The sequence below is a fragment of the Saccopteryx bilineata genome, chromosome 4 (genome assembly GCF_036850765.1).
Source record: "Saccopteryx bilineata isolate mSacBil1 chromosome 4, mSacBil1_pri_phased_curated, whole genome shotgun sequence".
NCBI classification, from domain to species: Eukaryota; Metazoa; Chordata; class Mammalia; order Chiroptera; family Emballonuridae; genus Saccopteryx; species Saccopteryx bilineata.
The window spans coordinates 175,194,315-175,326,105 of NC_089493.1; the positions used below are offsets into that span (position 1 = coordinate 175,194,315).

At 51.5% G+C, this 131,791-nt stretch overlaps 2 protein-coding genes across 5 annotated transcripts; both read right to left on the reverse strand.

Moving 5' to 3' along the window:
* Nucleotides 1-741: 741 nt before the first annotated feature.
* Nucleotides 742-64,465, reverse strand: CAMK2A (calcium/calmodulin dependent protein kinase II alpha). 4 transcript variants are annotated; one of them, XM_066272998.1, is made up of 19 exons: nucleotides 64,262-64,465; nucleotides 49,342-49,436; nucleotides 42,580-42,639; nucleotides 36,623-36,677; nucleotides 35,808-35,873; nucleotides 35,624-35,696; nucleotides 32,618-32,720; nucleotides 31,278-31,361; nucleotides 31,048-31,142; nucleotides 29,858-29,980; nucleotides 29,407-29,490; nucleotides 27,622-27,664; nucleotides 25,060-25,100; nucleotides 20,288-20,320; nucleotides 19,280-19,328; nucleotides 8,691-8,766; nucleotides 5,658-5,752; nucleotides 1,759-1,987; nucleotides 742-1,469 (listed from the first exon to the last, which is right to left on the reverse strand). In XM_066272998.1, exons 1-19 carry the CDS (start codon nucleotides 64,321-64,323, stop codon nucleotides 1,466-1,468), a joined length of 1,470 nt encoding a protein of 489 aa, XP_066129095.1. In that variant the 5' UTR covers nucleotides 64,324-64,465; the 3' UTR covers nucleotides 742-1,465. The 4 variants fall into 4 exon arrangements, with proteins under 4 accessions (XP_066129095.1, XP_066129096.1, XP_066129097.1 ...); XM_066272999.1 differs by having other exon boundaries at nucleotides 742-1,457; nucleotides 1,746-1,987; XM_066273000.1 differs by lacking the exon at nucleotides 20,288-20,320.
* Nucleotides 64,466-71,422: 6,957 nt separating this feature from the next.
* On the reverse strand, nucleotides 71,423-75,907 carry ARSI (arylsulfatase family member I). The gene is made up of 2 exons (XM_066273002.1): nucleotides 75,054-75,907; nucleotides 71,423-73,034 (listed from the first exon to the last, which is right to left on the reverse strand). The coding sequence occupies exons 1-2, from the start codon at nucleotides 75,368-75,370 to the stop codon at nucleotides 71,630-71,632; spliced, it is 1,722 nt and encodes a 573-aa protein (XP_066129099.1). The 5' UTR covers nucleotides 75,371-75,907; the 3' UTR covers nucleotides 71,423-71,629.
* Nucleotides 75,908-131,791: the final 55,884 nt, after the last annotated feature.

Sequence of the window (131,791 nt, forward strand, 5' to 3'; positions counted from 1 at the left end):
TAGATCCTCGTGGACGTGCCAAGGCATTCCACATCAGTCAATCTCAGGGAAGAGGGCAAAAAAGGGGCAAAAAAAAAAAAAAAAAGGAGCAATGCGAACCCACAGCTGCAGGACGAGGCGTGGAGTAGACATTCCAGTACTCTGCTTGGAACAGCAGACACTGAGGGGGTAGATGACGGAGACACACGCTCATGAACCCCGCCAGAGACAGGTGGGATGCTAGCAGTGCCACACAGATGAGGCGGGCTGAAACCCTGGGATGTGTGGTAGTGAGAACCCCAGCTTGGGAGGCAAGCAAAGAAAAGTCCAGATAGTTTGATCCTGACAACCTCCCCTACTCTCTCTACCCCAATTTACTGTTTCTTATCAGCACTGACATCTGATTCAGTCCTGAAAAGAAACTTGAGACCAAAATTTCAGTGAGGTCTTTCCTGCTGGGGCTGAGTATACCTCGGCCCCAGGTAACCATTGGTGACAAAGTCCATCTCAGAGATGACATTTAAAAAATAAATAAATAAAAGACCTAGAACATGAAAAAAAAAAAAAACAACTACCCCTCCGCCCTCTTCCCGCCTCCCTTCCCAACCCAGCCCAGCCCTCCTCGCAAGAATTGAGAGGTCTAGTTATTACATAAATATCCATTAACGCGAAATCCATTTACAAAACACACAGGAGCTTGGCTATAAAAAGGCATGCGGTCCAAGTAGAAGTGATACCTAAATGTTGCTTTCTTTTGCCCCCAAAAAGCAATCAGGTTTTCTCCCTCGTAGATGATGAAGCTGGAATTCCCCGGGCCTGAGGGAGGGGTGGAATGAGCAGTTAGTGTTGGAGGTAAACATCAGAGAAGGAAGAAGAAGAAAAGTGGGCGTACCCTGAGAGGACCGCGCTCCCCACACTGAGGGGAAGGGTCAGGCGGAGGCCTGGAGGGCGGGCAGGGCAGGACCGAGAGGAGGGGAGGCAGTCCGAGGCAGGAGGCTCCTGGCGGCTATCCCTCTCTCACTCTCTACCGCGGGAGAGGTTGGCTCAGCGGACTGGGGGTTCGTCTGCCTTTCCCAGGGGGATCCCTGAGAGAGGAGAGATGAAGAATCTCTCCACCCCGCCTCTTCTCCCCAGCCCCTGGGCGAGCACACAGCTGGGCATTCTGGTCTGCAGTCAAGCAAGCCAGGCCCATGACAGTCAGATGGGGGGTCCTCAGGGCCAGTACCCAGGCCTGAGGAAGCTCTGCCCTGGCTGGGGACAGAGATCGAGCGTGACAGGTGGCAGGCGGGGAGATGTGGCCGTTTGCTCTGAAGACGTGATGATTTTGCGGGTCGGTTTCCTTGATGCAGTTATGGAGGTGACAGTGCTGGTGGTGGCAGCTGAGCGACATGATTGAGGGAATTCCAGCAAAATCCAAGTGGGAGAACCGGCAGCGACATTCCATGAACAGAGTAGCTCTCTGGCGTGCAGAGCCCAGCCTGGTCCTTCAACTGTAAGACATGATGCACGCAGTGGGTAACATGGGTGCGTCCAAGTGTCCCGTTTCCTCCAGAAACCACCCTGACCGACGTCCTCAGATGGAGTTCAAGTCGCCACCCAGGGGACCCGCCCAGTCCTTCTCCTGGGACCTTTAGGCCTGGTCTCCCCCTTGGGTCCCCCCCTCTGGTCCTCCCGCCCCCACCCCAGGGCCTTCCAGCAGCCAGGTTCCTCAACGTGTTCCCACTCCTGATTGACACCACCCCATTCCTTTAGCTTGTCCCAATGACAGGCAACTCTTACTGGGGCAGGACAGAGGGCGCCCCAGATCTGTGGAAGTGGACGATCTGCCATTTGCCATCCCGACGGTGCCAGACGCGGGTCTCCTCCGACTGGGCCGTACGGGGGATGCCGCCAGCGTCCAGGTACTGCGTGATACGGATGTAGGCGATGCAGGCTGACTCGTCGCCCATCAGGTGGATGTGGGGGTTCAAGATGGTGGTGTGCACAGGCTTGCTGTTCCGGGACCACACTGTAGGCGGGGATGGGAGCAAGCAGAGCAGATGCAACTGGGGGGGGCCCTCCTGCCTCCCTCCAATTCCCCCCCTCCCAGCGACCGCCCGAGTGGAGGCCTCTCTGCCTGCCTCGTTTCCAGAGGAGGGGTCTCTGCGACAGGACTCAGCTACCTGGGAGTCCAGGCAGAACTTCTAGATGACTAGGTCATATCCCAGCTCAGATACAATGAATTTCAGATACTCTTCAAGCACCAGGAGATGGAATTCTAGAATCATAGTGTCTCATACACTCAGAAATATAGGACTAAGATGATTATAGAATCAAATCTGTTTAGGCCAGAGTTTCAAACCCAGATCCTTACAGGGGCCAAGCAAGTACATAACAAAGGGGTTGAGCTGGGTATAAGATGCTAAATGACAACTGACCACTTGTCTGTGGGTCGAGGAGACAGTTGGGAGTGGTGAAGACTGTGGTGAATAGCTCACCACGTCCCATTGCCAGAGGCGCCCTGGGCACAGCTTCCCTGGTGGTTGCTATGTGAGTAACTGGGATCCATGTTGCCACCCTTTCTGACTTTTCAAGAGAATCTAGAAATCTGGATTTTTATGTGGAAATGTCTCGTTTTTAATTATTGACATTTAATCCAAATTGGAAACATCATGCGGGACACATAGAACATATGTGTAGTCCTGATATGGCTTGGGGGAGGGTCCCTTGTTTGCCACCTCTGTTGTCAACATGTAGAACTATGGAAACTTGGGGAAGACTGTAGAATCTTAGAGTCTTGGAATTGTAAGGATGGTATTTGTAGTCATGGCGTGATGTCATGAAACTTTCCAGAGTTAGGGAGAAATACATTGCACTTATAATCATAATAGAACTGACAAAAGTATCTGAAACTTCTTTCTCTATAGGAAATATTAGCCACCACCATCATCATCATCATTATTATTAATACTTATTTTGATTCTAGGAACTCTTCAGCAAGATAGAAAACAAAAGCACAGACAGACAATGACCCAGGGAGGGGCTGGACAGGAGTCACGGGCATCTTGGGCTCCAAGGCAACCCTCATGCTTCTCCTTTGTGTAGCCCAAATGTGGGTCTAAACCCCACAGAGAGCACATTGCCACCCTTGCAGATGTCAGTTCAAGAATCTGAAGGATTGAAAAGCTCCCGTCTTCGTCCCTATCATCTCTGATTCTGATGCTCAGCCCTATTTGTGAGTCACTGATTTCCTGAAACATCTAAAATGTCTTCTTTTTTTTCTTTTTCAGGACTACATAAAGCCTCCAGTAGTATCCACCCTAACATTATAATCACACTCTACCCAGGCTTTGGATAAAGAACTCAAAATCACTGAGTCTTAGATACGTAGACTAACGGACTGTTACAATTCAGTGCTTGCAGAGAGAACGTACAACTTTTGTGCTCTAGGCTTGGGGTGACCTCAGATGTCAGCGGTCACCCACTGGCCACCCTACAAAAAGCAAAAAGGCCTCCATAAGCATCCTTGACGGCATCCAGAGCTGAAGGCACTCAAGATGGTCTAGTTCAAAGCATCCATTTAGCAGATCTGGAAACTGAGATCCAGAGAGGCAATCTGACTTGTCCCAAGCTGGGCCAGTTTCTGAAAGCAATGCAGTAGAACCTAAAGGAAGGCAGTCTCCATGTGGGACAGAATTAGAACAATCTAGAACAATCCCAAAAGGGACAAAAAGAGCTTAGCATCATTGAGGGCACTAGGCCTTGTTGTTGATGAGGGTGTGGGCTCTGGGGGTTCTTTGTAAAGAAACAACCACCCTAATGTGGTGTCTCTTGAATAGACCGTAGGTTTTCAACATCCACCATCGTGGATAGCATGGGAGAACCATACCAGGCCCTTCAGCAGGGAAAGGTGCCAGCAGTGAGCTGTTGCTCTGGGTCTTGCTCTCATGGGTCCTTTTGACATGACCAGATGTTCATGCCTAGAGTTTAAGGGGCCAGTGCTAGGACGGGGCAGACTGCCTGGACCCAGGCCAAGGGCTAGCATGGGCTTCTCTGTGTTCTTTTCCCTTTTGATATCCCTGAGTCAGCTCAGCCTAGTCTCTGCTCTGTGAAGTCTGTGGACTGCACACTGGGGAACCAGCGCCCCCAGACGACAGGCCAGTAGAGAGGTGGCTGCACTGATCAGACAGGGAGCTCTAGGGTGGTGGGGACCGCTGGGGGTCCGGCCACCTCTCTCCATATGGGGATTCAACTTCCATTGCTAGCCTTGGAGAATCAGAATCTGATTGGTCAAGGAAAAAATGCAACTTTCTTTTTTTTGAGAGGTGTTCTTGAGCCCTGGTATTCTACAAGATTCACTCAAATTGGATGCAGACAGGAGTGCCCCCCAAATGCTGGCCCTGACACACTGGTGACAGGGACAGGACGTGGAAGGGAAGGGCGCTGGAATGAGTCAGAACTGGGGTCTGCCACCGACGTCCTGGGTTCCTTTGGACAAGTCACTTCCCCTCTCTGGGCCTCAGTTTCCCCTTCTGTGTGATGAAGAGTTGGACTAGATCCTACTTCAGTCACGTACACACCATACCGCATTTATTTTCACCTGCAAGCGCCACCTGCACTTCATTAAAATATTTCCTTAAGTCAATTCCCCTTATTAATTTATGTACATTTATTTTAAAAAGAAAACTTTCTGGCACAATCGCTAATGAACAACCAGCATCACAGAATACAATTTTAATAAGTCCAGCGGAAACGACATGAAGTTACGTAATCCTACCTCCACGCTCCTGCCCGCAAGAGATTTGAGCCTGAGACTGCTCTCTTTGATAAAGAGGGAAATTAGAAAGTGTTAAGACACGGTCAGGACAAACGAGCACCCAGCTGAGCCTTTCCCCTTGATGACGCTAGATGTATTGAAAGAGAATTTAGAAAGGGACCAACGTCCTCACCGTGAGAACCAGTGTGGTTTTGAGCAGTGCCCACATGCACCGGAAATCACCTAGTGAAGCCTCAGTGGGTGTGTCACCTCTCAAGGCCTTCCTCCGAGTCCTGAGATGCACGATCCTAACTCGCATGTGCTTTGGCTCACCCCTGTCTGACCCCTGGCCAAGGTGAGACACGGACACAGGCAGAAAGCACCCTAGGTCAGGCCCAGCCTCAGCCCCCAACAGCCCCCGCTTGCAAAGCTGCTGGGTCTCTCCTGCGGAGGAGAGGCCCAGAAAGAACAGACATGCGGACAGAGACCTGGACAAACAGGCAGGGCACAGCAGTGTGAGCACGGGGCCTCTCCTCGCCAGACTGCTCACGCAGAGGGGGCGTTTGCATAACCACCCACAAGCCAGCTTGTGACCAGGTGGGCAGCTGGGGTAGTCCCAGGTGTCAGGATGACTGTGACTTCTGTGTGTGCCCTTGTGGGAAGGCTCCCTCATCTGTAGGGTGACGGGCAGGAGAACGCCGGGAGGGCTTGTCATGCTTCTCCCAGGTCCCCGTCCTCAGCCACAGGAGGGACAATCATTAATCGGATGAGCCAGGGTCAGGAGAAGGAACCAAGATGGTACCAACCCCTGTCCATAAGGGAGCTTCTTCTTCACTGGCCTCTGAGCCGCCCCGGGGGCGCTGCCCGCCACCCTGCTGTGCCATTGGGTGGGACATGGAACGAGAGCAGACAACAGGCACCCCAGACAGAAGGAATTGCTCACGGTTTTCAAAATAGAATCGATGGAAGTCCAGGCCCTCAACCAGGTTCCCCAGGGCCTCGGGTTCGAAGGCTGTCATCCCGGGGTCACACATCTTCCTGGGGGGAGGAAGTCAGAGGAAAAAGGGGCTGGGGTGGCCTCGCAGACGCACCCTCTAATCCAGGGGCCTGGACCCAAGGCAGGTGAGCCTGTAAAACGGGGGTGATGGTACCCACCTCACAGGATCAGTGAGGCTGATGGATGGGAAAGGGGCTTGCGAATTGTGCAGTATTGGGGGCATTGCTGACTGCCTGGTGCCATTTAGAACTGGGAAGCCTGGGGTTAGGTCCTGGCTCTGCCATTTTCCCAGCAGGTGGCTTAACCTCTCTGGGCAAGAGCATCGTGGATATTGTGCATTTGTGCCCTGCACGAGTCAGCCTGGATGCTTCTCTCCAGACTGCCTCCCATCCTCCCATTCCTGCCCAGGGCAGCAGATCCATGGGGTGGGCGGCAGGAAGGGCGGTGTCCTAATTTGTCTTTCTGGGAAGGAAGGGGACCATTTAATTCCTGCTCCCAGGAAGGTCTGTCCCTGGAGAAGGTGCATTTTGCTACTTTAAACAAAAAGATGCTCTTTTGCAGGGGTCGGGAACCTACGGCTTGCGAGCCAGATGTGGCTCTTTTGATGGCTGCATCTGGCTCACAGACAAATCTTTAATAAAAAAATAATGTTAAAAATATAAAACATTCTCATGTATTACAATCCATTCATTTCCTACCGCTCATGTTCATGGTTGCAGGTGGCTGGAGCCAATCACAGCTGTCCTCCAGGACAACGCCAAATTTTTATTGGATAATGCCTAACGTACACAGGTCGTTGTATGGCTCTCACGAAATTACATTTTAAAATATGTGGCGTTCATGGCTCTCTCAGCCAAAAAGGTTCCTGACTCCTGCTTTATTGTCAGCAGCGGCCCCTCACTGTGAGCCTGCTCCCTCTTCTGTCAGATGGGGAAAATGGCATCCCACAGAGCAATGCCTGGGAGGAAGGGGACAGGGCCAGGGACCTCTTTCTGTGTATTTTCAGGGCAGTGTTCCCATCCAGGTCTCAGTCTTCTGGGAAACCTGACAGGTGGGTGGGGGAAGGGCAAAACTGTTTCGCCCACTGCCAGGTCTTTGCGATACAACATGTACTCCTGTGATGCCGACACTTAAGCCACGGACAGATAATACCCCAGGAAAAGCAAAGGTCCCAATTTGGGGAGGAACTGGAGACAAATGGAGGAAGTATCAGGCCCAGCATTCTCTGAGCTGAACACCATGGCAGGTGCAGAGCTCTCTGTCTCTGTGTTGCCCTGACTGGGGTCCTGTCAGTGTGAACCCAGATGGCTCGCTTTTCAATTCAGGGCCTCAGGGCTTCCAGGTGGAGTAACCAGGGGCTGGGGGCTGTGCTCAGACCGTATGGGATGCTCAGGACCCTTCCAGTCCTCCAAGGCTAGGGGTCTGAGCTCTGAGCATCTGGAGACTGAGCACCCACATTGGAGAAGACCCTCTCCAGGTCTCTGGGCATCCCTGCCTCTGCAAAGCATTTACTCCAACTTCATTCTTAACGTAGGGAAACCAAGGCTCATGATACAAAGGGGCTTAGCAAGGGTTACACGGGGCCAGACTCAGAACACCATTGACCCCAGAGGGGTCCGAGCCTAGAGTAAACTACAGATGTCTGAGGAAGTGACATCACAGAGGTGGGAGAGGTCCCCATAAATGGCACTGGGAGGCTTGGGATCCACAGGAGCCACCTCTCATTTTCTCCTTTTCTGGCTGTATCCTACCAGAGCCACTCTCTGGCTCTCCCATGGCCAATTTAACTCTTTCCAGGGATGGCTGCAAAACCCGTTTAACAGCGCATGTCCATGCTTTTCTGCAACACCCAGTGCACACACGCCTGGGCACACCTGTGTGCAAACAAGCACAAATGTGCATGCATGGACAAGTGCATGCACACACACGTGCATGCAGCCTCAGTCTCACTCTGCACCTCCAAGGTCCTGTTCCTCCAACAATAGCCAGTAGATTGCTGGGGCCACCCATGGCTGCCAAAACCCTCCCACAGTGCCCACCAAGCCTTTGGGAGACACTCTTCAGCTCCTGGGCACTGTGGAAACCAGGAATAGGATGCCCAAACAGCAAACCCAGTCAGGTGGTTCCTACCTCCCCTGAACCCAACAGGCAAGGGTCATTCTGCCTTAGTTGGCAGCTTTTGTCCACCAAAAAGCATATGTTGGGAGCTCCTTGTCAGCCTTGGCCAAGAAAGAGATTGAGGCCTCTGCCCGGAATCCTCCCTCTCCCTGGAGCCAGCTGAGGGCAGGTTCAGGGCCTGCTTCTGGGCCAGACCAGGAAGGGTGTGTGGGTGACCACCAGGGGGCGACCTAGCTCAGCCTTTGCACATAGCTGCCCTTCCATGGGTTGGCCCAGGTGTGCAAGGAACATCGTACACCCACCTGTTTCATTTTAAGTTATTTTTGTGCACACTGCCTTATTCCTAAGGGATTTAAGGTTCCACTTTGAGGGGTTTTTTGCTCACCCTTGCTCAGTGGAGGTACACACCCTATGGATTCCTGCCCACTCCTGCCCAGCTGAGGTCAGAGGTCTGAGGAGGTCCAGGGTGAAGACCCAAGCCCATGTGGCAAGATTAAGGAGGGATCTGTCTCCCTCCCCTCCTCCCCAGCTCATCTCCTGAGGAGGAGGCCGTGCTGGGGTGGAGACCAACCCCTCTTTTCTTGGGGAAGCAAAGGAGTCTTGTTGGAGTTCTTCCTGGGGGGCGAGATTCGAGGGGTAGGAGGAGCAGGACTGCGTACAGAGCAGCATCGTGAGCAGAAAGCTTAATAAAAGCATAAAGTTGGAACCCAAAACAGAAATGTGCGTTTATTCCAATTCATAGCACATGCAGAATGAGTGACCGAGGGTCAGAGATGAGGGCCCCAAGGTTAGCCATCAGTCCCCACCCCACCCCAAACAACAATCCAGGCAGGACATGCAGGACGGGCTCAGCCCACTCACGTGTAGGACTCAAAGTCTCCATTGCTTATGGCTTCAATCAGCTGCTCTGTCACTTTTATAATCTCCTGTTTCCGCACTGTAAGGCAGGAGGGGACACAGAAATAGCAGCAATCGTGACAGTCATGAAGCACCAACTGCCATTTCCTGAGTCCTCGTCGTGCGCCCGACCCTGTGCTAGGACCTGAGGGCCTCATGCACATTGTCTCATTTATCCTCATAGTAGCCATGACAGGTAGGTACCATTGCTCCCATTTCACAGAAGAAGAAACTGAGGCCCAGGAAGGTGAAAAGGGTATGAAGTTTCCCTCAACTGCAAAGAACAAAGCCAGTGTCTAGCTGGCAGTCTTTGCCTCCCAAAGCAGCCATCATGGGCATTCTAACCTTAGGCCTGCTTTGACTCCAAAATATGCTTCCTGATCACCTTGTTTGACCCCCTGAATCAAAACAAGGTCAACTGTGGTGGTTGGCACTAGCAGCTATGAGCCAGGGGCTCTCCAATGGCCCCAAATGGGGCAGCTACGGAATGTCTCTGGGCTTACTCATCCTTTAGGGGGGGGGAGCTTTCTGCTCCATTTAGGTGCCTGTAGGAATCAGGCACTAAGCTTTCCAGCACTTTCTAGACACAATGAATCCAGAACTTTCTAGGTGATGTGAGTGAAGCACTGAGATCAAAGCCTGGCACACGTAGGTACATGGTGTCAGTGCCATTGCCTGAATCCTCCCACATGGGTGCCACATCTGCTCATCTGACACCTGAGGAGACTGAGCCTCAGTAATGAAGGAATTTGAAGTCAGATGTCCTGGTTCCCAGAAGAACAGTCCTACCAGAAGCTTCACACGGGTTGCCCCAGGGCACCCCCCCTCCTCCCCCCGGCTCAAGCTTAGCTCCAGGTCTGGTCAGCTCATTGGCCCATGGAGCAATCTCAGGTGAAGTAGATGGGCACAATGCCCATTTCTCAGACTGGGAATGTGGCAGAGAGACCATGCCTGGCCGAGGTCCTGTCCCTGCCCTTTACCTCACCACTGCCCATGACACCCCATGCTAGCTCACACCAGGGAGCTCCCCTGGACCTAGAGGACACAGAGTCGCAGAACGGCCAGGCTGGAAGCATCCCTGGGAACCAAGGACTCAGTCTCCTTATCAAACTATTGGGAAAACAGGGGTCCAGTAAGGGCTTGTGACTTGGCCAAGGACACAGAACAGAGAGGGTGCAGAGTTTGGCTCCAGCCCAGGGCTTTTCACAGGACCCTGGTGCCCCAGCATGGCCCCTGACACATTAGGCTCATTTGCCTGTATGTTGCCTGTTCCCCGTCTCAAATACGAGCTCCCTGGAGGCTGGGCCATGGTTGCCCTTGCCCGCTGGACCCTAGGAGCATGGAACAGGCCTGCCCTCATAGGAACTCATTCTTTTTTAAATTTAGAAATGAAATCTAATAGGGAGTCATTGATCAATAAGAGTACACAGGTTTCAGGTAACATCTTCATAGCATTTGAACTGTTGATAGCGTTGTGTGCCCATCATCCAAGGTCAACTCATTTTCCACCACTGTATACTCATCCCTCTTAACTTGCCTTCCCCCTGCCCCTTACTCATGGTAGCCACTTCAGTTTTGTCTATGGGAACTCGTTATTAAATGAAAGAGTGTACCAGGCATTGTGCTGTGTGCTCAGCCTGCGGAATCCTGAAGGCTCATAGCACAACTTCACGTGGGTATCACTTCCACATCGAAGACATGCAAACTGGAGGTGAGAGAAGGCAAGCAGCCTGCACTGGTGGTGGACCGACCGCCCAGTGTTTGCAGCTCCAAAGCCCATCACTCTCCTCTAGACCACAGGGCCCTCAGCGCAGGGGCCCCTGCCCAGAACAGCTCTTGTCACATGGTGGGTGCTCAGCAGACAGAGCAATTATCATCTTCCATGTCTGTTACCACCATGAACGATGAATTATTTCTCTCTTGGCTCCACCAAGAACCACCAGGGCTGGGAATTAGTCCATCTTTGACCATGAGCCTGCCAGGTCATCGAGGACCTTGCCTGGGGCTGGAGCAGAGGTAGGTGGCAGGAATGAATAAATGAATGAGCAGATGGCACCAAACCAGGGTCTGGAGCTGCTGTCTCTGCCCTGTTCCCTGGAATTGCCCAAGTCACCTGGTGGCCTGTGTCCCTGGGAACCCACAAGCCCAGCCTCCTGGTCAACTCTGCCATCCTTCATGGCAGCTGGAGACTGAGGATGAAGGAACCCCTCCCTGCCCGGAGACACCTCATTCTAGCCTCTTCCACGTGGAACCAAAGTGATGACCCACAGCGAGTCCACGTGCTCATGGCAGGCCCTGGGACCTGTGCCATCCACTTTACCTCCTCCGTTTTGACTTTAAGAATGTTTCCAGTTTGACATTTCATGAGCCTGTGCTCAATGCCCTGTCTCCTGTGGGCTGCTTCTTACTGCCGTCTCAGAAAGGCTAGCAAAGCGGTCCAAGACATGGATTCCATAGCCAACTCCCTGAGTGCGGTTCCTTGCTCTGCTTCTTAATAACTGTGTGACCTGGGCAAGGGACTTCTCCCTGCCTCCGCTTCCCCAGATGTATAATGGAGCTATTAATAGTACTTACCTCATAGGGTGCCTCTGAGGATGGTGTGAGTTAAGAATATATCAGAAGAAATAGCTGATACATATGTGGTCCTCACGAAGAACCACCTACTGTTCCAAGCCTTTTATATCAACTTCGTTATGTAATTAATGGCGCATTATGGAAAGCCTGGCACTCCATCAATGAGAGCTGGGATTATTATCATGTGCAAGTCTCTGAACTGAAAGTTCCGTCTGAGGATAGCCGCTAACAGCTAGGGATGCTTCCCACCAGCCTAATAAGTGATGATTCGGTCTTGATTGGCATTTTGGGGCTCGCAGCCCCCTGGGCAGCCTGCTGCGCTGTTGGACAGCTCTCGCCATTGGTGCCTGCCTCTTTCTTCTTTCAAGTTGAAATCTGTCCCCTTAAAAGCTCCAAGTTATAGTTGTGGTCCCTTTCTACCTCTGGGGCCCTGCACTGAGTACCTGCTCCCTTGCATTTATGCCCTCCGCCTCCCCCCACACCAGTCTTCTTTTCTCAGGGCTGAAGGTCTCCAGGATGTGGTTTGTAGGATCTGACTCAAGCTAGTCATTTCCTCTTCAAAGGTCTTTGAGCTATCTGGATGCCTCGCTGAATGTAAGCACACAATCCGAATGTGGCTTGGATGCTACAGATTATCAGGTCTAGGGTAGCACTCTCTATCCCCTCCCTATTCCAGACATCATGCTTCTATTAATGCAGCCAGTGCCTAACTTGGCTGTGCCTCCAGCCACTCAGGATACCATGTATGCCCACAGTAGAAGACTAGTGGACAGAAATCTCCCTATCTTCATTCTCTGGGACACAAGATCTGAGAGTTCGGTGCTCCTTAAATCTGGAGTAATTCACTCTGGTTCTGGGCCCCTTCCCTGCCCTCAGCAAGCCTATTGCTGTGTGAACCATCCATCCAGCAGCTGCACAGGAGCAACTTGGGGCATTTCTCATCTGCCAGGTATTCACCCAGACAGTCCAAAAGTGCTCCCACAGAGATGAGAAAGCTGAGGCCCCAGAGAGGTTAAGGCACTCTCTCAAGGTCACACAGCATGCCAAGGTTGAAATAGAAACAGCATTCTTGACTTATATTTTCCAGAATTTCCCCGCCGAGATTCTGAGGCAGCCCTTTGGGTTGCAGAGGAAATGAATTTTTCATGGAGCTGCCCAGGAGGAGGTCGGGGAGTGGGGAGGAAGCCTGGCGGAGTCCAGTGAGACTCAGAGGGCGAGAGGCCTGTGCATAAAGCCCGAGGTGCACTGAGATATTAATGTCCCTTTCTTTGCCCAGGGGAAAATGTTCCCTGGAGGATGACATTTCTAATCAACTTTAATGTTAGGTCAGACTCCATCCCACCAGCTGCTATTCTCACTTAGAGAGAAGACTTAACAAATTAACACCAGAACATAGTTCTCTGGAAACTCTCTGAGGCTGGGAGTAGCTGAGGGAGGACCCAGGCTCCTCTTCCCTTCCAAACACGGGAACAGTTCCTGGCTGAGCCAGCGTCTCTTTGGGCAGACATGGCCTTTTCCATATGGGAAACTGAGGCAGGGGATGGGATCCCAGTTTTGCTACTAATAATCCAATGTGCCCTTCCTTCTTCCTGAGACTTAGATTTTTCCTCCTGCAAAAGGGGCCTGGATGAACTAAAGAAAATTCAAGACGCCACAAATTTTCCCACCCTGTTCTTTATAGAGCAGAGAATTATGATGGTGAATGGGAGGCCTCAAGGATGCAACCATGACCTTTCACCCCAGGTGGGAAATGTCTTTGGCAGCTTACATTTTGTATTAATAGTGCACACAAATTTTGTATTCTCTTCCAAACATTTCTCTGTCTGTTTAATATGTAAATATTTGCTTTAAAATAATCTTTCGGTAAAATCGGTGTTCCAAAAATGTCATGTGGCTTCCTGTCAGCCACAAGCTCTAGTTTAAAAAAAAAATTAAGATTTATTAAACAGTTATCATGTGCCAGACAGTATAAGCACTTTGTATGTAACCTCTCATTTCATTTTTACAGCTATCCTCTGAGGTTGGAACTATTATCATTACCTCTTTATTGTTAAGGAAAACGAGGCTCAGAGAGGTTTAGTAAGTTGTCCAAGGTCAACCAACAAATGGACCTCAGTGAAAAAGCACAGAGCTAGCTCACCTCCATGGTCTCTGTTTGCTCTGAGAGCAGGATTATGAGGCCACAACGAATCTCCTCAAAATCCCAATCTTATCATCAGGACAGCGAGCCTCAGTAAGGGACCATCTTAGAAATGCCAGCCCTGGCCAGTTGGCTCAGTAGTAGAGTATTGGCCTGGCATGTAGATATCCCAGGTTTGACTCCCAGTCAGGGCGCACAGGAGAAGTGCCCATCTGTTTCTCCACTCCTCCTGCTCTAACTTCTCTCTCTCTTGTTCACTCTCTCTCTTCCTCTCCCACAGCCATGTCTTGAATGGTTTGAGCAAGCTGGCCCTGGGCACTGAGATGGCTCCCTGATCTCTGCCTCAGGAGCTAAGAAGAGTTCGGTTGCTGAGCAACAAAGCAACATCCCAGATGGGCAGACTATTGCCCCCTAGTGGGTTTGCTGGGTAGATCCCCATCAGGGCGCATGCAGGAGTCTGTCACTACCTCCCCTCCTCTCACTGAATAAAAATAAAAAGAAAGAAAGAAAAAGAAAAAAGAAATACCATAGCTTAGCCTAACACAAAACTATAGAATTAGAATCCACAGGGCCAGAGCCAGGGCCAGGATGTGGTTAGAAAATCTTGAAGGACTTAGAATGCGAACTTGACCCTAACAGGGAACTCTTCTTCAAGACAATGTGTTTTTAAAGGTTGGCACTACTGCCATCATAGAAAACTGATTTGCTCTAGTGCCAGGCTATGACATTGGTGCCCACGCCCATCCCCCCAGCTAGGACTGACCAGAGAGGGACATTCACAGGGTGGGGCTGAGCTTCTAGAGCATCCGGGCACAGTCAAGAGTAGTCATGGCATTTATTGTATCAAAACTGCCTTAAAGCCTGAATTGCAACTATGCAAAAATATTACGTAAGAAAATGCTCTTTTTTCCATCATTGTATTTTTTTTAGAGATAAATTATCTAAACTACTGAAAAGTGTCTAAACTGGTACAGCTGTGATCTCTCCAGGTCAATAGCGTTTTTCTAGACAAAGACTCCCGGGCCTCTCTGACACATGCCCTCATGTGAGAACCCTGGCATTCGCTGGTCTCCCTGTCCTGGGGGGACGAGGAGGGCTGGGTGCAGACAGAACACAGACGTCACCAACTCACCCCAGGATTTAGTGTCCCCTGACGAGAAGTCAGCGCTCCATCCTTCCTCTAAGCCCTACACATGGTTTCCACACACTAAGGCCTCCAGACTGGTGGTTACAAGCCAGGCCCTGGAGCCACACTGCCTGGGTTCAAATCCTGACTCCACCCTTACAAGCTATGGGACCTGGGGACAATTGTCTCAACTGCTCTGTGTCCTGGGCTATAGACTGAAGTTAATGACAGCACCTACTCCATAGACCTGTTATGAAAACCAAGTCAACAGAAAGCACTTCCAGTCTTGCCCACAGCATCCCATAAAAGACCACTAGTATTCCTATCACCATCCTCATTATTTCCTCTCTTACTATCCGATCACAGTTGTCTGGCGGTTTGCTCCCCTGGCCCTCTGAGGACTTTTGAGGACTGCTGGCCACGGGCCACAGTCGTTCCTGCATCCTGGGCTGCTCCGAGGCAGGGTTTCCCACACACCCCATACCACGGAACTGGACATTTTTTGCTTTCTCCTCCCTTACGATCATTACTTCCTGTTTTCAAAAACAGCACACTTAAAAAAAGAAAAGTGCAAAAACACTGACTTCGAAAGGAAAATGCATACCGCTGTGATACATTTATGACCTGAATATGTTAAATTAATTTTTTTTCTGATACGTATTCTTCGGTGTCATTTCTTTAACCCTGCCAGCACGAGTTTCGTTTCAGGGCTCGCGGCAGGTGACCAGCCACAAAGAAACGTCCGATGTCACAATTCTGAGAAGTCATGGACGGTTGAAACTGCTGATGGTTGAAAACGTACAAACATCTGTAATTAGTGGAAAGCACCCCTGCGCCCAGCGATAGCGGCAGCCAATCAGCAAATGCCCCGCCCTTCCAAAGCTAACCCTTAAAACATGGCCTAAGACTGTAGCCAGGGCTGCTCGCATTTCTCGAGACAGCCCGGCCGGTTTTTTCTTTCTAATAAAGCCTGATCCTCTAAACCAGGGGTCCCCAAACTACGGCCCGCGGGCCACATGCGGCCCCCTGAGGCCATTTATCCGGCCCCCGCCGCACTTCTGGAAGGGTACCTCTTTCATTGGTGGTCAGTGAGAGGAGCATAGTTCCCATTGAAATACTGGTCAGTTTGTTGATTTAAATTTACTTGTTCTTTATTTTAAATATTGTATTTGTTCCCGTTTTGTTTTTTTTACTTTAAAATAAGATATGTGCAGTGTGCATAGGAATTTGTTCATAGTTTTTTTTATAGTCCGGCCCTCCAACGGTCTGAGGCACAGTGAACTGGCCCCCTGTGTAAAAAGTTTGGGGACCCCTGCTCTAAACCTTTCAGTTGCCAGTCTTCTTTTCAGTCTAACATTTGGTGCTGGAACCCGGGACAGGGTACTGGCTGCCTGGACGATCCCCCTTTGCCGGCCAAGCTTACAACCAGGGAAGCGGTGGACAGCGGCAGCTCGTTCCGGGCTTACTCCCTGATTCTGCTTGGACATGTGATTGTGGGTTGACTGGCCCACGGGCCAACACTATCCCGAACCCCTGTCGACCCAGAGGCAAGGATCTCTCGGTTTCTCCGGTATCCGGTAGACTCCCTTTATTCCTCCCAATTAAACCCTTAATTCTCACGGGCCGAGATTAGGGAGGACACTGCTCTGGGTGACTTGCCCCTATGAATTACTTAACAAGTCCAGGCGCCTGGCCACATTGCCCTTCTCTTCTCTGGAACCAGGGATCCCGGTGACAACCGGCGTCCCCCTGTTCTACCTACTACGAAACAAATAGTGAGAAGAGTTTGAGGACGCTCTTCTCTTTTCCTATTTTCAGCCTACCATGGGCTCTTCCCAATCTTGACCCTCAAAAGCTACTCCTTTAGGTTGCCTCCTAAAAAATCTTGTCAAACCTGGCCTCGCTGTTCTTAAACCGAAAAAAATTAATCTTCTTTTGTAATACGGCCTGGCCCCAATATAAATTAGATAATGGTTCCCATTGACCTGAAAACGGAACCTTTGACATTAACATCCTCCGAGACCTGGATAATTTCTGCCACCGGACCGGGAAGGCCTCAGAGATCCCTTACGTTCAGGCTTTCTTCTACCTTCGCTCGCGCCCTTCGCTCTGTACTACTTGTTCCACCTACCAGGTTCTTCTTCCCAAGACGCCCGGTCCCCTATCCCCTTCTCTCTCTCCTGATTTATTTGCCCCAGCAGACCACTCCACCCCTGGAGCCCCTCGAGCCCCGGAGCCTCCTGTCCTACCTCCTCCTTATAATCCATCCCATGATCTACCTCCTCCCTCCTCCCTCGACCCACCGGCACCTGCAGACCAACCCCTGTTCCCCTCCTCCCCTCCCCCTACTTCTCTTCCCCATCTTCGTCCCTGCCATCGGGATCCTCCTGTCTCCTCCCGACCTGATATGCACCCCTCCCAGGAGGTGGCGGGAGCCGAGGGAATTGTCCGAGTTGCTATCCCCTTCTCCCTCTCTGATTTATCCCAAATCGAGCACCGTCTCGGCTCCTTCTCCTCTGATCCTGATACATATATGAAAGAATTTAAATACCTCACCCAGTCCTATGATCTAAATGCAAGCAGACAGGACACTGGGCTAACCTGGCAAGACCTTCACATTATCCTCACCTCCTCCCTCTCCCCCTCAGGCAAAGACAGGGTCTGGACCACTGCCCAACAAATCGCAGATGAGGCCCACACTCGAAACAATGCTAATCCAATAGGCACTACAGCAGTCCCCACCACTGACCCTAATTGGACTTACCAAGCAGGCCATCAGAACCGGGCGGCCCGAGATCAGATGATAGATTATTTACAACAGGCCCTAAATAAATTGGCTAACAAGGCTGTCAATGACAAAATCAAGGAAATCATAGACCGCAAGAAAACCCGGGAGAATTCTTGGAACGCCTCTCACAGGCGTTGCAAAATTCTCCCGAATGGACCCCACCACCCCAGCAGGGACCATTCTCCTCCATTCACATTTCATCTCCCAGTCGGCTCCTGACATCAGAAAAAAACTAAAAAAGCTAGAAAATGGGCCCGAGACTCCACAAAGCGATCTCTTAAACCTGGCCTTTAAGGTCTTTCACAACAGGGAGGAACAAGAGAAGGACCAGCGGAAGAGGGACCAGGATAATTATTTCATGCTCGCGAAGGCCCTGCAAGGGAACTCACCAGCTGGTTCTAAAACAAAAAACCCCAAAAGGCCGTTCCCATTTTCTGGGCCACCAGGACCCTGTTTTAAATGCAAGCAGACAGGACACTGGGCTAAACAATGCCCTAATCCTCGTCCACCGCCAGGTCCATGCCCTCACTGCCACCAAGAGGGACACTGGAGGGTTGATTGTCCCAGCCGCCAGAGAGGGATTGGGCCAACCACTCCCACAGCTAATAACCCCTCTATGCCTGTGGCTGGCTTTCTTGGCCTAGCAACGGAAGACTGAGGAAGCCTTGGGTCACAGGCCCCCGTAGGAATTACCAACGGTGAGCCCAAGGTAAAGCTTCATGTAGCATGTAAGGTAATCTCCTTCCTCATAGACACCGGGGCCGCCTTCTCTACCCTTCCTGAATTTGCTGGCCCCTTTCACCGTCTACCACTTCCACAGTGGGAGTTTCAGGCAAGAGTAACCTCCTTAATCACACCTCCCCTCACCTATATCCTAGACAAAACACAATTTACACACCAATTCTTGGTTATACCACAATGTCCCACCCCCTTACTAGGAAGAGACATTCTTGCCAAGTTTGGCTCCACCCTTCACCTTTTCCCAAAATCCTCAACACCAACTTCCAATATTCTCCTTTTGTTGGCCAGTGATCCGGACCCATCCCTCTCCAATCCCTCGTCCCTCTCTCCCCCTTTTTCCCCCGAAACAAGTGGATCCCACTGTCTGGAATACGGATCAGCCCCCTATCGCAACACACCACACCCCTACCCAGCAGGAAGCCATCACTGCTCCTCTCTACCCCCCACTGAGAGTGATCCTTAGAGGCCAGAACCCTTCACCGCCCCTACTCAGCAGGAAGAAGTGACAGAAGATGATGACCTCCGTCCCCTGTCCCTTGAGCCTCTCTAGGAATCATTCTCTCTCCTTTTAATATATAAATATATCAAATAGTCAGGAATCTTAGGTTTCATTTCTTTAACCCTGCCGGCACGAGTTTCATTTCAGGGCTTGCGGCAGATGGCCAACCACAAAGGAATGTCCGATGAAGACATGGACGTTTGAAACTGCTGACGACTGAAAATGCACCAACATCTGTAATTAGTGGAAAGCACTCCTGCGCCCAGCGATAGCAGCAGCCAATCAGCAAATGCCCCACCACCCTTCCTACTTCCCTAACCTAACCCTTAAAAAACGTGGCCTAAGACTGTAGCTGGGGCTGCTCTCATTTCTCGAGACAGCCCGGCAAGTTTTTTTTCTAATAAAACCTGATCCTCTAAACCTTTCGGTTGCCAGTCTTCTTTTCAGTCTAACATATATTAAATAAATAACCCTTACAAATAAGAAAAGTCAACTATGTGCCACTAGTGGGCTGAGGACCCAACGTGGGGACACAGTATACTCAGTTTGGAAGAAACCAAAGTATGGTTCTGTGCAGAGGAGCAGGACACAGGCTGGCACTGGAGCCCTTTCAAGCCAGGGGCTCTCAGTGAAGGGGGCCTGAGGAGGGTTGGGGGCCCAGATGCCAAAGGCAAGCCCCGCCTACCTTTGGTGTCTTCATCCTCAATGGTGGTGTTGGTGCTCTCCGAAGATTCCTGCCAGAGAGAACAGGGAGGCGGTGAGGCCTGCTGGCCGGCAGGAGGAGCACGGCCGGCGGGGGCTGCCCCTGCTGCCTGACGCTGCGGCCCGGTCTCTGTTAGCCTCCCTGGCGCTGCCGTCCGTCCGGATGCTCCCCTGAAAACCCTGTCAGACCTCCAAGCCCAAGGAGCAGCAGGGCCCCGCTAAGCAGGTGGCTGGTGGTGGGGGCGTGGGTGGAGGGATGGAGCAGGGAGAACCCTGGCCTTTCTGGAAGGACTGGGAGGGGTTCCTGGGCCTTTTCTGCTTGTGGGAGCAAAGAGGGGGTGTGGAGGAGCAGAGAGGCACATGGTGGCCACAGAATGGGGAAGGAATGCACACATTGGCAGGAGAGGAAGAGAGAGAGAGAGGGAGGCCCAGTGTGAGAGAGCTGGGCTTTTCAGGGGGAGAGAAACCACACAGTGGGGTCAGAAGAAGAGAGACATGGGCCACCATGCCACCATTGGAACGTAGACAGAGGCAGGGGCTGGTGGCTCCCCTGCCACCGGCGGACCCTGTGTAGCCTTGTTCAAGAAGGGCCTCTACGGCGCCCACCACTTCGGCCAAACCAAGCCCCTCCACCCCTCGCCGCAACTGGCACAGACCAAACCCTGAGATGAGTTCCGGAGCAGAGGGCAGGGAGAAGCGAGAAGCCAAGGGCTGGATGTGGGTGGGGGCTCAGATCAACCTTCACGCCTGACCGAGTTCTAAGGTCTACTGTCAGGCTGCTGGGCTGGGCCATGGAGTGGGAGGTGTCAACAGAAACACGCCAACAACACGCACACACAACACACATGTTGTCACACGAGGCACACGTACCGAGCACACCCTGAGCACCCTTTCCCCGCCCCGGGTTCCCGGTGCAGCCTGCAGGAGGGAGGCAGAGGCGAGGGGTCGAGGCCCAGCATTTACCGGCGTTTGGGAGACGGCAGACACTCACCATTAACTGAACGCTGGAACTCGACTTTCTTTTCTGGAAAAACAAGGAGAAGAGATGGGACAGGAAAAGACACAGCGTGAAAACGGCAGGGAGCAGAGGGACGAACAACAGGGGAGGTTTAGAAGGAGGATGGGCCTCAAGGTCATCCTCTGTGGTCCCTTGCCGGCATGGCATGAGGGCGAGGAGTCAGGGCCACCAGCAACAGCTGACCTGGCGGGGCCAGTCCTCTCTCGGCCTGAAGTTCTGGGGCCTCATGCACAGCTGCCTGGGTCTCACAATCCAATCACCAAGCTCCAGGTCAAGCCTCCTTTGGACCGGGGCTCCCTCTACTCCAAACTCATCCCTGGATCTCAAATGCCAGTTGCCTAAGGCCTCCAGAATCCAAAGCTCTTGAAGAGCCAAGGGCACTCGGGTCTGGGTTGGGTCGGGTCTAGGAGGCCCGATCTCTCCTCTTAGACTCTCCATGTATCTCTGCTGAAAGGACCCCAAGTGTCACAGTCACTGGGAAAACTTGTCAAAACACACACATAACCAGGCCCCTTCGAGGAGTCTGGTAACTCAGTGTCGGGAGGGGCTTGAGGATCTCCATTTTAAACACTATTGCTAAGAGATCCCGGAGCAGGGCCTCTAAGTGCCTTTGAAATTCGGCTTGTGTTCGCAGTTTCCCAGTGACTGGCATAGTCAGTTCCTTTATGCTGAGAGAGAAACCGAGGCTCAGCCAGACACACAGCAGAGCCCCGAATTTGAGCCTCTGGGCCCTACCATTCAGCCTCGTCTAGCTTTGAGGGTTTGCAGCTTTCCCTAGTACTGGCTGTAGAGCCGAGGGAAGGAGAGACAGAGGACAAATGTAGATTATCTTCTCTTTCAGCTGTGAGCCGGGAGCCTTAAAGACTCATATTCACAGAAGGTGGCAGGTCAAGATTGACACTTGATTTGCACAGATGAGAAACTGCGGCCCCAGAGATGGGCAGGGATCTGCCCGATGTCTCCCAGCCGGCCGCTAGCAAAGTGGAGGCGGGAAACCCTGAGTGCCCAGGCCTCCGGCAACCGCAGCCTGACGGCTCTTCAAAGGCTTATCCCTCCCAGGCCTTTACCTCTGACAGGCCAGGAGGCTGCTCTCCTTGCTGCCCTGTGGCGAGAACGGAGGCAGGACTTGAGATGCCCTTGGGGTAGGCTTGCCAGGGAGAGGCTCTGCATAGCCTCTGAGGGCCCTCAGTTCTAATCCTGGGCTTTCTGATTTCTAGATCCAGGAACTTCTGAGTGCTGGGAGCCTGCAATCCTGTGCTGTCCATCCAGGACTTCCACAGCCATGGCAGGGGTGGCTCACCAGGCACAGCCAGTATAAATGGTCACAGCCCTGCACCTGCTCCAGCAGGCCAGACAGTGTGACTTCCAAGGCCAGCAGCTTGCAGTCAGCCCATCCTCTCCTCTCCTCTCCTCTCCTCTCCTCTCCTCTCCTCTCCTCTCCTCTCCTCTCCTCTCCTCTCCTCTCCTCTCCTTCCCTCTCTTTCCCTCCTAGACTCAGCCTCACTCCTGGATGGAGCCAAGCCACGCACAGTGTTTGTGGGTGGGGCAGGCCCTCTCAGCTCAACTGTCAGCAGAAACCTGAAGAGTGGCCCCAGGGAGCCAGGAGGTTCCAGGCAGGACACGAGGAGGGAACACAGAGCAGAGACTGCGTCAGATTCGGACGTACAGTGACAGGATGGGACATGGGAGAGAAGTCACAACGGCACGGATGGGACACCAACAGGGGCAGTGAGTGGGGGTGAGGGGTGGGAGCAGTCAGCCCCGCCTCATCGCAGTCAAGGCCTCGAGGTGGTTGGGGTGGGGGGGACATCGCTTCTTGGTCATAGAAAGACTCAATTTCCCTGAGTCACAAATGATGAAGATACTAATAATAAACCCACTCTGACCGGCAAGTTCGAGTTTAGTTGACAAGAGCCTTTCCTGGAGAGTAGAGTCACATCTCTTTAGAATCGCATGGAGAAAAGCATGGTTCAAGGACAGTAGAAACGAAGTGTGGTCAAAATGAGCCTTGAAAGGCATGACAAGCCCCTGAAGCACAGCACTGTGTCGTCTCTTTGATTCCCACTGGGCAGTGTTCCTCCAGCGTCGGGACCATCGCTGCTTCTTCAGTACAGCCCTAGATGCAATCGGTGGCTCGTCTCTACAATGGTGTTGTAGGGAGAATCTGCATTTCCTCGCTTTGGCTGGACCGGTGTCGGTCAAAGAAGCACACAATGACTCCACGATGACTCTGCCAGGCCCCACAAACAACTGCCACTCTACCCTTGCACAGATGATGGACTCAGGTCCCCGAGGGAAGGAACAGTGGGGCCCAGACTCAAACCCTTGACTTCTTGACTGGAGGTCCAGTTGCATACACAGTGAAAACATGACTGGACCCTCGGGGCAATATATGGCAGGCCTGTGCCTCGAATCCCGGGCAGGGCTCCTGGACGACCCTTGTCTTCCAGCTGGGCTTCCCCCTCCACCCCAGGAAAGGAAAGGAGACTGTGCTACAGAGAGACAGTCGGGCCAGCAATAGCCTCTGGGCTTCTGTCCATCCACACCCAGGACATCCTGAGAAGTCACTCAGGGTCTGTCTTAGCTGCGCCCACAGAAAGCCCTGCAGTGACTAGCCAGAGCCCCAGGCCATGTCCCCATGTCTGTGCCTTCGGACAGTCTCCACCTCCTGGCCCTGCCTGGATAATAGGTAGACCAGAGCTTTGTCCAAAGACCCTGCCTGAGGGAGGCGCTGACCTCATACCAGTGGCTCTGAGTTAGCCTCTGCCAGGGCCACACACACGAGCCAAGCAGACCGGGACAGCCCTCCCTCCACCCCCTTCTCCTCCAGTGACCTGGGCCCCGGCTCACCAGCTCCTGTGGCCTCTGCCCCATATCTCCCAAATATGGTTTTCCCCAGGGAACCCAGCACCGCAGTGTCTACCAACTAGGGCCAGATAGAGCCCCAGCTGCACCAAACCGGGCCACCCCCACATTGCACATTCTCCCCATTACCCTTCCAAGTGGGAGAGGGGAAATTGACTCATGGGTAACCCAAAACAGCAGGTGAGCCAAAACTCAATTCTGAATTCCATGTCGGGACTCAGGATGTGTGTGTGTTAACTTTAGAAACTGGGCCAGCTTTAGATCTGTGAATTATCAAATATTTTCTCGAGCAAACTTTGTTTTCAAGACAAATATTGACCCAGAAATGCAATATATAAAACAGAAAAGATAATCACACTGACCCGCACCTCATGAGCACGTGTCACGTGTCCTGCACCGTGCTGAGCCCCACACACATGACCTTGGCTCATCCTCACAAACAGCCCTGCGAGGTGGAAACCCCTTTAACCCCCCACTGCTTGAATGCGGAAACACAGGCTCAGGGGATTCGAATAACCAGCCAAGGTCTGCAGCTGCTAAGCTGGCCCAGGCTTTCCTAACCCCGAGCCGGCTGTCACAGGGAACTGTTCTGGTTGAAGCGGGCACGGGAAGCCCAGAATCTTCTCTGCTTGCCCCCCACTTCTAATCCCTCCCCACCCCATCTGCTGCCCGAGGTGCCTCCCAGAACCTTTGGGCTTCAAGAAATTCAGTTTGAAGACCACTGACTTTGGCTGATAATCAAATAACTAGGTATTCCTCAAGAGCACAAGATGAGAAGGGAGAGTGATTAGACAGGGTTTTGTTGCCCTTTTTTGTTGTTGTTTGTTTGTGTAGTTTTAAAGCTGAAATCCTGGAAATCATGGCGCCCACACTCTTTCTACCCACCCATTGTAGTTGTGAGAGAACTCAAACCCGCAGAGGACTCAGAGCAGAGGGGAGGCCCAAATCCTAGCCTCCGACAGCGAGCCCGGATTCCCTCCCATGTAACCCTTGACAGGCCAAAGCCAGGGGCCTGAGACTGTAAATGCCACGACAAATGAAGCCATCGAGCCACCAGCCCACCTGGCTGACTGTGTTTGGACAGTGTCTCATACCTTCCAGCGTCCTGGGCACAGCCCAACCCTGGGGCCCTGGCCAGGCAGGGCTCTGAGCCCAAGAAAGGCAGGATCTCAAGAGAAGAGAACCCACAAGGCGAGCCAGTGGCAGGGAGAAGGGCTGCAGAGAGTGGGGACCAGGCCCCAGAGAACAGAGGGAGAAGAGAGAGGAGGGGAGGAGAGGTCAAGTGTGTATGCAGGGAAGGAGCTCGGGCATTGGGCATGGGGGCTGGGGGCAGAGGGCAGGCCTGGGTCGGGGGAAGTGGGGATGTTTGGCGCTGAACCAGCAAGCTTTGATGGAGAGGGGCTATTTCCGGAACCCCAAAGCAGAGGGGAGTGGCTGTCCATTCTCCACAGGCTTTGCGGGTTAAAATGGGCTGTACTGTGGGTCAGGGCCCCATTCTTGCCAGCCCACACTCGGGAAAGGGGAGGTCACCCCTCACGATCATCTCTGTCCCTTCCTTGTGCCCTCTTGCTCACCAGTCCTCCAGCCCCGGACAATCCCAGAAACCTCCTTTGGAGCTGCCCCTCTCCGTCTGCCTGCTCTCACCCAAGGGCCACCTGCCTCTCCCACCTGCTCTCAACCCTCCTCCCTGACCTGCCCCCCGCCAGTCCTGGTGCGAGGGTGGGCACCGAAGCCCAGGTCTCTGGGTCTGGGGACAGCTGGCTGCAGCAGTGGCCGCGTCTGCCCAGAACACCGAGGCCTGGTCTCACCCAGCCCTGGAAGCTGGGCCCTCTTGGCAGAAACGCTTCCAGAGCAGCCTCTGGTGGGCTCCCGGGACTTACCTTCACACCATCATTCTTCTTGTTTCCTCCACTCTTCCCTCCTATGGAGGAGAGAAAGTAGAGGGTTACCAACACCAGGCAGGGCACCAGGGCCCACAGGGCCAGGAAGAGCAGCATCCACGGGCAGCGGAGGGCGGGGAGCCGGCTCAGCGATCTGGGGAGAACTCCTCCTCCTGCTTCTCCTCCCTCCTCCAGAGCCTGGGGCTGCCGGAGCCCGGGCTGCCAGAGCCCGCTCGGTGGGCCTGGGCGCCCACAGCGCTCGGTGATCTCAAGTGTGACCCCCCGGACCCATGGGCTGAGGCTGAGGAAGGCGTCCAGTGTGTCCCAGGACCGTGGGATCACTGTTTCAGCCGGGGATTCCCTCTGGATCCCGGTCACCACCCGTGCTGGTGGTGGCCAACCCGGAGGCCCGGCTGCCCGGCCCGGGGCTGGCCGCTCCCTCCCCAGCCCGGCCCACTCTAATTTTATCCCCATGCTGCTGCAGAGGTCATGTGTCAACCCTGCCTACTCACTCTGGACAGCTGCGAGTCGTGTTTTGCCAGTGACAAGAAGCAGATGCCCCCTTCTGGGGCCCATCTCTGCCAGAGCACCCATCCTGGCAGAGGCCTCCCTACCCTCAAACTCCAGAGCTGCAGGCTGGGTTTGGCTCTGTCCCTGGTAGCCAGGAGACGGCAGAGCAACAGATCTCAGGGAGGCCCCACCTCTGTCATTCCCCTCTGCCTCCCCCTCACCTCCTGGCCAGAGCCCGTGGAGAGGGAGGGCATCAGCCAGGAAGTGGGGCATGAGTGCCCAGCCCTGGCATCCGGCTGCTTAAACCTCAAGCAAATGCCTGAAGTTAAACGAGACAGGGTATCTAAAAGTGCTTACTCAGCACAGCACTTGACCTCTATGAAGTAGGTGCTTAGTAAATGGTAGCCACTCGTCCTTCTTCTGGTGGCCCGGAGAGAGTGAGCCGGAGACGAGGGGTGATACAGGATGTTGTAGCCCAGAAGGATTGGAGGATGAGGCTCATAGTCCATCCAGCTTCCCAGTCACCCTCACATTCCCAAGGACCCCTACCAGGCTCTCATCCACAGTCTCCCTCTTGTAAAGCAGGTGTGGGAGGGGTACCTCCAGATCCAAAGTTGAAAGGAGAGGCTGCTCTTCCTCCACAGGTTTTATGGGCTGAACTAGGCTGTAGAGTGGAGCGGGGGCAGGGGGGAGCTTGCCCCTCGAGCCTCAGGAAGGCCCCTTTCAGCTCCAGCCCACTATTGCAAGACTGTGGGTCCTAGGAGGCCACATATTCTGATTTTCAAGAGAAGGCAGAGATCCGAGTCTTTCCATGAAATCTCTTGATGTTTAAAGTACTGGAAACGCCTCCAAAAAATATTTTTTTTAAGCACCACTGTTTTTCCATCTCCCGCCAATCACATTTAGAGATTGGAACTGACCCACGGGACACCATTTTGTAAGTTGGGGATCAGAGTGCTCTAGGGGCACTTCAGTTGTTAAAAAAAGACTCTGACTGTCTGGGTGGCTCATGTTTCAGTTAAGGAGCTGCAGGAGCCTCGTCTGGGGAGAGAATGGAAGACGGTCAGGCGGTGGCGGAAGCCCAGGTCTGAAGTTCCAGGGTTTTCCCACCGTGCGTCTCGTTCTTCCAGCTGGTTAAACGGGCAGCTGGACCCTCTCAGCGAAGCTTCCCAGAGCCCTTCCCTTGCTGTGGGGCTGGCCACGTGACCACAGCAGCCCTCTTGGGATGGCTCTGGTCCCAGCCAGAGGGCCCTTCGGGTGAGCTTTGATATATCAGCTCCGCTGCCCGGTCAGGCTCTGGGCTCCCCAGAGAGACGCCTCTGGCAGCGCTGGCCCGGGCACTCTCCAGTGTGCCAAGGGGAGCTTCTTGCTAAACCCTGACACTAATCCCTTCCCCTTCTCTCTTCGGGACCACACGCCACAGGTCACTGGGCGCTCCTCGCCCTCACCAGCTTGCCTTTGGCTAAGGCCAAAGGCACCTATCCTGGATTGTCTAGTGACTCACCCTGGCTAAGGGCGCTTGCACCGGGGTAGGTCGAATGTGCACTGAAACAAGCTTGGCCTCCCCCTAGCGATGCCACCGGGGACCAAGCACATTCACTTCCCAGAACTTGTTTCCTTTTTCAGGAAACAGGGATGGCAGTGAGCCCCACTGCCTTGTTATAAAGGCCGCAGGGTGAAAGTATAAGTACTGCTTAGCACAGGGCTCCAGTCATGATGAGGGGACAGGGGTGCTGCCACTCCCTGAGCCTGGCTCTGTCCTGAACCTCAACATAGGAGAGGCCTTCCCCTCGGGCTGGCCCAGCCTGACAATGCCAGCACTGCTATGAGGTGGAAGAGACAGACTAAACCTCTGACCCTTCTTAGTGGGTCCTTGGCTTGCTGACCTTCGGCCTTTCTCCACTTCTGAGGGCAGGTTTGCATCAAGTGAATGGGGTCCTCTGCAGTCCCCACTCACCCCAGGTCCCTTGGCCCTGGTACCCAGGTATCCAACATGGCAATAGCCTCACTTCCTGAATGACGTAGTTGGGACTTTGAGGTCCCACCACCTACCGGAGAAGTTCCTGGTGGCCAGCATTGTGGTGAGGATAGCTCCCTGTAACAGGTCAGAGGAGAAGCGGGGAGGAGAGAGAAGCCGGAGGTGAGGGGGGAGAGGAAACACAAAGATGCGAGTGGTGAGTAGGAGAGGACAGGCGGACGCTCCATTCAGACAAAGCCAAAGACTTCTGCCTCTCTGTCCCCTACCCTACGGCCCAGGGACCAACCGCTACCTCCTTGGGGAAATCAGCCTCAGCTGGCATCGCTCCAGGGACAAGGGCATCCTAGGAGCAGATATTAATAGGTCCTACCGGCCTGGCCAGAGCTGGTGGGTGGGCTTAGGGACACCTGTCAGTGGGAGCACTAGAGGCCAGGGAAGTTTCCCGCCTGGGCGAGGACAGTAGACCGTGTGCCCCTGGGCCCTCCCCGTCCACCCTCTCCCCGGGACACTCAGCACCCACTCTAGCACTAGTCATCTCTCTGTGGTCCCTGGGGCTGGAACCCTAGCAGGTTAATGTGGAAAAACCTTCTCTGTCAACCAGGGGGCTGGGGGACAATGGCCTTTCTGGTTCTGGCGTTGTCTGATTTGGACACTCTGAGTGCCCATGATTTTAAGACTCTCTGGTTCTGACATTTTGAGACTTCTACTGTGACAGCTCCCACTAGGGGCTGGGGGTGATACTCAATCTTTCTGGCATCATGTCCCCATCCTGAGCCATATGCCAGGCTTCCCAATGAGCTAGGGCCTCAGTATGTCACTCAGCATGCTGACGGCTTCTCTGTTCCAACCAGCTGGGGACTGTTTGGTCGCTCTTCCTACCTGCTGATGGGGTCCCTAGAAAGGTCTGGGCCAGGAGTTGTCATAACCCTGAGAACACACAGGGCCTGCTGAGAGGCCAGCAACCCAGGGTCCACCTGGGTCCCCCTGTATGTAGCTTCCTCAGGGTCACGACCCCTACCCAAGTCTCTCACCTATTCCTCTCCAATGCTTGGCAACTGTGGCCTCACCCTTATCATAGCCTCCTGCCCAGTCACATGTCACCTCTGAATCTCTCCCCAGTCATGCTGTTGTCCCCTAAAGCAGTGGTCCCCAACCTTTTTTGGGCCACAGACTGGTTTAATGTCAGAAAATATTTTCACGGACCGGCCTTTAGGGTGGGACGGATAAGTGTATCACGTGACTGAGACAAGCGTCAAGAGTGAGTCTTAGACGGATGTAACAGAGGGAATCTAGTCATTTTTTAAAAATAAAACATCGTTCAGACTTAAATATAAATAAAACGGAAATAATGTAAGTTGTTTATTCTTTTTCTGCGTACTGGTACCAAATGGCCCATGGTCCGGTACCAGTCTGCGGCCCGGGGGTTGGGGACCACTGCCCTAAAGGGCTCAAGCTCACGATGCCAGACTGCACACAGGTTTTTCTCTCTGTCCAGAACATCTGCCTACTCTGACTCTACACAGCCAATGCCTGCTTACCCTTCAGGGTCTCGGCTTAAATGCTGCTTGCCCAGGGAGGCTTCTGGGATCCTTCCCTGGTCCTTTCAGACCTGGTTCATGGCCCTGCTGGGAATACTCACAGCTTCGGGGCCTGTGGTCATAGCACTCACCACTGCCCCACATTGTCCCAGTTACGTGTCTCTTCTCCACTGCTCACTGCCCCGCCCAGACAGCAGGTGTTCGATAAATGTTTATTGACTCAATGAAGGAAAGAACTAGTGAGTGGGTCTCTTGGCCACAGTGGAGACCCAGGCCAGGCTACTCGCACATCTGGAGACATGGAGGATGAGGACCTGTTACCTTCAGTTTTCTCCTGGCGTTGAACTTCTTCAGGCAGTCCACGGTCTCCTGTCTGTGCATGCAGGAGGCCACGGTGGACCGGTGCTGGAGGAAGTAGGGAAGAGGTCTGTGAGTGGAGGGCCATCCTACCCAGAGGCCCCTCAGCAGGGCATCTTACAGGTCTGGTTGGTGCCTTGGGGAAATAATCTTTATTCTAGGGGATGTTCTAAACATTGCAGGTGCTTAGCATTATGGGCCCCGGACATCCAATGCCAGTAGAACCCCAGTCCTGATGTCAATGTCCTGCTTCCGTTTTCCCCTAAGACCCACAGCAGGGTCAGTATCTCTTGGATTAAGCCCCCCCGACCCGAGGCTGGGCCTGTAAAGCCAGGGACAGGGATAGGGCTCCGTGAAGCCTTAACCCTGAGGTCTGGGGGGGCTGCTGGGAAGGGTCTTGCTGAGGAAGTCTCACCGAGATCCAAGGATGCTTGAGGGCCTCGGCAGCCGTGATGCGTTTGGACGGGTTGATGGTCAGCATCTTATTGATCAGATCCTTGGCTTCCGGGGTCACGGTGTCCCACTCTGGTGACGGGAACTGAAAGGGGCAGAGGGGCCAGGTTTGCCCAGCCTACCCCAGGCCACCCCTGCGATCCCCCAGCCCCTGACTGGCAGGGGAGCAGGCAGGGGTCCTAGTGCCCGTCCACTCGCGCATTCACAACCGGGAAGATGTGGGACAGGGTCCCCTGACCCCAGGACAAATCAGAACAGTGGCCAGAGGGGAAGGAGGCCTCCCTCTGCTATTCTGCGGCTGCACCTCATCAGGAGAGCAGCAAGCCTGTGGTGGTAGCCTGGACGTCGGGATCGCAAGCCTGGGTTCGAGTCTGCCTCCTGGGCTGTGTGAACTTGGGTGAGCCACGTGACCCCTCATGCTGTCACTAGAGGTGTTGTGAGGATTAAATATGCTATAAAGCACATGGCACATCGCTTTATAGAAATCAGCTGTGTAGAAAAGCAGTATAGCTTAGAGAAGTTAGAAACACAGACACTAGGGTCAGACAGCCTGAGTTCAAATCCCAGCTCCACCATTTCTTAGCTATGCGATCTGGGCAGTTATTTAATCTCTCTGTGACTCACCTGTAAAACAGGGATAACAACAGTACCTATGTCACAGACTGGTGTGAGGGTTAACTGTAATAATACATAGAAAGCATTTAGAAGACTGCTATATGAGTGTTAGCTATTATTATTTGTGTGTATATGTATAGATAGATGGAGAGATAGAATCTATCTATCTATATATGGACCTACATCCAAAGAGAGAGAGAGAGAGAGAGAGAGAGAACCTGGCTCCTGCAACCTGCCCCACCACCTGTTGCCCCGCTCTGCTGCTGCTTCTGCCCTCTGGGGCCCCGTGGGCTAAGCTCCATCACTTAAAGGCCCCGATCATTAGGCACAGCCAGCTCATCTCCTGGCCCCAGTCAGTTGTCAAGCTCCACCTGCCGTTCACTCCCCTGCCCCACAACTAGAGAGGGGCAAGGAGACCTAGATATGCTGGGAGGGCAGCAGGGGGGCATTCTCAGGTCCTGACCTCACTGGGCATTGGCTTTCACTGGAAGGGGCCCAGGGGATGGCAGGGAGGCTGGAGAGAAGAGCGACACTCACATCATAGGCGCCGGCTTTGATCTGCTGGTACAAGCGGTGCTGGTCCTCGTCCCAGAACGGGGGATACCCAACTAGCAGGATGTACAGGATGACCCCTGGGGAGAGCATGAGGAGGAACTTCAACCCCTTGTGAGGAGGAGCCATGCAGGAGGGGAATGATGGGAAAGAAGACAGAGGGCACCAGACGTTGCGGTGGCCGGGGGGATGGAGGGGCCTTTGGAAGGACTCACCGCAAGCCCACAGGTCCACAGGCTTCCCATACGGGTCCTTCCGCAGCACTTCTGGGGAGAGGTATCCAGGTGTCCCTGCGAACCCTGCTCTCCAGACACACAGACAGGCAGACACACCCACAGAGGGTGGCACATAAGTAAACCAGAGCAAGGTCCTCCTGGAAGAGGGATGAGGGTTGCCCTGCGGATGACCAAACACCCCTGCCCGCAGATTGGGCCAGCAACGCCTATAGGTCAGGTGGAGAAGTATAGATGGTACACTTGTCACCACCCACACTCCAGAGCCTATGGCAGAAGTCATTGATCAGCCCCAGGGCCTTTCCCATGGGGTCCTGGCTCAGCGCCATAGATTTCTAGCACAATCCTCCCAGCAGCCACTACCAATCAATTGCTGGTGGCAATCAAGATAAAATATTGTCACCATGTCAGCCCCAAGCTGACTGACTCTTTGCCCATTTCCTACCCCTTCTGGGGGCTGGTCTGGGATGTCCCTAACTCTGGCTTTACCCAATGTCCCTTAGGTAGGTCTCGTTTTCTTCCAGGCCTCAGTTTCCTCAACTGTCAAATGAAGGATTAGGGATTCCTATCTTAAATACTTCCCAGCATTGTTGGGAAGATCAATTGAAACAATGGACACCTCAGGTATCTTAACAAGTATTCCTAAGAATAGTTCCCATTTATTGAGTGTGTGTGCTAAGTAGGACTGAGCGTTTTCTGTGCCTGGTCTCATTTAACCCTCACGCAGCCTTGAGGCACATCCTCATTTCACAGATGAGAAAACAGGCTAGGAGAGGTGAAATGAGGCCCAGTCACATACGTCGTATGTAGCAGAGGCCATTGAATCCAGAGCTCTGGGCCTTGACCACTGATCACTATTGCCCACTACAAAGTATTCCAGATACCGAAAAGGCTCAACTATTCCAAAATCTCAGAGCATGCTGGATCATATGACCTTAAAACCTGGCTCTACCCCTTTTAATTTCCCTTGACCTTTTCCAGGTTTCTAGTCCTCATCTGTAAATTCAGGATAATAATCTCTAACACTCAAGATGTTAGGGAAACCCATAGAAGCCTCTAGCCAACAGTGAAGGTCTCTATGCATGTGCAGGAGCTAGGTACTGTTTGAATGATAACCCTGTTCCTGCACCTGGCCCCAGAGAGGGGGCAAAACTCACTGACTCGGTGGCTGTGTGGGGAGGGGCCTCTAACTCTGCTACTTCAGCCCTGGTTTCTCCAACACCATCTCCAACCTGCCTTGTTTGGGCAAAGGGTTCCTATAGGTCAACATGTCAATGCAAGGCCGGCCCCCCAAACGCCTGCCATCCCCTGTCCTCACTCACCGAACCATGCCTGCTGCTCCCCCTCCACCTCTATGGCCAGGCCAAAGTCCGCCAGCTTCACGGCGGCGCCCTTGAGCTTGGAGGCCAGCAGCAGATTCTCCGGCTTCCCAGGACCAGAGAGAAGAGGGGAAACATGGGAGGAAAGAGCCAGAAGACAGTGAGCAGGTTCAGAACCTCACCTCCAGGGACCTGAACTTATAGGTGGGACAGCTGAATAATCCAGAGGCATCCTGCCCCCACCTCCAGCTCCAACCCCAGGACCCTGAGCTTAGTTCCCAGGGAGAGAACTATCCACTGCAAGTTCTCTGTCTTCTGCAACAGGAAGAACCTTCCTCCACCAGCCATTTGCTCCTTCCCCTCCCCTCAGGGTCGGAAACTGAGGCTGTGGTTAAGGCAGGAGGTGAAGGGGGACAGCCACCACCACAATAAAAAAAAGAAGCAACATGTACTGTGCCAGCTGCAAGGCTAAGGGTTTTGCATATATCGCCTCATTTAGCATCTCACCAACCCTTTGGGGTAGGCATCATTATCCCCATTTTCTGTAGTGGTTTTCTTATATCATCTGAAACAGTCATGCTCCCACTTCAGGGCCTTTGAACTTCCTGTTTCTCCTGCTTAATTTGTTCTCCCTTTGAGTCTCACAGAGCTCGCCCCTTCTTTCATCTGGCTCCCACATTCATGTCACCCCTTCCAAGAAGCCCTCCATGACTACTCTATCTAAAGGAGTCCCTAGGTATCTTCTGTCTTAGTTCCTTGTTTTTACCTTCATAGATCTCATTACAATTTGTAATGTTTTTCTCTTCTATGTGCTTGTTTATTATTTGTCACCCTGTAGTATGTGACTTTCTAATCTGTGCTGTCCATCACTGCATCACCAGCACCTAAGACAGTGAGTGGCCTGCACATACCAGATACTCCATAAGTTTTTGTCATATGTAGATAGAGGAGGAAACTGAGGCTCAGAGAGGTTAAGTGATGACAAAGATCACAGAGCTGATAAGGGTAGATCCAGAATCGAGGCAGAGTCTGGCCCCCAAGCCATGTTCTTAACCACTCTACGCTGAGACAGGAATGGGCCCTAGACGTGCCTCCTGCTCTCTGGAATGTTGAGGCCGCTGTCTTCTGCTGGGTCTGGAGAACAGGAAATAGCCCTCATCGAGACAGAGGAGTTAAGAGTGTGGACTCTCCAGTTCGATAGCCCCAGCTTCTGACTCCGACTGTGGGATTTGGATAAATTATTTCACTTCTCTAAGCTTTAGTTTCCTCCTAGAAAAATATGCAGGCATGATAATGCCTACATCATGAGGTGGCAGACCAATTAATTTCAGTAATCCACTGATAAAGTACTTCACAGTGGCCTAGAGCAAGTGCCTGATAAGCCTCAGTACTCATGTTTTCTGCTTGGGGAGGGGGGTGCGGCTCCAAGTCTCTGCAGGCAGCTGGCTTCCTCTGGGATTTCCTCTACCCCACTGGAATTTCCAAGGGGGTCCCACATCTGACCCTTCACTGCCCAAAGCTAGATGGGCTGCAAACAGATATAACATGTTAAGGCCCCTTTTGTCCTCTGGGGACCCACAACATGTCCTGGGTCTTAGTAGCTATTCTATCCTGATTTGATGAATGTGCCACTAATTATTCTATTCAGAGTGGCCTAAATTTGTGCTGCCTCTCCTTCTACCTCCCCCGTGCAGGGGCTGTAGCTATAATGGGAACAGGCCTTCGGGGACAGCCACCCTGCCGTCTGGCCAGAGACCTTCTTGCCTGTGAGTCTGCACAGAGCCACAGGGAGCTCACCTGCATTCAGGTGAGGAGCCATGGGCTACTTATGACACTCAGAAGTGGATAGGGGTTCTGCTCAGAGCATTTCGCCCCAAAGAGGAACCAGGACCGACTGGAGGGTGCCCAAGGAGGGGACCAGGGTGAGAAGAGCCTGGAAGTCCTATCTTGGGTGGGAATGAAGAATAGACAGCAGGTGGCTCAGGAGCTACCACAAAGCCACCCAAGTGTCTCCAGGGCTGCTCTGCGCTAGAGGCTTGATCTGTGTGGACCCAAAGGGTAGAACTGGGGTTCACGGGGAAGCACCCATAGCAGGAAAGAATGAAGGTGCATTGCCCAATGGTACAGGGGGCTACCCTATAAGAAGTGAGTTCATAGTCACTGAAGACTAGAAAAGCAGAGGTCTGATGGACACCGAGCAGGGTCACCTAGAAGGGGCTACTGCAGGAGCAGGAGCTGGATTGAGTGGGTTTTTGGCCCCTGACCAGCCAGGGCCTGGGATCCGAGGTCAGAAGCCAGGGCTCCAGTCCTAGCTCAGGCACGACTGACCTGCATGTTCTCAGGCAAATCCCTGGGACTCTTAGGCCTAGTTTCCTGCCCTACAAAAAGGAGTGATGTTATGAGCTACCAGCTGCTGAGGCCATGAGCAGTCCATGCTGACCAGGCAAGGCCGGGCGACTAATGCCAACCTAGACTCCACATCTACTCGTCCTGTCCCTCTCCTTCAGGTGGGCAGAGAGAGGACCCCGAGGTCCTCAAGTCCTGTTTTCATTCTGCCCCTGCCCCCTACCTGCCAGAGACCAGGAAATAACAGTAACGAAGTGTCTGTATACCAGGCACGGTGAGGTCTCCTTTGAAATCCTCGCCAATCTGTGCAGAGGTTGCTATGGCAACCTCCAATGTAAAGAAGCTGACACTGTAAAGCTCGAAAGTGACCCAGCTGGGATCTGGACCAGACCATAGCCAGCGTTGGCATTCTAGCTGTGTCTCACCTGGCTTGGCACAAAGCAGGTGGGACCGGGAGTCGGGAGGTCTGGGTCCCAAGCCCAGATGCTCACCCTCCCTTTAGCCCCATTTTCTTATCCGAACAGTGAGGGAAGTACTCTCCATCCAGCCCAACTCGGGGAAGTAAAGGGAATCTGATAACACCAGAGGCTCTGCAGATGGCAGAAAGCGCAGGAGGCCGAGGAGCAGGCTCCCTGTGAGCCGCAGCCTGGGCTGGTCGCTCACCTTCAGGTCCCGGTGCACCACCCCCATCTGGTGGCAGTGCAGCACGGCCTCCAGGATCTGCTGGATACAGTGACTGAGGAGAGAAAGGCAGGGGTCATGGCGTGAAGATGGGCTTCCCCTGGGAAGCTGGCAGGCAAGGTCCCCTGCCCCTGGGCACCACGACCAGGCCACACCTAGAGCTCACCTGGCATCAGCCTCACTGTAGTACTCCCGGGCCACGATGTCCTCAAACAGCTCCCCACCGGTGACCCTGGGGAGACAGGCACAGAGTCAGCCTCCCACAGAGGTCCCAGGTGCCACCTCTTCTGGGTGGGGCCTGGGGACCTCAGAACCATAGAGGTGTCCCCTGCTACAACCTCCTTCCTGGCTTCCAGCCCACCCTTCCACTAACTTCCCTCCCCTCCTATCCTGCTCTTCTTCCCACTGAGCCCAGGCTGCAGTTAGGGCGGGACCCTCGGAGCACATTCCTAAGAGTCATTTGGTTCCTAGACACCCAAGGGCTGGGTTTTGTTTTTATTTTTTAAACAGACTTTATTTTTAGAGTAGACTTAGCAAAATTAAGCATAAAGCATAGAGATTTCCCACATACCGCTGCCCCTGCTGTATGCACAGCCTCCCTCATTATCAACATCCTGAGGGCTGGTTTTTAACAGCCGAAGAGACCAGGGCCATCGATCCAGGAACCACCCGGGCCTCTCATTTAATTATTGCTTTTTATTCAATCGACTGGCTTTCAAAACTGGAATATTATTCCAAAAGGAAATGTTAAAATCACCAGTAGCCGCAAATAGTAGCAACAAAACTAATGTGTTGGTGTTTCCGGAACACCAACCTGCAGTGCTCGGGTAGCAAACCTATCATATCTGGAAAACTATCAGAAGAGCGAGTTCAGCCCAGTCGGTTGCACTTGGGACCCCTCAGACCAAGGGACCCAGAGAGGTCATCCCTGCTCAGGCTGCTCAGATATGCATTGCACATCCAGGGCGGTCCCAAACTCACAGGTCAAAGATCAGGTAATGGTGTCCCTCCTCAGAGATGCTGTCATGGAGCCGGACTGTGGGAGGAGCCAAGACAGCCAGTTACAGAACATACCGCTCCCTGCCACGCCCTCCCTCTCATCCTTCCATAGCCAACATGGTAATTTCTCAGACAGTCACCAAGCATAAGCTAGGTGCCACGTGCTTTGACAAATGCAGGTGATCAGGGGCTCACTGACTTCAGGCACCACCAAAAGAGGCCTGGGCTTCAAGACAACAGACCTCTCGTTTGGTCAGTTTGGTTCCCCACCCCCTTCAACCCTCAGTTTCCTTTCTGCACAAATTAGCATCATGGAGGCAGCCTGTGGCTCAAAGCTCTGCCACTTGCTAGCTGTGTGACTTTGGGAAAGTTGCTACAGCTCTCTGAGCCTCTCTTTCCTTGCCTGGACAATGAGAATGAGACTCTCCCATTTGGAGGCACACAGTCAGTGCTCATGCAATGCGGCCCAGAGCGAATACCCCTGATCTGCTTCCAGGTCTGAAGAGATAATAGATCCGGTGACGGCAGCAGTGACAGCGGTCCCCAAGTCCTGGCATGCTGAGGAACTGTCATCCTTTCATACTTTATTTACCAAGAACAAAGCAAGGCTCCCAGGAGCTCAGAGCTCCCAAAATTATCCCCTGAGCTCCACAAAGAAGGGCTTGAGGCCAGGGGCTGACTCCAAGGCCTGTACCCTGCTGGCCAAAGGGCAAGTTCTCCCTGGACAGGTCCACATCCTTCTCCTGCGCCACAACCTAAAAATGGCCACAGAGGAGCTGCGGGCCCGGAGGATTATGATGCATCTCACGATGGAGAGTTACACAGCTGTGAAGATCATGCGGCGGTTTTGTATTCACGGGTTTAGAATCATCTCTCAATTATGTTGTTTGGCAAAAAGCAAAAAGCAAAATGTAAAACGGCGTGTGTAGTCCTTTTTTAAAGGATGCATTTAAGCTTGTATATGTCATATGTCTCCCTAAAAGGGTACAGAGATGTGGGCATTGGCAGGTGCCTTGGGGTGGGGGAGGGAGGGGGGGAACTGGGGCCATGGATAGGTCAGACTTCCTTTTCACTGTGCATCCAATGCCATCAGAACTCTTTCCACGTGCATGAATTTCTGACTCAATCCTGAGTCCTCTAAATTTTTTATGGCTCTCAAATCTGCACATAAAGTTCAGAGAAACAGACATCAAATACCCCAGGTTGGGTGCTTACTACGGGAGGAAGGGGAGATGGGGACCAGAGATGGAGGAGAAGAAAAGGGACACAAATGTATTTATTTGTTTTATTTTATTTTATTTTTAATTCAGTGAGAGGAGGGGAGGCAGAGACAGACTCCCGCAAGCACCCTGACTGCAATCCACCCAGAAAGCCCTCTTGGGGGTGATGTTTTGCCCATCTGGGGCATTGCTATGTTACTCAGCCACCGAGCTCTTTTTAGCACCTGAGGTGGAGGCCATGGAGCCATCCTCAGCCCCAGGGCCAACTTGCTTCAATTGAGCCACAGCTGCAGGATGGGAAGAGAAAGAGAGGGAGAGAGAGACACAGAGAGAGGGAGAAAGAAGCAAAAGAAAGAAGGGTGGAGAAGCAGATGGGCACTTCTCCTGTGTGCCCTGACCGGGAATCAAACCTGGACATCCACACACCAGGCCGATGCTCTACCACTGAGCCAACCAGCCAGGGCCAGGACACAAATTTAAATTTAAAAAAAATTTTAATTCTTAAATGATGATATATATTTAAAAATAATAACTGAAAGATGTTTTAAAATTATTTTAAAGCAAAACTAAAAAGCAGGCTACCTGAGAGTTCATATGCTATGACCCTGCTTTGCTTTTTAATTAATATTTTATTATAAAATATTTCAAGTATACAGTCAAGCGAACACCCACATGTGCCCACCATTAATGTTTTCTTACATTTGCCTTCCTACATTTCTATCCATTCCTCTATCCACTCATTGATTTTATTTTTCTTTTTACTTAAAAAATTTTTTTTTAATTTATTGATTGATTTTTAGAGAGAGAAAAAGGGAGACAGACAGAGAAAGAGAGAAAGACACAGAAACATCAATATTTTCCTGTGTGCACCCTGACCAGGGATCAAACCTGCAACCTTGGCATATCGGGATGATGCTCTAACCACCTGAGCCACCCAGCAAGGGTCCACTCATCAATTTTAATTTTTGAATGCATTTCAAAACAAATGCTGGCCTCATTTTTAAAAGGTTTGTATATTGATCTGAGCATCTGGTATTTTTTGTGTACAGATTGCAGCAACCCTCCATGGGGGCCCCGCCCAGGCCCCCTTAGTAAGACGGTGCCACCACCTGCAGCTGCTGGAGGGCTGGCTGCTCCCAGCCCACAGCTCCTTTCTTCTAAAGAATGGCCCGCTACTGATGGAACCACCGTGCCCACCAGCCTGCCTGCTGCCTTCAACCAGCGATTGAGGAACACGGGGAGGCAAGGTTGCTGCAAAGGTCCAGTCTCCTTGCCTTAAGGAGGGACCACTCCAAGATGGGACTTACACTCCAGAGACCTCCCACTGACACCCCCACCCCAACCCCGCACCCGAGATCAGGTTAAAGTTAGACTTGACGTTGAGCCACCTTCCTTCCCCTCCCCCCTCCTGCTTCCTGCACCCTCATTCCTTACAGGTCTCCACTTGGAGCCCAAGCACCTGAATCCCTACGCTGGGCTCTGCTTCTGGGAAACCTGACCTGAGATGAGACATCTAGGTGTACTGGAGGGGGTACAGGTGTTAAGTATCATATGGAAACAACATCATAGGATGTTAGCCCTGTATGCTGAGGTTATAGGAGATCCTTTAAAAAAAATTACTTGCCTTCTCATTATGTACAATAATCTTGCCCTGTAGTGTATCAGGATCAAGTTTTGAAAAAGACTTTTCTCTCTCCACCTTCCCCCAGGCAATAGACTCTTTCTTGTCTACTTTGACCCAACAAACATGAGGTGTTTTAACTTTCCCTTTCCGGCACGTGAGAAGCTCTAAGAAGCGGAGCTGCAGCCAGAACCATCTCAGAAAGGGCTTTTAGGGCTGACTGACAGCCATCTGTGGGGAGCTCCAAAGAGACTGGGGTCCCAGGTCCACCCTCTGACCAGGAGCCTCAGCCCCTTTAAGAGAAGGTCCTCAGGGTTCTGGGAAATGGACAGACTTGGGATGTGGAGGAAGGTGTTACTTTAGCTCAGGTGGTGCTTGAGCGCTGATTGTAAAAGGCTGCTCCTCTAAGCAGCCAGGCAAGGGGGACATGGGCTGGATTCCAGCCCCCACCCACGTGAGACTATTAAAGTCAGTTTCAGTCCCTGAGAGGTGGCTAAACCGCCATTTGGAGCCCAGGAGACAGGGCTTCTCCCTTCACTGCTATTTTCACATACAAAACCTCCCCTTCCACGAGTGGAGACTTCCCTGACGAAAAACTCAGCCCAGAGTCCAAGAAGAAAGGCAGAATTCAAGGGCCACAGACTATATAACAGTCCCACCCCTGGCACAGAGATTGACATGTCTGTGCTCACTGAATTATGTTGTCACTCTTTTGATATTTTGAAAAATTGTCATAGAACAAAAATTCTGTAACCTAGTTTTTATTTATGTAAAGAACTCAAATTTCTGACATGTCTGTCATGTTCTAACAGTTGTCATTTTTTTCTTAGATGATAAAGGGTAGTACATGTTCCCCAATTCACATGTCCCCCTGACAGCACCCTCCTGAGGTCCACCTGAGTAGAATGACTAAGAACGGGCTCTGGAGTCAGACTTGCTGGGTTCACCTCCCAGCAACACCTCTTACAAGCTGCGTAACTTTGGGCACGTTCTGTAACCTCTCTGAGCTTCGTCTCCTAACAGCTGTGGGGATTACTGCCAGCAATACTGTGCCTGGCACCTGGAAGAACCCGATAATGGAGACACTGTCGTCTTCATCATCAACCAACCTCGCCTTCCCCACCCAAAACCACTTGCTAAACTCTCGGGTTGTCCCTTGCTCCCTGGGGTGGCCTTTGGGGGGGGGGGGGGTCTGCGCCATCCGCAGGTGATAATGATTCGGAGAGCTGTGGTCTGTCTGGCCCAGAGCCCATTACTTATTGCTCCCATTAGAGCTGGGACTGAGCAGGAGAAGGGGTGCCAATGGGAGGAGGCAGCACTGGCCTGAGATAGCTGCGATTGTGCAGCAACACACACACACACACACACATGCGCGCACACGCATACACGCACACACACGTGCGCGCACACACACATTCCTGCCTCCTTTCTCTGGAGTTGACAGCGTTTATAAGAACCACAGGATTTTGTAGTCAGAGACCACTCACAACCTCCTCCATGATACAGCCAGGGAGTCAGAGGCGGGAGGGGGCCACATGGTGAGGCCAGGAGCAGGTCAGGGACAAGGGCCCAACCAGAGCTGCTCCCCTCCAGCGGCCAGCTGCCCCTTCTCTGATCCTGGCCCTGGAGCCTGGGCCACTGCACCATGGTGCAGCCCTGCTCCCCTCCAGCGGCCAGCTGCCCCTTCTCTGACCCTGGCCCTGGAGCCTGTACCGCTGCTGGTGCAGCCCTGCTCCCCTCCAGCGGCCAGCTGCCCCTTCTCTGACCCTGGCCCTGGAGCCTGTACCGCTGCTGGTGCAGCCCTGCTCCCCTCCAGCGGCCAGCTGCCCCTTCTCTGACCCTGGCCCTGGAGCCTGTACCGCTGCTGGTGCAGCCCTGCTCCCCTCCAGCGGCCAGCTGCCCCTTCTCTGATCCTGGCCCTGGAGCCTGGGCCACTGCTGGTGCAGCCCTGCTCCCCTCCAGCAGCCAGCTGCCCCTTCTCTGACCCTGGCCCTGGAGCCTGTACCGCTGCTGGTGCAGCCCTGCTCCCCTCCAGTGGCCAGCTGCCCCTTCTCTGATCCTGGCCCTGGAGCCTGGGCCACTGCTGGTGCAGCCCTGCTCCCCTCCCAGGCAAGGGGAGGGAGGGGCCTTCAGGGTATAAATAGCAGATGGAGATGCTTCTCTCCCATAGGAGAGTTAACCCTTGGGGCCCTGGGCACACAGAGATGCTTCCCTGGGAGAGAGGAGGTGTGTGGCTGCCAGAGTTGGACTATTCCTGAGAGGGCACCTAGACCTTGACCTTCAAAGTGTGGTCTGCGAACCAGCAGCCACATCCCTCAGAGCATATTAGAAAGACAAAATCTTGGGCCCCACCCAGACCCCAGACTTGCTGAACAGAAACTACCTGTTAACAAAATGCCCAGATGGTTCAGACAGCCTTATACTTATGAAGACGGGGAGGAAGTGGCTCAGAGTGGGTAGTGCTCCTGCCTAAGGTCACAGCCATTTCCAGACAGAACTATATCTAGAATCTGTACTTCCTCCCCTCATGACTCAGAGCCTTGCTGGGCAGGGACACAGCGCCCCTCCACACCCCACCCCAGCTGTGCAGGGGTCGGGGAGGGAGGTCAGGCCTGCCCTGGGCCCAGCCTCTCCACGCAGCCTGCACCCAGGCCACCCCCGGGGCAGTGGCCACCTGCAGCTTGTCCCTAAGGGGCAGGCCAGCCACAGGTCTGGCAGGTGAGCAGGACCCCATTGCTGGGCTGACTCAGCATAGGGAGGGTTAGGGAAGTGAGCTACACTGGTCAAGGCCGAGCTCGGCCTATTTTCATCTCTCTCAAGAGATGAAAGGCTTTGGGGGTTTTCCTAAAACAGCTTTTCTGAAGGAAGCTGCAGGCAGCGTGGGCTGCGAGGAAGCATCCCTTCTTCACCCTCCCCCCACCCACGCTGGTCTCCCATCTCTCCACCCCCCACCCACGCTGGTCTCCCATCTCTCCAGCCGCCATCCCCAGGTAAGAGAGCAGCTGCCTCCCCATCCCATCAGCACAAACCCACCAGGATGGCAGGGGAACAGGGCCCGACCTCACCCCACACCCCTCACTTGTCCCCCCAAAACTTACCGATGTTGGGGTGCTTCAGGAGGCGGCAGATGCGGGCTTCACGCTCCAGCTTCTGATGATCTGAAACCCGGAGAGGTGACCAGGTGAGTCCCAGGTGAGGGAAGAACCTGTACCCACTCCATCTCTCCCTCTTCCAGCCTCTTTTGACTCCCATCTCCCAGGGAAGCCCCTGGGCCCTGGAAAAGCCTTTCAGGCAGGGCTTCTGGGTTCTCCCGGGAGGCAGTGAGCCGCTGCAGAAGAGGCCAGGGTTGCAATGATCCAGATGTCCCTTCCCCTCTCTGGGGCTCGTCTCCAGGGCTCTCAGATGAAGAATATCCCTGATCCCCTTCCTGGATAAGACCCAAACTCCATAAAGCCTGGACCCCTGATGTACTCAGGCCAGCTCTTGCTGCTCCTCCCCTAGCCCTGCCTCTCACAAGACACTCCAGCCAGACTAAACTGTTGAATTTCATTTCTCTGGGCACACCCCGCTCAGCCCTCTCACTTTGGGGCCTTTGCACACCGGTTCACCCAGCTTGGAACACTCCCCCTCAAGCTCCCACTGGTCCTTCACTGGCCATCACTCACTCTCCTGCCCATCCTTAGATGCTGCCCTCTCCTGGCAGCCTGTCCTGATTGGCAGGCTGGCCAGGGCCTCTCCTCTGTGCTCTCAGGGTCCCTGGACAGCATGTCTCACTCCTTCTCATTGATATCTCTATCCTTGAGGACAGGGACTTGGTCTCTGCTGTACCCATGGCATCTACCCAAATGCCTGGCACTTAGTAGGTGCTCAAAAAATAACTGAATGAAAGGACAAATGGCTAAGTGAATGAACCTTTCTAAGGGAGCAGGTATTCTCTGCAGAAGAGCTGTATTAATTCGCAGAAGCCACCTCCCCTGCAGAGGACACAGAGAGCCTCAAAGAACCTGCAGAGTAGAACTGTACCCAGAGCTCTCGCACCTGCCTTTCAAGACAGTTGTCCAAATCCCCTGGGTCTCCCCACCCACCTGGGAGAGCGGCTTGTTCAGAATCTGCCACCTGTGGGCCCTGACCCTGAGGCTGCTGGGAACAGTCGTACCCCATTCAATCATCCCAACAGTCCTGGCTGTGGGCGTCCTGCCCCCATTTTATAGAAAAGGAACCTGCAGCCCGAGAAGCTGATACCTCACTGGTGGCAGAGTTGGGACTGAAAATGTATTCCCCAATTCCCTTTCTGGTGCTTTTCTCACAATTAGGTAGTTAAGGCCTTAATTTAAAAAACAAAACAGTAAAACAGGAGCCATTTACAAATGCAGAACATTTACCGTGTGCTCAGCACTGTGCAGAGAGCTTTGTATGCACTTCAAGCCCTCACCACAATCCTTTGAGGGAGGTGTAATTACTATTCTTGCTTTTAAGAGGAAGAAACAGAGGTTCCAAGAGGGTAAGTACGGGGCCCGAAGTCACACCCGTGGTGAGCAGTGGAGTCACGCTTTGTACCCAGGCAGCCAGACTCCAGGGGTGAGCTTTAAAGTTCTGGGCTGTACTGTTCTCCACGCCCTGACAAACTGCCACCACCTCTACCTGTCCCCCAATTCTCAAATGGGAAAATCGAGGCCCACAGGAGAGTTCTCACACAGACACTCAGAGGCAGAGCTGGGACTAGACCCCTGGTCTCCCGATGGCCTCTTCCGAGCAGGTGGGCATCAGGGAGGATGATAAGGGTGGAGAAAGTCCCAGCCCTTGTCCCCTGGCAGCCAGCTCCCCTTTCCCTGCCCCCTCCATTAGAGCAATCACTGGCCATCCTCCAAGGACTGCAGAAGCCAAGATCAATAATACTGAAGTGTGGCTTTTCCATCAGCAAAGCGATGAAATCCAATCAAGTTTCCACAGAGTGTAAGCTCAACTCCCCAGCGAAAGGCCAGCAGCAAGCTAGGGAGGGGAGGTGGACCCAGGGCAGCCCCCTATTCCCCTTCCCTCCCTGCCTCCTTCTATATCCTCTGGGGAGGGGAGGCCAATTCCAGGGCAAAGGAGGGGAATCTCCATCGACAGTGGAGCCCCTCCCCCCATGGGCTGAGGAAGGCGGGACCCACCCCCTGCTCCATACCCTGTCCCTAACCCCTCCATCCCCAGCAGAACCAGAAATCAGGCAGGTCAAAGTTGGCCTTATCAGAGGGGGCTGGGGCCCTTCTGGCCCAGGCCACACATGGGGAAGAGCAAGTTTAAAATTCTGGTGTTTTTTTCATGTGAGGTTACCCAGGAGCAGAGTTATACTAACAGGGTTGAAAGAAGAAACCATTGATCACTCAGCTTCAAACTTGTGCCTGGTTACCAGACCTCACTGCTGGAAATGATAAGAACTAATTGCTTTTATAAATCTTGTAATCATCTTTTGCATAGTACAATTAATTACACTGCATTGCAATGTTCAGTGCTAAAGGCATGAATTGTTGCATGGAAACATGCATGTTATATAATTTTTGTAACTTTCTTTGAAATAGTTTTCCCCTAATACTATACAGGAAACCTCAAATAATGTAAGAATTGTATTCCTCTTCACCTCTGAAACTTTGCTCTGTTATGTAGATGGGAAAACTGAAGCACAGTGATAAAGGAGCAGTCCTTTTATCAAAACCACTCATCAAGATGGACCAACATTATTAGAACTCAGAGCTATGAGAATTCATTCTAGGACATACCTCCTATCCCTCCACCCATCAAAACTCTTTGGCAGCCAAGAAGCTCTTATTGGAATATAGAATAGATCCTGTCACTCCCAGGCTTCAAACTCTTCAACAGCTTCCCAATGTTCTTATAATATAATTCAAACTCCTCACTATAGCCAACAAGACCCTGCTGGGTCCTGCCTCCATCTTGGCCTTGAAGCTCCAGCCTCATTCGTCTCTTTCTGTACCTCAAGCACACTGAGCCCTTTCCACCCCCGGGCCTTTGCACTTGCTATGCCCCCCACCTGGAATGCTCTTATCCTGGGTCTTCTCATGACTGCCTCCTTCTTTTACCTTTTTATTTCTTTTTTTTTTTTTTTAGTGTCCCTCTTGTCCCATCACTTCCCCATTACCCCGTCTGATCCTGTCTTCTTCATAGCATCCATCATTTCCTGAGATTTCCCAGCTTATCTGGGTGCTCAATGCTCTTTTCTGCCTCCCTTCCTAGGAAACAGATGCAATGAAAAGAAGACCTTGTCTGTTGGTCACTGCTATGATCCCAGGGCTTAGAACCCAAATTGTCAAAGATCCTAGAGCTAAGCAGTGGTAGAGTGGGGATCTCAATCCATGTTCATAATTACTATAGTATATTGCCTCCCATTCTAATAATTAATTAATTGCTAAATCAGCCCATCCAGCTGAGTCCCACAATGGTGAGAGGTCCGAGGGAAATAAGTCTGCAGCCTCCAGCCCAGGCATTGCCCCCCAATGCCCGCAATACGCCTTGTGAAACTCCCCCCTCTCTCTCTGGGAGCAGGGCTCCAGGATGTTGGAGTGATGGGGGCCAGCCCTGCCCAAAGCTCAGCAGGCAGCGGGGGATGGCAATTCTCCGTGTAAGTTTCTGGGACCAGCAGGGCCGGTTGGAACAGAGAAGAGGTGAGGGAGTACTGGGTGGGGGGAGTGCCATCAGAGAAGCTGGGCTCCAGCCAGCAGGGGGGCTCCAGGGGATAGCCAGGCTCCCGCAGGCGGGTGGGCAGCGGGATTCTGACCAGAGGCACTGGTACCAGGAGAGAAGATAGGTCTCCAAGTCTGGAAGAGCAAACTCCCCAGCCTCTACGGGACCTCAACAGGTCTCCTAATTCTGGGAGGTTGGGTTAATAATCATGAGGACTGACAGTTACAGGCAGGGATGGGGGGGGCGGGAGAGGAGGACAGGAAAGATGTCTTACTGCCACCTCACGGGCTCCCTCACATGGACCCAAATCTCAGGGGCAGCCTGAGTGAGCTCATACCATGCTTCCCACCCAGTGTCCTGAGACTGGTCACCAGGGAGCCGAGGAAGTGGCCGCTCAGTGCCAGGGTGGACAGTGGGGTCTGTGGACGTCGCTATACCTATGCCAGTCACCTCTGGCTGCTCCAGCCACATCTGCATGCCAAGCAATGTTAGTAAACTATTTCTGTGTGTGCCCGGTGAGCTGGGGCTAGAAAGCCTACAGAACCGGTGGTAGGGATGCTCAGGAACACCATATTGTCCATGCAGGAGCTCGGGATAGCCTATTGGGGTATCCTACTGTTCTCCAACCCACAGGGGTGGGGTCATCCAGCCCAGCTGCATGGCTCCCCAAGGGGATTGGGACAGACCAAATTTTTACTTTTCATTTCCTGTCTATATGGTGTTTTGGAATTGTTTATTCTATGAGCATTTTATTTAAAAGGCTAGTTTAAATATGCATACAATATACATACAAAAAAAGTATCTCCTGAGTTTGGGAACCGCTGGATGGAAAAGGCTGCCCGGGTGGGGAAGGGGAAGCCTCGGCTCCCTGGGGGTTGGACAGACGCCCTGTGTGGGCGCGGCTCCCTGCAGGGAACTGACAAAGTCACCCAGGAGTGCCAGTACAAGAAGCTTAGAGGGTGTTGCCAAACATTCAGTCTCAAGAAATTCCCCACCCAGGGCACCTTGAGTGGCAAACAAAGAATCCTGCTAAAAAGAGCTCTGCTCTCTCCCACCGGGGAGGAAGCGTTGGCACTTGGCAGGCTTCTTTGGAAAGGTCGAGCATCCTCATTCCCACCCTCCATGCTCTCCTAGGCCTGGGAGGTCAAAGGCTCCATAAATCGCCAAAAGGATGGCGGTTACTGCCTGGCACAGCCCATTGCATACGCTGCCCAGGAATGCCTAGTCACCTTCTAAAGAAGAGGCAATACCTCTCCTTTCTCCCCCGTGTGTGTGTGTGTGTGTGTGTGTGTGTGTGTGTGTGTATGTGTGTGTGTGTTGAACTGGCTCAAGAACCCCAGCATCTAGGAAGGACCTTGGTTCGGTTCCTGACCCTTCCTCATTTGAGGTCAACCTCAACCTGTCATCCTAAGTTGTGGCTCTAGTTTTCCAGGGAGTGGGACATCTCACTGGATTGCTAGAGACACAAAGCACAGAGAGGGCACGTGACTGCCATTAATCACACAGCAAAAGCAAGGCCTGGCCCACCATCTGAGCAGCACTCTGGCCGGTCATCCTGTCCACCCTAGCCCCTGCCCTGGGCCCTAGCTTCAGACCTTTCACAGGTCTCTCCCTTCCACATCAGCTTTCATGCTGACCATGTTCCATTGGGGGTCCTGGGCCTTCAAACAATGTACCCTGCCCCCAACTCAGCCTCTTCTCCCTGCAGGACACTGGCCTGCCTACAGGGGAGTTTGGTAAATAGAAGGAAGTGCTGGGCTCCCAACAACAAGGAGTCAGAGAGATGAAAAGCAGCAACACGAGGTCTAACACAGAGCCTGCTGGAAGGCCTGTGGGGGACAGCGTGAACATCCTGTACCAGCCTCCGTGAGCCCCACACCTGCTGGGCCCTGGCCCAGACACAGCTGCTGCCTGTGCCAGGCAGACACCTGGACACTGTGCCAGCCTGCACACGATGTCCCCCACACTGCACAAGCCATGGGCTGCACCTGCACCGGCCACCCACCAGAATTCCCTTCACCCCCTGGTGGCCCCTGAGGCCACTTAGACACTGTTCATGCCAGCAGTTGAATCTCTGAAGATAAGCCTCCCCAACACACTGACCATGGTCCCCACCATCACTGCTCTAATCACACGCTAAAGGCAAGCGGCAAGACTTCTAGGCAGGCTTCCCAAGTTTTAATGTCCGCATGAATCACCTGGGCATCTTGTTAAAATGCAGGCTTGGGTTTCTTAAAGTCTGGAATCAAGAATTTGCATTTTTAACACATCCTGGTGCTGCTGCTGCTGTCTAGGACCACTTCCAAATTAGAATCACCTGGGGATCTTTTCCAAAACCCAAGTCACACCCCAGGCTAATGAAACCACAACCTCTGTGGGTGGGTTTCAGATATCTAGGGTGTTTGAAGCTCTCCAGGGGATCCCAATGTGAGAACAGGTTTGGAAGCGGCTGTCCTAGGGAGGGGGTATTAGAGACCAGAGATCTGACTGGTGTGCTTGAAGCAGAGCACCTGGAGTTCACGGGACACCAGTTGGTCACCTTGGATACACAGGGCGCTGTCCTAGGTACTGAGCATATCACAAGGAATGAGACCCATCCTTACCCTCTTGGAACTTTGAGTCAAGAGGAAAGATGGAGGTTAAACAAGGAACCAAGCCAGCAACTGGGGTAAGTCCAGGCTGGGGTAAAGCCACAGGAAAGTAAACAGTAACGGGAGATATAAAATCAGGGAGACACCCTCAGATTTGGGGGTCAGGGAAGGTTTTCAGAGTATGTGACATTAAGCTGAGACCTGAAGGATGAGAAGGAGCCAGCCTTATAAGGAGCCAGGTAAGGGCATCCAGGCAGAGGAAACAGCAGGCGCAGAGGCCTGAGGGGAGAATGGAGGCAAGTGGCAGGAAGGCAGGGAAAGGAAGTTTCACCTGGCATCTCAGCCTTCGCCTGGATGTCAAGGCAGAGAGCTCGGCCAATCAGAAAGGCTGTGGCCTCTAGCCTAAATCCCTTAAGGAGGGAAAATGGAAGGGTCTGCTCTCATAATACCCACAGGAAGGAGAGCTCTCGCCCTTGCCGGCAGCATTGCCTGTGGGGACAGACTCAGGTGCTGGTTCTAAGCCAAGCGGTAGAAAGAGAGGTGAAAGGAAGGACAGCCCCAAGGGTGGGAAGGCATGGATCTCCAACCTACCTCTGGCTGAGAGTTTCTTGGTGTTGATGATCTTGGCAGCATACTCCTGGCCAGCCAGCACCTTCACACACCTGCGCACCACTGAGAAGGCTCCCCTAGGAGGACAGAGATGTCAAAGATGGTGAGAATAGGCATAGGGCTGTGCCCCCAGGAAATGCTGGAATTCATGCAGCTGCACCATGGTAGGTAGGGAGCCCTGCTTCAAGGCTGCTCGAGCTCATAGGGGCTGCTGTGACCGACTCGGGGACAGTCAAGGCCGGAGACCCAGGAGAGCCACTGGTGATGGATCATTAGAAGCTTGGCCTCACAAGAGATGCACCTTCCAGGGTTCCTAGTAAGTTAGGCTCAGCACATTGTAAAACATTAGAATAGCATAGTTTAGAATCACAGAACCTAGGTCCCTGAAAATGTTTAGGTTTTTGTTCTTTGCGTAGGTAGCACATTGACGTGGTTCAAAGTTCAAAAGACACAAAAGTATAGATAGTGAAGATTCCCTCTCACCCCTGGACCCCAGTCTCCAAGATCCCCTCCCCAGGAATGGCCAGTGCCACCAAAGCATCTTTCCACACACACTCTGCCCCACACAAATGCTCCTGATCCTCGCAATGTGTCTTGCATCTTCCATTTTTCAGCAAATACTCTGGAGAGCAAAGAGGTCTTCATGACATCATATTTAATCATATGGCTGTCCTATAACTTACTTAGCTACTCTCCTGTCAGTGGGCAATTAGGTTAGTTCCCACCTATACCTATTACACACGGTGCTGTAATGGCTAACCTTATAGGTATGCATTAGAGTTACGTTGCCCACGTGTGCAAGCGTTTGTGGATAAATTTCTAGAGCTGGTGTTATTTGATCCAAGGGAAAGTGTGGTTTCATAAATGACTTTGAAAGACAACGAGAGATTTTCTGTCTTAGAGATTGTACCAACTTATGGTGAAGGGACCATTCTCCTCCACTCTTGTCCACATGGTGCGCTGTCAAATTTTCTTGTCTTTGCTATTTAGGTGGCGAGAGGCAACTCAGTGTCAATCTGATTTATAATTCTCATTCTAAGAGTGAGGCTGGGCATCTTTTCATATGTTTTAAGAGGTTCCTGGGATTTTTATCCTCAAAGGATTGGTGGTTGGAAAATAACTTGAAGCAAATATTAATGTGAAATATCTCAATTTTAAAATACTAGCCCCTTATTTTTTAGAAATATGTAAAGATAGGATCTGGCCAAACCAAACTAGTCTGAGGGCTAGATCTGGCCTCTAGGTGCCATGTTATACCCTCTACCCCAAAGGTTATCTGGTCTGACCCCTTCATATCACAGAGGAGGCCCCTGAGGGGCTGGACATTGACCGTGGTCACCAACATTACCACCCTTAACCAGAGGCTAATGGCAAGAAGCAAGTCTGTGGAACCAGCTTCCCCATTTTTAAGGTCCATACAAATTTAAGGTCCAGGTGTCTTGCTAAAATGCAGATTCTGATCCCTTAAGTCTGGAGTGGAACTCAAGGCTGAGCTTCAGGGTTGCTCAGCGTGGATTGCTTGAGGTCCACAGCTAGTTGCAGGCAGGCCCGCAGCCAGAACTCAGACATTTGCTCCTCCCCCAGGTGTTTGGCTCCTCCCCCACCAGTGAGCCTGCAGCTTCCCGGCCTGCTTGTCCAGGTTCCTGCCGTGGTCGCAGCCCATCACAGCCTCCAAACTTTGATTCCCACCCCCACCCCCACCCAAAGCATACAAGTAGGTCCAAGCAACCAAGATGAGGCTGATGGGAACAGGGGCGGACGCTGGCAGGCCTGAGGAAGCCTGCAGGCTGGCACAGACGCCCTTTCTGCACACGCTCTGGGCATCGTGTCGCTGCTTTGTGTCCGGGCAGCCAAGAGGGAACATGAGGGGATGGTGGGGAACTGGGGGAGATGAGGAAGGAAGAGCTGGGAGGGGAGCTGGAGAGTAGGAAATATGACCTGACAGGAAAGCTGGAGAAAGCCAGAATTCACAGACACATGGATGGCCTCATACAGCAACGGGCCCCTCCCAAGAGGTGGCTCCCCTGCCTGTCCCTCACCTGGAGGAAAGAAGCAAGCCTGGGTCACCCTCCCTGAGAGCCCTCCTGTCACAGGGCCTCTTGTGCATGCTCCCAGACACAGAGTACCTCCCCATCCAGCCCAGGTGTGCCACTGCTACTCCCGTTCTGTTCGTCTCTCCCACCTGACCCCACGCCCAGTTACCCAATGTCTGCTACCAAGTGGAAGTCTACAGATGTCATTTGCAGGAACAGGGGGTCGATTTAAGAAGCACTGAGGACTGAAATGAGACAGGGGAGAGGATGTTCAGTCAGGGGTGTTAGGAATAAGAACAGGCATCTGAGGCAGGTAGGGTCCAACTGGTCTCTTAAAGGTGCCCACGCTACCCAGGTAGGGGGATGGTCCCGAGTCCTGAAGGTCCCTGCTCAGGTCCTCTGCTCAGCCACGATTTTCAAAGGTCCCAGGAGAGAGAACAGTTAAGGTGGCCACTTCTAGGGAAGGTTCTAGGAGCCCCAGGGAGAGAAGGCAGAGAAGGGAGGAGGCTGTAAGCTCCTGAGAGCCGGGCTGGGTTTAGTCCTGCTCACTAACATCTAGTCCATGCCTGGTCCAAACTCCCTTCTAGGGAAAGACCTAAGATCAACGGTTATCACTCTGGCTGCTTCAGAATCCCTTGGAGGTGGGGAGTCTTTATTAAAAAAAAAAACAGTTATTCTCAGGCCCCATTCAGACCTATGGAATTAGAACCTCTGAGTGAGGACCCAGGAAACCTAGATTTTAATTTAACACGCTGTCCCGGCCAGCTTGGGCCTGCCTTGCCCCCCGTCTGGGGAAGTCCTGCCTGATGCCCGCCGTGCCCCAGAAACAGCACTGAGAGGGTGTCACGTGGGGCTGGGAGCACAGAGGCCTCACAGGCCCCACGAACTTGGCTCTGTTCCAGGAGCTGGGGTCCGAAGAATTCCACCTATAAAACCGGAGATGTCCTCACCTTCCTCCTCAGAACACAGCCCCGAGTTTTTGGGTAAATCCCAGGTTCTAACTAAAGGTCCAGGCCATGGGTGGGGTGGCCACAGGGGTTGTGTACCCCCCTAAAGACATCTTGTGCCTCTGAGTGGAGGTATGAGTGTCTCTTTTTTTTCTGGGGCAAGGACTAATGGCTTTTAGCAGATGCTCAGAGGGAGGAGTTTATCAAAACCAGTTCAGAGCTACTGATCCAAAGGACACTGGGCTCACATACCCAGGGGGCATCCTCCCTTCAATGCACATCCATCACCGAGCTCCTTCTGGGCCCTCACCGTTGGAATTCTGAGCTCCCATTTAACGTATCAGGAAACTGAGGCCTCCGTGAGCAGGTATATTCTTGGTGAGGCTGTGAAGAGAACCCAGGTCCCCTGCAAGTGCTCTGATGATACCATCAAAGGCAGAGAGTATGACCCTCAAGTGCAGGGGCTTTGGGCTCACAAAGCCCAGACTCAACCTGCAACTGACTGTGTGACATTTAATTCCGAGCCACATGTCTCTGTCTCTTCCTCTAAAATAGGAACAATAATAGCATCCACCTCTTAGCTATGCTGGGGGATTCAGGGAGACAACCTCTACACAACTCTGGGCACATAGAGCTTCAAATGGGGCGAGGAAGGACCTGAGCCAAGAGGCCCCTTTCTCCACCTGTGCGGCCTCAGATCTCCGTAGTAGGCAGGATGCCTCCTGCCGGCCAAGGCGCTGAGATCAGGGAGATGAGGAGCAGAGGAAAGTCTGTAGCAAAAATGAGAGTGGAGGCAGCGAGCCTGCTGCCCTAACTTCCCCCTCTTTTATCTTCTGTTTGAGAAGGGCATTTTTCTGCATCCTCGTCCTGCGTGAGCGAGTGGCCACAGCGCAGCTGTCTTGGCAAAGAGAAGAGCCAGCCCACGCCTCCCCGGCCCTGAGCTGAGCAGGTGGCCAGCGAGTGGGTGGGCATGAGCTTGGAAACAGGACAGAGTGTGAGAGGGCAGGGCGACCAGGTGGAGAGGGCAGGGTGGAGGGAGTGGCCAGGGCTCCCAAGAAGAAGGAACAGGAACCGCACGTAAGGTCGTGTGAGTGTAGGCTGAGCTGGGCGGGTACTGGGAATGCCTGTGAACGTGTTCTTGGGTGCAAAGGGGTCAAGGAGATGTCTGCCCAGAGGTGTGTGTCAGAAGCAAGGTCATTGCCCTGGTGTGCGTGAAGCCATGTGGCTCTGGGTGTGACAAAGCACAGACGTGTCACCCTGGGTATAAAGTATGTATCCATGTTATCCAGAGGGTCACAGAGTGTGACAGGTAGACACTGAAGGGACAGAATCTCAGGTCTTGGTCATGCTGAGAGGTCTTGGACAGGAGCTCTGCATCACGGTGGACTTAGTTTCTTCATCTGCCACATGGGATTGGAGTAGGGAGAAGGCTAACAGCAGAGGTCCCTCATCTTTAATCTTCTACACCATCAACATCCAACAGAACTTTCTGCGTTGATGGGATTGGTCTGTGCTGTCCAGGGTGGAAGTCACTAGCCTCACATATCTATAGCACTGGGAATGTGGCTAGTAGGACTGGCGAACTGAATTTTTAATTCTATCTCGTTTAAATAACTATATGTGGCTCACGACCCCTTATTGGATAGTGAAGTTCTACACAGATCAGAACAGGCTCTCAAGAACCAGACCAACCAGAGTTCAAATAGTGGTTCAGCCGCTTGCTAACAAGTTCCTTAACCTTGGTAAACCTCTTTCTTCTCCTGTAAAATTAGGTAAGAACAGTGCCCACCCTGTGAATCTTTTTCAAGGATTCCATGAGATAATAAGGCATGCAACGGGTTAGCCCAGTCCCTGGAGTACAGTAAATGATCAGGAGACAATGCCTTGTATAGGTGTCATTACCTACGAAGTGATGAGAACAGCTGGCATCGTCAGAAACAAAATGGACCTTGTTTGCCAAGCTCAGGGAAGAATCAAGTGGGGAGAGGAGGGAGGGGCCATGGAGAGGAGGGGAAAGGGGCTGCCCCCCCATAGGGCAGCCTGCCCCTGGGTGTGTGCGGGCATGAATGCAAGCCCCATGAGTGCGAGGGGGAAGGAGGCCATGCGTGCGGACTCTCCAACGACAGACGGAGAGGGCACGGGAGAGCGGTCCAGCGTGGCTGAGAATGCGGGGACGTGCTAATGGGCTGTAAAAAGCAGGAATCACACTGGAAATTGCTTGCTGGCTGCCTGGCGGGCATGGTGTCCTGGGAGTTGCCAGCTGCCTGGCGGGCATGGTGTCCTGGGAGTTGCCAGCTGCCTGGCGGGCATGGTGTCCTGGGAATTGCTGGCCTGAAACACCCCAAAACGCTGACATGGCAGCCAGGTGCAGTGCCAGGAACATCTGATGGGGAGTAGAAAGACCTGGGTCCTCACCCCACGTGGCTACCAGCTCGCTTATCCTTCTGGGCCTCAGTTTCCCTATTTGAAAGATGGACATGAGGAGCCCTCGTCCCACTTGCTTTGGGGCCACTTGTGAGAAGGCTCTACTACGTAGGGTTGGGAAGAGATTCCTATGACCCAAGGCTGGTCACTGCCAGCACCCTCTAAGTGCTTCGAGCCTGTGGGTCTCAGCAGACAGGAACACTATTTTGGGGGGCCTCTGGAGATGGCATAGTCATCAGCCCCTGCCTCACTCCATACTCCTTGGGGGTCCGGTTGTCAGGGGTCCTGACAGTGCTTCATTGGCTGCTTCTGCCAACACACCCAGGTCTCCCTCACTCTGGAAAAATAAACAACCACTCTGCCCCCGAAATAAAAAAATAAATTTAAAAACTAAGAACCTTTCTCTAGACTCAGCAGCCTGGGCCGCTTCCTTCTTCCCTTCCTCACTGCCAAACTCCCAGAACAAGTGTCCGACATCCGCCGCCTCCTCTTCCCACCTCCCACATGAACCCACTACAATCTGGCTCCCACCCCCGGGCGCCCTGGAAGGAAAGCTGTGCCAGGCCCACCCACCCAGTACCCCCCCCCCAGCCTCAGCCTCACTGGTAACGATCAGCCCTGCCTGCCCCACACCAGGTGGCGTTTAGCTCCACTGACCACCGAGCTTTGAGGTCCCTCTTCCTTTTTGTTTCTGGGTCAAGGCACTCTCTCTGCCCCTCCCTCGCTGACATTGGTTTCTCTTCCTCATCTTCCCCCCTCCACCCCAACATCACTATTCCCTGTTCTCTCTCCACCATTCTCTTTCTATTTCCCCTTCATCTCATTCACCCAAACCATTAGCTGGGATCTCTGGGGAGGCTCTGGGCATTAGCAAACACATCTAAAATTTTAATAAAATTATTGTGCCTGTGCATTGTTCTGGGCAGAGGATGCATATTTTTTATCAGTTTCACAAAGGGTTCTGTGACACACAACCCCCTCAAATGGTGAAAGCCACTGACCATCACTCAAGCTGGAAATCTGCTTCTAGATAGCCCCCATCTCTCCAGAATTCTAGTCCCAGATTTCTAGCTGCTCACCATCTTGCCTGCATGCTACATAGCAGGCACCTTGTAATCAAAGTCCACCTTCTCCTCAAAGGCCTCCCCACTGTCAGTTAAGACCCCTAAGCATTCTACCTTTCTACGATGAGTTGGGTGGTATCAGAAGTACCTGGTCAAATGCAGACAGACCTGTTATTTGTGGGAGAATTCATATCTACAACCTCTTAGTGATCAGTAACTCACAGCCCAAGTCAGTTGATCTGATCACTCAACACAGAGCAAGGTCTGGGGGTGTGGAACCCAGAGCAGACAGAGTTAGCATATCTGAGGAAAGGCTCAGAGCTGGGGTAGGCCATGGGGACAGTTCCACCCAAGGGGCCATAGTGTGGGCCACCTGTGGCTGCATCAAAAGCTGCTATGCCCAGTGATAGCTTATTATAGAAGTCCACTATCTCCCCATCCCACAAATGGAGAAATTGAGACCAAGACCTTGAACCCAGAAAGCCTGCTTCATCTTCCATTGCTCTTTCCAATATTCTATACTCTCAGATCAGACAGGGCCTTAACTAGGGGGCCACAGGCAGGCTTTAGAGTAGGGGGATCTGTGGGAAGTAATAGACAACATTCTGTGAGTTGCAGTGAGGTGTATTTTTCTGGGGAGACTGGCTGGGGCTCATGAGATTTTGTGAGGTTCTCCCTAGGTTCCCAAAATAGCTAAAAAGCTGGCATCAGATTTGTTCAGAAACAAGAGGACTATCCTTCCTCACAACACCCACCTCTATGTACTTGAAGCAAATCCCTGCACCTGTGTGGGTCTCAGTTTACCCAAATGGGAAATAACTTGTTCTGAAGCCCTTTCTCTCTTTTTACTTCTTTCATGTTAAGCAGCAGTGCCCCTTATTAATAAAACCAGAACCCAGCTATGCAAGTCCCCAAATGGCAGACAGAGCAGAGAGGATAGGGGCTGGGGGCTCAGGACCCTTCTTCCTTGCCTTTCTCTCTCTTCTCCCCAGCTCACCGCAGTAGCTCTCCCAGAACTCCACAAATGACAGCATGTTACAGCCAGAAAAACCTAGGCCCTATTAGCGAAACCACACATCCCTCCTCCCAGCCCCGGCTGCAGCCGCCCACTCGCAGACTCCAGAAGATGCCGCAGGGACATAGTGTGTTCGAGCTGTCCTGCACCCCCCCGGGGCCTGCCCCACGCCAACCCAGCAGAAGTCTTGTGGGGGACACAGAAGGCCTGGGGACCGGAAGGTTCTGTTTGCTGCAGGGAACACTGAACCAGCAGAAGTCCCTTGTTTTGGCTGTGCATGGGTTTTCTTGAATGGGTTACAAAAAGAAAAAAGAAAAAAATATTCACAGAAGCTGGAGACAGGACCAGAGCAGGCGAAGCCGGGGAGGTGCTAAGGGGCTGCGTTCTCTGCAGCCTCAGGTGGCCTCCGGGCTGGCTCTGTCCACCTGCATACGCCGGTGGCTCTCGGAGGGCTCAGAGGTGCTCCAGGGGCCGAGCAGCAGACTGGAAAAAGGCTAATGTACCCCATTTCTGTGTGTCCCCGGCTTGGGTGCCCTCAGGCAAGACTCTGGCCCTCTTTGGGCCTTTGTTCCCCCTCCGTAAGACAAAGAGCACCCCTCGGTCTGATATTCTGCGTGGGACTGAGGACATTCTGGACCCTAAACCGTTTCCCACTTCATGCATTCAGCAAAGCATCTCACTGGGGAAGGGAGGGATGTGGGGCAGGAGGGAAACAGGGGCACGGGGCTGAGACAGGGCTGTGAATATGCACATCTCTGCTACCAGAGTGCTCACTCTTCCCTGAGAACACGTCCATCTAAGGGGTAGAGGAGAAGTTCCGACCATAACACGGTTCTCCCTTACATTGGGCCGAAATCACCTCCCTGTTACTCTACACATTTGCTCCCTGCTCTGGGGGCCCTAGGACATCCCTGGCACAATGAAGGAAGAGGACACCACCCCCACACCTAGGGGTCTCCTCTTCCTGCTAAAGTCTCCCAGCTCCTCAGCCCTCTCTCACTTGAGACCTTCGCCACCCTGCCTGGCCCCCTCTTCTAGACAATCGACATATTTTTAATATTCCTTCTAGGCTCCATGTATCCAAAAGGTGGGGGCAGGCTGAGAAGGCCTGAGGAGAGTGAGAACCTTCGTTTCCCCCAAACTGACATGTTCCATCGAAACACACACCTCAGAGACTTCGCCTGTGCTGTTCCCAATCTCAGAAACACTCTTCCACTCTCTTCCCTCCGATGAACTCTTATTCAGCCTCCAGCTCCCTAATGTCACCTCCTCAGGGGAGCCTTCCCTGATACCTCCCTCACCCCAACTAATTAGGGTCTCTTTACAGCTCATAGTTCCAAGTCTGTGCTCAGAGCCCTTGTACAGTTGTATTTAAATAATTCCTGACGTGATTTAATTAATGTCAGCTTCCCGCTAGTCCGTAAGCCCCAGGGAGGCAGAAACTACCTAAATTTTGCATGTGGTATCTACCTGCTGGGTTCAGCCCACGGCTAGGAGCAGAGAATGTGCTTGGGAATACTTGTTGAATGGATGAATCTAAGAGTCATAGACATTCCTCCTTTCACATGATCCCAAGACAACCAAGACCTTCAAGCTTCTCTAGCGTAGACGGTCCCACTGGCCCGACAGCCCCACCGGACATGTTGGTGGGCAGACATGCCCCACGAGCACCCAGCGTGCCCAGGCTATACCTCGGCAAGTTTCGACATGCTCTGGGGGCTGCAACAGGCTGGCCTGGGATGGGAGGCTTCCTACTGTGCCACGGAGAAGCTCAGAAGAGAATGTGACATGGGCAACATGCATGCGGGAGAGGGTGAACTGCGGCAAAGGTACCCACACAAAGAGAGGGCAAGGGAGAGACAGAAAAAGAGACAGAGACCAGGGAGACACAGAGAAAGGGAGAGAGGGAAAGGGGGGGGGAGAGAGAGAGATGACAGAGATAAAGATAGATACAGGTAGCCCGAAGCCGGGCCAGTCCCTCCTCTCTGCACTGGGAGGTGGATGTGTGCTTACTGCCCAGTTGGAGCCAGTGTGTGCGTGCACACACGAGTCCCTTGGCATGAATGTGTTGGTGCACACGCACCAGCAACAGGGTGCCAGTGTTGCGTTCCCAGGCTCTGCCCTCACCCCCTGAGAGCCCCAGGGCCCCGGACTACAGGGTGCTGGCAGCAGTGTCATTGTGTGCTTGTGCAGGGAGGCGGGCAGCGGGAGGCCCGGCAGAGTGTCAGTGTGTCTCAGCCTGTGTGGGGGCGGCTGTGTGTGGGCGGAGGGCTGCCGCACGCACCAGAACATGTGCGTGCCTGCCGGTCTGATGGCTTGTGGGGGGGGGGGAGGCCGTCTCCTCCCTTGTCCCTGCCAACCCCTCCTTGAGGACCTGCTTTCCAGCTTTCCACCCTTGGCCTCTGGCCCCTGCATGGCATCTGGTCCCCGGACTCCTCTCCCTGTGGCCTTGGGCGAACCATTTCTCTCCGGGTACCGCCTGCACCATCTGTGCTATGACTAGAGACAGTGCCCATGGTCCTTCCAGTTCTCAGGTTCTGGGATTCTGAAATTTCCTGTGTGCCTCCCACAGAGGGAGCCTAAGGAAGGCAGCAACTCTAATGGGGTGTTGTAGCATCAGCAGAGCTATTCTGGTCCCATTTTACAGATGATAAAGTTGAGATACACCAAGGACAAGAGATCCACTCAGGGTGGTCCAATAAATGAGAGGCAGAATTATGATTTGAAAATAAGTGACAGCTCAGAGACCCCTCACCCACCAGGCCGCCTCTCCCCAGTAGTGTTCCCCAGATACGGTGCACGGAGGGGACCTTCTCACCAACCTTCCCGCATATGTCGGCGCTGGAGACCTACAGATAAGTGTAAGGGCTGCCACCAGTCCCCAAGCCAGCTGCTCTTCCTGCTCAAGCCTCAGTCTGCTCATCTGTGAGATGGAGGAGTAAGCCCTCTGCCTCCCATACAGATGAGCTCATGGAAGGAGAAGGGCCTCGCCGGCCCCAAAGTGCTGTGAATGCGACCGGTTATTAGAAACAAAATAAAAGCACAACAGCCGTCTTTGGGTGGTGCATCCATGCCCGCCCAGGTGCCCTCTCTCTACAGCATTACATCATCGATCCTCCTAACAGCTCTGCCAGGGAAAGGCCGGACAGCTAAGCACATTTTGCAGACATTAGTTTTGTCCCTGGGGAGGAACTATGCACCCAGGACCCGGACACCCAAGTGCCTCTGGGCCCCAGTGTCACTCCCTGATCAGCCCGACCCAGGTCCAGTTCACAATACAAAGCCCTGGGCATTAGAGGGGGCAGCAGCTCCAGAGCCAGCTCTCTGCCCTCCCTCTGCTGACCTTGCTGGCCCCTGGGACCCCTCCCGTGGCCCCAACACTGCCATTGAGTCCACTTCAGATCCCCGTTTCTGGAGAGAAGAGAGTGTGTTTGCACCTGCTCTCCAGCCCCCCCTCCCCTCTCCTCCTCTCAAGTAATATCTCCTTCAGAGGCTCTTCCTCTACTGCCTGGTGATTACACAGGCTGCAGGGCAATTCTCGGCCTCCCTAACCTCTCCTGCAAGTGGGAGCCAGAGCCCAGAGAATATCAGAGGCTGGGGGAGGCATCCTCCTTCTCCACCTCCTGGAAACTAACCCCTTCCCCTGACCCTGGTCTTTGGAGAACAGAGAATGCCTGTCGGGGTTACCGGGAGCTGTGGCCTGACTGCACAGGGCCACCTGCCACCTGACCGGAGCTGGCGACACTGCAGCCTGCCTCCCAATAAGCTTCTGTGCTCCTGAGGTCCGGGCTTTCATTTCTCTCATCCCCTGGGAGGAAGGAGGACTGGGGTCAGGGAAGGGGAGAATGAGCTAGGTTCTGGGTTCCAAGAGACAGCCCCACCTCACTCCTCTAGGGGACCTGGAATCAATTCCTGATTTATCTGAGTCATACGCTGCAGTGGGACCTTCCTCCAGAGCATCAAGAGGCCATTAGAAGCCCTTGCCCAGGGCACTGCCTCCAGCCCACACCCCCCCCCCCAGCTAGCTGCACCCCAGGAGGGAGAGGGGCAGCTTCTCTTACACCTTCAGCCAGTCCCACTCCTGGGCTCTTCAAAGGAACGCCTGCTATCACGAGCCAAACCTCACTGGGCAGGACACCAGGAAGTCTTCGAGAGACACATGTCCTCTTCTCCAGCTGGGCAGCCCAGGACTCTGCAGAAGGAGGTCCAGCCTGAACTGACAGTGGCACAATGGATAGAGCTTCGGCCTGGGATGCTAGAGGACTCAGGTTCGAACCCCCGAGGTTGCCGGTTTGAATGTGGGCTCACCAGCTTGAGTGCGGGGTCGCTGGTTTGAGCATGAGATCATAGACATGAACCCATGGCCACTGGCTGGAACCCAAAGATCACTGGCTTGAAGCCCAAGGTCTCTGGCTTGAGCAAGGGGTCATGGGCTCGCTGGACTCCCCCCCCCCCCCCGCCCAGTCAAGGCACATATGAGAAAGCAATCAATGAACAACTAAAGTGCTACAATGAAGAATTGATGCTTCTCATTTCTCTCCGTTCCTATCTGTCCTTAGCTGTCCTTCTCTCTCTCTGTCTCTCTCACTAAAAAATAAATAAATAAAAATAATGAGGTCCAAAGTCTCCCATGTCCCCATGTAGGGCCCACCCAGTTGCCTCTGCCAGTCACCCTGCCAGTGATCTGAAGTGGGCTCCTGGAATGGGGGCTCAGCTGCTGGGTGGTGACTGCAGTGTCCTGGCTGGCAGGGACCTTGAGTCACCAATTGAAGGATGGGCCCTGCAGGCATCTTCAGTGCTCCAGTCCCCGGAAGCAATCCTTTCTGGAAGGTCCACTGCATGCCAGGCTTGTCACTGCATCTTCACCCGCACCATCTCATTACATCCCTGCAAGCCTTTTAATCTCCAGATTATAGATGGGGCAGGGGGTGGGGGTGGGGACATGCCACAGCCTGCCCAATGTCACTGGGCTATGGGTGGCGAGGTCCAGAGCCTAGGCCTATGCTGGACACTACCCCTACCTGCCCCACTGAGCTCCTGGGCTGAAGCTGCCATGCAGAGCAGAAGACCCTCCTCCCAGTGCAATCCTGGCATCAGAGGTGTGGGTCCTTGTCCCCTTTTTTCCAAAGAAGCATCCTTAACCAGGGTCCCATGCACAGCCTTTCTGATGTCCTGCAAGCTCCTGACATTGCATGCAACATATTTGAGGTTTGTGCATTTTCCTAAGGAATGTAGACTTAGCTTTGCATCAAATTCCTGGAGGGATACATGACCTAAAAAAAGGTTAAGAGCACTGATGATTCTGAAAGGAAGAGGTCTGAAATGGATTAGACAAGGCCTGGCCATGCCTGCCACCCTGGGCTTTCCTGCCATGGACACACCGGGGCTCTCTGCCCCCTGAAGTGCTGCCCGGCCCCACTCCCTCCCTCCAAGCACCCTGGCAGGCAGCAGAGCTGAGAAGGCTCTCTGCTAAGTGCCTCACAGCACCCAGTCTTCATGATCTCCATGCCCTCCTGGGGCAAAACATTACTTTTACTGTCATTTTGAGCACCTGAGTCACATCTTCACTCCATCTTACTGCACTCTGTGACGCAGTCCTCCTGGAACCGAGCCTTGGTCGCAGCCTGAAAGGCACCTCCCAGCTAATCAGGGACTCCTTGGGCTCCAGTGGGCACGGGAAGCCAGCTGAGATGGGGGTCCCTGCACAAGTTTGGCAGACAGCCTCAGTCCTCCAGAACAGCCCTGAGCATTGTTCCCCTACCCCGGCACTCAGAAAGACAAGAAGTCTGTGGACAAGAGGGAGCATACATCTGCACATGGTTGTGTTTCTGTACGAAAGAGCTGGCGTGTGCCTGTAGGTGTCAGGATTGCCCAGTGTGCAAGTGTGTGTGTGCAGGCCACCTACTTGTACACAGCCATAGGCCCACCTCCCACACATATGCAGACACCAGCATGAGCTCACAACACCCACACTTCCACCCGAGCCTATGGGCTCAGGTCTCACACACACATTCCTGTGTGCATGCCCCATGTCCTCACATGGATGTACATGTCCAGACCTCACAGGGACACCAAAGTGCCCAAGTCCCAGGTGTGCATCCTTACACAGATATATGTTTGCACAAGTCCAGACTTCACACACATTGCTTGCTGATGTGTACACAGCTCTGGCTTGCCATACATGTCACACACATTCAGACCTTCACTTCCTTGCAAACCAGCCAACATCACCTTTGTGCCACTTGCACACATCCATGTTTTCAGGGCATACTTGCATTTTCAGGCTTTACACAAGAAGCATATGCCAGCACCTCCTCCTGGTGCACACACATGAACACTTGCACACCATTTCAGTGCACATCAGTGTACCCCAGAGTCAGTCCTTATACAACACACATCAAAATGCACACTTGTGTGTGCACTTCCAGACCTCACACCAGCACGTATCCACTCGTGGGGCCCCTCTCCCTGGCACTCCTGCTGCTAGAGAAGAACCACCCAGGGCATCGGAACTGCTTTGCCCATAGTGTAAACTATGCCTCCAAACTGCGCCCTTACCCTGGGTCCATCCCTGCATTTTCCACAGGCCCCGCTGGGGACATCCAGGAATGCTTCCCTGACACTCCACAGCCTGCTGGGCTACCCCACGGGGTTCTCCTCTCCCCCCATTCTCCCAGCCTCTCTCCACACCAGTCATCAGAAGCAGAAAATGAGCTCTAGAGCTGGACAACTTTGCCAAGGGACCAGAGCTGGTGCCCCATCACACCCCTGGCCCCTGCATCAGCAGTGTCCCCTCCCAGCTTGCCCGACTGCCCTTCCCCTCCTCCCAACACCCAGAAAGCCTCACGAGTCGCTCGTTATTAACCGCTGCTGTACCAATGCCCTCACTCCTAGAGGAGCTGGGAGGGGGAAGTGGAGAAAGGATGTGCTTACACCGAGAAGTTGGCTGCTCTGCACAGTCGCTAAAGGTGTCTCAAGTCCAAGAGGACTACCTGGGAGGTGGTGAAGTCTCTATCACCAGAGGTATTCTGATTGATACCAGATGGCCACCTCAAAAGAATCTCATAGAGAATTCCAGCCTTGAACTCAGCTGATGGGAAAATCCCTTTCTAACCCTGAGTTTCTAAGAAACTGTGTGTGCCCAGGTCATGTGCATGTATGTGTGCATGAGTGTGTGTGCACTCATTGGCGTGTACCATCAACCCTTTACCCCTATACACACACTTGCCCAGCTGGCCTTGGCTTATCTGTATACCCACAAACATGCTCATGCCAGTTCTTGGCACTCTGCACATGCAAGTGCCCCTAACCACATACAGCCTTCCTTCCCGTGTGAACACAGAAAACATGGCAGGTGCACACCCCTGCCCATGACACTGACCCTCTGCGCCCTCCAGTACCCTCTAACATGTGACTCACTTTCCCAATTCCTCGAAGAGCTGGTACTCTTCTGTGAAGCGGGTGCAGGTGATGGTGGCCATCCTGGTGCTGTGCAGGCAGGCGAGGCTCGGGGCTGGAGGACCAGGGCTGGGGCTCTGCTGTTCTGCTCCCGGAACCAGGGGCCACTCGCCTGCCCGCGCTGCCGAGTGAGAACCTCGAGCCGGCTTGACTGGCGAGCCCCGGGCTTCTGAGCAGGGCACTGTGGCTGCTCACAGCCTCGCGAGCCTTCGTCAGCATCCAGGTCCCCATGGCAACCACCTCAGAAACGCCCTGTTCCCGTTGCCCTGGTAACTGCCTCCCAACACCTGCCTGCCTTCCACTGCAAAACCTGCTCCAGGACGCCCTGGCGACCACACACAATACTGCAGGCATGTGTGGGCCTGGGGGTGGGGGGCAGGTGAACTAAGCACCCCCAGGGTGGTAGCACCAGGGGACAGGCTGTAGGAGGGGGAGAACAAACTTAGTCCACAGGTGGTCTGCTCAATTTCCACCTCCCCCACCTCCAACTGTGGGTCCCTCAGATGGGATTAAGTGGGGCAAAAAGGCAGTTGCCATGGTAACGGTGGGTGCCACATTCCAAGATGGTCCCCAAGAAAGACAGGATGCAGTTACCCTGGCAACTTCAGCTCCTCTGGAGAGACAGGTATTGCCCCGTTGCCCTGGCAACAGCCAGATTCTAAGGTTTATAGGGAAATGATGGCTAATTCATTGGGATCTCTCTCCCTCACTGTAATCTGTCCCCCTGCTCCTCTTTGTATTTTTTTCTCTTTTGCTTCTGCCTCTCTCTTATTTTGCTGTTGCTCTCTCTGCTCTTTGCCACTGTGTCCATCACACTGGCATGCTAGCTTAGGGAAAAAGTGGAGAAAAGACACCAGCATTCTGAAAGGAACAACCTTAGATCCTGCTCATCCCTACCTCTCAGAGCTATAAAAGTCGGTCCCCTCTAACCTCTCCTCCACCCCATGCCCTCAGAGGGACGAAGAACACCTGGTCTCCTGGGGCGCATGTCCCAGTTTCTGCCTGTGCTTCAAGTCAAGATGAAAGAGGTGGAGGAGGCAGTGGGGAAGGGAGTAGGGCCGGGCATGGAGGGAAGTGGCCGTGGACCTGCCCTGAAACTCTCATTCCCAAGTTTTATGGGCACTTTTCCTGAAAACTCTAACTCTTCAAGACAGTCACCATACCTGTAGCCCCAAAACTTCACCCCAAAACCCAGGAGGGGGGAGGTTAAGAAGGAAGAAGACTGGAGCTTAGAGATTTGAGTTCAATTTCAGCTCCAACATTTAGTGGCTGTGTGACCCTGGGAAAGTCACTGCCACTCTCTGAGCTTCCAGCTCCTTTTCTACAAAACAGAACAAAGCTGCCACTGCAGAAGAAGGCTTTGAAAATGGAGTGGACTAATGGCTGTGGAAGCCTCTATTTAATATCTAGAAGAGAAAAAAGAAGGTCTAAAGCAGGACTGTGGCCACCTGCATCACCCCGGCTTGAACTTAGAATCTCAGACCTTTCACACTCTCCCCCTCCACTCAGGTCCATTTCACAGCCCGCCAGGCTGAGGTCTCATGCCAGCATTTGCCCACAATGAGCACAGGTTGAATAATGAGATCCAAACCCTCTGGGTTTCTAGCCCACCCCCTCGGAACCTCCAAATTACCTTACTGGTCACCTCGTTTGCTAGACAGGTGTCTGCTTGCTGGAAATCCTCAACCCCAGCATGTCCCCGACTCACATCCCTAGGTCCCGGGGCCCCTAGAGACATCAGGTACCCCTTCCCCCAAATTCTACCCCTTTTCCTGGAAGTCAAGGGTGGGAACAATGGGGTTGGCTCTCTGATACAACCTCTTCTTCCCAGAAGAGAAACGGGAGGGAGACAGAGGGGAAGGAGGGGAGGAGAGCAAGGGAGGAGGGGTAATGGCTTAGCCACTAATTGCACCATTACCACCTTCAGAAAAAGGAAAAACCACTCAGTTTTGTTTCTGTGCACAATATGCTTCCTGCTTCTGCCGCCAACGTTGCAATTCAGAGGCAAAGAAGAGAAGCTTGTACTCTGGGCTCACAGCCGGTGGGCAGCGGGCAGGGCGCAGAACACCACTAGAGGCTAGATATGTAAGTAAGGAGTGGGGGAAGGGCTGCACCACCATCTCCTTGCCCCAGACCTTTTAGCTGGTTTCCAGCAGGAAATAAGCTTTCATACATGAGTAATATAAGGGCACCCAGTTATTACCCAGGAGAGGGGAGAGTATGCAGTGGTTAGAGCGACTCCACGACCTACAGGCTGTGTGATTTTGGACAAGTATTCTAACTTCTCTGTGTCTCAGTTTCCTTTTCTGTAAAGTAGAGTTAAAAATATTCCCTACATCCAGGGCTGTTCTATGGGTTAAATGAGCTGAGCACAGTGGCGGACACTATGCTCAACAGATAGGAATTAATATTATTGAGGGACTCAAAAGACCTTCCTCTCCACATTGCTCTCTCTGCACCATGGGAGCTCACACCGTCTTCAACACTTTGTGGTGTTGTTCTCCGAGTCCCCACTGGAGCTGAGCTCATGATTTCAACAGCAGCCTTGCCCAGGCTTAGTTGGCAGAAATTCCTGTACAACCAAGGACTGGGGCTAGAAGGAGAGGAGTCACAAGGCATGAGGTTGTATCAATGGGAATCTAATGTTCTGAACAAAGGAGGTGATAGCTTGGCTTGGTGCTAGCCTGACCATCCTATTTCCTCCTCCTCGCCTCCCCCCATGAAATGGAGCATGTTCAGAAGAGAGCAGAGCACATGGCGGCAGGGGAGGTCCTGGCATCACCACAGGAAAAGCCAGCAGTGGCTCAAAGGAGGCATAGATGACCAGCTTTCACTCTCACTCTCACACGGAAGTGGCCTATGCGGCCTCAGGGGGCAGGGCCAGTCCAGCCCCACTCCATCCTATTACTGCTGTCCCCATATCTCTCTGTTCTTCCCCACTTCCATCTCTCTCTTCAGCTCTCCTTTCTTTTCTACCTTTCGCCCATTTTCTCCCTTTCCTCCCCTGAGTCCTCTGCCTCAGTGCTCCCTATCTTCCTTCCCATTCCTTTTCCCTCCTTTCTTGTTTCTACCTTCCTATCGGCCTCCATCACTCTTCTCTTCCTCCCAGTGCCGGCCGGACCCTGTGCACAAGGTCCTGGGGAATGGGCAGGACCCAGGCTGCGGGATCCTGATGGTGCAGAGATGGCTGGAGAGGAGGGGGACAGAGGAAGAGGAGGGAGAAGAGAAAAAGGTCTCCTTGGCAACTCTTTCTTACACACACACACACACACACACACACACACACACACACACACCCTCTGAAACTTTGAGAGCCTAGCACAGGGGTGTGGGCACTGCCTTGGATCAGCAACCCTATCCAGAGTGTAACTGCCACCCTGCTGAGGACGCACTGCTAATTCACTGCCTCCCCTGTGTCCGCGAGGCTGGCAGCTGTGCCCAGGAGTGGCGGGCAGTGAGGAGCCAGCCCTGCCTCCAGGGCGCTGAGAGAATGAGCTGATGATTGCATCAGGGGGGTCTGTTCTTACCAGACTCCCCACTTCCCAGGGCCATGGCAGGCATGCGAGTCAGCACGTGTGCCCCCATCTGCAATATGTGTGTGGTACTCAAGAGCAGGATTGCGTGCCAGGGGCTGGTGGCCAGGGGTGGGAGCCCTGCAGGTCGCTAAGCACAGCTCCGGCATGCTAGGATGGGGAACATGAACATGAATTCAGGCTGTATCTTTTATAGACGGGAAGGGACAAGTGGGGACCAGGGCCAAATTCCTGGGCCAGGGTAGGGATTGGGGGGAGATTAGAGCCCCAGTAGCATCGTGACAGCCGACTCAGGTCCCACCACCCACAGCCCACACACATGCTTACGTGCACATGCCCAAGTATCAATACCTCGGGGTCCTGCGGGGCTCAGGCAGCAACCACAGAAAACACGCCATCCGAGTGGTCCCCACGAGACCTGTCCCACTAAGGGCAGCGAGCGTAGGGGCAGGATCAGTGGAAAGTGGGCCAAGAGAAAAGTGATCCTGCAGAGGGTCTAAGCAGAGGGTGATCTGGTTAACTCCTTGCAATAAGTAATGCCAGGTCTGTACTCAGAAGGGAGAGAAGTCAGGGCTCAGGGAGCAGCACTGTCCCCTGAGGTGTCCCACCTAGGAAGCATTCCTTGCAGGGGAGGGGGAAACAGAAAGCCAAGGGATAGAGGACAAGAGCTGTTGGGCCAATGTCTGCACAGCACAACCTGCAGTTAGAGGACCCAAGTTCAAGTCCTCCCATTGGCTGTGAGTGCTCATGGCACATCTTTTTCCCACAGGAGCCTTCACTTCCTCCTGAGAAATATGGGGACAAGATGTTCCTTCACAGACTCCAAGAACAGGAAAAAGTTCTTTCCACTTTAGAGCCAGGCCCTGTGCTAAGCGCTTGACATATCACACTACTTATACCTCACAATGGATGTCCATGAGACAGGTACAGTCATTGCCCGTTTGGCAGAGATGTGACGTGACCCACCCATCTAGGGTTTGTGTGACTTCACACCCTGCTCAGTGTTCTTTGACCTCCACTAGGGCTGGAAGGGCCCTGAGGGAGCCCATGCCCCCTACAGATGGGGGACCGAGTCCCAGAGAGAGGACACTGCCCTCCCGCAGTCACAAGAGTCAGGGCAGAGTCAAGACCCCAATCTGAAACCTGACTCCCAGAACGGGGCTCCTTCCTTTACCCTGCTCTGCCTTGCCCCGTTCTGAGCTTGCAGGGCTGCTTGCCTGGGTCCCAAGGTGGCTGGCAAGCACCAAGAGAGGAGTAAGTGGTGCCTAGGCCCGGGGCTGGGCTCCAACCCCTCTAACCAGATTTAGGCTCTCTCCTGGCTCCTAGGAGAATGGTCATCCATTGCTCAGGATTCCATAGGTAGGGCCCAGACCAATAGGGCCGCCTCTGGCTCAGACCCATCAGTCTGGCAGATCTGCTGCCGTCTGGTCTAGCCAAAGAGGAAGGGGGCTTGTCTGGCTCTCTGGGCTCCACTCCCCCAGATCAGTTACCCAAAGGGCCAGAGCTGCCTCTGGTCTGCCTCCCTGCCATCCCGCCCCACCACAGGTGATGCAAGAATCTGCCAGGTACCAAAGGCCTGACACAGAATATAGACCCAGGTGCCCTGGCTGGGGGGAATGAAGGGGCCATGAAAGGCCAGATTGGGGGGGGGGGCAACAGGAGCCATGCTGATTGCTGGGCAGAGCAGAAGCCACAGCAAGCAAGCTGAGCCTCTTGTCACAATACCTGAGTCCCGTTCACTCCTCATCTCAAGCTCTTCACCCATCCCAGGTCAGAGCCAGTTGCCAGCACGCTGGTTAGGCAGGCTTGGGCACTGCTGGGCTGTGGACCAGATCACAGGCTGAAGCTTGAGAGGAGCTTCCGGGCTATTTGCTGGGTTCTGGGATAGGCAGGACTCAGCCAGGTGAACTCTAGGCTGGGTTGGAGATTAGACTGAGCCTCTTTGGGAAATCAGGACCGAAAGCTAGCCCCCAACCCCAGCTGGGCTCCCCCTTTGGAGCCAGATTGGCTAAAGAGATGGGCGTTGGTGTGCAGGAAAGAGTCAAAAGGACCTTTTATAGTTCTGTACTTGTGGCTCCAAAGGGCAGAGGCCCAGGAAGAGAAGCAGGGATCAGGCTGAAGGCTGGGCCACCTCGAGCGGGGCTCAACTTGTGCAAACCAGAGATGCAGGGGAGCCCTGGCTCCATCACTCTGAAAGGGCCCAGCCCCCACAGCAGGGACATGCCCCCAGCAGACTGTGGGCAGACTGTGGACAACCCCTCCTTGGGATACACTGGGCCTGGGACACTGTGCCATTGGGTGACTTCCTCCAAGTCTCCCTCCTGAGGAGGCAGAATCACTGTGGCTGTCTGGAATCAGAGGCCTCAGTCAGACCTGTCCCTGCTCTCCATAGCCCTGGCATTATCATGCTAGAGAAAGGTTCCAGTTGGTGCCCAGGGTTGGGAGAAAGGGGCCAGGGCATGAGAGGTCACCCCTGCTCTGCAGCCCCAGGACAAAGCCTCACTCCTGGGCTGAGCCACCTCTGGGTATTAGCTCTTAACTAATACCCAAACCCCCTCCACTGCACCGCTCACCCCAGCCCACCCCACCCATCCTGCTCATCCACAAGCTGACGAGTCCTAACAGGCCTCCTTTGCCAGGGACAAAAATAACTATTTTCAAAATTCACAGCAGGGCTTTCGCCTACACACGCTGCGCCGACTGGAACCTGAAGGGAGAGATGCAGAACGCAGTGTGCGGATGGAGGCACGCTATGCGGCAGGGAAGCTCTGAAACCCCCACGCCCCTCCTCCCACCACGCATCCCACCTCCAGGCCAGGCTGCCCACCTCCTCGCCCGTTCGCTTGGCCAGTGGTGAGCTCCCACCTGCCCCAGGACGCACGTGCACACACCCACATGTGCTCACAGACAGCACTACAGCCCTTGCTTCTGTGTTACTGCATTTTAATCAAGTTCATGGGCTCCTCCACAACCACGAGCCTGGCTAGTACTCCGCAGCCTTGCGAGGTAGGCAGAGGCAGGGCTAGCCTCCCTGTTTGCAGGTGGGAAAATCGAGGCCCAGAGGGGAAGGACTGGGCCCAAGGTCAAAGCAGAGCCCGGATGTCCTGACTGTTGGTTAAGGGGCTCTTTTCATAGCTGTTTCCACCACTCTTGGTCCTGCAGCCAGGCCAATTCTTCTGGGTGCTGGGGACAGGAAGGAGAGCTCTCTACCACAGCCCGACCACCAGTTCCGGCCCCAGAACTGGCCCAGGCCATGTGAAGAACCAGGATGATCAGCTCCCTGGATCTCTGCCGACAGTCCTTGGGATCTCTTTGGAGAGTGGCCAGATGGCCAGGCCTTGGCTGGAGTCCAGGCTTGGATTTGCCTCCATGTGGCCCCTTACCCAAGCAGTACTGCAGAGGTCGGGGTTCAAGGACAAGACCTTAAATGAGCTGGGAGGGGGTGAGGTCCCGGGAACTCCAGGACCCTGGCACCAAATACCAGGTCCACACCACAGAGACACAACGGCAGTAAAGCTCATTTCACAGATAGAAAAGTAAGGCCCAGAGAGCTTGTGTAGGCCACCTGAGATCACAGAGTAAGTCAAAGGAGACACAGGACTGGGATCCAGGCATCCCAGTCTAGTTTATTCTACCCACACCCCCAAGCCAAGTTCCCCACCCTTCAACTGAGGGGCTGTACACTCTGCAGACGGTGATGTGACCTCAGGCCCCTCCCTGGGGAGGAGCAGGACCAGGCTTGAGTGGGGGAATACATTTAGGAGGACAAAGATTCTAATCAGATCCTCCCCCCTAATCAGATCCGGTGGGACATCAGTCTGGTGTTGAGTTTACGGAAAAAAGATCGCAGTTTGCAAATCTTGCATTTTTTCTTGCGGCGCCCCCGGGAGAAGGTTCGAGACCTGGCTTCCTCCTCCTCCTCCTCTTCTTCCTCATCACTGGCCCAGGGCCCCCAAGCACCCCCATTAAAGTCAGGATGGGCCCGGGGATTCTCGGCCGGGTAACGCACAGGGATGGCTGTGCGGTTATAGTCCACCAGGCGGGCCAGCAGGGCACGGACCACATCGGGCCGCTGGCCAGCTAGGTCCTCCCGTTCATAGGGGTCAGCACTGATGTTGAAGAGCCACACAGCCTGGCGGGCACTGGACATCCGTTCCAGGTTCCACCAGCTACCGGGGAAGGCAGCCAGCGTCTGCGGCGGGATCCAGTCACCGTAGCCAGGGTCCCCCGTCAGCAACTTCCACTCGCCCACACGGATGGCAGCCTGCACCGCAGTGTTCCAGATGCCGAAGCCACCCTCGAGGGAGCCGTGCCGGGCATGGTTGTAGAGCGGGTCAATGTTGTGCAGGATCTCTGTGCGTGGCGAGGCCCGGCCCTCACTGATGGCTGGCCACACATCATAGCCGTCCAGCCCATCAGCCGCAGAGGCAGTGCCACCTGCCAGACCCACCAGGGTCGGGTACCAGTCAGTAATGTGCACCAGCTCCCGGCTGGTCCGTCGCTTTCGCTTAAGCAGGGGGCTGTGGACGAAGCCCAGGCCCCGCACGCCACCTTCCCAGTACGTGCCCTTACGTCCTCGCAGCGGCCAGTTGCTGCCCCCCGAGAAAGTCTGGCCACCATTGTCACTGGAGAAGATGATGACACTGTTGTTATAGAAACCATAGCGCTTAAGGGCCCAAGTGATATTGCGCACAGCCTCATCCATGCAGGTCACCATGGCTGCGTACTTCCGCCGGGCCACATTGCCCATGGTGCGGTAGCGGTACAAGTACTCACGAGGGGACTGCAAAGGCGTGTGTACTGCCTGGAAGGCGACGTAGAGGAAGAGGGGCTGCCGGGGGCTGTGGCTGGCTAGGATGTGGCTGACGCGCTGGGCATACAGCATGGTGGAGTACTGGCCGCTGAGCCCCCAGGCCACACTCTCACCCTCATGCAGGTCAAAGCCACACACCCCAGGGCCATCGCAGTTGTCATAGGTGTAGTAGTCCACATTGCCCGTGAGCGAGCCCAGGAAGGTGTCAAAGCCCCGGCGGGTGGGCAGGCACTCCTTCCGGTAGAAGCCCAGGTGCCACTTGCCTACCATATGGGTAGAGTAACCTGCCTCCTGCAGCTTCTGGGGCAGTGTCACCTGGTCCAGGGGCAGGCAGTTGGGCTGCCGAGGGCGGATGATGGAGTGCTGAAGTCCTGTATGGATCTGGTACCTGGTGAGAAGAGCGGAGGGCACAGAAGGCACAAGTGAGCTACAAACCATTGCCCTGGCCAACCACCCCCGATACTCACCCTGAAGTGGGCTCAGCATTACCAGCATACATAGTAATAGTAACCAGCAGGTATATAGCTGTTATTATTGTTAGCTACCATTAGCTACTACTGTTATTTTTAATACGATATGCCACATACATTATTACACTTAATCCTCATAAAAAAAAACCTACAGGGAAAGCTATTATTACCTTCATTCTACAGAAGCTCCCAAAAGTGCAGCCACGGGCCCACATTAAGACAGCTGGCCAACAGTGGAGCTGAGCTTTAAACCCAGGTCTACACAACTCACGCTCAAAGTTTGTCAGTGATGCACCCTCTGCAGACCTCAGTCAAGCTAATGGATGATTAGATTTGATACAAGAAGTACTCTAGGACCCTGAGTCAGGGTCAAGCCTCTCTTTCTAGGGGCTGAGCAACATGGAGTACTGTTGTGTCAAGTGGGTGGGCCGGCTCAGAGTCCCTAAAGCCCGTGTGCAAGTGAGTAACATGAGAAACTTTGGCTCTCTCCAGCTTCACCAAACACGCCTGGATTTATTAACAAACACTAATGAGAGTCGTCAGCATCAGTCAGATGGAGCCAGCTGCGGGGGGCGGAGGGCAGGCGTTGCCCAGCCACGCTCAGCTAACTTCATGGATCAGGGGGCTGGAACGCTGCCCTGCTGGCTGCTCATTCCTCAGCTTAAACCAAAAGTCACCTCTTGGGACAGAAATGCTAACTTGTGCATAACTCCCGGGAACGCAGATTCTTCCTCCCTCTTCTGGAAGTTAGTCACCATTTGGTCTTTACCACCACTGTCACCTACAACACACACTGTGGCCCCTCTGCCTCTTTCTCCTGTTCTCTCTCCCTATTCCTGGATCTAAACGCTGAGTGCAGGTTGAAGGAAGAGAAAGCAGCTATTTGACTCCCAGCTCCAGGACCCCTGCCAAATGCCTGGCCTCTCAGCTCTCTGTACAGACTCCGAGGTTGAGTACAGGCATGAATGAATTGAACCCTGCCTGGCTCCACGCCTCAGTTTCTCCCATCCAGGAATCAGGGAGATTACGGCTCTGGCTCCTGAGATCACACTAGTGACTTTTGAGTGGAACTTGGGAGAAAGCAGGCCTTGGACCCCTTCCAAGGAGGATTAGCTTCAGCCTTGCCAAAGGATTTTCTCCTAAGTGGCCAGAACTTGCTTTCCACACCCCCATCTCCTGTTTCCCTGCTCTTTTAATCCTGTAATCCTGCCACCTTGCCTGTGGACAACTCCTTACGAGAAAGCCGCATGTCTCCTTGGGACACCCAGCCAACTTGGGAGGCTTTCACAGATGAAAAAACAGAGGTTTGGAGAAGTGAAGTAACTAGCCCAAGGCTACTTAGGTCATGACATCCTGTGTGTGTCTTTCCACCTCCATCTCTCAGTTCTTTGGTTTCTTCCCAATGTAGTCATCAAACAGCCTGGGGACCCCAATCCCTCCAGTGACACAGAGGCTGCCATTTATTGAGAGCCAAGCAGATTACAAGAAATTCGTTCCATCCTTATCATGGTTTCTCAAGATAAAAACTGTTCTTCAGCCCATATTATGGACAGGAAAATTGAGGCTCAGAGATATTAAGTAATTTGTTCAGGGCCTCGGATTGTGTAAATAAAAGCACCATTCAAACCTAAGAGTCAGAGGTTCCTTTAACAAAGGGATGACCAGGTGTCTCTTTTACATAGTGTGGAGTGTGAGTGTCCCAGAACAACAGAAGAAGAAAACCACAAAGGTGACCTAACCCTTTCTGTGTGCAGGGAAACTGAGGCCCAGAGAGGGCAAAGGATTTACTATTGATCACACAGGCAACTGGAGACAGAATTAGCCCAGAGTCCTGGTTTCCCAGGTCCCAGAGGGGCAACTGTAAATGCAGGGGAAATCTACCACTAGGTTTATTTGGGGCTTGGACGGCCAACCACAGCTGCCTGGGCCATGCCTACCTGCCGGTGAGAAGTTGGCTCCGTGAAGGCGTGCAGATGGGCTGGATATAATAATTCTCCAACTTGACACCCTCGGCAGCCAGCCGGTCCAGCGTAGGGGTCTCGATATCTGAGCCATGGTAGCCCACGTCGTGGTAGCCCTGATCGTCGGTAAGGATGAAGATAATGTGGGGAGGCTGGGGTGGAGCGACGGATGGCTGTTCGCTGGCCTCTCCCGGCCCGTCGGCCACCAGGCTTGGCCTGGCCCAGTCCCAGGACAGGTAGCCAAAGCTGAGCAGGCTAACTAGCGAGAAGCCGGTGAGGGCGTGCATGGCCATGCCGGACCGCGCGTCCTGGCGCGTAGGGCTCCCGGGGCCTCACCGCCGTGCGCGCCCAGGGCGCACGGTCCTCACGCACACCGGCCGGCCAGCCGGCCGGCCTGGACTCTGTGAGAGCGCTCAGCGACTGGGGGGAGGGCCCGGCGAAAGGTGCGGACACGGGACGGGGCGGCGAGGCCAGACCTGCGCGGCCGCAGCGGGACGCTCTGCTGAGGTCAGGCCGGCACCCAGCTGCCTCTGGCCGCCCTCGCTCCCTTTCCCCTAGCTCAGCCGGGCCAGCCTGAGACGCGGAGTGGTGACTTCCAAAAAGTGCTCTCCACCATCCTCGGACTCTCTTCTTCCTTCTAGCCCTCGATTTCTCCCGCCTCCTAATTTCTCTCGCTTCTGCCTTCCCTTTCTCCTCCCCCCCCGACCCTCCAGCCCCAGGCCCGGCCTCTCGCCCCGCCCGGAATCTTGAGAACAGTCGGCCTCCCCGTCGGGAGGTGGGCAGGACCCCAGCAGGGAAGGGGAGGGAGGCACAGGTTGGGCGAGTCCGGGGTTGACACCGCGGGAGAAAATGCGAAAAAGTTGTAACATCTGCCGGGGCCGAGCCCCAGGTGGAGGGGCGGGACGCCGGGAGGCGGCTCCGCCCCCGGGCAGGAAGCCCAGACCCGCTCGGCCCTCTGGCTCCAGCTCCCGCCCTGGCCGGGGACAGGGGAAAGGAGGGAGGGGGCTATTTGGAATTCGATGGAACAGCTCCGGAATGGCCCGTTCAGGCATTCCTCGATTATGGAGTCTTAGTATCTCCGAATGCCAGCCCTGGAATGGACGCCCATGATTTTCTGTTCCAACCCGGTCATCTGTAGTGAGAGAAACTGAGGCCCTGAGATTGGTGGGAACTTGTCTAAGTCACAGAACAATTTAGTGGCTTCTTCTCTGGGAATCACAGCCGCTGTTTGAGTGGCAACAGAGAGAGCAATGTAGAATAGGAGACGACTTTGCAAGCACCAGGGGCTGGAAATCAGGAAACTAGGTTCTGGCCTTGCCAGCTTCCCTCTCCCCACCCCTTCCCCTACCCCCAACCCATTCTGCATTTCACAACTGGAATCGTAGAATGCCAGCCCTAGAACTCCTCGGAGCAGGGGCTGGCACACACAGCTTGTAGTCACAGGATCTAGAAGCTCACGGTACATGTAACATGCATGGGTGAATGGATGGATGGACCTCAAGGGTCATCCAGGCCAACTCTCCCCCAAGAAAATCTCCCCTGCCCGGAAAGCAAGCTTTGGGGACTCCTGGGCCAGGCAAAGATCATACATGTGTAAAGGAGGGGGCCCACATGTTGCCAGAGGAAGGCAGTGGAAGAATTGGCTGAATCTTCTGATTTTTTTTAAGATAACCCAAATGTAGTCTATTATGAGACATATTCCAGCCGTTAAGTGCTAGTAACTAATGTAAAGCAAAATTGAAACACTATGCCAGCCAAATCAAACCTATCTAAGAACTGTTATAGGCCGTTGGGTGCCCCTTTGCAACTTCTGCACTGTTTTCCAAATTTTTACTAGACTGCATTTTTAAATTGAGAGAACTGCGTTAAACAGAACCAGTTAGGTTTTTTGTTTCTTGTTTTTTGGGTTTTTTTTTTTTTACTACCAGGACTTCAAATGTTTAATATGCTAATCTCCAAGAGGGAGGCTGGTGAAGCTGTATTTCCTAATTTCATGTGGCCCTCTTTTTTCACAGCCTCTCCGAAGCCAGTGTTTTGTGAACTTGGGAAACAAAGACTGTCCAGGTGTGTCTTCTCTCCCAGCGCCTTTCCCCTGCCAGCATTCTGTCGCGATCCCTTCCCACTTCCTTGAAAACCAGTGTGTGTGGGGAAAGACACCAGACCTCCAAAATAGCAGCCGGAGTCTATCTGCATTTGGAAATGAGGGCTGCGTGGGGCCGCTGCTCCAGTTCGCTCAAAGCCCCATATTTAGGGTGACCAGATTTATCAAAAGGGAATACGGAGCCTGTTGTTCTGGCAGAAGAAATGTTGAGGACAGACAAGAAAAACACAGCCTCCTGAGGGGAAGGCTGCTAAAACGGTGCTTTAGTAGCCGCTACCCTGGGGGTCAAAGTGGGACAAGTTACAGGGAGGTCAGATGGACTTGAGTTTTACATTCTTTGCATTGTCCCAGACCTTGGTCAGGAAAAACTGGAGAAACAACACAGGATAAATGGCAAGGGAGATGGCGGAGGGAGTGGGAGGGGGATTTAGCCTGAAAGAAAAAAAGGTCTACAAGGCTCACAAGCTGCAGATCTCAAGGTTATCACAAGCTGCAGATCTAAGGTTGTCACGGGGACAAGACAAGCAGAATTTCTGAGAATTCTTTCTCAACTGTGGGCTCTGACATCAGGCTGCTTGAATTCAAATCTTGCCCCTTATTTGGGGTCAGGCCTTGGACAAATTATTTTACCTCCATCAGCCTCAATTCCTCCACCTGTAAAATGGAATCATAATATAAATGAGATACAATATAGTGCTCAGTAAACTGCCTGGCACATAATAAACACTCAATGAATGTGAGCAGTTTTCATGATTGTTCTTTGTGGTTCTGAAAGAGAAGACTAAGTCCCGTGAGTGAAAGTGAGTGGAGAACTGATTTCAGGCCAATTTAAGGTATTACTTTTGTTAGAAATCTGGCAGCTTGCTTAATAAAAGGATGACAGTGATGGATGAATCACCATGTGGGGAAGAGTGGGTGGAGCTCTCAGGACTGACTCCTGTTCTCCAATATTCACATTTCTTTTAAGGGTCCCTTGGTAATCTTCCAACCCCAGAATAACCTCAGAGGGCACCATTTCCCTTTCTTATGTTCTAGGGAAATAAATACTGATCCTCAACTTCTCTTAATGTCATTACACAATGGGGACATGCTGAAGCTTTTAAAGTAGACCTTTCCAAAGGCTCAGGGTTGACAAGGGGGAAACAACCACAAAGAATAATGTGAATTTAGGTCATAATGCTTTCAAGGTGTGACTCAGTCATCTTCCTTTGTGTCCTCTACAGGATGTCTACCTGCCTTCTGTCCTAGGACAATGTCCATCGGCCCTACTCCCACCCAAGTAGACTCTCAAGAACTCCAAGATATATCAGTGTCAGGCCCAAGAAGTAAGACTCAGAGAAAACGAAGCTAGCTTTTGCAGTTTCCATCTCAAGACCTACCTGCATGCAAGGTCACTGACAGCAGGAATATCCACCCAGTACAGGTAAGATCTGTCCACCCATTCACACAGGTAAGCACTCACCCCTTACCCCCAAAAGATAGCCGCATTGAAAGAGAGGGAAAAACCTAACATCTGCCCATGAAATGCAGACAGCTGTGGGAGGGGTACAGTATGGTTACTTCCTGTCAGAAATTTCCATTGATGAAATCAGACGTCAGAAAGCACTGAGCTCCTCCTTACTGGAATCATGCAAGAAGGGGATAAAGTGACCATCTGTCCAGAGGCAACAGGAAAGATTCTTGAACTAAAATGCAGAACAGAACTCAAGGACTTTAAAAGCTCTTTCCAACTTGAAAAGGTTATGATTCTAATTATCAATTCTCAGAAAACTTTTTAGGACACAGACATATAAAAGTGAAAAACTGGGTGAGGCTGTTTTGTGGCTTCATCTTTCATTGCTATGCATGGTGTGTGTGTGTGTGTGTATGTGTGTGCGCGCGCGTATATTTGACCACCTTTGAACTAAAATTATCTTAGTACAGATATTATTTCCTTCTGACTTCACTGATCTTGGCAAAGATCTTATGTCCGGATCTCACATGCTGTTGTCCTCTGGAGGTCTGTTTGTCTAGGCTGGACCAAAGCAAGGACCTAAAAGGAAATACAAAAGGCCTCTGAGCAGTGAAAAATGCCAGAGTTCAATCCTTTAACTCAGAGGAAAGCTCCCAGGCTTTCCTCACTCCAGGCCTATGGACTCTTACTTCCTACACAATACTTACGAGGCCTGTGATTTCATTTCCCAGCCTAGTATTGGAGGAAAGAATTCAGAAAGAATCTATAAGGAGGTGGCATGAGGCAATTGCCTGTTTGATACCAATACAGTTTCAAAGTGAAAACATTAGGTAGAAACCAAACAATAAACATAAAAATCAGACTGATGGATTCCAAAACGCTGGAAGTTTGGGGCCATTTGGTGCGGGAGCAAAGAGCCATATCTACCTGAACAGACCCAAAGGCATTACCAAATCGATGCCCAGCACAGAGGTGAATTATGGGTTGCCCTCCAGAGTGTAAATCCAGTACAGGATCCTCTCTCTCAGTAAGCTGGGGAAGACATGGGGCTGTTTTTAAAGTGTTCCATCCAAAAGTGCTTACGATGACGAGTTCGCAGTATAAAGCTCAGCTTCAGTTCTAGAACGTTCTCCCTGAAGATGCAGGCTTGGGAGGCAGCAATGTCTGCAGTGAGTACCACGGTGATGAGGATGCTAGAGGTCAGGCTCAGAAACCCAGCAGAATGCTCCTCCCCAGGGGCAGGCCTGGCTCATCTACTTCCTGCCTCCTCTTTGCAGCCCTCAAATGCCAGCATGACGTTCCCTGCCCTTCAAGCTCCAAAGCCTCTGTATCTTGAAAGAGTGAGTGGCCCTTGGGTGAGAAACACGTTGAGTGCGGTGAGTGCAGCCCGGAAGCCCACCTTGATGCCCTTTCCAACAGTTTGGCCTAGTCCTCCAAAAGAGCTTCTCTCTTTGAAAAAGACCTCCACCAGAGAAAAGTCCACAGGTTCCCTGGGACACCTAGTCTAGAGACCACTGGCTCTCATTTTAGCTCCCATCATGTTCTTGACTAGAACACCAATAATTAGAATGAATTAATGGTTAATGGAAAGGTTGGAGGTGTTTAAGAAAGCCATGCTGACTACATTATGGAGAAGGTATTGCAAAGGTATTCAGAGTCCATGTAAGAAGGCCAGGTAGAGACACGCCTGCCCAAATGAGCTGTCCTCCCCCGTGGGCAAGCTGCAGGGCATCTGAGGCTCAGTTCTTCCTGGACGTTACTTGGGAAAAATAGTTCTAAGAGGAAGTGTTTTCTTCTTTGATGTTGGGGCACCCCCGTTAGCGTTTCTGGGAGAGACACACATCCCCCCCTGACCCTTGCTTCTGGTCCTCTCTGTGGTCTCACTGAGTGGCCCCTTGGTGTCAAGGTCCCCATATCAGACATCAGAGCCAGAAGTGGCAAAGCCTGGGCACCGCAGCCTCTTGCTCTTAACCCTTCATGGGGCCCCGGCCCGGGCATTTCAATGGCTCCTTTCTCTGGCGCTCAATGAAACATTCTTCCAAGTAGATTATTGAAAGCAGAGCTCTGGGTACACAATGGGTGCTCTGTGCTCACAGCCACTGCCCAATCTGTTTGCCCAGCCGGACTGCGGCCTCGCCTCCCAGCACACTCCCCACCCTCCACCCACCCGACCCCGGCCCCACCTCGAGGCCAACTCAAAGGGAGGCCATATGAAAGGACTTGTTCTCCACCTTCTCAGAAGTTCCCACCGAGGCTCTGCCAGCCAGGGGAGGAATTAACCTAACAGGAGCCAGGCCTGCCTCCAGCCCATCCATCCGGGGCTCTGCCCACTTTGATGTCCAGAGGTTTCCATCCTCACTGGTCAGCTGACATTTCTCTCTTTCCTATACACACATACCCGCACGCACACACAGACACAGAGTGGGGATGCTGAGATCAAGGAAAATGGAGAGGCTCTTAAAACTGAGAATGACAGGCTGCCCGCCAGCACCCCTCCCAGGGCTCCAAGTCTCTTCCACATTCAGGGAAAGTCAGAGGGTCTTGGTTAAACATGAGACCCCCGGAGCCAGATTGTCTGTGTTCCAGTCCAGCTCCGCCGTTTGCTAGCTGTGTGACTCAGCTACCTGAGTTAAACTCTCAGTTGTCCTATTTGTAAAATGAGAAGAATAATAATACCCGCCTGGTGAGGTTGTTGTGAGAATTACAACAGATGAGGCATGTGAAGCTCTTAGCTTGGTGCCTGGTGTGTAATAAGCTCTCGAGAAATGATAGCTATTGTTATTATTGTTACTATACTTAGATTCTATTGTCATTGTTCGTTGAGTCTATTCCTACCAGTTTTTAGCCTCAGGAACAAAAGTCTGTATTCCCCTGATGAAGTCAGTCCTCTCCTCCAAAATTTTCAGTAACTACCAACTGCCTACAGTAAAAAGCTTAAGCATCTTGCCTTGGCATTCAGAGGTAAAACTTTGACTTCCTTCTTCATAATAGTCACTGACTACATAGAAGGTAAATGGTTCCATCGCTACTATTACTGTTGTCATTGTCATCTATTGTATTTGGAGAAACTGACTTTTAGCCCAGGCTATAAGTAGGTTCTGTCTGGGGACAAAACCCTGAATCGATACCACATTGAAATGTGAAAGTAATAATAATATAAAAGCTTATATTTGTTGAACATCTATTATGTGTCAGGTACCATGCAAGACCCTTAATTCTCACACAATCCAATGCTGTCGGTAAAATTATTATCACATCTGTGTTTTACAGATGGAGAAACCAAGAAGCAAAGAAAGGGTAAGTCATTTGCCTGAAGTCACACAGCTAGAAAGCGTCAGAGACAGGATTTGAACCTGGGTCTGGAATCTAATGCCTGCTGTGTTAGATATCCAACCTTTCGCTCTCCTGTTAGAGACAACTAGCCGTCAAGGTGTCTTCACTTCCGGTTTCTCCTCTGCGCTTGAGTGGCTAGATGCCAGCTCTGGCTCCGGTGCACTGGAAGAGCCTGGAAGTCCTCAGGGGCCCTGGAAGGAATGAGTGGGCCTAGACATGACACGGATACAAGATTTGGGAGGCTCACTTCCTCTCTGACATCCAGCCACTGCTCCACTCTTTGGGCACCAAGTGGGAATAGAACCACTTTGCAAGCCTGCTCTCGGTCCTGTTCCCTGCCCTTCGCATTTCCTCCCTGAGGCCCCAGGGCCTGCTTCCAGTGGCTTCTGTGTGTCCCAAAGCCCGTCAAGGCAGAGGCTTCCCCTAGCTGTCTGTCTTCTCAGACCCAGTTGTCACCTGTCAGCCCTGCCTCCCAGGGCAGCCGTCTAGCTGGACATTTCCTCTAAGGAGTAGTACAACCCACTCCCCCTTCCCCACTGCTTCCTGGCCTTGGCTAGACAGCTTGAAGCCAGGGAGAGTCACTAATGATAGGCACTGAGGCTTGCTTCTGTTCCCATGGCAACTGCTGGGCTCCACTTAGTCAATCACTTTTTGAAGCTCCTGCTGGTATGAAAGTTATTTTACATAAAAGTGCTTAACTCTGGATCTTTAGATCCTTCCAGGTTCCTTATAAAGTTGATTTTTCTCTTTCCTCTCTTTGTGGAAGTCCTTTCATCTTTAAGGCTCAGTTCAAATCCCAATAATTCTAAGAGATCTTTCCAGATCCCCTCTCCCCCCCCTTCCCAGGTGGAGTCAATCTCTTGCTCCCCACACTCCCTTGGGGCGTGTTTATGGCTCTATTAGATCACAGCTTGCCTGTTTCACAGTTATTTATGTGTCTCCTTCTGAGCCCCTGGTGAGTGATCAGCCCATAGTAGGTGCTAAACAAACATTTGTTTGAATTTATTTGAATTTCCCTTTCAGAGTTTTTAAAAATTACTATTATTAACAGTACAGACCATTACTAATAATCCCTTATGCTTGTAAAATTATTTACAGTTTATATATAGCTTCATGCTTGAGGGCACTGCTTTAAACCCCAGCTCCACCCTTGCTTGCTGCGTGACAGTGTACAAACCTTGTAACCGCTCATAACCTGCTTCTCATCAGTAATGAACTGTTGTAAATATAAAAATAAATGTGTAAAGGGTTTGCTTAGCCCAGGGCCAGATGCCTAGTGATGCCTCAACAAATGTTAGCTATTATTATGAGTCAGGGTCTTATTTGGACCTCATAAAAGCTCTAGGATGTGAAGAAGGGCAGGGCTTTTGTTAAGTGTTGTCATCATCGTCAATGACATATGAAGAGATTGAGCTCAGCGGGGGAAAGATTTGCCTAAATGCAGACTTACAGTTGAATACCGTCTCCTTTCTGGTTACAGAGCTCAGATTTTCCTTTGCAGAACCGCTCCTCCCCACTGGTGGGTCAACCCCAGGAGCAGCCTTGGACAATCAGAGCATCAGATGTCCCTGGCCACATCGATTAGTTCAAGCAGATCTGTCCAATGAGACTCAATTCTGAGATTTCTGTTTGAATTTTTGAGAACGAAACTGTCTCTTTTCTGCTGGACTCAAAGCCTGGACCTGCGTGGGCTCACTCTAACAGACAGGAAAGCAAAGAACAGAACTGAAGACAGATTCAGAATATCAACTGAGCACATGAATCCTAGGGCTAGAACGACCGCTGGACTTTACTGATGTGAACTGATAACAGTCTTGTTCTCATGCCAGTTTGCGTTGGTGTCTGACACTTGCACTGAACGAGTAACAACTATTACAAGGATACTGTCTCCTCCACACAGAAGTCAAGGATCTCTTTGTTCCATTCATTCACTCAACAAATGCTTATTGAGCACCTACTACGTGCCTTCCACTCATCTGGGCTGAGACTGGGCGGGGGGAGACAAACTTGCCCAGCCCTCCTGGAGTTGAAAGGTCGGTTGTCATTCTACTTGACATATGAAGAGGCTGAGGCTCAGAGAGGGGAACACCCCACAGTTCAGGTCTTTCCATGATTTAGAGTGACCCTGAGGCTGGGCAGGAGCTGAGGCAGGCAGCTGGGACTGGTTTGGTCACTGGCAGGAAGGAAATGTTTTAAGCATTTGTGGTTATCTGCTCATCCCAAGTCAAAGCAGGAAGGTTCTGGGCCAAAGTCAGAAGCTGGACCTGAAGGCTGAGACTCAAATCCTCCGGGTCTAGGACTCCAGGTACAGGAAGGTTTCTGGGAGGAGCATGGCTCCAAGGTCTGATTTCAGGGATTTGACTCCCATGCTCCTGACTTAATGGGTAACCTCCCCCTTTGGGCTGGAACTCTGAGTGGTAAAGGTTCTCCAGCCCTGGCTGGGTAGCTAAGTTGGTTAGAGCGTCATCCTGATACGCCAAGATTATGGGCTCGATCCCTGGTCAGAGCACATGCAAGAAGCAACCAATAAATGCACAAATAAATAGAACAGCAAATTGATGTTTCTCTTTTCCTCTCTTTCCCTTCTTCTCTCTCTAAAATCAATATATAAAGAAAATACTTTTTAAGGTTTAAAAAAACAAAACAAAGAAATAAAGGCCCTGCAGTTTCAAGAGTATCCTGGAAGGAAGCTTTTTTTCCCAGGAGCAATCACTACACTTCTCAAAGGGAAAGGCCCTACTTCTCAGCCTGAGCTGGGGCTAGTTTTGCTCTTTTATCCAGTGACTCACCCCTGGGAGAGCCCAGTCTCTCCAGGGCCCGGCCACTTGGGGAGGCTATGACGTCTAGAAATTGGATTTGCACTAAGCTTGCTTGTTTGTCTCTGCCTCATCCATATCTAACACAGGATCTGGTATGTAGGAGATAGATTCGTTTTTCTCGAATGAATGTTGGGGGCGGGGGTGGGGGGAGCTTGAGACAAAGACAGGCACCATCCTGAAGCAGATTGACCATGGAACTAGTACAACTTAAGCGTCAGGATCTCTCCTTGGCGCAGGCCCCTCTCCAAATCCCAGGAGGGGCCCTAGCAATGTGTTCACATGGTCATGTGCTTCTGTGAAATTTGCACAAGTCGTTCTAATTAAAAGCGGTTGAGATCACTGACTCTTCCCACTCTGACCTTCTTTCTCGCTGTCATATTTTCCTCATGTCAGATGGCTTTGGAATGGCCATGGCATTTTTGGGGTCTGGCTAAGGGGAAGTTGAATTCAGGATAAGTTTCATTAGCATTTGGAGGCTGGCTATGTTCCATGCATAGTTAGGTCAGCTGTCTTGGTATAGAAATGTCTTGCTGTCCGCTGAGCTGACTCACCTGGCATAATGACACAAGGTACAGGCTCAGAGTGTGCATGGTGATGTGAACTTGCCCTCCGGTACCTGGCAACAGAACTATGAGTGTTGGAGAGGAGAGATGGTTGGATTTCTAGGGAGCCAGAAGCTAGGCTGTAAAAAATTCTTCTAATTATCAGCCCTGCACAACTGTAAGCAGAGGACTGGATGCTCAGAAATGCTTAAACAAAATGGAAGTTATTTCCTGTTAGGAATAGTCTCTGTAATGCAATAGTCAATTATAAATGCACCAGAACCTCCCCCCCTTTGGATGGATATCATGTTGTTAATGGGTTGAATCATGTCCCTCTGAAGAGATGTGCAATGAAGCCCTAACCCATCAATACCTGAAAATGTGATCTTATTTGGAAATAGGGTCTTGACAGAGGTAATCAGATTAAAAAGAGCTCATTAGGGAGGGCTCTAATCCAATGTGACTGGTGTCCTTATAAAAGGGGAAGTTTGGGCATAGATACACACATAGATGGGGAAAATGCCATGTAAAGATGAAGGCAGAGATCAGGGCAACACATCTATAAGCCAAGGAACACTCAAGATGGTCAACAGAGCACCAGAAGGTTGGAGAGAGACCTGGGGCAGATCCGCCCTTGTAGCCCTCAAAGTAACCGACCCTGACACTAGTGATCTCAGACTTCTAGCCTCCAGAAATGGTTTGCAATGCATTTCTGTTGCTTTAGTCACCCAGCCTGTGGCATCTGGTTAAGGCAGCCCTAGTCAGCAAATACACATGTGAAGTAGAATTTGTCAGAAGACCTGAGCCTTGAGTCCACAAACCAGGGGCAGTACCACAACAGTGCGTGCATCCATGTGTGAAGTCCTTATGCATTTTAACAATCAGAAATTAAGAAAAGTTCAATTGCCCATGTAAGAGGGAAGAGTGGCTTATCTTACCACTTTCTCTAAATACAATGATTACAAAATCATTTTCCTACCAAAAGTACTCCTAAGGTTGCACCTGTGACCTGCCTTCATCCTCCAAATATTTATCCTGCTCCACCATCCAGAACTTTCTTTCGTGGTCCACAACACGACTTCCCTCTCTCCCCCCTAGGGGGCTCATCCTGGTGCCTGAGTGTGCTCCCAGATCCTATGGAGAGAAACAACTGGCTGGGCTCTGCTCCCTAGGGCTCAGATCCCAGACTTGAGATCCTAGAGAATTAAGGGATTGGAGTGGTTGTCTCCAAAACTGCCCTTCCCCATCACGTTCCATTCCTTTCCCCCCACCCAGAAAAAAAAATTGAAGTTTTTTCCAATGAAGGAACATCGCCTTCATGTTTGGCCCCAAATGAGCTTTCTCAATTACCCTGGAAAGGCCATCTAAACATTGGCAATTCTGCTGGGTTTTTCTTTCCACCTTGGCCTCCTCACCTTCCCCCCAGCCTGGCCTCCAGCCCTCCCTGCATTTTCCCTGCTCCAGTGTCCTCAGGGGAACCCCTGCCCTCTTCTCTCCTGTGACCCATCTCCCACCTGCCCTTTCCACTAATCTCTCTCATCAGATAACCAGCCATAGTCAAGTCTTTCCTAGGGATCTGTCTGGGAGTCTTGGCTAAGGACCTGGGAACTAAAGAGTGTTTCAGCTGCAGGGTCCTGGTGGGTACTCAGTGGCTCACAATATAGAGGGGGTCCTACCTGGAGCATCCTCTCACATCACTTGAGCCCTCAAGATTCTGAACTCAGACTGACTAGACAGTGGCACAGTGGATAGAGCATCGACTGGGATGTGGAGGACCCAGGTTCGAGATTCCGAGGTCGCCAGCTTGAGCACAGGCTCATCTGGTTTGAGCAAAGCTCACCAGCTTGGACCCAAGGTCGCTGGCTCGAGCAAGAGGTTACTCAGTCTGCTGAAGGCCCATGGTCAAGGCACATATGAGAAAGCAATCAATGAACAACTAAGGTGTTGCAACAAAAAACTAATAATTGATGCTTCTCATCTCTCTCTGTTCCTGTCTGTCTGTCCCTATCTATCCCTCTCTCTGACTCTCTCTCTGTCTCTGTAAAAAAAAAAAAAAAAAAGATCCTGAACTCAGCACTCCTGATGGTAGAAAGACCCAACTTGCCAGCTTAAGCAAGAAGGGAGAGTTTTCTGACTTGTGTAACCACGAGGAAGGAGGTGAGGGAGAGCTGAGCTTCAGGGATGACTTGAGCTCTTCTCATTTTCCCCCTTTTCACCTCTATGGGGGGGGGGGGTCATTTGCATTCTTCCAAACAAATATAACATAGGGTACCAGGAAAAGACTCAGAACTACTCTATTTTGCTCTAAGTTACAAAGACCCAGAGAGCTCATACATTGCTGATAGACATATAAAATGGTGCGGCCATGGTAGAAAACAAGAAGGTAAACACAGAATTACCATATGACCCAGCAATTTCACTTCTAGCTGTAAACTCAAGAGAATTGAGAACAGGAACTCCAACATATCGGTGTTTCTACCCAAAGGTAGAAACAACCCTAAAGTTCTTCATCAGATAAATGGATAAACAAATCATAGTAAATACATATAATAGAGTATGAGTTCTCCATACGAAGGAATGAAGTACTGATGTGTGCTACAGTATGGATGAATCTCAAAACTATATATTATGCTTAGTGAAAGAAGCCAGACGCAGAAACTCATGTATTGTATGATGCCATCAACGCGAAATATCTAGAATAGGTAAATCCATAGAGACAGAATGCACATTGGTGGTTGCCAGGGGAACTGGAAAGTTAGATATGGGGAGCAACTGCTTGATAGGTATGAGGTTTCATTTGGAGGTGATGAAAAGGTTTTGGAATTACGTAGAGGTAGTAGTTTTACAACATTGAATTGAAGTGCTCATTTGCTTTTAAAAGGTTAATTTGAGGTTATGGGAATTTCACCACAATAAATTTAGAAGTCCCAGAGAAGATCTCTGATTGGCCTCACTTGGGTCAGATGCCGGCCCTGGCCAATCAACAGGGACTAGGGCGGGATTTGCAAAGAAGTGGCATCTCCCCACGGAGTCACATGGTTGCAGTCAGGGGGAGTTACATTTCCTGAAGAGGTGGGAGACAGGGTGCTCTTTGGAGAAAAGGAAACTTTAGTTTAATAAAAGAACCATCAAACATCAGAGCTAAAAAAAAAAATTTTTAAACTACACCATCCATTCGGTAGCCACTAATTAAGTATGGCCATTTTAATGTAAATGAGCATGGGCACTTTTCCAGAGCTAGCGGTGACCATATTGGACAATATTGATATAGAACTTTGCCTATCATTACAGAACGTTCTATCAGAGAGCACTAATTTAGAGATTGGAGAGTCCAACCCCTTCATTTTTTAGGTGAGGAAAATGATATCGAGAGAGAGAAAGGCACTTACAGAAACACACACAAGAATTTAGGGCCATAGCCAGAACCCACACTCAAGCCCCTTGACTTTTATTCTTTCGGTCCTTTTCCCCTGAGTTAGCATCGTCTGTAGCAGGGGTCCCCAAACTATGGCCCGCGGGCCGCGTGTGGCCCCCTGAGGCCATTTATCCAGCCCCCGCCGCACTTCTGGAAGGGGCACCTCTTTCATTGATGGTCAGTGAGAGGAGCATAGTTCCCATTGAAATACTGGTCGGTTTGTTGATTCAAATTTACTTGTTCTTTATTTTAAATATTGTATTTGTTCCCGTTTTGTTTTTTTACTTTAAAATAAGATATGTGCAGTGTGCATAGGGATTTGTTCCTAGTTTTTTTTATAGTCCGGCCCTCCAACGGTCTGAGGGACAGTGAACTGGCCCCCTGTGTAAAAAGTTTGGGGACCCCTGGTCTGTAGGGTGCTGTCTCTTCAGGGAGTTCTCAGGCTTACTGGAAAGCAGATATGCCCACAAGAATGACAAGGCAACCCCTTCAACCCCATTCACAAACATTATTAAGAGCCTGTGGTGGGCCCGGCACACAATCTTACCGGGGAAATCAGCTCATGACACAGAGAGAGTGACTGGCAATTGGCCCTACAAATATAGGAGAAGTGGAGATGAAGTTTTAATTGGAAAGAAGCTCTCGGGTTTTTGTTTGTTTGTTTGTTATTGTTGTCGTTTATAAAAGCAACCTGCTTATTACATGCAGTTTAGAAAACCTCAAAAAAAATATTAAGAAAAAAATCAATATCACCATAATTTTCATGACTCAGAGGCTGTCACAGTTAACGTTTTTATATATATCCTACTAGATCTTTTTTTTTTCTATGCATTTCCAATTATAGACACACATCTATGGATAAAATGCATTTTATGTTTTATCCTGTCTCCTGCTCCCCCCCCCCCTGCTTAATATATTTTGGGCATTTTTTATGTCATCGAAGGTAGATCTGTGCTGTCATTTTCATATCTGTGAGAGATGAATTTTGAATGGAAGGTTCTGAGAGGCTCCTTTGATGAAGGGGCATTTGAGCAGGCCCTTAAAGGGTCAGGAAGCAGAAATGGTGACCAGGGCATTTTCAGCAGAGGGAACAGCATGGGCAAAAGTCACATCAGTGATAGTCCACTCTGCCCACAAGAAGCTGGCCTTCAACAGATAAGGGAATTGGGACCCAGAGTGGGAAGGTCATTTTACCAAGGTCATATGGTGAGTTGGTGTTAAGGATGAGACTTACACCCAGGATACTCCAGTCCTAGCCCAGGGCTTTGGCCTTCACGAAGTCTTCTTATTGGTGCTCGAGGCCCTGCGTCACCTGGTTCTCATCTGCTTTCATTATCTTAATCACAAACGACAGCCTGTCATGGGTCATGCTCTGCCTCTGCTTCATGCACAGACAGGGAAAGCAGGGCCCATGGAGGGAAGGGTTGTCTGAGGTCGCTGAGCTGGAGGTTAACAATAACACACATGGAGAGAGTCCTCCCATGTGTCAGGCTATAAACCAGGGCTGGCCTGGCTCCCACCTCAAGACCCTCTCTTCCTTTCCCACGGGCTGTGCCTGCACCGCCCCTGAGTCACTGTCCACCGCCTGCCTGCTGTGAGTCAGCAGCGTTCTTTGGGGCTGAGAGCACCACAGATCAGTTGCAAGCCCCTCCCCTATACCTCAGTGAATCTGATGTGTCCCCAGCGAGGCTGGGAGTTAGAGAGCCAGCCAAATGAGTGGCCTCAAGTCATGACCTGACAGCCTGGGAGCTGACCTGTGGGAACCCTGGGATTCAGATGACTCAGAGAAACTCCAGCTGCATCTGTGCTGCGTGCAAGCTGGATGCTGAACCTGTGTGCATTCTGGGAAGGGGCCTGAGGCAGAAGGCACCGGCACTGTCTGGGCTGGGAGAGAACAGGGAGGAGTGAGAAGGTTTTCTGATGCTCCCTGCACCCCTCTTTGGGCAAGTTACTCCCCAGTTCTGGGTGCAGGGAAGATATTAAGAGCACAGGCTTTGGCGCAAGATGAACCTGGTTTGGGGCTGGACTCCCAGCTCTGCCTGTTACTTGCAGGTGACCTTGGCAAGTTACTTGGGCTCTCTGAACCTGTGAAAATGGGAAGACCTGTATGTACCTCACAGGACTGGGTAAATGAACTAATGTATGTAATGCACTTTGCCCAGTGAACAGAGACAGCTCTTAGGAATTGTTAGCTATTACTAAGATCATAGTAAATATTATATTATCCAGGGTCTCTTCAGGCAATCTCCTTTCATTCATTCAGCCATTCCCTCATTCAGTAATTTAACTGGTATTTACTGAGTGCCTACCTGGTGAGGTCAGAGTAGGAGACAGGGATCTCTGGGGACTGGAGGTCACCCAGTTGCCGATGTTCATGGTTAAGACCTCAGTTGAGCCTGCCCAGGTGGTGGCACAGTGGATAGAACAGGGGTCGGGAACCTATGGCTCGCGAGCCAGATGTGGCTCTTTTGATGGCTGCATCTGGCTCGCAGACAAATCTTTAATAAAAAAAAAAATAACGTTAAAAATATAAAACAGGCCCTGGCCGGTTGGCTCAGCGGTAGAGCGTCAGCCTAGCGTGTGGAGGACCCGGGTTCAATTCCCAGCCAGGGCACACAGGAGAAGCGCCCATTTGCTTCTCCACCCCTCCGCCGCGCCTTCCTCTCTGTCTCTCTCTTCCCCTCCCGCAGCCAAGGCTCCATTGGAGCAAGGATGGCCTGGGCGCTGGGGATGGCTCTGTGGCCTCTGCCTCAGGCGCTAGAGTGGCTCTGGTCGCAACATGGTGACGCCCAGGATGGGCAGAGCGTCGCCCCCTGGTGGGCAGAGCGTCGCCCCATGGTGGGCGTGCCGGGTGGATCCCGGTCGGGCGCATGAGGGAGTCTGTCTGACTGTCTCTCCCTGTTTCCAGCTTCAGAAAAATGCAAAAAAAAAAAAAAAAATATATATATATATATATATATATATATATATATATATATATATATATATATATATATAACATTCCATGTATTACAATCCATTCATTTCCTACCGCTCATGTTCATGGTTACGGGTGGCTGGAGCCAATCACAGCTGTCCTCCGGGACAACACCAAATTTTTATTAGATAATGCATAACGCACACAGATTGTTGTATGGCTCTCACAAAATTACATTTTAAAATATGTGGCGTTCATGGCTCTCTCTGCCAAAAAGATTCCCGACCCTTGGAATAGAATGTTAGACTGAAATGCAGAAGACCCAGGTTTGAAACCCGAGGTTGCCAGCTTGAGCACGGGCTCATCTGGTTTGAGCAAGGCTCACCAGCTTGAGCCCAAGGTCGTTGGCTTGAGCAAGGGGTCACTCAGTCTGCTGTAGCCCCTCAGTCAAGGCACATATGAGAAATCAACCAATGAATAACTAAGGTGCTGCAACAAAGAATTGATGCTTCTCATCTCTCTCCCTCTGTCTGTCTGTCCCTATCTGTTTCTCTCTGTCTCTGTCACAGTTAAAAAAAAAAAAACAAAAAACCTCAGCTGAACAGAGAAAACCCAGATGTTGACAGTCATGGTTTCTGCATCATGGGACTTAGATTCTAGTGGGGAAAAGTGAGAGCAGAAAAAGGCAAATGGATAATAAGCAGGAAAATTACAGATAAATTGAGGGTGATTAGGGGACGCCACTTAGATGGAGTGGCCAGAGGTGGCCTCTCTGAGGAGGTGAGGTTTTATACTGAGAGGTGGGAGCTGAAGCATGAGAAGAAGCCAGATTTCAAAGAGGTAGGAGTACTTCCAGCAGGGCTGGAGCAAGGTCAAGTACAGAGCCAAGGGGTCTGCTGTGGAAGGAAGGCAGGGCGGTGCGTGGGGCTGCCACAAACACAGTAATGACAGGGGAAAGGGAGCAATGCACAATGAGAACAGGGAGTGCCCTATTAAAATGTGTTCGTTCCTCTCTAAATGCAATTCCTGCCTCCATAGGCTGAGGTTCCAGGGCAACCCCACACACACTCACTCACACACACACACACACTCACATACACACACTCACACACACTCACACTCACAAACACACACACTCACACACACTCACACACACTCACACACTCACACTCACACACACACTCACACACACACTCTCACACACACACACACTCACACACACACTCACACTCACACACACACTCACATACACACACTCACACACACACAAACACACACACTCACACACACACTCACACACACACTCTCACACACACTCACACACACTCACACACACACTCACACACACACTCACACACACACACACTCACACACACACACTCACACATTCACGCACACTGAATGCCTGAACCAGAACTCAGCTGGGGAGAGCTTGACCTTTTCCCCAAGGGGGCAGCCTGTGTCCTTTCCAGGCGGTTGTGACCTTTGGCCCTTGCAGTACCAGTAGGGCCCCGGAGGTGCGCCCCGTCCCAGAGCAGGGGGACCACAGCAAAGCCACTCCGCCGCTATTTCTGGCAGGGGCCCGGGCTCTCCAGCTGCATTCCAGGAGCAAATCTGCCTAAATGGTTGGACCTGAGGAATGCAGAGCCCACCCCTGTCCTAGACACAAGGAGCCTTTTCTCACCCGGGCCCCAAGGGTGAGGCTTTCGGGGGACTGGAAGTCACCCGATTTCTGCCTCGTATGGTGAAGGCCATTGCCAAGCAGAGAAAACACAGCTGTCAGCCAGAGGCCCAGCACAACACCTGCAGGCAGAGTTGAAACAGTGAAGGGGAGGGGCTGCCAGGCACACTGGGGTCCTCTCCCTGCCTATCACGTTCAGTCACACTAACATTCAAGGACCAGCATCTTGACTATCCTAAGTAGGGATGATAGTCTGACATAGAGTTTCCCCTGAACCCACTTCAGAGACAGAGAAACTGAGGTCATTGAGGTGAAGCGGTTACCCAGCTAGATAGTGATAATTGCTAACAGTGAAAAAATAGTATGGGTTAGGTGGTGTGGTGAGAGCTTAACCAACATTTCCCAACCACCCTATGATGTGGTTACTCATGTTACCACCATTTTACAGCTGGGGAAACTGAGGCTTAAAAAAGGTTCAATTACATGCCCGAGGTCAAGGAACTAACTAGTAAATGAAGGAATTTGGATTTGAACCCAGGCCTTTGGACTCTGGTTGTTGGTGGTTTTTATTTTTTTAATTGAGTTCTATTTACTTCAGTTAATTCTTTTCTGAAACATAACTTCTTAACTACTGCTATTAATAAAAAGCCCATATTGAGCAAAGGTAAAAATAAATGCAACAAAGACCGAAGAAGGTGAGTAAATTCAAACTAAAGTCTAACTAAATACTGTTGCTGTTCAAAGACCTGAGCCTGGGAGGTGTTCTTGCTGATCAAAGAGAGAGATTTAACATGTGTGGGAACGGAGTCAATGACACTGAGCTGCGGCTTTCTCCTGGAAAGAATAGGAAAGCTGAAAGGAGATTGAAAGGGACCTCAGTTTCTCACTGTGCGCTCCCCTGTCATTTAGTGCCGCTTAGCCATGTGATCCTCATTAGTGCTGTCCACCAAGCATTTGTGGGTTTCTGCCTCCTGGGCGTAAGGAAGGATGACCCCAGCTGGTCCCTCTGTGGTTGGGTGGGGCCACATGACAAGTTCTGCTTCTGAATTGAACATTATCACAGGCCAGAGCATTTAATGGCTGGTGTGAGATCCTCTGACACTCTTTTCCAGAGAGTGGAGTCTTCATAGCCTGGGCTCCAGAGTGAGGACAGTGCAGAGAGAGAGAAAGAGAGAGAGAGAGAGGCCCCCGTGGAGCCACAATGAATATGTAACACTAGCCTTGATATTATGCCATTAGACTTTTAGATTGTTTATTTACATGTAGCATAACCTAACTATTCTGAACAATACAGCATGTCATCCAGAATCATACACAAGATGCAGCCCCTTTGCAGAGCCCACAGCCTTAATTACCAGGCTGCACTGACCTTGGCCAAGCCCAAGCCTTCATGTTCCTGTACAATGGTCTTTCCTCTACCGTGTCGCCTTCTGTGAGTTCACTACCTTCGAAAACTATTTCCCCAAGCTGCCCCCTCCCAGGGCTTTGCTGATGCAGAATTCTCTCTGGCAGGCATGATACACACGCCCACCTCTGCCCCAACCAGTGCCACGGGGAGGAGACAGCTGCCTGTGTTCCGATCGGGCTCTGCTCTTTGTGAGCTGTGTGAGCCTCCATTTGTTGCTTCACCTCTCTGAGAATCAATTTCCTCCTCTATAAACGGAGATGGCAGTGGGACTATTAAATGAAGTACTAAAGTGGATATAGCAGTCAGATTTTACTACTCACAAAGATCTTGTGAGGATTCAATATGTTAATATCTGTAAAGCACGTAGAAGAGTATAAGACATTTATAAGCATTAAACGACTATTATCTCTGTTCATTGACATTCTGTCTTGGCCCTGCCTCTGGCCTGTGCATTGAAGGCGGTGGCCCCAGACCAAGAGGGACAGAGGATAGGCACAGTGGGCAGGAGTTCAGACAAAGGCCAGGACTCCTGGTTCTGCTTCCTGCTCTGCCACCAATATGCTTGGGCAATTTCTTCCCCCCTTTGGGTCTCTTTCCTCCTTTATCACAGAAGAAGATGGCCAGAATCAAAGCCCTTCCAGTCTGCTTTTCTGTACTTTAACAAGCAACCACCATCTGGAGTATGCAAAAGTTGCCCTCACTACCCGGTCTTAACATCTGCTGTGCTCTCGGCCAGAAACACCCTTTCCCTGTGTCCACATGGTGCATTTCCTCACTTAACACAGGTCTTCAGCGTCCAGCAAAGCGCCTCCTTTCCACCCTACCTAAAACCACATGGGTATACACAGCCCTGATATCGGACTGCCCATTTATTTGTAGCTTACTTTCTCCCAGGCTTCCCCACTAGAATATAAGCCTTATAACAGGGACCTTCTCTATCTTGTTCAACATGGTACCCCAGAGCCTAACATAAGACTGGGCACATATAATACAGTGTGTCCATAAAGTCGAAGTGCGCTTTTGACTGGTCACAGGAAAGCAACAAAAGACGATAAAAATGTGAAATCTGCACCAAATAAAAGGAAAACCTTCCCAGCTTCTGTAGGATGATGTGGCAGCATGTGCACATGCGCAGATGATGACGTAACACCGTGCATACAGCGGAGCAGCCCACGGCCATGCCAGTCGAGATGTGGACGGTACAGAGGAAAGTTCAGTGTGTTCTGTGGCTCGCTAAATTCGAATCTGTAACCAAAGTGCAACGTGAATATCGGCATGTTTATACCGAAGCGCCACCACATAGGAATAACATTACTCGGTGGAATAAGCAGTTGAAGGAAACCGGCAGTTTGGAGGAGAAACCCCGTTCTGGTAGGCCATCAGTCAGTGAAGAGTCTGTAGAGGCTATATGGGATAGCTACCTAAGGAGCCCTAAAAAATCTGTGCACGAGCCCACATCGAACTGCACTAAATAGGTATGAAACTGAGAGAGTTTTCCTTTTATTTGGTGCAGATTTCACATTTCTATCATCTTTTGTTGCTTTCCTGTGACTGGTCAAAAGTGCACCATGACTTTACGGACACACTGTAGTAGGTGCTTGATATATTATGGAAGGAAGTAAGGGAGGGAGAGAAGAGGTAAATAATGAAGGGAGGGAAGGAAGGAGAGAGGGAGTGAAGAAGGAAGGAAGGAAGGAAGGAAGGAAGGAAGGAAGGAAGGAAGGAAGGAACTATTACCTACGCCCATGAATTTAGCCCACGATCACCTAAAATCCTTCTCTTTCTCACCATTGCTGTTGCTGAGCTGTGTCCTTTCAGCTTGTATTTGTCTGTTTAACCAATGTTTATGGCCAGCTGGCTCTGCCCAGGCATGGAACTAAACCCAGGGGAGATGGAGATGAACCAGATACCCTGGCCATCTCCTCCTAGATCTTAAATCTTCCAAAGAAGAGACAAGTAAACATTTAACTCAAACAATAAACCAGAAGTACGTAAGTGTAACAAAGGAAAACAGGGCACCATGTGACAATGGGATTGAGGACAGTCTGGGAATGGGGAGGAGTCAGAGGGAGGCTTCTCAGAGGAAGTGACAGGGGACCTGAGTGATCAGTTAGGGGATGGGGAAGGAGGCTGGGTGGCACCAGACTGGCTCTCTGGTGTGGACCATGGCAGTCCAGGGACAGGGCTTAGCTGTGCCAGCCTGGGCTTCTTCTGCCTATTTCCTGAACCCTTCCTCCCTAGCTGCCTCGTTGAGCACGCCCCTCCAGCCAAGTTAGGGTCCTTTCTTTACTCTCTGCACGGAGAGGTGGCCAGCTCCTTTCTTTCTGAGCTGTCCCTGTCTTGCCATGGCCTCTCAGCTGCCCCCCCCCCCGCCTTTCACACACACTGGGTCAGCTCTGAATGCCCCCCCTAGACCTCTCCCCTCTGCAGCCCGCAGACCAGGCTCCTTCATCTCCAGCTTCACCTCTGGGGCGTCGTCTGTCTGACCCCTGCCATGCTCTTCTGTCCTTACTCACCTTTAGCCTTCCCCTGTGGCTTGGGGACCACCCCCTTCATTTCTTCCCAGAGTCTGTCCCCTGCTGACTCCAGGTGACATTGGAGGACATCCAAGGAGGCCAGTCTCAGGCAGGCTCCACTTACTAACAAAATGGAGGAGGAAGAGGAGGAACGGCTTCCCTGCACCTCCTTACAAGTATCTTACTGCCTCCTCAGCAGTGACTCTCACATTAGTCCCTTCTTACAGATGAAGGCCTGCAGCACTTGCCCTAGGAGGCGGTTGAGCAGGGACTCCAAGCCAGGGCACCAACACCAAAGCCCTCTGTGCCCCCTCACTCTGTGCCTTTCAGAAGGAGCAGGGTCATCTGCTCCACACCCCTATGCAGGGCTTGCTGGGGCCACCAAGTGAGCCAAGGGCCCTCTCCTTTCTCAGGGAGTCCAGCTATTCCCTGTCCGGACGGAGTGGGATAGAATCAGGAGGCGATCAGAATCGTTAAACTTTTCAAGTTCAGGCAAAACCTCGGAGAAAGGAGTTAGATAGCCAACCTGCCCTCTGGACATTTTCATAGATAAATAATTATAATAGCTACCATGTATGCAGAGCTTATATGTGCCAGGCACTGTTCTGAACAGTTACCCGAGCATTAACTGGCTCGATCCTCATACAAACTGTAATCCTCACATTACAGCGGAGGAAACTGAAGCAAGGAGCAGTCACAGCCACACAGCTGCCAAGTGACATTGCTGTGATGGAAGCCAGGAGGCTCCAGAGTCAAGCTCCTAAGCTTGACCGATAAAGCATTTCTCCATCACTAACAGCCCCGGTACACAGAATTGTCGCGCCCACTTGGAGCCCATAAGAGCGAAGGGACTGGTCATCAGCGCCTGCATACACCCCCAGCCCTTGTCCTCAACCTCCTGAACGTTTGTCCTCCAGACCTGAGGTCGTTTTCATGGTGATGGGTCCGGATGCCTTTTAGAAGAAAAATACAATTTTCTTTTCCACTCAGCGAGCCCATGTTTCTCTCTCCTACTTCCAGCCCCAATGTTTATTTCGGCAAGGAAATGGCCTTTGAAGTCCTCACCTCTTGAAAGCTGAGAGGGAGAGGGAGGCACTACAAACATTTAGAAGCATGTCCACATTTGGGTTGGAACACAGAAATTTTTTTTTTAAGGATTAATAACAGTTTTTGGAATCCATGGACCCTGCAGCTCTTTCAAGGTAAAAAAAAATAACTCCTTGAATATCAAGGCTAGGGCAGGGAGCGTTGCCAATGGACGCTGGCAGAACTAAACAGAGTCTGATGAGGAGCAAGCCCAAAGGCTGGTCCTATAGATCAATAGCACAGTGAGAAGAAGAACAGTGGAGTTGGTCCTAAAGCTCCGTTCATTCAGTTGAAAAGATTGTCTCTTGCTCAGTGATTACACCCTTCCTGCTTTGTTTGATGTCAAAACTCCTTTCTTTCGGGAGATCGTGGCTATACTAAACAATAACTTTTTAAACATGTCGTTAGCAAAAGAAAATCGTTTGCAAGCCTATCTCAATCTTCCAGTTTTTAATTTTTTGGAATGTCTGGTCTATGAAATCCCAGGTCTGAGGGTACACAGTTGAGGAGAAAGAAAGAGCTAGGCACAGTTATCACAACCCGAATGGAAACCAGGGCCTCGTGCCTGACCGGTAGTGGTGCCGTGAGTAGAGCGTTGAACTGGGACACTAAGGTCCCAGGTTCAAAACCCTGAGGTCACTGGTTTGAGTGCAGGCCCACCAGCTTGAGCACGGGATCGTCAGCATGATCCCGAGGTCGCTGGCTTGAAGCCCAAGGTCGCTGACTTGAGCAAGGGGTCACTGGCCTGGTTTGAGCTCCCCAGTCAAGGCACATATGCAAAGCAATCAATGAACAACTAAAATGACACAACTATGAGCTGATGCTTCTCATCTCTCTCCCTTCCTGTCTCTCTCTCTCTCTCCCTCTCTCATAAATAAATAAATAAGATACCACCCAAGTACCACAGAGGTTTGCAGAGGTTTAGGGGAGACCTTTCCAGATGCAGATCCTGGGGAAGGCTTCTTGGAAGAGGAGTCATCAGGAACACAACACTACCAGGGCCAAGGGATTGATCTAAGAGGAAGTGAGCAAAGCCACAGAGCCCTGAGGGGACACCCGCTTGACTACAGACTCTCCCAGAAGCTGATCTCAGTTACTCCTCATGCAAGGAAGGTACTCCAGTTATCCCCATCTGACAACCCAGGAAACAGAGGTATGGCAAGGTCGAAGTCATGCACAAGGTCACACAGAGAGTCAAGTAAGGGCTTAGTTCTCACCCAGACTACATGGCATGACTGGCTACATGATCTGTGGGCACAGTGACAATGTTGGGACCTCTAGTTAAAACATTATTAAGAATTTCAAAGTGATGACCACAAAGCATTCAACCGGGCATAGGCCCTTCTATAGTATGTTCAGGGCCCTGTACAACTGCCCAGGTCACACATCCATGACACCAGCCCTGCCATCTGGCCTTTATATGCTGCAGCTTGGAGTTAGGTTAAACAGACAAAGCACAACCAAAATCTATACTATACCAGGTTATTCATCAATGGTTTAATGTTTGGGGGTGAGCTAATAGGGAAAATGGTCTCTACTTTTATGTATAACTATTTTTGTATGTGTGAGAGACAAAGACAGAGAGAGACAGAAAGGAACAGATAGGGACAGACAGACAGAAAAGAAGAGAGATGAATTCTTTGTTGCAGCACCTTAGTTGTTCATTGATTGCTTTCTCATATGTGCCTTGACCTGGGGGCTACAGCAGAGTGAGTCACCCCTTGCTCAAGCCAGCAACCTTGGGCTCAAGCCAGCGACCTTGGGCTCAAGCCAGCGACCTTGGGCTCAAGCTAGCAACCTTGGGCTTCAAGCTAGCAACCCTGGGGTCCTATCTATGATCCTATGCTCAAACCAGCAACCCTGCTCAAGCTGGTGAGCCTGTGCTCAAGCCAGATGAGCCCACGCTCAAGCTGGCAACCTTGGGGTTTTGAACCTGGGTCATCTGCATTCCAGGCCAACACTATCCACTACTCCACCGCCTGGTCAGGCTTTATATAACTAATTTTAGTGTAAGTATGAATTTCTTTAAGATAGAAAAGAAGTAGATGCTTTGCTGTCTTTTTAGTGGTTTTACCTGTATGGCAGGGAAGAATCATGGAATGTCCTGGCCATTCTCTAGCTTCTCTTCCAAGGCCACTCGGTTCCTCTTTGTCTGTCATTCCCTCTGACTCTGGACCCCTACTCACCCCCACTTTGGAGCACCAGCCTGGCCCTGGCCTGTGGCTCACAGTCTGGGCTAGAGTGTGTATGATAAAGCATAGCATGTGACCAGTGGGTAGACCATGGGTTTGGGAGGGAAATTAGGTCTACTTCTTTCTCTGCCATGAACATGCTGTGTGGCCTTGAGCAAACTCCTTTCCCTCTCTGTGCCTGGTGTTATAGTAGGGTCCTTTCATATAGGATGGCCTACACTCAATTGCTGCAATGGTCAAGGAGACAACCCCACCAAGATCTTTCTTGCATTTCCTCCTTTTCCACAAAAAGCAGAGAGGGCATGAAGCAGGGCAGCCTGGGGAGAGGCAATGTGGCATAGTGAGAAGTGCACTCGGTCTGCAAACAGAAATTCTAAGTTGGAGATTTTCTGGGTGGGCAGTGTCTGCACTTTTTGGGACCTCTGTCCTCTCTCCTCTAAACTCTCCATGGCTTCCAACTGCACCAACAATAAACCCAAACTCCTTACCATTGCCCACATGACCCATCTCACTGGCCTCGTCTGTTCCCATCTCTGCCTCATACTCATGGCCCTCCTGCCACACCAGCCCCTGCCTTCCCTCCAAAGCTCAGTCGTCCTCAGGGCCTTTGCACTGGTGGTTCCCTCTGCCTGGAACTCTCTTCCCTAGACCTTCACATGGCTGCCTCCTTCTTGAATTTGGAGCCCCAGAGTGTCCCAACCACCCAGCCCTCGTCCCTATGTCAGCGTCGTCACAGCCTTCATCATCATCTGAACGTAGTCTGTGTATTTGTTCACATGTTTTATTGTCTTGTGTGTGACAGTTAGCATCATGTCAGCAGGTTCCTCCGTCTGGTTTCCCACTGTGGCCTCAGTGCTTAGACATTCAAAAATATTTGATGAACAACTGAATGAATGACTAGAATGGGTCTCAATCTGCCCCTCAACATGATGAGAGTGGGTATAAGTCAGTAGTTCTGGTCACAGATGCCTTTTCAAACATGATGCAATTTAGGGACCCATATTTTGCATCTGGTTTAGAGAGGCAGTCCCCACCCCTTCAAAGCCCACTCTAAACTCCACTCTGAGTTTTTTGTTTGTTTGGGGTTTTTTTAATTGATTTCAGAGAGAGAGGAACAGAGAGAGACAGACAGACAAACAGACAGACAGAAACATCAATCTGTTTCAGCATGTGCCCCGACCTGGGATCAAACTGGCAACCTTTGGCAACCTTTGCGTATTGGAACTGCACTCTAACCAACTGAGCTATCCGGCCAGGGCTGAGGTTTTCAGATTTGGGGACGGAAAACAATGAAGATCAAATGGTGATTGCGCTGGTTGCCCGAGATGCTCAGGATCTGACGCTCTTCCTTTGTGGTGTTTGAAGGCAAAGGTGACCAATGACCCTGGATGCCCCTCTCACTTCTGTCCCTAACTCAGCAGATCCCTCACGGTCGGTCCGGCTCTTTCTTCTGGCTCGTGGGTTGGCCTCCCTGGTTCCTCCAGCCCTCTCCCCTCCTCTTCCTGCCGCTAGGATCTTAAGACAGCAGACTCGGGCCCCCAGAGACATGGACTCCCTTAACACCAACATGGTCCCCTGTCTATAAAACCTTTCAACATCATAAACTCGTAACTGCAGAAATCTGTCCAAACATTCCAGGGCAGTTGTAACTATTGGTGTTGGCTCGCAGACCTGAGCCGAGCTGCCAGGGCCTTAATGAGGAAATACTTAACAGTCCCAGCCCAGGGTAATGGCCAGGGAGGACGGGAGCCCGCGGACGGGTGCCAAGGAGCCGTGAGCTGGCCTCCACGGCACAGCAGACAGGACAGGCGATCAAGCGTTTTCTCAGAAAAAAAGTGAAATTGACTTAATCCTGTTATCCTTTACCGGTGTGGGATGAAGAGGCTGAGATGGGTGGGAGACGGCAGGGACAGCTGTCAAGAGCAAGAGCTTAGCCAGGACGGAACTTCTGTGCTGAGAACCGTGTACCCAGACAGATGAAAAAGGCACTTTCTCCCTCCCAGGCTGGGGCATGCTGTCTTTTCCATGATTAATGTGGAGAGAATGGCTTTAGACACTTTGGAGGACCGGCTGCGAGGAGAAGTGGTCCTTTTTTTCCTCCTTCTCAGGCGCCTGTCTGGAGCATGGTGGGCTGGGAAGGGTCAGTCATGCTTGTGGGGGCCGCTGCTGGGCCACCTGGAACTTACGTCGGAATCCACATCACTGAACACCCAGGGCCCTTGGCACCCGGGAGGCGGACTGCGGGCCACCTCAGGAAGAGGGGGCTGCTCAGCCCCGCCCGGGCGCTACAGAGGAGCAGCTGCCCATGGTGTTTCCCCTCCCCTGAGCCACATGAAACAGTTCTCGGGGGAGAGGGAGAGAGAACACACTTCAGAAGTACGTGTGAAAATGTGGGCCTGGCAGATGAGGTGACCTTCATGAGAAGGGGGCAACGCTGGCTTGAGATCTCCTGGTCACCCAAGGAGTTCCCTTAGGTCTGGTCATCAGGAGAAAGGGTCCAATGGCGAAGTGGCTGGAGGAAATCGCTGCCCACCCTACCCTGCCAGAGGCCCCTCCTCCCTACCGTATGAAGAAGGACGGGGACATGGATGGGGACACACCTTGCGCCTGTAGCTAGGTGGGTAATTCTTAAAACTGGGTGCCCAGGGGTACCGGGTCAGAGCAGCATAGCTGACCTTTCCAAATGGCCCCACCTGACGCCATAGCTTGTCTCCATTTTCAGGGCGGTTGGCCCCGGGCCAAGGAGATGGCGTCAATTCCAGGCACATGGAGAAATGAGGCTGGGACATTGGGACCTTTCCCGACAGGTGCTGGGTCTCTTCCCTTCAGCACGTCGACAGCTCTCAAGACCCTTCCTTGCCTGGATGTCGTGTGCCCACTGCGACTCTCCAAGGTGCCCGTGGGAGGGAGCCTTATTCTCTTTACAGACAAGACCCAGGAATTACGCTCGCAGCTCTGAGGGGTCAGGAAAATGCTGCTTAGGTTCCTGACTGTTGTATGGGACCAGAAACAGAGGCCCCAGAGAAAAACTGAGTTAGAATCATAAAATGGATTTGCCCTTGGAGTCCTTCTGGTAATACACTGGTTTGGGGGTGGGGCCCCTCCAGCCTCCCAGGCTTCCTCTGCTCTCATCTCTGGAGGGGACAGCAGGCTCTCCATCTGCAGATGTCCCCCTAGCTCCTAGCAGAGGCTGGGGCTGGGCCAGAGGAGTCTCAAGGACCTCATCACAGCTGAAGCAGGGGTGGGGGTTAGAGGGGATGGGTAAGAAAACAACAGCTACAGGGACAGAAGTCAAGAAAGCAGATTTTGGTCCCAGATCTCTGTAAGAAAACACAGTGACTTTGGGGGGCCCTTTTACAAATACCCCTAATATTTGAAGAACACATTGCATTTTATAAGGCTCTTTCACATATGTTCTTCTATTCTGTCCTTAATCCCTCGGGGCCTCAGTTTCCCCACATCAAAATGAGGGGATTGAATAGACAGATGGCTTTACGGTTTCGCCCCCACATGCTAATATTTTCTGAGAGACAGTGTTTCATAATATCTCCTATATCCTATTGTTCATTTTAGGATTTATGGTGCTACGTTTCTGTGTTCTGGGATCTCGGAATCCTGGGCTTACATAATTCAATGGCGTTTGATTCTGAGATTATATGACTTTTTTGTTCTACAATGCCGTATCTCAGTGTTCCCGCAATTTCAGTAGTAACTGAACCACCTTCATCACCAAGGCTATGTCTGCCTGCCACCTGTATTATTATTCATTTAGGATTTTTCTTTAAATAGACTCTTTTTAACTTAAATAAATGTCTTTAAAATGGAAACTTTATATCACTACTGCAAATGGAAAACCGGTCTCACCTGCCATAAATAGGAGCTAAAAGTAAAAATAAATACAGTAAAAACAATGTTATTAAATTCTAACTAGATACTGTTGCCTGCCAAAGGCTCCAAGCCCAAGGCCTGCTTTAAAAAAAATAATTTTTTTAACACACACACACACACACACACACACACACGCAAGGCTTAGAGAGGTATTAAAGACATGTTAGCATCAAATTAAAACAATATAATGAGAAGGCCTGAAAATATAACTGAACTTTTCATCTCTTTCTCTTTAAGAGATTCCATATTCAGTGCCAGTGCTATCCCTGCATATCACCTAGGTTCGTCACAGGAGTGTTGGAGACATCAGTGGTCCCTGAGCTGCTAGTAGGGTTCAGGCAGGCAGAAATGTCCTTCTTCAGTACGGGTCTGGTGACAGGCGGGCCAGAGAGAGCATGTCCAGACCTGGGGCTGTGCACCCCTAGAGTCAGGGAGGGTGGAGGGCTGTGGGAAGAGCCCTGCATGGCCCAGCACACCCCCGGAGATTCAAGGTTGTGCTCACCCTCTTTGGGGCTGGCCACAGAGCTAAGGAGCCATCAGGAAAGACCTTGAACTGTGGGCGGGAAGACCCAAGTCCTAATCCCACCCGCAAGCAGCCCACGGTGGGAACCTGTGCGAGTCCCTTCTCTGTGGCGCCCCTTCCTCACTGGAAAATCAGGGTGGATATCCTGGCTCTGACGAGTGTGTCTCACTGCTCGCTAGCTCACACTGTCTTCAGCCCACATTCACACTCAAATAAATGGCTGCTGCTGTTATTGTTAATAACAATAATTATTATTATTTGATCCTCACGATTATTTGGGAAAGGCTGGCGTCAGCAGCAATTTTCTCATTGACAGGGTCAACACATGTAAATGTTTTGGTACACAGAAGGACTGTGTAAATTTGATAACAATGCTTTTTTCCCCTCCTGCCAAGCCCCCAGGTGCCTAAAGGCAGCATCAGTCCCTGGCCTCAGCTGTTTCTAGAGCTGGCTATGTGACAGCTTCCCTGGGACAGTGACCTCGGCCTCACATCCCAGGCAGCTCCTGTCTGTCTGACCGCAGAGCGGTCCATGGAAACCCAGGGCAACCTTTCTCCCTGCTCCCTTCTCCCCATGGGCCCTCCTCTGCCCCTTGTTTGATGCAGCCCTCAGGGCCAACCTCTGAGGCCCAAGGGATGGATCTGGCTGGGCCCCTGGTTCTCTGATTGCTTTGGGTAAATGCCAACGGGGCCACTGTGGGCCTCAGCTTCCCCATATGAATCAAAGCCTTGAACTGTCTGATCTGCAGGTTCCTTGCAGTCCTGGCCCTGAGCATGGTCACAAGACAGGTGATTTTGGTGACTTGGATTCCCTTGGCTCAATGAAGTCCTGTCATATCTACAGTCAGGAGAGTGGGGCAGTTGGCTCTATGACTGTGAGGGTCTATAGTTATCATCTCATAGACTATAGGCAGCCAGGTGATAAGGCCGTGCTCATATTTGCTGACCCTCAAATCCTCAGCCCAGTGTAAGACTCAACACATAAAATTTGCTCAATAAATAATTATCAAATTAATGTATGTAAGCTGGAACAGTGGTGTGATAAGTATTATTATTAGAAACTGAGGTTGGAATTAAACAAAGGCAAGCTAGAGCTTCTTATTTATTTATTTATTTATTTAGATTTTATTTATTCATTTTTAGAGAGAGAGAAAAGCAGGAAGCATCAACTCCCATAGGTGCCTTGACCAGGCAAGCCTGAGGTTTCAAACCGGCGACCTCAGCGTCCCAGGTCGATGCTTTATCCACTGCGCCATCACAGGTCAGGCTAAGGCTTCTTAACTTTAAGTTCCAGAGAAAGAAGCTCTTTTACTCCCCTCTACCTTTTCCTCCACGTTCAAACTGCAACATCAGTCCAGACTACCTGGTGTGTGTGTGTGTGTGTGTGTGTGTGTGTGTGTGTGTGAGAGAGAGAGAGAGAGAGAGAGAGAGAGAGAGAGAAAGAAAGAGAGAGGAAGTGAGAGAGGAAGTGAGAGAGAGAGAGAGGAAGTGTGAGAGAGAAAGAGACAGAGCAAAACAAGACTGTTCACTTATTTTAGCTAACCAGAGAAAACTTCAAACTACAGGCATCCTGCCTGCCCAATATTCATTCATTTATTTCACAAATATTTCCTGAAAACATCAGTGTGGCTAACACGTCAGCGAGGGTGTGGTTGTCAGGCAGGAAATGTGAGCAGTCAGAACACGAGGTTCCCAGCCCAGCTCTGACAGATGTGCTTTGTATGACCCCAGGCAAGTCACTCCTCTTCTCAGTGGCTTTATTGTCCTCATCTGTAAAATGGGGGAGTTGGACTTGATAATATCTAAGGACTTTTTGTTTCTTATTATCTACTTTCAAAGTCTCAACCTGTTGTTGTTTTTTAAAGGTCTGGGCAGCTGTTGGCACATCAAGCATTAACTGTAAAATAAATATATGAAATTATAACTCCTCTCACGCGTGTTGGAGTAAGGGAGCTATTGTGTGCTTTGCAAAAGCATCTTACGCTTTTTTTTTCTTTTTTTTTTAGAAAGAGAGAGAAGGGAAGGGAGACAGACAGACAGAAACATCACTGTGTTCCTGTATGTGCCCTGATCAGGGATCTAACTAGCTACCTTTGTGTACTGGGACAGCACTAACCAACCCAGCTACCCAACCGGTGTAAGGGTCTTAGACTTCAAAAGACAGAACCTCTGATGTGAATGACATTGACGTGGCGATTCCAGTTTCGCATAAAAGATAGAATCCAAGTAACCTGACTACAAGGAGAGAAACAGATTCAGGTCTTGAAAGCTCAGAGGCAGGGGAAATCAGTGACCTTTTAGGGGTCACAGACCCCACTGAGTGCTGAGGAAATTACTGACTCTCCCCCCATAGAAATGCACACATGCACCAAACTTCACATCCAATTGCTTGGTGATCAGAGGGGTCTCCCGGTTCATCTCACAGACCTCAGATGGAGAACTCTTGGCTTAGATAAACCCAAACTCAGAGGTCAGGTGAGTCTGAAGCAGATCCCTCACTTGAATTCTATCGCATGAGATATGAGGAGAAGCTAGGGACACACACAGGGTCGATGACCTAGGGACCTGGGGGGCCTCTACCAGAGAGAGAAGGGGGAAGGAGGAAACTTAGGTGAAATAAACCATGAGCCATCTTCTGCGTTCCTTCTTCTAGACAAAGCGATTTTTTAAGCTGTTTTTGAAAGACCGAACTCATAAGCTTCAAAACGTAAACAAGCAGAGCCTCTGAAATCATTGGGGAATTGTTTATGAATATAATTATTGGATTAAATTGCCTGTACATAATAAACAGACTGGACTGAGAGTCCACAGCCTCTGTGATTGGATGGAGAAGAGCAGAGAACCAGGAGGGCCCCTGCTGGGATGAGCCCCCCCCCCCCCCATCCAAGATGATCTTGCTCAAAGGCTAAAAACCACCAGCTAGAAAACTGTCTCCATTCTTGTGAGCATGTTCTTTGTGGTGCTGGAAACCTGACGGACACGCAAGATTTTTTAAAAGGTGAAAATATGCTTTTGATCCTAGGGTGGTAATAATTTTAAGTCACAGCCAAAGCCGCCAGCACTACAATTACACCCAGCATTGTCATGGCAAAGGACAAAGAACCTAAAGCCCAAGTGCATTTTGATTGAGGCTGCCTGTCAGCCAAGGGCATAGGCTCGACAAGTGGCTGTGGAGGTGGACTGTGGGGGAGGAAGTGCATGCCGCGGAAAGCCAGCTTCTCACATTTTAATGCCCTGGTATCTGAACTACCTGGGCATCCTGTTGCAATGCAGAGTCTGATCCAGTAGGCCTGGAGTGCAGCTGAGATTCTGTATTTCCAATAAGCTCCCCTGTGCTGCTGAGAACCCTGGTTCTCAGGCCACACTTTGACAGCAAGCTTGCAGGTAATGGCCATGACAGCCGAGCATGGCTAAGCCTGTGAACTTGGGAGTCAGGCAGACCTGGGTGAGGACCCTGGCTTCCCTATCCCACTAGCTAAATAACTGTAATTACTTAGCCTGCTTGAGATGCGGCTTCTTATCACAGCAGGATTATTTGTTCATTCAACAAATATGTATGTAGCATTCTTCTCTGTGTCGGGCTGTTGCTAGGCCCTGGGGATGCAACGGTGAGTCAAACAGGCCCTGCGCCTGCTCTCATGGATCTGACATCCTCGGATGATGGATGGGCAGTCTTCAGCACAGTGCCTGGTACGTGGGAAAAGTTCAGCAAATGATATCTATTTTTATTAGAAGAAGGCGTATCATCAATTTCAAGTGCCCAGGGGAAAGAACTCGTCCATTACATACTGACTGTACGAAAGGATTTGGGATTTATTCTGTAATCCAGGGTCACAGATGTGAAAACTACACTGTCCCTTTCCTGCTTTAGTAGGGAGGTATGGACTTAGCCTGAGTGGCCCCTGTGAGCCACCCAGCTCTCCCCAACAGCACAAGTTAGACACAGGTTCACTCTGGTCACATGTCGGTTCTGGCCACCAGCCTCCACTCACTCCTCAAAGCTGCCCCAGGTTCTCTTGTGAGTGTCTCACCCCCAACTTTAGTTCTCTTACTCTGCCTCCCATTTATCTGCCCTTTCCTCCCCACTCTGACTTGAACGATGATGGTCCCCCTCTGCAATGATCCTGACCTCACTCCTGCCAGCCATACAGCCTATAGACCTTCCCTTGGGAGCTGGACACTACGCCTTGGGCCTCCCTACCTTCCTGCCCACCAGGACCCTACCAATCCATCAGTCTAGATACAGAGCAGACACCAGTATTGTGGGGTTAGGGGTTGGGGGAATCACCAAGGCTTGGAATGCACTGCAAATCTGCATACTACCCTCAGCAAAGGCCCAGCTGAGCCAGGATAGGCCTGATTGAGAGGCTGGAGTCCCCGGATGTAATGGCAGCTTGCTTCCAGGTGGGTTCAGCTTCGGCACCTGGGTCTGGGCTGCCTGTGCTTCCTTCCTGGTCCAGGCTTCGCTGCAGCAGGGTTCTGAGTCAAGGCCAGCGAGACAAAACAGGGGCGACTTCAGGGAACAGCCAAAGACTGGAGACCGGAGGCAGCCTTAACCTTCAAATACAGGTAAATGACAGGGGCTTATTAAGAAATGAGCCTGTGCAGCCCTGGGCGCTGGGGACACAGTGAGGAGTGGGGTGAGCCCTCGCCCTCGCCCTCGCCCTCAGGGAGCTTACAGCCCAGCGCAGTCTGGCAGGGCATTTCAGGACAACGCGGTGGATGCTGTCATGGAGGACACACAGAATGGCGCGAGCAATGGGCAGAACCTCCCCAGGAAACGGGACTTCAGTAGAGACCTACAGAAAGGAAGGCGAGGCAGCAAAAGAGCAAGCACTCCAAGATAAATAAACAGGTGAAGGCGGAATGGACAGGGCTGGTTTGTCTGGTCCACGTGACAGGCGTGAGAAGCGGGCCTCATGAGGAACAAGGCCAAGGGCAAGCCACAGATGGCCAACCATTCTAGGGAACCCCAACACTATCCTGAGGAGGATGGGCAGTCACTGGGGAGGGCTGTACAGCACAGTAAAGCAGCACAATGAATAGCCCCCTTTTATAGATAGGGAAACTGAGGCACTGAGGAGCGGTAGGTAACTGTCCTGAGGTCACACCCCCAGGAAGTGGGGAAAGATGGCAGGATTCAACCCCAGTAGCCCAAGGCCAGAGCCCACACTCTCAAGCATGAACACACACCAATACAAATACACATATGTTAAGATTTTTTAAAAAGAAAGAAAGGCCCTGGCCGGTTGGCTCAGCGGTAGAGCGTCGGCCTAGCATGCGGAGGACCCGGGTTCGATTCCCGGCCAGGGCACACAGGAGAAGCGCCCATTTGCTTCTCCACCCCTCCGCCGCGCTTTCCTCTCTGTCTCTCTCTTCCCCTCCCGCAGCCAAGGCTCCATTGGAGCAGAGATGGCCCGGGCGCTGGGTATGGCTCTGTGGCCTCTGCCTCAGGCGCTGGAGTGGCTCTGGTCGCAATATGGCGACGCCCAGGATGGGCAGAGCACCGCCCCCTGGTGGGCAGAGCACCGCCCCTGGTGGGCGTGCCGGGTGGATCCCGGTCGGGCGCATGCGGGAGTCTGTCTGACTGTCTCTCCCTGTTTCCAGCTTCAGAAAAATGAAAAAAAAAAAGAAAAAAAAAAAAAAAGAAAGAAAAACGGCCCAGGGTGCAGGGCTGAGCCAGAGGCTGTACAGGCAACCTCTATTTAAACCCATTTAACAAGGAGCCTCTTAATGATCTCATTAGCCCGGACAGGACCCTTAGGAAACTTGAGGCGAGGCCCTGCTTTAAATGGGGCTTCTTTGAAGTGGCCACCACCTGAAGCAGCCACCTGAGAGGGCAGAGAACAAAGCCAGCCTGTGAGCCCTGCGCCCACTCGGGCAGGCGCCACGGGGCTTCCAGCACGGCAGGACTTGGCCTTGGTGTGGCCCAGGGCGGCCGTCGGGTTTCCATTAGCTCGCTCCCAGCCACCCTCTCCACAGGCTTGCTCAGATGGGCGAGCTGGCTGGCCACAAATGAAGTCATACGTCATGATGACGGCGGCCAGGAGGAGCCTGTGGCCTTCCCTAGTCTCACCTTCTCAGGTCTGGACTTCCATGCTCCCCTCAGCCCGGGTCAGGCTCATGACCAGGAATGCCCCATGCCTGGGGTCTGACCCCAGGCTCAACCTCCACCCTCTTGGTCCCCCAGTTCTCCTCATCAGTCCTGTTTCCGCACTAACCCCGTTCTCTTCTAGTCACCAGCTCCGATCTCTCTGTGACCCCTTTAAGGGCGGGGGCCTGTCTTTCACGAGAATAGCTGTGGAGACCCCAACAGACACCTCGCACCCATAGGGATGTCTGCTTCTCTGGTCAGCTCCGGGCCTTCTGGGCTCCCTCTCCTGGCCGGGTCCTCATGAAGTGGGAGGGCTATCATCCTGCCGGGCCATGCCACACACCTTACAAGCTGCCCCAGCGAGGGCTCAGGGTGACTGACCTTCTGAGACATGAGCACCCAGCCACTGGTCCCACCACAAGGTGCAAACTCCAGACAGGCAGAAGGAGCCGATTCACCTTTCCAGAACTGCACGCCGAGGCCCTCCCAGCAGGCTGTGGCTGAGGTCCCTGCCTATTAATAGTCAAGCAGCTGTTTGCCTCCCTGAATGAGACTCTTTATTGCAAGCTGCGTTGACAAAATAGATCCCGCTCCTTCCTGCCTGGAATATTTGGTGTTGGAGGGGCCTCAGGGAGATGTTCCTTCCTTCCAAGGAAGTTGAGAAGGTCAGTGCTAGAAAAGACCTTAGCAGTGACCCCCCCCCAACACTGGGGAGGCCAGAGCCAAGTGCATTATCAACACCCTCTCTGCCTTGTCCTCACTGTTCCTCCCACATTCCCAGTTTTAGCCAATAGCCCACTGTTACCCCTGGACTTCCTCAACATTCTCACTCCTCTTTTGTCCCAGCCCCAATCTAGAAGACTCAAAGTCAAGGCCTTGGGTGACTGTCCCCCACTGATGCCCTGGCCTCATCTCCCATGCCTCCACCCCTTCAATCCACTGTGTATGTGACTCTGTATATACTCCCTTAGCTCCCGGCCTTTGCACGTGCTATTCCCTCTGTGTGGGGCTCCCTCTTCCTGCTCTCTTCCCATGTTTAATGGTCCCTTAAGTCTTTTCTTAAAAGAGAGCCTTGTTTCCCCACACCCACCTCAGGGTGCTTTCACACTCTGCTGAATTTACCTCCTTGTCTGAAGTTCTGGGGTGAAGTAAGGGGTATAACTGGGAGGAGTTATTGTTGTTTTTTTCATTGTATTTCTCCACCAGCCACCAGGACATTGTCTGACACTGAGCTGAATCAAAGAAAGAACATATGCAGTCTTCTTTTCCCTTCCCAACCCCCGCAATCTGATCAGGCACCAAGTCCTGTTAATGCAACGTGGTTAAGAACAGGAGATCTAGAGAACTCCGCCTAGGTTTGAATCCTGAGAGATCTTGGGTAAGTCACATAACCTTACAAAGTCTTGGTTTCCTCACCTGTAAAATGGAGCCAGGCATAGCACCTGCCTCGTAAGGTTGTTGTAAGAAGTCAGTGATGAATGCTTGTAAAATGCTTAGCCTGGTGCCTGGCACATTGAGCCAATGTTGGCTGCAAAAATAATGTAATTCAGTATTTCATTCACCTCATTAGCCACCATCCATGATGGTTAGTGCTCCACAATGTGCTTTGAGAAAGGCACTGTCACACATCTCTGTCTTGGCCTGGGCAGCTAAGTCCATGGCCACCTGCTGGCCCAGCAGCCCAAAAGGGTCGATCTCCCAGGGAAGGACCAGGCCCCAGGGGGCCAGGCGGCTTCACGTTAGAGCAGCCTAGGCATGAGTTCTGATTCCCAGAGCCCCTCAGGGTACCTAAGGCCAGGAGTTCATGGAATGTGTCCCTTTGGTGCCTGATGGGGGTAGAGAGGAAGGGTAGGGCCAAGGAAAGAGACTTCCACTCAAGCCTGGGAGCTGGTGCTGCTCTCCGCGTCCAGGAGGTGTGCTGGCTGTTCCTGTTCCCGCTGGTTTCAACGTCTTCTCAAATTGACTTCAAGGAGGGACTACTTCCTGCCCAATACAAGATTTTTCAGTCCCCAAAGCACATTTACTTTCATGATCTCATTTGATCTCTTAGCTTCCCTCCTGTAAGCAAAGTAAGGCTCTCCCCTACTTGATAGCTGATTAAATTGAAGCTCAGAAGAGGCAAATAGATGCCTTGCCGAAGGCCACAGAGCAGAAGTATGACCATGCTGATGCTAGCACCCAGGCCTCCTAGCTCCCTTACCGCTCAACCCAGCTGTTGTTCGGGGCAGGTAGCAGAATGTTCTCTGTGGTGTCAGACCACATCCCTTAAGCAAATAGCTGTCAGCCCATAAACATACAAAAAGATGTTTAGCCTCATTAGTATTCAGAGAAATGCAAATTAAGACCATAATGAGATATCATTTGACACCCACTAGACCGGCAAAAAATAATAATAATAAGGAACCTGGCAATACCAAGTGTTGACAAGGATGTGGATCAACTGTATGCTCACTGCTAGAGGGAATGCCTGTGGGATAAGGGATTTGGAAAACAAGCTGGTATCATTTATAAAGTCATTTGTTCACTTTCCCTACAACCTAGCAATTCCACCTCTATCCCCAACATCTAGCCCAGAGCCTGACATATATACTCCCAGGCACGTATACACCAGTGTTTACCATTTTGATCACACCAGTGGTTAAAATTTTGAAATAATTCTACAACAGTTGATAAATAGCTACTACCCTGGGTTTCTCCCCACTGTGCCTTTGCCGTGTGACCTCCTGTGTTCTGGCTGCCCCAGCTCCTCCCCTGGGGACCTTCCCAACATTCCCCATGACCCATGGCCTCTCAGAATACCTCCAGCACCAGGCTCTAGTTCCACAGCACTCTCTCTGATTGCTCAGTGTCCTTACATTTCCAGCTGCTTATCATCATCACCAGCATCATCATCCTCATCCTTATCCTCATCCTCATCATCATCCTCATCATCATTATTATGTGTACCCTAGAACAACTCTTGCTCACATGCACCAGGGGAAATGCACAAGTTTATTCATAGCATTAATGTTCTTACTAGAAACAACAACCAACCCAACAACCACAGTAACAAATAAACTCTAAATAACTTGATGTGTATGGATGGGAGAGGCCCATCCTGTCGGAGCAGAGAAGCTGCTCAGGGCTCAGAGCAGCTGGAGGAGATAGGCCTATCTTCTAGCAGGGTGCCGGCCCAGCTGGATGGTCACGCTGGGCAGCAGGTACTCCACACTCACTCTGGGCCAGGCTCTAGATGCTTTAGAGCAGGCTTCCCCAAACTACGGCCCGCGGGCCACATGCGGCCCCCTGAGGCCATTTATCCAGCCCCCCACCACACTTCCAAAAGGGGCACCTCTTTCATTGGTGGTCAGGGAGAGGAGCACTGAATGTGGTGGCCCTCCAATGGTCTGGGGGACAGTGAACTGGTCCCCTGTGTAAAAAGTTTGGGGACCCCTGCTGGTCGGCAAACTGCAACTTGCGAGCCACATGCAGCTCTTTGGCCCCTTGAGTGTGGCTCTTCCACAAAATACCACGTGCGGGCGTTACTCGATAAGGAATGTACCTACCTATATAGTTTAAGTTAAAAAATTTGGCTCTCAAAAGAAATTTCAATCGTTGTACTGTTGATATGTGGCTCCGCTGACTAATGAGTTTGCCGACCACTGCTAGAGTTGTGTCTGATTTGCCAGCCAAAGAGGCAGTCATCATTCTTCAGACTGTTTTCCAGGACAGGAAACAGAAAGGTAGAGAAGTCAACTGGCTTGCCCAAGGTCACATATGGTAAAGCTGGGGTTTGACCTCACATCTGTTTGATTCCAAAGCCCAAACTCTTCTTGATCACTGTGAGCTCATTACCACAGACTGAGGTTCCTAGGATACAGGACTTTTCTCTGCTCGGGATACTCAACATCTAGCCCGGAGCCTGGCTTATAAACAATGTTAGGCCCAGAGACTTGACAAGAAGAATCAATCAAGCTGCTGTGCCTGACTTCAGCCTCTGAACCAGGCCTCACTCTCTGCTCACCTCCTGCCTGGCCCCTGAAATCCAGGCTAAGAGGCCATTTCTGCCCTGAATTCCCTTGCTTCCTGGCCTCCTGATTTTGAACCCAGATATGTGAAACATCCTCTCTGAGAGGCCCCTCCAAATCTCTAAACGCGGAGACCATGACTCTAGTCACTCACTCCTTCATTCACTAAGTGTTGATTGAGCACCTACTATGTGTAAGACCCTGAGCTATGCTTGGGGCAAACAGCAGCAACCAGATATAGTCCCTGCTCCCTGGAGCTCACAGCTGTCCTGGTGACCCCAACCCTGAAACCATGTTCCCCAGAGCAGCAGGTGCTGAAATGAGCCCTTGTGCCAGGCTCAATGGCCCTTCAACCTGGCAGTGGGGCAAATTCAAGTGTCTGGCACAGCTGGCCTTGGACATGTCTCCTGTCTGACTTTTTGCCTGAGGAAGAAGTTGTTTTTGCCCCAGGAAGAGAGGTATAGCTGTGGGCTGTTCGGTTCATTTATTTGTTTGGTTTCCTTAATATAATCTCTTTAACAAATAAAAATAAAGCTAGTATGTTTACCCAAACAGTGACAGGTCCCACCTGAGATGTTATTATTACACTTTCCAAAATTAGAATCACACCACTCCGGCTAATGGCCTAGGTGACCCAGACAGTGGAGGAAGTGCCAGGTGGGGTTAGGAGCTTGAGTTCCAGCCCAGCGCTGTCAGTAACCAATGTGGCAAAGCCATAGCACCTCCTAAGGCCTTGTTTTCCTGCCTGATGGAACGAGAGAGCAGAACACGCTTATAAAGGCAGAACTTGCACATTCGCTGTCTCATGCTGCCTGGGAGGAAGGCATTCTGCTCCCTATTTTATTGATGGGGAAATTAAAGCCAGAGAGGCAGAAGAGTCCAGGTGACCGAGCCAGATTCCCAACCCTGACCCGTTGCTCTTTTGTCCCCACCAGAGTATCCCGTACTTGAGTAATATACAGATGCCTTTAAAAATTCTCACCAGTCCAGCCTGACCTGTGGTGGCGCAGTGGATAAAGCATAGACCTGGAATGCTGAGGTTGCCGGTTCGAAACCCTGGGCTTGCCTGGTCAAGGCACATATGGGAGTTGATGCTTCCTGCTCCTCCCCCCCCCTTCCTTCTCTCTCTCTCCCTCTCTCTCTCTCTCTCTCCTTGCTAAAATGAATTTTTTTTAAATTTCTCACCGATCCTAAGAATACATCCAGGGATCTTAGCGGTCTACAGACACAAAATATAAGAAGCTGCTCAGGTTAAGCTATGCGAAAACCTTGGTGTATTCAGGGGACTATCCCCGGATGATCCTGGGGCCAATGTGATCATAAATACACCAGCATGCTCACACGCCAATCAGTGTTACCAGGCAGACATCTAGATGATCCAAAAATGTAACTTTACATTGTTTTAGGTTATCATCGAAATGAATATTTTTTTAAAAAATTAAAAGCTTAAAGAACTTGTGGAACAACACCGCCCCCCCCCCCATCTGAGATTCTGTCAGGCTGCCTCCACATTGCCTGAAACCCCTCCCAGCGCTGACATTCTTTGAGTTGCCCTGGTAACCATCTGCTGGTGGAAATGACAATTAAGCTGTTCAGCTGCCTGGTTCACTTAGTTCCCCCATGTGGCTCTGTGCCAGGGTCAAGGAGGCCTGAATTTGCCCACCTGCAGCGACATGTTGAAGGAAGGGGGACCCTCCCACGGTCAGGGATGAGTACCGGCATACAGAGTGGAAAAAGCCTGGACCCGGATGAACATCATTCATTCATCCACCACCCCGCCCACTAGTCTGTCCATCCATCAACATTTGCATCAGCCTGTTATATCCCCGGACCCAAATTTGGGAGAGGGAAGATGGGGATAAAAAATAATCAGCAAGGTTTACCATAGTTGACCTAATGTGCTACTATCACTGTTGTAAAAATACATAAATGCAGATACTCGCCAATAACATTGCTTCCTCCCGGGAATGGGGGGACACACTCTTCTCTTTGTACCTTTGTGATTTGCATCATGAATACATATCGCCTACTCCAGAAATGTTTCCATGGTAGACAATGCTCCTGACTACCATCCAGTGCTCTGCCCACTCGCGCAGCCCGGTCCCTCTGTGGGAGGGGTGCTACAATGGTTTGGGGTCAGTAAATGCGGTGAATAAGGAGGCATTTTTGGTCCTGCTGACCATGGGCTCTGTGGCTTTGTCCAAAATGCTGCTGACCCCAGTGGTTTCTGCCCACCGGACCCCCAGATGGATCCTGCCCCAACGGGGCAGGATGAATTACTTGATGGTAATAGGGGTCACCCCTCCTGCTGTGGCCTCAAGAGACTTGTTTGTGTGGGCTGGCATGTGGTCACATAAGAGTGCAAGTGACCAGGCACGTGTGCCCTTTTCTTTCCCCAGGCAAATATTTTCCTTGGAGCCATCAAATGCTCTGCCAAGCCTGGCCGCAGATGAACGGACAGCTTTCAGCGGCTGTGGTGTGCAGCCTCCCTGCTGCCCCACGAGATCAGGAGTGCCATTCCACACGTGTTCCTGCCTCTGGAGTCCCTGGACACGAGCTCCGGACCCAGGGCCGTGGGGGAAGGGAGAGATTTGTAGACCTGGGTTCCACATGTCCCAGTTCCTCGTGAGACCCAGCCCCACTTGGAGATGTAGTCAGATCTGCAGAGACTGTGTGCCTTCAGGTCAGGCAAGATTGGGACATCTCAGGTGACAGCTTCTCTAGAGACTTTTCCCCATGGCTCTCTAGACTTCTGCCATCACCTTCCTCTTTCCAGCATCCCTGAGAGCTAGAGACTGTCCTTACGTCTACTTTACAAGAGAGGACGTGGAGCCCAGGGTGAAATAACTTACTCTCGAGCTCACCTAGCCTGTCAATCCCTCAGCCTGAATTCAGCCCAAACAAGAGCCCATTCTCCTCTCACTCTGCCACTGGCCTCCTGAGAAGGGACCTCCACCAGCCGACGGGCCTCACCCTCCTGCAGACCTGGCCATCGAGGAAGGGACTGACACTGTTGGTTATCCTAAAATGCAAAGCTCTTGTGCCTCTAAAGACTCCATGAACCAAGTGAAAAGACAGGCCACCAATTGGCAGAAGATAGTAGCAACAGACCCAGGATTGGAGTTCCCACAAATCAATAAGAGCCCATGCAAAATAAACTAAGGAAACACAGCTAGTGATACAAAGGAAGGGAAATCCAAACGACCAATCAGATGATGAGAACATCTCAGCCCCACTGATCAGAGAGGAACACTAGAACACAAATGAGACATTCGGCAGCCCCCATCAGAGCGGCATAAATCCCAAAGTCAGACAGTTGCCAGCAAGAGTCTGATGCACAGTACAGATGCGATCTGTACAGATAGCCAGCCCCTCAGATGCAATCAGGTGATGGTGGGTGAACCTGAGGAAGCTCCCGCCCCAGCGACCTCTCCCTGGACACACAGAGTGACACGTGCACGCATGTTCACGGCAGTGTCCCTTGTATGGCGACAAACTGGAAATAACTCAAATGTCCATCCACAGGAAAATGGATTCATAAATTGTGGTACCTACTTGATGAAATAGATTAGGATAGTGGCACCTGTATGCAGAGCTCTGCCCATCAACACAGATAAATTTCAAATAAAATGTTGAACCCAAGTAAGCAAGTTGCTGTGTAAGAGGCTATGTTCAGTAGTATATCATTCACAAAAACTTGAACAATCTGCAAAGCAATGCTTTATATGTTTTATGAATGTATACATATGGAGCATAAATATGAATCACACCAACCTCAGAAAATGGGATGGTGACTCTGGGCAGGAGGGAAGGGAGTGGGCTGTAAAGGATCTATTTATTTGTGATGACTTATTTCATAATCCACATTCTGGGGACAGGGAGCTGCATGTCTTTCTTACATATTTTATAATTTAAATAAAGCAGGAAGCTGGACTACTGCTCCAAAGTCAATTATCTCCCAGGTCACTGATCACTGTTAGAAAATGCCATCTGGAAATCTGGAATTTTCCTCCCAGCCCTTGCTCCTAATTCTGTTCCTTAAGGATCCTGCTTGAGCCTGACCAGGTGGTGGTGCAGTGGATAGAGCGTAGGACTGGGATGCGGAGGACCCAGGTTCGAGACCTCGAGGTCGCCAGCTTGAGCGTGGGCTCATCTGGTTTGAGCAAAAAGCTCACCAGCTTGGATCCAAGGTCGCTGGCTCGAGCAAGGGGTTACTTGGTCTGCTGAAGGCCTGTGGTCAAGGCACATATAAGAGAGCAATCAATGAACAACTAAGTTGTCACAACGAAAAACTGATGATTGATGCTTCTCATCTCTCTCCGTTCCTGTCTGTCTGTCCCTGTCTATCCCTCTCTCTGACTCTTTCTCTGTCTCTGTAAAAAAAAAGGATCCTGCTTGAAACCCCAGCTACTGGTGGCCTATGTCTGCATTGGCTCCTGCCTTCAGCAGGCTAGCATGCAGGCTTGCCTCTGCAGGGAGAAGACAACGTCTCCCAGCCACCCCCTCGGTCTCCATCTACCTCCACCCCTCCCCACCCCTTCCAGCCTTCTCAGCAGATGGCTGGCTGTTCACACAGCAGGTTCTCTCCTGCGGGAAGTCCTTGACAAGCTCAGAGACACAGGAGGATCAAAGAAACCCCACCCATTTGTCAGTGGAGTTCTCTGCTAACTGCAAACTGGGCTCAACAAGGGACACTCAGTGGAGAGAATTGAGCTGGGAGTCAAGGCATCTGTTGAGTTGCTGGCTGACTCTGGGTAAGTGACGCAACCTCTCTGAGCCTCGTTGTCTCCCCAGGTACACTGAGAGGATATATGGTCTAATGTAGTGGTTCCAAACCTAGAAGCATCAGGATCAATGGGGGAGCTTTTAAAAACATAAATGCACCTGACAAAGCAGTGGTACAGTGGATAGAGCATTGGACTGGGACGCAGAGGACCCAAGTTCAAAATCCTGAGGTTGCTGGCTTGAGTGCAGGTTCATCCAGCTTGAATGTGGGCTCACCAGCTTGAGTGCAGGGTCACTGGCTTGAACATGGGAACATAGACATGACCCCATGGTCGCTGGCTTGAGCCCAAAGGTTGCTGGCTTGAAGCCCAAAGTCACTGGCTTAAACCCAACATCGCTGGCTTGAGCAAGGGGTCACTCGCTCCACTGTAGCCCCCCAATCAAGGCACATATGAGAAAGCAATCAATGAACAACTAAGGTTCCACAACAAAAAATTGATGCTTCTCATCTCTCCCTTTCTGTCTGTCCCTACCTGTCCCTCTCTCTGACTCTCTCTCTCTGTCAAAAAACAAACAAACAAACAAACAGACATAAATGCAAGGCCCAACTTATAGTGGTACAATAGATAAAGTGTCAACCTGGCTGAGCTCACTAGTTCAAAACCCTGGGCTTGTCTGGTCAAGGTACATACAAGAAGCAACTACCACAAGTTGATGCTTCCCACTTCTCCCCCCTCTTTCTCTCTCTCTCTCTCTCAAATTAATCAATCAATAAAAAGAATTAAAATTAAAAACATAAATGCAGGAGCCCCTTAATCAGAATTGCATGAGGTAGGCCCTGGAAATGTATTTTTATTGAATTGCCAAGTGATTCCAATACATGGCCAAGTTTGGGAACCATGAGACGGTCACTCCAGGTTGGACATTTATGTATGTGAGAAAACTCAGTCCACGCAGCCTTATCTTCTCTTCCCACCCCCAGTACCTCCCTGCATCCTCATTGAATCATCACCCTGAGTAGTTTATGCCAAGCAGGGTGCTGGGTGAGAATGAGGGAGCAGATGAGCTTCCAGAATGCGGCCCCTCTCAGCCTCCCACACCTTAGTAACTTCAGGGAAGCTGAGAAAGAAGGGGAGGGGACAAGCACTCACCCTTCCACAGGTGGAGGAGGGTCAGTGGTAGGAACAGGCCCAGTGCTGAATTCCTGCCCCTCTGACCCAAGGGCCAGCGCCCCTTCCTCCCTGAGTCCACCCCTAACAAGGGCAGGAGTCACCACAAATCACAGAATTCTAGAACTCCAAGGCAAACCAGTGTTTTCTCCATCGCAGTCATTCACTGCCGTCTTACCACTTGTACTATTATTTAATTGGCACCTTCTTTCATATCGACTCACTGCCTTCTTACTTGAATGCCTACTTTAGCCCTGTTCTAAGCAATAATATTTGTGAAATAACAGGTTTGGTGTGCTAGTTATTTTTTTTTAATACACACTAAAATAAACATAATGATTTCCATTTTTAAGGGTCCGTCTAATTCTCTCCTGATGTTACATGATGCGTCACCACACTTCCAGAGACACGAAACTGGTCCAACCCTCTGGTTTTAAAGAGATGCAAACGAGGCACAAGAGGCAGGCTTGCCGGCCCTGGCCGGTTGGCTCAGTGGTAGAGCGTCGGCCTAGCGTGCGGAGGACCCGGGTTCGATTTCCGGCCAGGGCACACAGGAGAAGCGTCCATTTGCTTCTCCACCCCTCCGCCGCGCTTTCCTCTCTGTCTCTCTCTTCCCCTCCTGCAGCCAAGGCTCCATTGGAGCAAAGATGGCCCGGGCGCTGGGGATGGCTCTGTGGCCTCTGCCTCAGGCGCTAGAGTGGCTCTGGTCGCAATATGGCGACGCCCAGGATGGGCAGAGCATCACCCCCTGGTGGGCAGAGCGTAGCCCCTGGTGGGCGTGCCGGGTGGATCCCGGTCGGGCGCATGCGGGAGTCTGTCTGACTGTCTCTCCCTGTTTCCAGCTTCAGAAAAATGAAAAAAAAAAAAAAAAAGAAGAAGAGGCAGGCTTGCCAAAGGTCATAGACTCCAGTGGAACCCCATATTCCCATGGGCATCCACACCCCCCTCCCCCCCCCCCCCGGGGACTAAGGGATACACACCTGAGAACCTGTGATGAGCCAGGTGGCCTTGACCTTTGGGAGACCTTTCTTTGGTTGTACACTGCCCCCTCTTGGCAGGTCCTTCTGCAATATGGCTCTTCCCTAGAAAGAGCAGCCAGAAGACAGGCCTTGTTGTGGAACAGAGATGATCCTGCCTGAGGTAAGAAGCTGGGGCAGTCAGGGAAGGCAGCATTGAAGAGGTGGCATTTGCACTTGGCTTTGAAAGATGAACAGACTCGGATGGGCTTGAATGCCTATAAGAAGCTGTGACCTGCTCCTGTGGTCAGTGGTTCACGGGGCAGGGTGGGAGGGTGATAAGCAGGGAAGTGTTGCAATGCCAAGTACATTGTAGAGAAGGGACGGGGAGAAGAGAGCAGAGGCAGCGACAGCGTGGAGGAAGAAGCAATGTGGCAATGGTTCAGATGAAGAGGGACAGGGCCTGCCTCTGCCTCTATGCCAATGGGCACCTCACCAAGTCAATTCCTACCCCTGGGCCTGCTTCCTTATCAGTAAAAGGAGATAACTGGGCTTGATGCTCTCCAAAGACCCTTCCAGCTCTGAGACATAAAACCACATACATAAGAAATTATGCTGAAGGGACTGTGAATTGCTACTACCCTTTTGGTTGTTAATCTGGCTTTTAGCTGTTAAAATAAACCCGCGCATGCCCTCTGGCCCACTTTTGATTCCCTCCTACCATAGTTAAAGCTCGGGGTTGTGAGGCTGTATTTACTAACGTGTTCAGAACAGCCCCATTGTATTAGCCAGAAAACTAGAAGTGGATAATCTATGTCACGCTGTCTCTCGCCTCTGTCAGTCACTCAGAGACTGAGCATGCAGGCAGCTGGAACATGTCCAAATCCTGCCACTGACTGGCTGCAGGGCCCAGGCCTTGACCTCTCTTAGCCTCAGTTTTCTCATCTATAAACAGGGCTGGGACCCAGTCACGTGTCCCATAGGGTGCTCTGAGGGTCAAACCAGTTAGCCCTGATACGCCACACAGCACAGCGCCAGCTCAGGGCACCCACTCTACAGATGTGAATTGTCACTCAAAAGGCTACGGCGGCCTGACCTGTGGTGGTGCAGTGGATAAAGCATCGACCTGGAAAGCTGAGGTCACCAGTTCAAAACCCTGGGCTTACCCAATGAAGGCACATATGGGAGTTGATGCTTCCTGCTCCTCCCACCTTGTGTCTCCCTGTCTCCTCCCCCTCCTTCTCTCTTCTCTCTCAAATGAATAAATAAAATCTTAAAAAAACAAGGCTACGGCGGCCTGACCTGTGGTGGTGCAGTGGATAAAGCATCGACCTGGAAAGCTGAGGTCACAGTTCAAAACCCTGGGCTTACCCAATGAAGGCACATATGGGAGTTGATGCTTCCTGCTCCTCCCACCTTGTGTCTCCCTGTCTCCCCCGCCCTTCTCTCTTCTCTCTCAAATGAATAAATAAAATCTTAAAAAAACAAGGCTACGGCAGACTTAAATGTCTGGAGACACAGCTCTGATACATTATTAAGTGAAAGGAGTGAGTTGCAGGGTTGTGTGTTTGGTATGCTCCCCATTGTAAAAAAGAGAAGTGAAAAAGAAAAGGATGATTAAAACCTAATACAGGAGGTCTGGGTTTGTTCCTGCAGAGAAAGGAAGTGAAGGAATCTGATAGCAGCCCCCCACCCCCCAGGATTGGTTGCAGAGGGGAGTGCCTAGAATGCGGGTAATGGGCTAGGAATGGATGAGAGGAAGAAAAGATTAACTTCATCTCTGTACATCTTACGAATTGTTTGACTTGTTCCTTCAGTAATAACTTTTCAACCTTTTGTAAACCTTCAAAATCTCCAATGAGATTTAAGGAGAAAGAAAGAGAGAAATTGTCATCCCATGAGAAGAAAGGAGGCGGTGGGAAACCTACTGCCCAAGTGACTGGCTCCAGGGGGAACCCGTTGTTACCATGGGTGAAGACACTCTCTCTGGGTCCTGGGGAAAAGGGCAGCCTTCCCAGATGAGCCCTTCTCTTGAGGGTTCCACTATTAGAAGGGCCTTTTTCTAACCTCTCCAACCAAAAGAAATGTTGAGCCTGACCGGGTGGTGACGCAGTGGATGGAGCGTCGGACTGGGATGCAGAGGACCCAGGTTCGAGACCCCGAGGTCGCCAGCTTGAGCGCAGGCTCATCTGGTTTGAGCAAAAGCCCACCAACTTGAACCCAAGGTCACTAGCTCCAGCAGGAGGTTACTTGGTCTGCTGAAGGCCCACGGTCAAGGCACATATGAGAGAGCAATCGATGAACAACTAAGGTGTTGCAACGTGCAATGAAAAAACTAATGATTGATGCTTCTCATCTCTCTCCATTCCTGTCTGTCTGTCCATGTCTGTCCCTCTCTCTGACTCACTCTCTGTCTCTGTAAAAAATAAATAAATAAAATTTAAAAAAAATGTTGAGAATCAGAGAGGGCAAGACAGTGGCCAAGGTCACACAGCAGAGCCAGGTCAAAAGGGTAATTACCTCACTCCTGGCCCAGTAGCCTTCCCCTATGTCACGCTGCCTCCCACGTCTGTGGGAAACAGCCACTCCTGCTGGGAAACAACGGTTTAATGCCCCCCCATACTTAGCTTCCTTCTCTTCTCCTGACAGTCCTTCCTTCACTCATTTTCCAAGTGCCCTCACTGTGCCCTGCTCGAAAATTCAAGATGACTGGACGTGTTGCTTTACCTGAGAGGCGCTCGCAGTTGAGTGGTTTGGAAGCTTCTGACTTCTACTGTTAAAAAAAGACATCTTTTTCTAATGGGTAGAAAAATGCTCTGAGGCTTTATTTTTTTTAACCCACTGTTTTGTTTGCTGCTGTCTTAATTGTTGCCATGTTATATTTTATCAGTTTAATGTTTTAATTTTGTGCTTGGGCCCCAAGGCAATTCAGTGAAGGGTATGATTTGGAAAATCAAGGAAATAAAGAAATTGTCCACAAAAGAGGTAGCCTCCCAGGAGCCGAGAAAAAAGCCTCAGTGCCTCAGATGAATTGTATTAGGAACAAAACAAAAGAACAGACAACCTGCTCCCAAAGGGAAGGTATTAGACCATCTTGGTTTGGTTTGGGTTTTAGTTTTTTAATTTAATACCAGTTCTCCGTTTCTTCCAAGGTCAGCCAAGGTCTCACTCAGACCCTGGTTCCTTTCCCTGGTCTTCTAGAAGCCTTTTACATTTCTGTTCCCAGGCCTGTGTTCACAGTGTGTGCCCACCGGCTCTGCCCTCCTCTCATCTTCAGGGGGCGGGCTGGGACCACCCTTGCATTTGCTGGTATTTATTGATTGGGGCACAGCCAACAAGGCAACCCTGAATCTGCCTCTAAGTTTCACGTTCTACTGAGGTTTGCATTCTACTGGGGTAAAAATGCACCCCCCGAGAGGATGGAAATTGGTTCTTGGAAAGGTGAAAAAAACCTTTCCCAATGTTTTGATGCTTGTCACCCTGTTTGCCATCTAGCTACTCAGTCTGTAACCTGGGCATCTCCATCAATTCAAGCTGCCAGCCCTCTGCGAGCGCAGGCTCCTGATGACCAGCCTCGTGCTGGCCCCGTCCACAAAGGCTTCCTCTTGTCTCCCTGAGAACTGCCCCTGCTGCCTTCACTTCCCTCCCTGCCCAGATCTCAGGGCCTACAGAGTGGACATCTCTTTTGCCAACACTTAGACCCCTGTACCCTTTCCGCCTTCCCCATGGAGCAAAGCCGTAGGCCTGGATACATCCCACTAAGCACTGTCCCCCTGCCAGTATCCAGGTGGGTGAGCTATGAAAAGGGACATCACTCAGCAGAACAGGACGGGACGCACATAAATTAACGGCCGCCACCCTCGACTAGGTTGACAACACTGTCAGGCAATCGGGGGCTCTGTAGGCAAGTCTGCTCTCCAGCTCTCTGAAAGCTCACTGCCCTCCTTCCACCGAACTCCTCCCCAGCTCTTCCTCGCTCTCAGCAGAAGACCTTGCCTCCCACTTGGCAGAAAAAATAGACGCTCAAGATGAAATCTCCCTTAACATCCCACTGCAAACCTACATGTCATCTGCACCCGTCCTCTCTTTGTTCCTCCTTTTGGTTCTGAAGAAGTCATCCCTCCTCCTCTCCCAGAACCACCCCTCCACCTACAGCCTGATCCCTCCCCTCGCGGGCCACAGGCGCTCGGGCGGGAACCTCACTCTCTGATTGTCTCCCCTGTTCTTTACGCCCCTCAGCAATCTCTCTCCCTGTGATCTCCCATCAGCCTGTAAACAAACTCAGGTCCCTATCGCCTCATAACACACCTCCCCCAACACAAACGGGCCTGTCACAGGAAGCGCTCTCTCCTCCCCTTCTCACGCAAACCTCTCAAAAGACCCACTGCCTCCCTCAGCCCCCTTCTCTCTTCCCTCCTTGACCACTGCCATCTGACTTTCTCCGCTGTGCCACAGAAGTAGCACTACCTACAGCCACCAACGGTCCCCATGGGTGTCACTAAACCAAAGCCAGGGGTTCCACTCTCATCCTGTCCGCCTCTCAGAGCACTCCGCATGGACTGTCCCCGCTTTTCAGAAATGCTTCCCTTGCCCTCCTTCCCTACAGCCCGCTGCGGCTGCCGCGGGTTTTCTCCTCCCTCCCCGTCCGCTCCCCTCTCAGCCTTTGCAGCCATACCCGTCTCTGCAGCCCTACGCTGTGGGTGTGCCGCGGAGCTCCATGCTGGGCCACTCCCCTTCTCTCTCCACGTTCTCTCCCGGGGAATCCTGCCCTCATCCACGGTCTCAGTTTTCATTTCTCGATGGGCGACTTCCCATCGCCATGTGAATCCAAACCAGGCTTCTAGGTGCCTACTCTACATCTGCACTCGGTGTCTCGAAGCATTTCACTCTCGACGTGTGCAGAGTAGAACTTGTGCTTCTTCTGTGCCCCTGCCCACTTCCCTTCCTCAGGCATTCCTCCATCCCAGCCCTCTCCAGCTTTTCCCATCTCTGTGAAAGTCACCGTCTGCCTGCTTGCACAGGGACCTCTGAGTCCATTCTAATACTCCCTGTCCCTTACCCTTCATTTCAACACATCTTTATGATAATTTTATTTCCTGGGAACTCTGGAAGCTCCCATCACTCTCCAACTCCACTGTCATTAGCACCACCCCCATCATATTCTCCCTGGATGCCTGCCTGCACTTCTAACCCTAACTTGTCTTTCTGTATCTGCTCATACATACACTACTCCACTCTCCACTGGACATTCAAGCAGGTCACATTAAAATTCAAACATCAGGCCCTGGCCAGTTGGCTCAGTGGTAGAGCGTCCGCCTGGCGTGCAGGAGTCCCTGGTTCAATTCCCGGCCAGGGCACACAGGAAAAGCGCCCATCTGCTTCTCCACCCCTCCCCCTCTCCTTCCTCTCTGTCTCTCTCTTTCCCTCCCACAGCCAAGGCTCCATTGGAGCAAAGTTGGTCCGGGAGCTGAGGATGCTCTGTGGCCTCTGCCTCAGGCACTAGAATGGCTCTGGTTACAACAGAGCAACGCCCCAGATGGGCAGAGCATCGCCCCCTGGTGGGCATGCTGGGTGGATCCCTGTCGGGCGCATGTGGGAATCTGCCTGACTGCCTCCCCACTTCCAAATTCAGAAAAATACAAAAATAAATAAATAAATAAATAATAAAATAAAATTCAAACATCATCCTGTTTTTCTCAGGCTATACTGTCAGTGGCTTCAGGATGAACAGAAAGATCCTAAGTATGAAATCTACGCTCCACCCACTTTCCATACTTCCCAATCCCTTTGCTCTCCCTCTGGGCCCTGCTACAAAGAACTTTACCTGCTTCCTCTCTCGGCTGTATATTCTGCCTCAGGCCCTTTGCACAGGTTCCTTCCTCTGCCCAGGATTCTTTCCCAACCCCACCCTCCCCTAAACATAGTTAAGAATTCTCACAAACGCCATTTCCTCAGAGAATCATTCCCTAAAACCCGAGAAAAGATAGACCCCTCCTTCCTGTTAAATGTTTTTACCATAACAGCTAGCATTCATACACATTGTTAGCAGCTCTTCTGAGAATTTCCATGTAGAACTCATTTACTCCTTACGACAACCTTATGAAGTAGAAATGATAGTTATCTCTATTGTACAGATGAAGAACCTGAGGCATAGAGAAGTTATGTAACCTACCCAAGGTCACATTAATAAGAGGCAAAAGCCAGAATTTGAACTGGGGCAGTGTGACTCCAGGACAGAAAACACTATTCTTTCCCTTTCTGCACTTACCCACTGTAACAACGTATTGGTATGACTGTTTGTGTAGCATGTGCTTCCCCCATTAGACTGTAAGCTCTATTGGGGTATAGACTGTTTCTACCTCCCAATAGTGGGTGCTCTATAAGTATTTGCAAAACAACTGAATGTAGATTAGTCTCCCCTCTCTTCTTCATTCATTGTAGTCAGTCAGCCACATGATCCTGTCCCTGTTTCTTCCTGGAGAACTGCTAATTGTAGGAGGTTCAGGTATATGCCTACCCACGTCCTGATAGTTGATGAAAAATGTTAAGTGTCTGTACACATTCTAAGCTTTTTAAAGCAAAGGCTAGGTGGGTCGTGTTATCTTCGGATTTCTCAATAGGACCATGAAGTTATAGAACAGCTTATTTAAACAGTCCCCAGCCTAGCTCATTCTGTCCCTGCCAACCTCCTCTCAACAATTACAACAGCCTCTGGTATTTTTCTCTGCAAATCCATCCTCCACACTTGGGTCACAGAAATCTTTTAAAAACACAAACGCAGGCCACCAGTCAGAGACTATTGCTTTTGAAGCAAAGTACAAACTCTGCAGGTGGGTGAAGGGATGCTGTAGGTGTTGTCTACTTATCCTCATGTGTCCTCATGTGTTTCCTCTTCCTACCCCCACCCCAACGCTACAGCCCCGCAGCACAGACTGGGTTCTGTGTTTGGGTTTACTGGTAGATACATGAATTACAACTGCCCTTTTGCTGTTCCATTTGGCTGCCTGACCCCACCCTTAATTACTGGACAATCGCCCCTAGGACAAAGGAATTCCAGGAAGCTGGTCAATCACCCCAAAGAGGACTATTCCAGAAAGCCGAACATACCAGCACACCCTTGCTCGAGGCTATCCCCAACCCTATAAAGTTTTACCTCAGTCTGTTTTGGGGGCCCTTCTTTCGGAGAAGTGCCCCGGCAGGTCTTTCTCCTTTAATAAAGCTGCACACCTGGAGTTTGAGTGCCATCTCATTCTTACATTTACCAACCTATTCCAGCCTACAGCTTCCCCTGTCTGTCTCAGGAAGCGCCCTCTGCCTGGAATGCCAGTCCTTTCCTCTGCACCTAGAAATTCCTACTCCACCTTTAAGCTTCATCCTAGCTATCTCTTTGGGAGCCCCTCGTCCCTGCTCCCACAGGCTCTGCCTGTCCCAAACAATGCACATAAGGCATTGAATCATAGTTGCTTGGTTACCGTGTCTCTTCTTTCTGTGAGTTTTGAGTTCATCTCTTTATTCTTCCCCCCATTCTACGAGGTGGGTGCTAGCTCAAGCTAGGTGCTCGGTAACAATTTGTTCAGTGAACAAATGGTGATGACAAAGTTTGTCAACGTAAGACACATCCAAACCTGTAAGAAATTTTATGAGTTTATTTGAGCCAAACTGTCAATGCTGGAAGCAAAACCTCAATGGAGCCTAACCAGGCGGTGGCGCAGTGGATAGAGCGTCGGACTGGGATGCGAAGGACCCAGGTTCGAGACCCCAAGGTCGCCTGCTTGAGTGCAGGCTCATCTGGTTTGAGCAAAAGCTCACCAGCTTGGACCCAAGGTCGCTGACTCGAGCAAGGGGTTACTTGGTCTGCTAAAGGCCCGTGGTAAAGGCACATATGAGAAAGCAATCAATGAACAACCAAGGAGTCGCAATGTGCAACTAAAAACTAATGATTGATGCTTCTCATCTCTCCATTCCTGTCTGTCTGTCCCTGTCTATCCCTCTCTCTGACTGTCTGTCTCTGAAAAAAAACCCTCAATGGATTGAGAAAATGCTCTTTGAGTAGGGAATGACAGTTTCACACCTTAGTTTATGCATTACAATCAAAAGAGGAGATTTACATGAAACCCACTGATGATAGATTAGGGAAGTGGGAGAAAGCAAGGGTGGGGGAATCTCTAGGATTAGATAAAATGTAAAATGAATAGATACATACTTCTTTTATATTGGTGGGTATAGGATAATTAACAGTTAGCAATTAACATAACAATGAAGGGTTCTGTGGTCTCCTCCTCTGGCACAGTGATTGTGTTCTGAGGGATCTGGAAAAAAAGAAATTACCCTGAAATTCCAAAGGTATGTTATTTTAGCTGCAAAAAGATAATGGCCCTGGCCAGGTGGCTCAGTTGGTTAGAGCATCATCCAGATACGTCAGGATTGTGGTTTAATCCATGGTCAGGGTACATGTGGGAGTCAACCAGGAAATGAATGCATAGATAGGTGGAATAATAAATTGATGCTTGTAAGGCCAGGAACCGCCATCGTGGCCATTCACATGCAGGTTCCCATTGGATTCGGGCAGATGATAAAGAAATGGCGGAGTCGGAGGATGGTGGGCCATCCTATTTATTGGTGTCTCACCAAGACAGGCAAATCACAAAAGAAGACAAGGGAAAAGCAGAAAACCAGCTTTTCCCATGAAGGGCAAGGGATCAGGGAAGCCCCTGCAATTGTGATAGCAGGAACTCAGTGAGTAAGCTCCTGGTCTGTCCCACTTTATAGTGTAGAAAACCAAAATCCCTTAATTCAATATACAAACAAGGAAGTCTCTGATACAAAGTCACTTATCCAAGGCATAATTGGATTCCTCATGAGAGTGCACCACTCAGATCATACAATCAGTCAAGGGTGTGGAGAAAAGCTTAGTCCTAAAACCAAACCTTAGGCTACAATGACCTGGCCTGCTTACAGCCTGTCCCCCACACCCAATATAAGTCAGAAGCGAGCAAACATATATATCATATTTACAAACCTATTTGACCAACAATGTTCCTCTCTATCTCTCTCTCATCCCCATTTTATAGTGTAGAAATCGAAACCCTTAATCCAATATACAAAATAGGGAAGTCTCTACGGCCTAGCGTGCGGAGGACCAGGGTTCGATTCCCGGCCAGGGCACACAGGAGAAGCGCCCATTTGCTTCTCCACCCCTCCGCCGCGCTTTCCTCTCTGTCTCTCTCTTCCCCTCCCGCAGCCAAGGCTCCATTGGAGCAGAGATGGCCCGGGCGCTGGGCATGGCTCTGTGGCCTCTGCCTCAGGCGCTAGAGTGGCTCTGGTCGCAATATGGCGACGCCCAGGATGGGCAGAGCATCGCCCCCTGGGGGGCAGAGCGTAGCCCCTGGTGGGCGTGCCGGGTGGATCCCGGTCGGTCGGGCGCATGCGGGAGTCTGTCTGACTGTCTCTCCCCATTTCCAGCTTCAGAAAAATGAAAAAATGAAGAAAAAAAAAAAAAAAAAGGGAAGTCTCTAATACAAAGTCACTTTCTGAGGCATGATTGGATTGTACCACCCCACATCAAAAAGGGTGGGAAAGGCTTAATCCCAAAACCAAGCCCCAGGCTACAACAATCCTGCCTGCCCCCAACACACATTAATATCACCTGGGCGACGGCCTCCTTGTGTCATCTTTAACAAAGTGAGCATAATACATTTTATCTGCCCAACACTTCCCCTTCCTCCCTTGATAAAAAAAAAAAAAAAAAAAAAAAGGATAGTAAACAGGATCAGTTAAGTTAAAGATTTTACCTTTGACAAGGAAGATACCAGCCTAACTACCTATCATGACTCACTTTTAGTCAGGAAGTGATTTGGGGGTTTTGTTTTTTGCTTTTCTTAGAGACAAAC

What these genes read in the sequence shown, in the direction of transcription:
- CAMK2A (XM_066272998.1), bottom strand. Translation starts at nt 64,323, where the DNA reads ATGGCCACCATCACCTGCACCCGCTTCACAGAAGAGTACCAGCTCTTC. An exon ending in TGGTGCACCGGGACCTGAAG is followed by an intron (nt 32,721 to 35,623) that starts GTGAGCGACCAG and finishes GGTCCTGGGAAG; the next exon opens with CCGGAGAATCTGCTGCTGGC. An exon ending in TCGATTCTATTTTGAAAACC is followed by an intron (nt 1,988 to 5,657) that starts GTGAGCAATTCC and finishes CCCCGCCTACAG; the next exon opens with TGTGGTCCCGGAACAGCAAG.
- ARSI (XM_066273002.1), bottom strand. Translation starts at nt 75,370, where the DNA reads ATGGCCATGCACGCCCTCACCGGCTTCTCGCTAGTTAGCCTGCTCAGC. An exon ending in AGCCAACTTCTCACCGGCAG is followed by an intron (nt 73,035 to 75,053) that starts GTAGGCATGGCC and finishes TCTTCTCACCAG; the next exon opens with GTACCAGATCCATACAGGAC.